Below are 133,789 nucleotides of genomic sequence, written 5' to 3' on the forward strand. Positions count from 1 at the left end.
TCTGCCGTCTGATCCGGGTGACCTTGAGGCCGACAATTACTCACAGACAGAACCCTGGTCCATCCTGCGTATTTATTGCAGATCAAAAATAAGTGGAGTGGGGGACCCATAAGGGTAGGTGAGAACATGCTATGACCCATCAGTCTCCCACTGCAGCCTGCTGTGTGCTCATCACTGTAGGGTCTCCTGAAAACAGACAGACATACGGTACAGACTCCACCTACAAGGAGTTCATCATTTGACTGGGGAGAACTAATGAGCATGAATGTCATGAAAACAATCTGGTGTGACACTGTGCTGCTGGTAATAGGTACAGGGGAGTTCAGAGGAGGGAGGGTTCTAAGTGGGTTAGGGCAGCCTGGAGGACTTCCTGGGAAGGCTGGGTCCTCCTGGACAGGCAGGGTTTTCTTGGACACAGAAGAAGGGAGTGAACATTTTCATTAAGTAAAAACCCAACAGGAGGGACGCCTGGGTGGCTCAGTTGGTTGGGCAGCTGCCTTCGGCTCAGGTCATGATCCCAGCGTCCTGGGATCGAGTCCCACATCGGGCTCCTTGCTCGGCGGGGAGCCTGCTTCTCCCTCTGCCTGCCACTCTGTCTGCTTGTGCTCACTCTCACTCCTCTCTCTCTCTCTCTCTGACAAATAAATAAATAAATAAATCTTTAAAAAAAAAAAAAAAACCCAACAGGAGTCAGATGTAAAGTCCTCCCACCGATCTATTTACCCCCAAACAACAAAGAAGGGAGGTCAGTTTAAAGTTCTTCTGCCTGAGAACCTAACATCCATCTGTCCCTGAGTTAAGAATGCAGCTCAGCCTCCTCAGACACAAGCAGGGGCTTGGGTGAGGCTCCAGAACTTAGCGAGCAGTAGAAGTTCCAGAATTACGATATACGAAGCACTGATGGGGAGAAAGAACCTGATTATAAAGGGAGGACTAGGGCACTTGTCTAGAGGCTGAATTTGCAGGTGTTCCTTTAAAATAATTATTTACTAAGCACCTACTAGGAACCTAACATTGTTCTAGGATTTGGTTGTTGCTGCTGTTGTTTTTAACTAAGGCCCTCAGAGTTTGCAGAAACAGTGCACTGTTTGACATAGACTGGGGGGGGGGGTTTCTGGGTGTTCTGAAGAACTAAAAAATATTAAGGAGCAAATTACACTTTGGTGCCACCCTGCCAGGGAAGCCGGCCTGGCTCTTGGCCGCTCAGGTCCAGCAGGGCGGGAGTCCTGTCTCTGTCCAAGGTGCTGAAATCCTTCCATGCCAGGCTCGGCAGGAAACCAGGGAGGGCAGCTCAGGTGAGCAAGAGAGAGGCCCTTCTCCCGACACGGTGAATTATACAGCAACCCCAAACCATGAAAATGCATCTGTAACTGGACAGTAGCTCCAGGAGGCAGCATATGGTGAAGGAAAATCTGGATTTGCCAATTGGTGCTATGAAGCCTCAGGTCGCACTTCCATATGCCCAAAAAGTGCTTTCCTCCTTCACCCCCACCCGAGTCATCAAGGAAAAGATATGAATCCTCCCCTGAACTTTACATTTGAAATTCCTTGGCTTTTCCTTGGGGGTTTGTGTTGCTTTAGGAAATATTAGAGCCAGAAGGGAACACTTTCATATTTTAGATGAGAAAACAGATTCGGAGCAGTGCAGATCCTTCCTCAAGTTTGTTGCCAGAGGTTGGAAACAGAGCTGCACAAGAAGCAGCTCTCCTGGTTCTTAGTTAAGTGATTTCCCACCCCACATACCAGGCCAGGTCAGGGACTGATATACCACATATAATAAGAGCTGAAAGAAATCAGGAATTAGGGGCACCTGGGTGGTTCAGTGGGTTAAGCATCTGCCTTCAGCTCAGGTCACAATCTCAGGGTCCTGGATCAAGACCCACCTCGGGCTCCCTGCTCAGAGCCTGCTTCCCCCTCTTGCTCTGCCTCTCCCCTATGCTTGTTCTCTCTCAAATAAATAAATAAAATCTTTTTAAAAAAAGAAATCAGGGGGCGCCTGGGTGGCTCAGTGGGTTAAAGCCTCTGCTTTCGGCTCAGGTCATGGTCCCAGGGTCCTGGGATCGAGCCCCGAATCAGGTTCTCTGCTCAGCCGGCAGCCCGCTTCCTCCTCTCTCTCTCTGCCTGCTTCTCTGCCTACTTGTGATCTCCCTCTGTCAGGTAAATAAATAAAATCTTTAAAAAAAAGAGAAAGAAATCAGATCTCAAGGTGTGTGTGAGAGAGATAAAGAGAAGATACAAGACCCAGAGAATTCGAGATACAGAGGTGGCTATGTCAACTCTCCAGAACTATTCTCTGTTCATTCTACTAAACTCATCAGGCAGAATTCAGAGCCTCCCCCAGCTTTGGAAGGAGGATGAGCATGGGAATGCTAATTTCACACTAGCTTCACATCCTGAAAGGTTGTTGTCCCACCCCATGAATCACCAACCAGCATGAAGGTTGGACCTGAAAAGAGAACTCAGGTCCAACAAGGCCCTCCACTTTGTCATCTTCCCAGTTTACCCACAAATTATTATCTGTCACTCTCTATGTGTCCCATGCTGTGAGAGAGCCCTGGAGAAATACAGGGCATACAATCCAGCCTCTGGACCTTGAAAAGTTTGTACTTAGTCTGGAAGAAAAAATGCTCACTTGTGAATAGATAATCTATTGCAGGGGCTAATTACAAGAGATGCCACATGGTCCTAGATCCCAAGTGGCAAGAAGTGGTGCAAACCATAAATGCTTTGACTTCAGAGTAGAAGAGACTGTTTTAAGGCTAGAAGGGGAAGGGAAAGCTTTACAGAGCGAGGTTTAGGGAAAATTTGGCTGAGTGGTCAGGACACCTCATCTCTGTCCCTCTGGATAATAGCAGTCCAGAGTGGGGCCTTCTTGTAGGAAGATAGAGCTGGTGAGGGTGTGAAGGTGATAGAGGAAGCCGATTATGCACAGGAGCCCGAATGTCCAAGAAGAGGGGTATCAATTTTTCTTCCCTAAAAAAGAAAAAGCTTGGGTGCTCCCTCTTCTGGATGCACGAGGCAGAACAGCATCTAAATCAGACTCCTCCAAGCACTGAGGTTGGCCATTTCTTACAGCAGCCCAGGCTGGAATTTAGGAAGCCAGGGAACAGAATGGGAACCCCAAGAAAGGCCCACATCATCACCAACAGCAAATATACCAGGAACATCTGGTTTTCCGGAGTCAAGGGGCTTATAATCCAATTGGGAGGGCAGAAAGACAACACAGTGGCTAAAGGTCTATCGGAGTTTGGGATCAGGGTCTCTGTATTTCACAAATCAATCTATAGGATCTGTAGGCTTCTCCTCTCACCCTGGGTTAAAGAAAGGGCCTGGTCCCTCCCCAGGGAACCTGAGAGGCAGGCAGAAGGGGTTCTGCCCAACCAGTCCTCATGATGGTTGCTATGGAATTTCCAGGCTGGGCACACTTGATGCTCAAAGTCCCAGTTCCCAAGAGACCCAGCACCACAGCAACCACACCAGGAAACTGGGACAGGCTGAAGGACTGGAGGAGAGAAGAGGGGAGGGAGGTAGGAGGGGGCAAGGGAGCAGACCTGTCAGACTGATCCCTGACTGTGGCCTCCTATGAGGAGCCCCCAGAGCCTAACTTGGGGGTCCCCATGATCATCATTTGGGAGACCTCAGCTTGACCCTAAAATCTCCCCATTTTCGCTCTGGATCCCAGGAACAAAGGGCAATTTCAAGTCCCCACGAATGTGAAAACATTCATATCCATCCTGATGTGCTTAGTCCAAATTAGTTTTGAAGGGACAGGAACCAGAAGAGGAGGCAGGTCAAGGAGGGGTACACGTACACATCCGTATTCACTCATACACGCACACATACACACATACACACATATTCTCCTACTTACAAACACACACATACACAGAGGCATGGGCACAACATCTGCTCAGGACTGTGGCTCAGCAGAAAGAGTCTAAACCTCCAGGAGAATCAAGGCCTGCAGATACCCAGGTCTCCCTCGGGAAGTCAGTGCCAACTCCCCAGGAGCCCCAAAGGCTGACAGTCCCTGGTCACTCAGGGCAAGGTCTCAGGATTCTCAGAGGTCTCTCTGCCCCTTGACTTTCCTACCAGTCTGAAAGCCAGGAGACTGCACAATACCCAGAAAAGAGTCAGTGTGCCCTCGGGAGCACACCTGTGGGACCAGGGCTGCAGGTGCAGGCTCCAGAGGGAGCCCCCTGCACTCCTTCCCACAACTCCCCAGCAGCCCCTGACGCTCCCACCTCCAGCTGCGGGGAGCAGGGCTCCCTGTGCCTTCAATTAACCCTCCCTGGTGTGGTCTGTGCAGAAGCAGGGAGCTTTCCCAAGAGAAGATACCCCTGTTCTCGGGAGTGGGCGGGTCAGAGCCATCATCAGGACCTTCAGGCTTATGCACATGAACCACTACAGGGCCCCAGGGGGTTAATGTGGACCCCCACCACCGCTGGGCCCAGAGGCAAGTGCCACTTCTGGATTGATTCTGGATATCCTCCTCTAGGGATCCCTGAGCCCCGGCCTTGGCTCCGGCCTCTTCTCTTCAGCTCTCTGCTGCCCCCATGTGGCTTCCTCAAGAAGGGTCGGGCCTGCCTGACGGCTCCCTAGTGCCAGCCCAGGAGCCCCTTTTAGACCGACAACATCTCCCACCGCCTGAGTCCTAAACACCCCAGACCCTGCCCAAAGCCTTTCCCAAAATATCCAGCTCCCACCTCGCAATCGGGAAGATGAGCAAACCTCTGTGCTTCCAACCCGTCCTCCCAGCACAGCGTGAATTACATCAGACAGAGGCTCCTAAACCAAAGGAGGGCTGCTCCCCTCCCTCTGCTGGCTTCCCCCCCTTCCCTTGCCTCCTTTCCCCTCAGCTCCCCACCCAGGCCTTGCCAGCAGGCAGGAAGGAAGCTGCTCATAGTGGGGAGGGTGGGGCACTTCCAACTCACACTGAACAACTCCGGGTTGGGCTATAAAGAGTCAGGGCCTTCCGCTCCCGTCCCCCGCCACCCTCCACAGCCCCCACAGCCCCACGCACCCCCCTTCAAGGCCAGAGCCTTCCCTCCCCCAAGGTCAGGGCATCCCATGTGAAGCACTGCCCAGGGCTCTGCTCTGGAAGGAAGACAGGAACAAGATCTGCTTCTTTCTAAAGGAGGAGACGTGGGCGTGGCTGCTTACCCACAGAAGGGTCTGTCGCCTGCACTGACCGGGGTAGATGGGGCTGGGGTCTGGAGCAGCCCTCCCCGTGGCAGAGAACACGGCCACTGCCGGAGACCCAGGGGCTGGGCTCCCAAACAGATTCACTCCAAGGACCTTCCGGCTTGAAATCCCACAGTTCAAAACTGAAATTGCTTTCCTCTCGGTGGAACTTCACGTCTGCGGGGCTTGAAAATTTTGTCTTTTCAGAAGTTACTCTTCAAAGTGCGGTGGCTAATAAGAGCCATGAGCCACTGACTGCATCAGGCTTGATGCCCCAGTAGGGATGACTGACAAACAGCAAGGTGGAGAGAGACAAGACTGGGCAGACCCCTAGGGAGGAAAGAGAAAGGCCCCATCTCCCCGCCTGGAAGATTCAGGAAGGCCAGAGTCCCTCAGTGGAAGTTAGGACACCCGGGCCAATGCTGGCCGCAGTCCCAGGAAAAGTGGAAGAAGAAAACCTTCCCAGACAAAGCCTTTCTCTGTCTCTCTTTTGACTCTTTCCCCTCTTCCTAAAATCTCTGCCCAGATCAACCCCAGTAGAACCACCAGCGCCACCGCGTTGAACTGTCCCCGATCTCCTGTGGCCAGAAAGTGTCCCATCTTGGATGTCTCATCCTTCACCAGACTGACCCTCTCCTTCCCTGCTCACCCAAACCTGTCCAGCCTCTCAGCCGACTCCTTTCTCAGGGGCCCCTCTCCGCCGCTTCCAGAACACAGCTTCCCGTCCCGAGGGGGCTGCATGTATTTGCAGCTGAACAAGTTCACGGCTCGCCTACCGGGTGCTGCGTACTCGGGCCCAGCAGGATCCCAGATGAGAAGAACCTGGTCTGGGCCTTCCAGAGCACACACACACTCATTTGGGAGATAAACCCAAGACACAGAGCAAGCTGCCCACGAGCCAGCCCCGGGAGGAACCCGAGCAGGAGATATTGCCAGGGGCCTGGTGGCCAGGAGACGGAGTAGCCTGGGGAGCGCAGAGAGGTTCTCCCCAAGGAAACTGGCTGGAGCTGTGTGTTGGTCAGGTCCTCCAGAAAGCACACCAAGAAGGAGCTAGAAGCGTAAGAGATTAACTGCGGATGGTGTCTGTGAAAGATAACGGGGACGCGGGGGAAGTGTCCAGAACAGGAGGCAGGACCGACATCTCTGGAAGGAGAAAAGAAGGAGGAAGAGGAGGCTCAGACCGCAGTGAGCGCCGAGAAGCTCTCTGCCAGTCCGCCAGGAGGACCGGCCACAGAGGAGTGCCCGCTGGGCAGAAATGGCGAGCCCACGGACCTCCCACAGCTCAGAGACTACAGCTTCCGGGGCAGCACGTGGCCTTGAACCCCGGGCACGTTCTGAAGGCAGGCGGTTCCTGTGGCGGGTTCTCTCTGGAAGGGAGACCTGGGCAGGTTGCCCATGAGGAAGAGGAAGAGAGAGTCTCTTTAGTCAGAGGGCAAAGGGCGAGGTCAAGGGACAGCACAGGCAAGGGCCTGAGAACAGTCTGGGGATCCCTGAGAAGCCCCTTTGTCCAGAAGAGAAGGTGTGAGCAGCACACTTGGGGAACCGTTGGCTGGGCCTGGGTGGTGCTGGGCCTTGGCCTGGGGTCAGCGGTTTCAGGGAGGGCTGGGGCAAGAGGGAAGCCCTGCTTTTGAGATGATTCTGATGGCAGCATGAAGCACAGACCGGAGGGGAGGCCCCAAGGTCAGGAGACCACAGGGAGTGGCTTTGGTAAAAGAGGCAGACGAGTGAGTGCTCACGAGGACCCAGCATCTGAGGCTTGTTGTCACCTGTCCCTGAGGAGCCCAGCCACCGCCCCATTTCCTGGAGTGCAGGGAAAGGAGTCCTTCCCAGTTCTGAGCATTTTAGATAGTGGCTGAATGGCAACCAGATATGGGGTCTGGTGAAAATGTTTGAGAGGTAAGAGTAAGGGGATCTACCCCTGCATTGCTGGGAAAGGGGACTGGTGAGACGGGGGCCTGAGGGGCAGGTCCAGACCAAGCACAGGCCTTGTGCTTCTGCCTCCCGCCCACCCCTTTGTGAGAGAGGGGCAGCCAATCTCTCCAGGTGTCCAGGAGCTCAGGCTTCTTCGTGTTTTCAGGGTCCCCTCGCCCTCCTCCCTCCAAACTGGCAGGCTCTGCCTTCTTGGTGTGACCCCAGAGCTCACAGCATAGCCTGTTCCTTCCGGCTGATCCGCCTGCCCGGCCCCCACCCAGGCCCACCCCAATCTTACCCTCCACTGCTCTTCAAAGGAGTCCAGCCAACACAAATCTACGTGTTTGTTTGCTTGCCTGTCTGCCTCTCCCAGTCTCTGCCTATTCCAGTCTCTCAACTTCCGTTTCTTTCCCATAGTTTCTCTTAGTCTCTTAGTCCCTGTGATCTCAAATCCACAAGGCTCAGACCGCTGCAGACCCGAATGCCCCAGCTCACGGCCTTTCTCCAGCCCCCGCCCCCCCACCGATGGCTTAGAACTACAAACCCCAGTTTGCACAACTGCTGGGAACAGCGCTGGTGGGCACCATCTACACTCTGGGAATTGTAGTTTCCCCAGCCCCGTGCTCTTGCTAGGGCTCCAAGATCTTCTCAGTGGGCAGTCTCTGCTCAGCGCTGACTGCTGGGTCTATCTGCTGACCCACCACCCCCAGGGAAGCGTGCGTCACTGGATGACAGGGTGGGGGTGGAGGCCCTAGATGGCAGCTTCCTGCTCTTTTGTGTCCCCCACTTGAGTCATGGGGGGCGGGGGTTCCAGGAAATTGGGGCTGGGAGGGGAAGGGATACCCTAATGCCAGAGTCAAGGACAAAGGGTCACTGCATCCTTGCTGAACTGTGTCCCCAAGAGCTCCATGGCACTCCAAGGTGGGGGTCCAGGAGCACTTAGATGTAGACAGGACAGGGAAGGAGAGCACCTGCAGTGACTGTAGAGGTCCCTGTGGTCACTAAGAGTCTGGGAACCATCCCCTGCCGCTGACCCGGGGCTCACCACCCCCCCGCAACCGCTGAGAGCAAGGCCAGCAAGGGCGAGGTGAAAGTCCTCCGCTCTGGCCAGACCACACATGAGGACCTCTCTGACCCTCTGATTGTCCACCCTGCTGACTCCACCCCTACCCCCTATCCTCACCCCCACCCCCTCAAATACACCCCTGCTCCTGCACTCCAGCCCCAGGGCTCCAAGAACACCTGGCTTCCCACTTATCAGTCCTAGTCCTATGAGCGGAACCCAGGCGTCCGGCCCCCCACCCTCTGGGTGGGCAGAGAGCCGAGGCTTTAGAGCCTCCCAGCCTGCCTTGTTCCTGTCCCATTGTGTGTGGGGCAGGGGCGGGGCAAGGGCCAGCACCGGAGAGCCCCCTCCCACTGCCCCCTCCCCTTCCTAAGGAAAAGGCCTGGGCTCTGCTGGGAGGGCCAGAGCTGAGGCAAGGCTGAACATGGGCAACTTGAAGAGTGTGGGCCAGGAGCCCGGGCCCCCCTGTGGCCTGGGGCTGGGCCTGGGCCTGGGGCTGTGCGGCAAGCAGGGTCCGGCCTCCCCCACCACCTCTGAGCCCAGCAGGGCACCCGCGCCCGCGCCCCCACCCGCACCAGACCGCAGGTAAGGGCCTTGGTGGCTAGAAGCAGAGGGCAGGAGGGAGGGTGTCCAGCCCGGGAGCCCTGGGCTGGGAAGGACTGGAGCCGGTAGCCCAGCCAAGAGGGCTGGGTCACCCACACAAGAGGGCTATCAGTACCAACAGAACAGGACAAGCAAGGAGGCTCAGATAAGAGACCAGGATCAGGGCCAGCAGGCAGCAGGTGAAAGCAGGAGGTAAAGGGAGTCAGTTGAACAGCTCTGAATGCCACTCTGCTGCCAAGAGCTGTTTGACTTTGAACAAGTCGCTTAACCTCTCTGAGCCTTCATGTATATACAGTAAGGACATGGCAGTGATACTCTATGGGACTGTTGCAAGCTTCTAGCTCATGGCAAGCCTTCAGCAAATACTGATGATTATTTAACAGAAGAAAAGGGGCTGGGGAGGATAGTCACAGGAGGGTGAGAAGACCCGCTCCCAGAACGGGGAGAGAGCTGACCCAGGAGACTCAGGCCCTTGGGGTGGGAGGCTAAAAAGACAAACAGGCCCCACCTCCCGGTGCCCATCAACCCCCAAACTTACCTGGCATCCTCAGCCCTCAAAAGAGAGAAAGGGCAGCTGGAAGCCAGGTGGGGTGCCCGGCCGGGCAGGGAGGCGGGGGGCTGGAGGCAGCTCTGCGGGGAAGGCTTTGCACAGGCGCACCCGAGGCCCGAGGCCCTCCCTTCCTCCCCACAGCAGGCCTCAGCCTCTGGGAGGAAGTGATAAGGCCCTGAGGCTTCCCTTCACACGACGCTTACTGTCAGGAGGGGTGTGAGTGGGGAGGGAAATCTGGGCTGAGGAATCCCTGCGGGGGCGTCCCTCAGTGCGGCCACGAGCTCCATCCCCCTCAAGGTAGGGTTCGTCACAACTCTGGGGGCTGGGACACCCCGTGTCCAGAAGAGGAGAGCTGGGCCCTGCACAGGGATGAGGACCCCGCCTTAGGTCCGGAGCTCAGGAGCTCTCCGCTGCTGCCCTGGGCAGCTCAGGCTCTGGCGACACAAGGGACAGGCAGGCCCGGGTTTTGAAGGACCAGTTCTGCCCATGGGGCCTCTGGCAAGCTTCCTAACTTTTCTGAGCCTCGGGTCCGTCATCTGTAAATGAGGGCACCAATATTGTCTACCCGCAATGTGCCGGTGAGGGTTGACAGAGGACACGTAAGGAAGCGGGAGGCAGGCGAGCAATAAATCCCTGGGGTGATTGCTGTGGCCAGAGGGGCCTCTGGGGGCACATCCAGAAGGAAATACACTCCTCTCCCGTGACCCCTCCCCTGGGTCCCAGCAGCCCCCCACTCACCCGGCCCCCGGACGGGCCCAAGTTCCCTCGAGTGAAGAACTGGGAAGTGGGGAGCATCACCTACGATACCCTGAGTGCCCAGTCACAGCAGGTAAGCCCGGGAGCCCCCCCAACCCCATATCAGGGTCGGCTAAGGCCAGTCCCCCGCCTGAACTCAAAGAGACCCTGGGAAGAGCCAGAGGAACTAAGGGACACACAGGGGACCCTGATGACTCCTAGCCTCCAGCCCTTGTCCCAAGTCCTGCCACAGCCCAGCCCTACCTCACCCCAATTTCCAGTCCTAGCCCCAGCCCCAAACCCACACCTGCCCACACCCACCTTCCCTCTGGCCTCCCACCCTGCCTCTGCACCCTGACCTGCTCCCGACCTCCCTCCGTGCTCCCTGCTCTCTCTGCCTCTGCCCTCCACCCTAACCCAGGATGGGCCCTGCACTCCCCGACGCTGCCTGGGCTCGCTGGTGTTCCCGCGGAAACTGCAGAGCCGGCCACCTCAGGACCCCCCACCCGCCGAGCAGCTGCTGAGTCAGGCCAGGGACTTCATCAACCAGTACTACAGCTCCATCAAGAGGTAAGACCACGCCTGGACGCCCTCAGAACACCCTTGTCCATTGACCTGGGGCCCTGGTCCTGCCTAGCTCTCGAGAGGGAGCTCACCTTCCCCAGGACCCGATCCCGACACCAGCACCCACCAGCTCCCCACCAGCAGCCACACAGAGCCTGGGGAAGCTCTCCCCTCCATGTGACCTTCTTCTGCTCCCCTCTTGGCCACAGGAGCGGCTCCCAGGCCCATGAGCAGAGGCTTCAGGAGGTGGAAGCCGAGGTGGCAGCCACGGGCACCTACCAGCTCCGGGAGAGTGAGCTGGTGTTCGGGGCCAAGCAGGCCTGGCGTAACGCACCCCGCTGCGTGGGCCGGATCCAGTGGGGGAAGCTGCAGGTGGGGCTGGCCAGCAAGCACCTAGGAGAGGGCCTGGGGAAGAGAAAAAAGGAAAGGAGCAGTTAGGGCAGCTCCTGAGGCTTCCCTGGGGGGTCCCAAGCCGTGGGGAGATCCACGCCCATTCTGCTAGAGATCAGTACCCCTCGGGAGCCCTCCGTCCGCTAGCTAATGCCTGGTTGTTAAGCCCCATAGCGATGCCGTGGCTGGCTACGGAGAGAAACAGCCAAACACACTGAGGCAGTGAGGACGGCTGGGCAGTAATCCGGGGGCGGGTATTGTCTGAGCAACAGAAACATTCTTCTGGAGGGGCCCCTCGCTGCTTCTTCCCTGTGGGTCTCGCTTGTCCAGCCCAGTCCTCCAGCACCTTGGCCTCCCACCCTCCTTCGCATTCCCACCACTGCACCGGCCTAAGAACCAGGAGAAGCAAGCTGACCACGGGGAACTTACTCCATGCCCTTGGCCTCCTTAGCTGTAACAGGCCATCAAAGAATTTGGAATAAAGCCACATGCTCAGGAAATCCCAAAGGAGTCTCCCATAAAAGAACGACCCTGTCTGACCCTTGCATCCCCTTGAAGTTGTTCAAAGCTCTAGCTCAAGCTTGAACCCATCAGAGCTTCCATATTGGATCCCACTCACGGCTACATCCCTCCCTTGGCGCCAAGCCAGCCACTGCCAACCCCTTGCTTCTGTCACTAACACAAGTAGGTAAGGGACCTCCCAGCTTCCTGCTGGCGGCCCCACTCAGCCAGTCAAGGGGGCTTCTCCCAACCTCAGAACATCAGGACGGGCAGACTCCCCGGACAGCCCCCTCACGCAGCCAAGCGCCCTCCCATCAGCAGCATGCTCGAGGAGAGTCTGCTGACTGGCTGGGGTCACCTGCCTCTGCTTGAGCATGTGGGCAATGGGGGACTCACCACCCACACCCCTAGGTGGCCTCCCTGTCACTTGCTGCCCTTCCCCAACCATCAGTTTGGCAGAGACCGGGTCTCTCTTCTGTATCGGGTACTGAGGCAGCTTCTGCAGGAGTGGGGAGATGTCCCAGCCAGGAGAGGAGGAGCAGACCAGGCTACATTGGGTGTGTGGGGTGCAGGGCAGGAAAGAGGGGGTCATTATGGGTGCAGATGGTCAGGGACGCTTGCCGGAGGAGAAAGAACCATGACGAGTGGCCCCGGCAGCCTTTGGAGGCTGCAGACTAGTTAGCTCCTCCCTCCTCTGCCTCCTTACCTACTCCTAGAGCTGAGACTCAAGAGCCCTGCCCTTCTCCCCTCCCCGTCTCCCCTGCCCCGGCTGGCTCAGGTGTTTGATGCCCGGGATTGCAGTTCAGCCCAGGAGATGTTCACCTACATCTGCAACCACATCAAGTACGCCACCAACCGGGGCAACCTCCGGTGAGTGTGCCCTACACTGGGCCAGATGCCACCCCTCCCACGGTGGCCGTGAAGGTGGGGCTCTGACAGCTGTCATCCCCATGTGTCAGCTCGGCCATCACAGTGTTCCCCCAGCGCGCCCCAGGCCGTGGAGACTTCCGAATCTGGAACAGCCAGCTGGTGCGCTACGCGGGCTACAGGCAGCAGGATGGCTCAGTGCGGGGGGACCCAGCCAACGTGGAGATCACTGAGGTGGGCACAGAGAGGCAGAGCAGGGGGAGGCCGGCCAATGAGGGCTCTGGCAGAGGCGTGGGGCTCCAGCCAGAGTGGCCAGTGGGGCAGGGAGGGGGGACCCAGAGATGAAGGAGGGAGATGCCAATGAAGGGGGTCCCCGAGGAGGCCAGGAGGTGGGGCCCCTCAGACCCACCTCCAGCCCTGCTCCCTGCAGCTTTGCATCCAGCATGGCTGGACCCCAGGAAACGGCCGCTTTGACGTGCTGCCACTCCTGCTCCAGGCCCCGGATGAGCCCCCAGAGCTCTTTGTTCTGCCCCCCGAGCTGGTCCTCGAGGTGCCCCTGGAGCACCCCACGTGAGCATGAGAGGGACTGGGTCAGATGGAGGACGGGCGGCCCGGGTGTGGCCAGGCTGGCCAGGCCCCGCAGGCAGCCTGATCCCCCGCCCAAACCCCCCAGGCTGGAGTGGTTTGCCGCCCTGGGCCTGCGCTGGTATGCCCTCCCGGCGGTGAGCAACATGCTGCTGGAAATTGGGGGCCTGGAGTTCCCCGCGGCCCCTTTCAGCGGCTGGTACATGAGCACTGAGATCGGCACACGGAACCTGTGCGACCCTCACCGATATAACATCCTGGAGGTGAGGACACGCGGGCGGGGAAGGGAAGGCGTCCGGCTCTGGGCTGGAGGCTTTGACTCACAGATAGGTCCCCACACTGTCAGCCACTGGGAGAACCTGAGCGAGATCCAGGCTGCCTCCCACATTAGAATTTTGGAGAGCTCCGGGACCGCAAATCGGGGGCAAAGGAGTATACATGCATTGGTACAAACACACTGTTATTTTTCTGGGATCTATAACTCTAGAGCTTTCCTCAGATTCTCAAGGCAGATCTTGCAAAACAATGTCATTTTAGCAGACGAGAAGTTAAGATCCAGGGCTGAGAAGTAACGGGCCCAGAGTCCATCTCTGCTCAGGGGTACCTTGCAGGCAAGAGCCTGAGCTGGCTCCAAACTAATCAGTCAGGCCTCTCTCGATGGCCCCCTACCCACCCGCACTCCTTCTACTCATGAGTTCCAGACACTCCGTCCACTCCCCCCAACCCTGTCCCTACCAATGCCACGCGCCCCCCCCCCTCCAGGATGTGGCGGTCTGCATGGACTTGGACACCAGGACAACCTCATCCCTGTGGAAAGACAAGGCAGCGGTGGAAATCAACTTGGCCGTGCTGCACAGTTACCAGGTATACAGGCCCAGGCTGGCCAGGAGGGGAGGGGCTGCGGCAGGGAGAGAGGGAGGCACTTAGAAACCAGGGCTGGGGGCTGGGAGGCAGGAGCTGGAGGTAGCTGGAAGGAGTACCACGGTCCAGGGGGCGCCCTGGGCCCGCGCTTCTGGGGACACGGTGCCTAGACTTCCAGGTACCAAAGTATGGGGGTAGTGTGTGCTCGGAGCCCTGTTGCGTGGGGCATGCTTGTCATGCAGGCCCCGGGGCAGGGTGGGTATTGTGAGGTGTGGGACCCCTGGATTCTGGAAACCCCAGCTGCAGGACTGAAGGCCTGTCGAGCATTGTCATTTGAGGAAACTCACGCCGGCTGAGAACCAGGCCAGAGTTTAGGATGTTCTGGTCCAGGGTCAGGACAGACGGACACGGGAGACTGGAGCAGCCACTGAGTTTTAGGCACGCCACCTGGGCTGCAGCCAGGGATGAAGGCAGGGTGGGGGGGACACAGCCTGTGTGAGGTGTGGGGGGACCCAGGGTGCCATCTAAGCCCCTGCCTCCCCAACCCCAGCTGGCCAAGGTGACCATTGTGGACCACCACGCTGCCACCGCCTCCTTCATGAAGCACCTGGAGAACGAGCAGAAGGCTAGGGGGGGCTGCCCTGCCGATTGGGCCTGGATCGTGCCCCCCATCTCTGGCAGCCTCACCCCTGTCTTCCATCAGGAGATGGTCAACTACGTCCTGTCCCCCGCCTTCCGCTATCAGGTGCCCACCCCGCTGGCTCTCGCCCGCCGTGGCCAGCTCTAACGAAGCAGCCCCCAGGGGCCTCCAAACGTTTTACTTATCTCCTCCTCCACTCCCCCCATCGCTCCCCTGCAGCCAGACCCATGGAAGGGGAGTGGATCCAAGGGTACCGGCATCACCAGGAAGAAGACCTTTAAGGAAGTGGCCAAGTAGGTGCCCTAGGAGCGCCACCCTTCCCCCACACCCAGGGGACCAGCTGTAGCAGTGGGAAGGCCCCCACCCCCAACACAGCCACTACTCAGGGCCCCAAGACCTTGCTTGGCCATGCACCTGAGGCGGCCCCAGCTCAGTGTGCCTGGGACCACCCTGACCCTGCCCTCACCCGCAGTGCGGTGAAGATCTCAGCCTCGCTCATGGGCACCGTGATGGCAAAGCGAGTGAAGGCAACCATCCTGTATGGCTCCGAGACCGGCCGGGCCCAGAGCTACGCACAGCAGCTGGGGAGACTCTTCCGGAAGGCTTTTGACCCCCGGGTAGGGCTAAGCCCAGAGGAGTGGGGATCGGGGAAGGGGGAAGGGGCCCGTCCATATCTTCAGGTGTGCCCTGGAGGACAGAAGAGGGTCACAAGTCAGAGCCCAGGAGGAAGCCCAGGATCCAGATGGATTCAGGCATTGAGTACAGGCCTGAGTCAGGGTCTGAACTGTGCCCTGCCAGGACAGCAGAGGCCAAGTCCCTGGGACATCGGTCTTCTCCTCGTCCACAGGTCCTGTGCATGGATGAGTACGATGTGGTGTCCCTTGAGCATGAGACGCTGGTGTTGGTGGTGACCAGTACATTTGGGAATGGTGACCCCCCAGAGAATGGAGAGGTGAGGCCTAGCAGGAAAGGGGCCACTGGAAATGAGGGGAGATTCAAAATGGGGTGGCTAGGCAGGACCCCCACTTCCACGATGGCGAGTGGAGATGCCTTGAGAGTCCCCCAGAGTGCCAGTATAAACATTCCACTGGGACCCGAGAGCCTGCATGAGCCCGACTCCAGCCCCACCCCCCCACACACCTGCTTCAGTGTGTCCCCGGGTCATTTCCATTATCTGTGCAAGTATTTAATATGTGGAAGGCACTTGGCTGGCCAGCGAGGTCAGACTGCTCTCAAGCACTGACGAGTTAGAAAAACAGCGATACCCCACTTACTACTCAATTTCAGCTTTCTCTTTTCTTCTTTCCTCAACAAAAGAGCAGAGCACTGCTCAGACCTCAACAGATTAGGCAACTTCACTTTCTGCACAAATCTTTAAGGAAACAAACTAGAGTGCCACCACGAACACTAGTATCAGCCATTATCTTCCCAGCTTCTCTGCCCCGGGGCCACCGCGGTGACAATCACTGCTCGTGCCCTTGGCTGTTGCAGCTTCCGGTGATAAATGTCCCCTGAGCACTAGGTACCTTCTCCAGCAGCCCAAAGCAGAGGCCTGAGGCAAGCCTCCCCCCTCCACCACCGTGCAGCCCCTTTCAGCCCTCATTCTCATCTGCCTGTAAAGAATAATAGAATCCATTACTTTGTTAGTATAAAAGTGGTATTTACACTCACGTGACCCACCACCCTAGGAAGACAGAGAACACGTCCACTACCCAGGCGTCCTTGTCAGTGCCCTTGAACGTCCCCTTGTCGGTGCCCCCAGCCAGCCCCTTCCCAGTCCATGCCTTCCGCCAGCCAGGTCAGTTTCGCCCGCTCTGGGACGTCACAGAAAGGGGAGGCCACAGAGACACTCGGGCCGCGGCTGAGGCTCATCTCACGGTGAGCAATTCGGTGCCTCACTCCTTTTTACTGCCGAGCGGCGAGCCGCGTTCACTGTGTGAACATGCCGGGTGTTTCTCCGTTCTCCTGCTGACGGACGCTTGGGCCGTTTCCAGGGTTGGGCTATTATGAATAAAGCTGTTATGAACATTCTTGGGCAAGGCTTTTGTGGGCTTATGTTTTCATTTCTCTTGAATAAATACCTAGGAGTGGAATTGCTCGGTCATCGGGTAGATATATCTTTAACTTCAAAAAAGACAAAAAACAAAAAACAAAAAACTGCCAGACAGCCACAGGGATTGAACCGCACCTCTAAGCTCTGTGCGTTTCAGTGTATGTAAATTTCACTTTTGTTTTTTTAATGGAGCCAACCTAGGAATGTGGCCCACAGAAAATGGGGTATATTCACCAAAGTCACTAACAAGAATGTTTACAGCAGCGTGGTTCATAATAGCCCCAGACTGGAAACAATTCCAATGACTGTCCATAGCAGACCTGATAAATACATTGTGGTCTATTCAAATTCTGTGCAGCAGTAAGGGTGAATGGATCACAACCACAGGACAGAGATGAACCTGAAAACATATGGTAGAGGGAAAGAAGCCAAGCACAACAGAATTGGGACTGTGGGGTTCGCTCTGTATTAAGTTCAGAAACGGGCAAAAGGAATCCATGGTGTTTTAATTGGGAGAGGGTGGTCCCCAGGGTGGGATGGGGAACTGGGAGGGGTCTGAAGCTGAATTCTAGGGTTCTAGCGACATTTCCTGAGAGGACGCTAATGACACAGGCAGGTTCCATTTGTGAAAAATCTAGAAAGCTGTGCGTTTATGATACGTGTGCTTTTCTGAACGTATTACACTTCAACAAAAGATTCAAAAAAAATAAAATTAAGAAAATTAAATTAAATTAAGGTAGTACACACTAATCACGGTGACCTTAAAGCCCCACCACCCAAATGCACCTGCAGCCATCGCTGGGGTGTGCCAGGCTTGCCCCATTTGGGGTTTTGCTGTACGAAGCTGTTCCTCGTAGCTCGTAGCTATTTTCGCGGCAGCACAGGACGTGTCTCAGCCTCCTAGAAGAGGCTGGTGCCACTGACTAGCAATGGAGGCAATGCAGGGAGACCGAGGGCTGTCTTCCACCTATCGAGCTGGTTGAAACATTAAGGCCACATCTAGTGTTGGCAGGAGGGAGCAAAGAGCACTCCTCTTGCTGTGGGCAGTCTGACCACTCGCCTCATCCTGCTTTTAAATCCTGACTCAGAAACTCCCCTTGAAGGACTACCCTCCCGAAACACGCAAGAGAGGAGGCGGGCATGTATATATACAAGGGTTTGAGCATTGATCACACACCACCCAGATACCCTGAGTCAGACGGATGCTCCCTGCAAATGTGGGGACACTAGGCAGCCATTCAAAAGGTCAGTCTTGGTGTGTTGACCTGGAAGGAGGTCCACGATTGGTTACTGAGGAAAAAGCAGGTAAGTAGGGTGTGGCCCCATTTTTACTTTTTGGGAAAACTATAAATGCAGATCGATATGGAAGTATAACCAGACATATCTGGGAGGTTAAACACCTGTCCACAGGGCACATGCCTTGGGGATGAGGACTGGAGGAGAGGTAAGAGTCGATTTTTCTCTTTTATTCCTTTATGGTGCTATCATGTTTTCAAAAAGCCAATACCGGTTTTAAAATTTTCAAAACAAAAAAAATCAGAATTTACAAGCAATAAGGATCAGCCGACTGCTGTTTTAAAGTTCTGTGTGGTTTGAAATTTAAAAAAAAAACAACGAACCGTGATACCAACACTTCCCCTCCCCAGAGTTTTGCGGCAGCCCTGATGGAGATGTCCGGCCCCTACAACAGCTCTCCTCGGCCAGAACAGCACAAGTGAGTGCAGCTGGGAGCCTGGGGGGAGGTGGGAGGGAGGGCAGTGAGGCATCTGGAGACACTGAGGAAAGGAGGGCTGAAATGTTCTCTCTCCATGCCTCCAACAAGCTGGAGGACAGATGTGAGGAGGCCGGGACCCCCGTTACACCTCAGGATGCCCTCCTTCCTTGTGACCTGGCCACTCGCAGCCCCTGGGACTCTGAGGGCTGATCAGTCCTGCAGTCCCCTTCAGAGAGGGGAAGGGAGGCACAGTGGGGCCAGAGGTCCCCGGGCGACAGAGCCAAGCCCAAGGGCAGGGTCTTTCCTATCCCAGATGTAGAGACCCCAGCGCTGTCCCCGCACTGTGTCTGGACCTGTGCCAGGCTCCCAGTTCTCTGCGACAGCCCTGTCTTTGTCTTCTCTTGCCAGGAGTTACAAAATCCGCTTCAACAGCGTCTCCTGCTCAGACCCGCTGGTGTCCTCTTGGAGGCGGAAGAGAAAGGAGTCCAGTAACACAGACAGCGCAGGGGCCCTGGGGACCCTCAGGTGTGGGAGCTGCAGTGTGGGGAGGCACGGGAAGGAAGGCAAGCTGCCTGGGCATACAGGGGGCGGGGACAGGCATGGGCTCCAGTGACGGCTCCCTGAACCCCAGGTTCTGTGTGTTCGGGCTGGGCTCCCGGGCATACCCCCACTTCTGCGCCTTTGCTCGTGCGGTGGACACACGGCTGGAGGAGCTGGGCGGGGAGCGGCTACTGCAGCTGGGCCAGGGAGACGAGCTGTGTGGCCAGGAGGAAGCCTTCCGTGGCTGGGCCCAGGCTGCCTTCCAGGTGAGCCCCTGGGCCTGTTCAAACGTGTGACCCAGGCTTCCCCTCCCACCCTGATTCTGGCTCACTCCCACCCCCAGCCCTCCCCCCGAGACATGTAATCGTGAGGCTGGAGGCCTTGCGGCTGCCCTGACTCTGTTTGGTCCTCTGCTCCCATCCTGTTCCTTCCAAAATCTGTCCTCATCTCGACCCTGTGCAGCCAGCCCTTCTGGCTCCAACCGCAGCGGGGATGACGCGGCCCTAACAACACAAGAGGCGCCTCCGGGCGGAGGAGAGCAGGCAGGGCTTCATCCAGGCACAGGCGGGGTCCCTGAGTGGGAGCCTAGGAAGACAGCATGCAGGGCATGGCAGGGTGGAGGGAGAGGGGAAGGCCCAAGAGAAGGCTGGACAGAGGTGAGGGCTGCAGCTGAGGCCAGCAGAGAACCTACAGGAAGTCAGAGGCCAGACAGGCTTGGGATGGTGCCTGGACAGTTGGTGTCCTAGCTCAGGGGAGTGCAAGGAGGGGTGGGTCCCAGAGCTGAGCTTCCCCCAGAATCGGCTCTGCCTGGTCTGGGGATTATGTCTGGAGGCGAACAGACCCCTTCTCCCTGTCCCAATGCCCCCCTCAGGGCAGTGCTGGCCCATCCAGGGTTCCCAGGCTTGAGCTGAGCGGGTCTGGCTTGATGGGGCTGAGTGGGGACATGCCAGGAGGCAGCTGGGGGTGGGGGAGGAAGCTGGAGCAGGTGGAGGGTTTGCTAGGGAGGAGAAAGTGAAGCTGAAGGAATAGATAGGCTCAGACCGGGAGAAGGAGAGTAAGAAGGAAACAAGATGAAAGGAAGCGACTGGAAACGAGGAAAGAAGAAAAAGGTGAAGTTTAGGGACACGGCTTTAGAGATGCAGAGTCAATGAGAGAAACATCCAACTAGAGGCAGGAAGACGCTGAACGAACTAGAGGGTAGGAAGGAAGGGAGGGGGCCGAGGAAGGAAGGAAGAGATATAAGACCTTACACACACAAAAGAAAGATTAGCAGGACTGGTGATCCATGTTGGGAGAAGGAGCAACCAATCACGGGTGAGCCCTGGGTTTCAAGCCCGGCCGGAGCAGCCAGCCGAGCCGTCTGCAGGACTCCCACCTGAATGGAGACGGATAGGATCTGCACCCTCCCAGGGGTCCTGCCCTGGGGTCCTCTAGCCCTAGTGAGCAAAGCAAGAAGGACAGAGCAGCCTGAGACCCCTCCCACAGCACCCAAATCTGGTGTCCCACTCCGGGGGCACCGCAGGCCTTTACATAAAGCATCTCATTTCATCCTCCCCGGGACCTAGCGAGGCAGAAAGAGGGGCCAGTGGGGCACGTGGAAGGTAAATAGAGGAGTCAGAATTTGAACACAGCTCCGAGCGCTACCGTGTGCCAAGCACTGCGCTCCCTGAGAGTAACACCAGATTAAGGAACCAGTGGGTGTGACACAAGTAAAAATGTGCAAAGGAAGAGCTAGTGCAGTGGCCAAGCCATGAAATGGGACGACAAACAGACACTGCCAGGCTCGGCCACAGGAGGGGGCCTCGGAAGGGCGCCTCCCACTCCTGGGCACCCCACACACATACTCCCACCGTCCCAGGAAGAGAAGGGGGCCACTGGGGACCCCCCAGCCCAGCTCAACCTCCTGCCTCAGCCTCCCTGAGCTCCTCACTGCTCCGGCCCTCCCTGGGGACCAGAGGCCCTCAGCCCTCACCCCCTGGCCCCTCAGGCCTCCTGTGAGACTTTCTGCGTGGGAGAGGATGCCAAGGCCGCTGCCCGGGACATATTCAGCCCCAAACGGAGCTGGAAGCGCCAGCGGTACCGGCTGAGCACCCAGGCCGAGGGCCTCCAGCTGCTGCCAGGTGAGGCTCTGGCCGGCCCCCTGACCCCTGCTGGTCCTTCTGGGCACCCAGGGTCCCAGGACCCACTGTCAGGGGCCTGGCTGGGCTCCTGGCTCAGTCCCAGTCTCCTGCCAGGCCTGATCCACGTGCACAGGAGAAAGATGTTCCAGGCTACGGTCCTCTCAGTGGAAAACCTGCAAAGCAGCAAGTCCACGTGAGGAGGACCCCTTCCCCGCCACCACCCCTGTCCTGGCCTCTCCTTCCCTCTGTCCCAGCATGCCCCCCCGGATGCCCTCCCTGCCCGCTTCTAACTGCCCCAACCCCTCACCCGCAGCCGGGCCACCATCCTGGTCCGCCTAGACACCGGAGGCCAGGAGGCCCTACAGTACCAGCCCGGGGATCACATAGGCATCTGCCCGCCCAACCGGCCGGGCCTCGTGGAGGCGCTGCTGAGCCGCGTGGAGGATCCGCCTCCACCCGGCGAGCCCGTGGCTGTGGAGCAGCTGGAGAAGGGCAGCCCGGGTAAGGCGGAGCAGCCAGGGGCACAGCCTGCTCCGTCCCCTGGCCTCAGGGTGGAGGACCCGGTAGAGGACCGCCAGCCACCTCCCCCACAGCCGTAATGCCTATGCTCAGAGCTGGCTGTGCTCCCTCCCGTGGGGCTGACCTTGTGGCTAGATGGTCCACAGAGCATGGCCCCTTTTTCAGTAGTACCTGCCCCCTTCCCCACAAAAGGCTGCTGCCTCTCTCTGGGCTCCCCCCAAGGTCTCCTCCTGACAGCCTAGCGTAGCTGGCCTCGGGTCTACCTCCTGGCACGTGGATGCCTGGGGTTAGAGTAAGAACCCAGTCAGAGGCCCCCAAACACACACACACACACACACACACACACACACAGGGGCTTCCCAGAGAGGCCCACCACCACCACCGTTCAAGGGCAAAGTCTCCGATCAAACACAAGGCGTGGTCAGTCCTGGGATACCCCCAAGCAATGACCAACTCAGACTCTGTAGTTCTGGCTGGCCCCTTCCTCAGACCTCCCCTGTACATCACACCCCCAGGTGGCCCGCCCCCCGGCTGGGTTCGGGACCCCCGGCTGCCCCCATGCACGCTGCGCCAGGCTCTCACCTTCTTCCTGGACATCACTTCCCCGCCCAGTCCTCAACTCCTTCGACTGCTCAGCACCCTGGCCGAAGAGTCCAGCGAACAGCAGGAGCTCGAGAGCCTCAGCCAGGTGCGGGCAGCCCCAGCGGGCGGCGGGGGCTCGGGAGGCTGGATGAGCCAGGTGGGGAAGGGGGTCTATCTGGCTAGCACACGCCGGGCTTTAAGGCCCAGCTCTGGGTCTCAGAATTCATCTCTGAATTCTCGGTGCTCAAGAAATGTTTGTCACCCCGAGCTGAGAAGGGAGAGACCCCAGGAGGCTTGGCTCAGGACGAATCAAGAAGGGAGGTCAGCAGGCGGGGTCGGGAGGGTCTGAGCCCCTTTCGCCCTGCTCCCGCCAGGACCCGCGGCGGTACGAGGAGTGGAAGTGGTTCCGCTGCCCCACGCTGCTGGAGGTGCTGGAGCAGTTCCCATCGGTGGCCCTGCCCGCGCCGCTGCTCCTCACCCAGCTGCCCCTGCTCCAGCCCCGGTACTACTCAGTCAGCTCGGCACCCAGCGCCCACCCAGGAGAGATCCACCTCACGGTAGCTGTGCTGGCATACAGGACGCAGGGTGAGGTGACAGAGGGCCAGGGGCCAGGGCCACACGGTGACCCCGGGACGGGCCCCTCATTGGCACCCTCTCCTCCACAACCCCCAGACGGACTGGGTCCCCTTCATTATGGAGTCTGCTCCACGTGGCTGAGCCAGCTGAAGGCCGGGGATCCTGTGCCCTGCTTCATCAGGGGGTAAGTGAGGGCTGCGGGGGATGGAGGTGGAAGGGGCATGGAGAAGAGAGCGTCTGTCCCAGCAGGGGTGGACAAAGTGCCACATGGATGGCCAGGGACAGATGGAGGAATCGGCAGGTGGCAGCACAGGGTGAGGGCAGGAGCTCTGGTGAGGGGTATGATGGGGAGAGGGGAGGACCCACCTAACACATATGAGAACGGGGAACTTCAACTAAGCTTTGGGTGTTTCGCTAATTTGGACTTAGGGCCCTGTCCCAAAGCTTCCCCTCCCAGAGACAGGGCTGGGATTCGACCTGCAGGCCCTGCTGCTTTTAGGTAAACTATGTCCCTCGCTACATCCTTCAGGTCAGTCGGATACTGGGAGGCGTGGCACTTGGGAACTGTGCCCTATTTCAAGGTCAGGTCCCCACTTAGTCCAGAAAGAACGAGTAAGGTTACCATAGCATCACTGGGGACTCAGAGTAAAAGATTGCAGGATACCCTTCCCTGGTGCTGGGTTCAGAAGCACCAGGGAGAAGCACCATGAGGTGCTGCCTCATCCAGCAGCCAGGACCCAAAGCCTCGGGGCGGGCAGGGGGGAGTGGCAGGGACTTAAAAGAATTCCCAGGACAGACACCAGTTATGTCCAGTAACTCGAACCATTCAGGAGGCTATATCCCAAACTGTACCAATCCACTGAACAAACCAAATACCAACATCAAGGCTAGGATTTAAAATAAACACTTATTGAACGCCTTATGAACCAAAAGCTGTCCTTCCCTTCCCATATGTTGTAAATCTCCTAAACTGAGATATCAGAACATTCTTCAGTTCAAATTAAATCATATTCCCTTGGACCCAACCTCCAGAAACACATGTCCATGGAGTTTCTGCCTGCAGGTAGAGTTCTTTGCATAAACACACCATGCCCACTCTGAGCTAGACTGTGTTGTGAGCATTTGACAACCATTTGCCCACGAATGTTGAGTTCTCCTCTCTCCCCGCAGTCCACGTTGGTAAGAATGTGGAAGCTGGGAAAGCACAGGGGCCTGACACAGTGTCCCTCCACTAGGGCTCCCTCCTTCCGGCTGCCGCCTGACCCCAGCTTGCCCTGCATCCTCGTGGGCCCTGGCACAGGTATTGCCCCCTTCCGGGGATTTTGGCAGGAGCGGCTGCATGACATTGACAACAAAGGTGAGACTGGGGGCTGAGGGAATGAATGGAAGGCAGGAGGGAGTCACACAATCTAGGGGGAAAGGGACAGGGACTAGATGACAGAAGCCAGGTAGGAAGGAGGGCAAGCAATGGGCCACAGAGGTGAAAAGAAGCTTATTAGACCAAGTGGAGGGCAGTGCCCTGTTGGTCTGGCTTCCTGGAGCCAGACACAAAGTAGGTGTGGGACTGGGTTAAGGACAAGGGGACGAGGGGAACTGAAAATCTGCAGAGGATGGGGCTAGGACTCAGAAGGCAGAAATGCCCAGAGTGTGCTTGGGACTGTGCCAGAGTTCAGCTAGGTGCGTCCAAGACTCACGAAGCCACAGGATGTTCAGGCTGGACACAGGGGCTTAAGGCAGCTGGTAAATCGAAAGAAAGGGGCTGTGACTGATAAGACAGATGATGTGTAAGGTGAGGACGTGGGGGAAAGGGCTAGATGGAGTCCCGGAACTTCTGTGTTAGCCGGTGCCAAGGGCTTGGAATTCCAAGTCAGAAGCCCCACGTTCTAGTGCAATGCTACCACTGGTCATTCCACCGGAAGAGCCACCACCTCCTGTGCGCTGCTTTTCTGTGAGCCTCCTCTCTGGAAATGAGCCAGACAGGGTCTCTGAGAGCATCCTGCACTCTCCTGGAGGCTAGCCGGCCATGAGTGGTAGTGGCTATTCTAAAGGCACGGGCTGCCCGCCTAGGCGAGGCCAGCCAGCGGGAGGTGTCACTAGGGCTGCGGCCCGGGGAGAGGACGCTCCCAAGCCGCAGTGCCGCTCGCAGGCCTGCAGCCCGCCCCCATGACTTTGGTGTTCGGCTGCCGATGCTCCCAGCTCGACCACCTTTACCGCGACGAGGTGCAGGATGCCCAGCAGCGCGGAGTTTTTGGGCGCGTCCTCACCGCCTTCTCCCGGGAGCCTGACAGCCCTAAGGTGCGACACCCTGAAGGAACGGGGGTAACCTGAGACTAGGCACCCCGGAAGGGCGGAGGGGCGCTCCGGGGAGGGGGGAGGGGCGTGCGCAAGGCCGGCCCCGCCCCTTCTAGGGCGCACCCTCCGCCCCGCCCCTCGGCTGCCGCCCCGCCCGCGGACTCAGGCACCCGCCCCCACACGGCCCCTCCCGCGTGCCTCTCGGGCTCCCTCACCTTCGCCGTAGCCCCGCCCCTGGCTTGGCTCCACCTCTCCAGGCCCCGCGCCCCGCACTTAGGCGCCGCCCGGCCCGCATTAAAACTGTTCGCACCCGGGCCGGACCCCCACCCCCCGAAGCCCCCCAGAGCACGCCCCTAACCCCGGCTCCCCTCAGACCTACGTGCAGGACATCCTGCGGACGGAGCTGGCTGCTGAGGTGCACCGCGTGCTGTGCCTCGAGCGGGGCCACATGTTTGTGTGCGGCGACGTCACCATGGCAACCAGCGTTCTGCAGACGGTGCAGCGCATCCTAGCGACGGAGGGCGACATGGAGCTGGACGAGGCCGGTGACGTCATCGGCGTGCTGCGGGTGCGGGGGGCGGGGCCATGCCGGGGCGGGGCCATGCCCGGGGCGGGGCCCGCGCCTACTTGGATCCCACCTCTGCTCTGGCCCTCTTCCCCCGCAGGATCAGCAACGCTATCACGAGGACATTTTCGGGCTCACACTGCGCACCCAGGAGGTGACAAGCCGCATACGCACCCAGAGCTTTTCCTTGCAGGAGCGACATCTGCGGGGCGCAGTGCCCTGGGCGTTCGACCCGCCCGGGCCAGACACCTCCAGCCCCTAAGAGCCCTCGTTTTCCATCCCAGTTCCGGGAGAGGAGCCTTCAGTCCACTCCGGCTCTGCCGCTCTCCTGGCGGCGTTACCAGACCAGCCACCTCTCCCCTCCCGAGGTGCCTTCCCATCTTTGTCCGGAGGCTGCCCTAAGTCGCTTATTCCCGGGAATGAGCGAAATGTCCCTCTCTAGGTCTGTTTACTTGCCCCGGGTCCGGAGGCCCCCTCCCAGGGCCTACTGTCACCCCTTTTGTGTTCCTTAGGTGAGTTTTAGATTCCCTTTATCTCTCTCAGGAGTACCTTATCTTGAAACCTAATCTCTAAATGATTCAAATATTTATTATTGAAGATTCACCATAAGAGACGGGACCAGATGTTATGAGAACTTCCAAGATGCCTAACCCAGCCCCGTCGATTAAAACTACAGAACGACAAGCTTTGTCTTTTAATTTGTGCAGATCGAGGTCGTGGTAATTCTTTGGAAGGCAGTCCTAGCCTACATACTCCACTCTGACCCAGCGCTCTAGAAATGTGGTTTCCAGCCAATCAGAGAGAGCACGGCGTGGCTTCCTTGCTCTTCATTGAGAAGCAGGTACAGCCCTCAGCTGCCAGGAGCGGGAATGCCAGAGACTAAGGTCACAAAGATGGGCGACACAGCCCTGAGCAACCTTTACTGCTGGTTTCAAGCAGGAAGAGGAGACACACCTACTTCCTCTGACATCACATCAGTGCTGGACTCCAAAAACATCAGCCCTCCGTACTCTTTCCACTCACAATTCCCCACAGCTCCCCTCCACAAGTCCCGAGGGACCCTGAAGGCCAGGCTGGCTTGGAGAGCACACTGCCATCAGGCCCCATCTCTCTTTGTTTCCCTTACATTTAGCTAGGCCTCTACCTTGGCCCTGTCCTCCACCCTAAGGATACCTGGTGATTGCTTCCCAGGCAGTTGGTCAAGAACAGCTAGTTGGGGTGGTGTCCCCTCAGCCCCTCCAGGTGGGGATCATCTCTGAGACTTGTTTCCAGATCTTTTAGCATCTCCCCTCCTACCCTTCCTCTGCTCTCTGGGGTGAGCTCATTACCAACCTCCCCCAACTCCTGCCCAACTAAAGCCTCCTTAGGCCTCCAGTCTGGGGCGGGGGGGTCTCTAAAGAAGGCTCGACGTCATGTCGTTCCACTCCATCTTGTCTGATCTCCTACAGCTGGATAAGCCAGGGAACCTGGGGGAGGAGAAGGCTCTTGGCAAGCATTTCAGCGGTTTAGGTTGCAAAGATGACCGTACCCATCACCCTGAATTCCCACCACTGCCCCCATCCCTCCAAGTGTGGCTCCACCCAATTTTTTGTTCATTCCCCAGCTCCCACCCACCCTACCCTCTCACTCTATTAGACAACACTGACCCCGAGGAGACCTCTCAGTCAGTGCTAGGGGCCTGACCAGGCTCCTTCTGGGTGTCCGTGGTCTCCTGAAACCTTCCAGGGAGCAGATTCTGGGTCCTCTGCGTTCTCCACTGCTGTCTGGGGCTGGAGGCAGGACTAGAGCCTGGCGAGAAAAGCCATCAGCCGGCCGGTGTGGTGATGCCCACTGTCCCCCCAGGGTCTGTCCCCTGCACACCCTGACCACCTCACCATCACTTGACCAGGATGGCTTCTCCTCGTCAGGTGAGAGTGTCTGGGAGGGACTGGACCAGGGCCTGGACAGGGAAGAGGCTGAAGCCTCACCCCACAGTTCCTGCTGCTGCTGATGATGAAGCTAAATAGAAGGAAGAGGAATGGCAGGCTCTCTCATGCCCCACAGTGGGAAACCCAACCCCTGGACTAGGGGCAGAGGCTTTTCAGATCTCTTCCAACTCCTACCAAGTATTTCCTTACACTCTACCCCACCCCACACACACCCCCATTTCCATTTCATTCAGCTGCTTTCTCCCCACATTTCTCTTTCTGGCACCCCCTCGGCTCACCTGGTGCAGGTAGATGGCATGAAGACTCATTTCAGCAGAAGCAAGTTCTGGAAGCTGGGCCAGCTTCTGGCCCCCAGTGCCGCCTGGGGACACACAGCTGGAACAGAGGACACAGTACACCAAAGACATGCCCCCTCCCCCCTGCACCCCTCAATGAGAGTCCGACTTGATCTCCCCTTCCCAGGGTCCCTGCAGACTCCTCCTGGAGGACCAGCTCCCCTCACCCCCACCCCCCGCCCCGCTGCTGCTGTGCCTCTCCCACCTCCCCGCTCTAACCTCGGGTCCTGGGCAAGGCGGGAAATGGAGGCCAAGAGGCTGGCTGTGGCTGCAGCTGGGCAGGGGGCTGTGGGGCTCAGGTCCCGTGGGGGCAGGAGGGGCTGCCCCAAGAGGTTGGCCAGGAAGGCCTCGGGCTGGGAGCAAGAGAAGAGGGCATCAGAAGAGAGGACAGAAGCGGAGGGAGGAGGCCTAGGAAAGGCCTGAGAGCAAGGAGACGAGGGAGCGTGTTAATACAGAAAGTGAGATGGACCGGAGGGCCTGGAGGTGGTCAGGACAGAAGCGCCGGCCAGGCTGCAACTCACCAGAGGTGAGGAAGAGTCGCTGAGCACCCCAGGCGTGGGGGGGCTGCGAACGGAGGTGGCGCCCCAGGCTGCGGCATCTTGTTGTACCCTGCCCCGAAGGTGCCCCAGGAACTTGGAGCTGTGCCCTGGGGGGCGCCATTGTGGGTGGGCCAGGGAGAACCGCATCAAGGAGAGCTCAGTCTTTCCATCTTCTGCACGCTGAGACAGGGAGGCCTCTGTCTGGCCAGCCGAGAGCCACTGAGAACAAAATCAGCCAGTCATTCAGATGCTATGGACACTGCTTTTATAGCTTTGGTGGAAGCCTTGTGGGGTAGGCGGGACAGGAAACACCGGCCGCTTCCCAGAGGTCAAAGACCAGAGGCTACGATGGGGACTTGCTCAAGATCACCCAAGAACACAGCAGCAAAGCAGGACCTGGGTCCAGAGCCAGCGCTAGTGGAGGGCATGGGCTTAGCGTCTTCCCAGCCTGTGCACACTGGACCCCAGGGCTGGCCTGACTGTCTTCTTCCAGCCCCACCTACGCCTAGCTCATACCTCCACCTCTCCGCAGTCTTGCCTCCCACGTACTGGAGTTACAATGTGCTGAGAGCTCTGTCAGCTTCTGTAATCCTTGCAGCCCTGTGCCTTAGCTACAGTCACTGTCCTTGTTTGACCGGTAAAGACACTCAGGTGTGAGGAAGTGACTAGCTCAAGGTCACTGGTGGCAAACGATGAGCGTGGCATGGAACCCAGCTCTGCTCTGAGGGAGGCAAGCACCGCCCTGCCCACCCACAACCCCACACAGCCAGGGATGGGCTCTAACCTGAGGGTGCCCGTGGCGCTTCACATCCATAAGGGCAAAGGAACAGATGTCCCCAACGCCAGCCACATCCACAGTGAAATGATGAAAAAAGTCAATGATCTCCAGAGAACGAGGGGAGAACCAGAAGAGCAGAAACAGCGGAGTGAGGAGAGGGGACAGGAGCTCCTCCAGGAGGGAGACCTGGGGAAGCAAGATGAGACTCAGAAGGGGTGGCCAAGGGGTCCCACGCTGGCGATCAGGACCAAGAGATCCCCGGGGCCGCCGGCCGGGGACCCGAAACCTCTAAGCCACACGCCTCCCGGCTCCCGAGGTGGCCCGGCCCACGAGCCGAGCCCGTTGGCCCCCAGCCCTCTCCGCGGCGCCCGCGGGCTGCACCGCTGTCTCCGCAGCCCCTCTTCGGGCCGGACCCTCACCGCTCGGTACTGCAACAGCCGCGCCATCTGCCGGTAAGCGCTGGCCTTGCCCGCGGGGCCGGGCTCCTCCGGGAGGTAATGCATGTGCGCCAAAGCCGCCTGCAGCAGGAACTGCGGGGAGCGACTCCGGCCCTGCTCTTCCGGGATGAAAGACCTGAAGGGCGGGGTGGGGTGGAGAAGGGGCCTGCGGTCAGGACGTACCGACCGGCGGCAGGGCTGGGCGGCGCCGCCGGCGGGAGGGGGAGGGACTCGCGGGAGAGTCGCCCCTCCAACCCCTGTCAGAGGCAGGCCCCCCTCCTCTCTGGACAAGGTCCCCAGCACCTGGCCACGGTGGCCGTGACCCCGAGCGCGGTCATGGCGGTGAGCACGTGCTCCACGGCCAGCACATCCTCGTCGTAGACGGTGAGCACGAGCAGCGCGGCGAAGAGCGCGCCGGCGAAGAAGACGAGCTGGCGGGCCAGCAGCGCCTGCAGGGGCGCGGGGGGCGCGGCGGCGCGCAGGAAGGCGGCGGCGGGCCGGTAGGCGCGGGCCAGGCGCGCACGCAGCTCGTGCGGCAGCTCGTTGAAGTGGCGCAGCTGCAGGTGGGCCAGGCGGGACCAGCGGCGCGCCCCCAGCGCCCCCGGCTCGCGCCGCAGCAGCTCGGCGTGGCTGTAGAAGGCGTGCAGCACCTGCCAGGCCAGCACCAGCGGGCTCAGCGCCAGGTTCACGGCGGCCAGCAGCAGCACCGTGCGCCGCCAGCGCGCGGCCAGGGCGCCCCGCTGCTCGCTGCGCTTGTAGGCGTCGGGCAGCTCCCAGCCCCCGCGGAAGAGCGAGAAGGGCCCGCGGAAGAGCAGCAGGTCGACGTTGAGCGCCAGGCCGCGGCTGAGGAAGGCGGCACTGCCGCCCCAGGGCAGCGCGCAGCGGGCGGGCAGCAGGCCCTTGTTGGCCAGCGCCACCTTGTAGTTGGTGTAGCGCAGGATCCGGTGGTGCACGTCGAGTTCGGTCAGCGGCCGCGGCTGCACGCACAGCCCCCCGCTCTTCTGCAGCGCCAGCAGGCGGGACTGCACCTCGGCCCAGGGCACCGAGCTGAGCTCCTCCTGGGGAGAGGGCACCGTTGAGCGCCAGGCACCTGGATTCCCCGGCACCGCGATGCCCACACTCAACCTAGACCCGAGCTACAGCCCTCATTTGCCCTCTCCCCGCCTTGCTCTGCCGGTGTCCTTCAAGGCATCAGACCTGCCACCTTTCCCTTTCTGCCCTCTCTTGCCCTCCTCTGACCTTGTCGCTAACAATCAGGACGTTTCTTACTTCCTTTCATCCTCTTCTGAACTGTGTTCCTCCTGCCCCTGCCTCTCCTGAGGCCATGAGTCAAGTGACAGACACCTCATCATTTAACTTCTTCAGGTATCTGATCTGATCTCCCGAAGAGCAGATAGTCTGGATCCTCCCCCTCTACCCGGAAGTTCTTCACCTACAGCACAGACCGGCTGCGGGGAAGGCAAACTCTCCCCGTTCCTAGGGTGCCGGCCACCACAGGACGGGAAACCTCCTTGTCTCAGCATGCTTTGAGACCCCCCTCCCCAGCCCCATACCGCTCCGCAAACAGAATAACCTGCCTAAGACACTGGCTGTGTTCGTGTCTGGTGGGATGCTGTCAGATCTCACTTGGGTCTCATCTGCAAACCTCACGTTAGCCCAGTTTCACCCAGCTGCCCCAGTCCGGCTTAGTCAAGTCCCTCCAGGCCAGCCTCTCCAGTCCATCCCAGGCTCTCCCCTTCCCCTGGAAGGAATAGGGGAGGAGGAGAAAGAAGGGAGGAGGAGGAGGGTCAGCAGCCTCCTGGAGGAGCAGTGGACGAACCCCTGCCTTCCCTGACCTGGGCTCCCCTGGCCCTCTCCATCCTTCCTGCGCTCTGCCTGGAGGGCTTTCTGAAACCCCTTCCCTTGGCTGTGCAGGAGAGCTGTGTGGAAGGTTCTGCACTTCTGAGGGGGAAAGGGAAGCTGGCTACAGAAGGTAGCCTTTGAGTTGGGTCTTTAAAAAAAAGAACTCGGGAACAGAGCAAGAAGGAGCATGGACAAGTTGGGGAGGAAAGAAAAGGCCAAGCGTGACCCGAGTCATCACAGTGGCTCACTGCAATTAGGGAGTGAGGCCAGATGGGGGCGTGCGATCTCCAGAGAGGGCCTGACACTCGGTTGCCGGCGCCGGCTCATGGGTCCATCTCACTGCTGCCCCACTTCCCGCACGGGGGCTTCGAGTGCCTTCCCATTTCCTAGCCTTCCCAGCCTCACCCAAATTCCTTCTGCCCTGTAAAGCCAGATGGCCACCCTTCCTCTAAATACCTACTGTTTTAACCACAAGCATGTGACTATAAATATCTTCTATAATCTAACTAAATCAACAAAATTCCACTGGGGTCAGGACCATGTTTTCTAAGTGGTGGTCCACCACCTCCTAACGTTACTCGGGGCCTGGGCACGTGCCTGCTTTCCACTGGGTGGAAGCACCCAGCCCCCGCTCCTCCCCTAGTCTCTGCCTAGCCCCTGCCCCCGACAGGACACCCCCCCACACACACACACACCTTGTCTGCAGCCTCGCCCACCCAGCTCACCGGGGGGATGTGCAGGGCCTCCCTGTAAAACACCTGGATGTCCCAGTAGCTGAAGAGATTGCAGACCGATCGAAGCAGCTGTAGCAGGCAGAAGGCTGCAGCCAGGATCAGCAAGAAGACCAGCAGGGGGCTGGAGCGGATCCTGTGTGGGGTGGGACAGATGGCAGTGGGAAAGTGGGGGCCCAATAGAAAGAGAGACCAGACTTGGGGAGAGATGGAAAAGTCACAGAGAGGGGGAACCTAGCTACACCAGTGGTTCTCAAAGTATACGCCCTAGGAGTCCGTGAGCCCTTACAGGTGTCTGCAAGGTCCAGACTTTTTCCAGAACACTGAGGTTTTCTGCCGTTTTCACGCTCATTCCCGCAGGAGGGTACAATGGGCCTTTCCAGAAGTTATGTGTGTGACCCCATGTCATCAGCCGATGGAATGTGTGCTTCGGCACTCTTAGATTGTAAAGTGATTCTCAGCTTTAATCTCTAATAAGGTAAATATAGATAGATACGGTTTTCATAAACAAAAGCTCTTGGGTGTTCCTGATCAAGTTCAAGTGTATTAAAGGTGTCCCAAGACCCAAAACCTGGAGAACTGCTGATTCAGACCAAAGGACAAAAGGACCGGGCGGGGCGCGGTTCTTGCCTGCTCATCTCCCCCAGCCACTCCCCCAACCAGCTGTCACTCACCGCTGGGCACACTGGGAGGAGGACAGGATGGCATCTGCCAAGGTTATTTTGTTGTGGAGCAACCCAGGTCTCGTCCGGTTGTTCGGGTGGTTGGCGAAGAGGATGTTGTAATCCACGCACCGAAGGAGGAAGGTTGTGAAGGTGACAATGAAAACGAATTGTCTGGGTGACAGGAGCGCAGTGGTCAGCCTCCAGGCCAGCCCTGGGGGGTCCTCCCCGCCCTGCGGAGCCCCCCTGGGCTGCTGGGGGTTGTGGGGAGTGGCTGTGCTGGGTGGACCAGAAGCAGGCACTACTGAGGAAGCAAGATGGCAGAGCTTAGGGGTGGGACAAGCATCTCACCCCAACTGGAAGACATCCTCCAGCAGGATACAGGCAAAACCATTCCTCTGATGATAGCTGTAGACGTGGCGGTGCGTCAAGAAATAAACCTGAGGCAAGATGGCCCTTTCCTGAGAACCCCTCCCTCACTCCCCCAAAAGAGCATGCTCAGAGCCTCCCCGCCAAGAACGGCCCCATCCCCGAGGCCCCCCACCCCCACCCCATGCCACCGCTGCCAGGCCGAGCACAAAGGATATCTTGGTGAAGAAGCTGTCCAGGTTTTGGATGTGGTGCCAGGAACCTGGGTACAGAGGAGAGACTGCTGGGACTTGGCTGTCCCCTGAGTGACCAGTTCACATCCTCAGGAGCCCCAGTCCCTCCCCAGCATTCCCCTCACGGCCCCACACCCACACTTACCTCGGAGCCCTTCGGGCACGTGGAGCAGCGGTTGCTGGTCTTCCCCGTGGACGGGTGAATCTTGGGACCCCTCAGGGTCACAGTCTTCCAGCCGTTCATAATCCTGCTCAGGGATCAGAGGGCCTATCCGCAGCCCAGGAGGGTCCTGGGGGCATCGGCGTGAGGGAGGGGGAGTCACTGAGGCCAGGGGTGGGGCGGAGTGGGAGCCCCAAGAGGGGGGAGCAGAGGTGGGGGTCATCGTGGGCTGTGCCTGCGTTGTTGGGGTGGGGAGGGCACTGTGGCGAGGCTGAGAGGCCCCTGGGGCCTGCACGGCTGGGCAGGGGGGTCCCAGGGCCAGAGGGGGAGCTGAGGAAGGAGAGCTTCTTGTGTGAGGGGCAGGGGACAGAGAGAAGATGGAAATCCTCCCTCCGCCGGGCCCCCGACATGGAGGAGGAGGAAGAGGAGGCAGCGGCATGGGGAGGAGAGGCACCGATCCAGGCCCCAGGTCTCCCCACCGCCCCAGCCGCCCTCTGCTCCCCCCCCAGCCCACTCGCCTCACCATCAGGCCACTAGCCTCTCTGGAGAGCTTGGAAGGACCGGAGCTGCTGCTGCTTCCACAGAGGTCTGGGGTGCTGAGCAGGGACTTCAACAAGGATAGTGACAACAACAGCGCAGTGACTCAGTCAGGGCAGGCCTCAGGCGTCCCAGCTCTCAGTCACCTGTCTGACCACTCACAACCCTTCCAGGGCAATCTGCGGCCAACTGGCTCAGGGCCAAGCCTCTGTGCCTGGGAGGGGTGTAAGCCGAAGAGGCAGGGGCTAAAGATACTGCAGACCAGAGAACTGTCCCCCAACTGACCACCAATTGTCCCCTCCCCAGACCTCGAGTGGGTTTAAAGGCGAGGCCAGAGAGTAGCAGCCCAAATAACACAGCAAAAAGGAACTCCTATCAAAGGATTATAAGATTATGAGGCCGAGATGTTAAATCTTTGATTCCTTAAAATCTTGTCTCCCCTCCCCCCAACGCACTCCCCAAAGATCAACAGAGAAATGCTTTAAGACCAAAAGCAAAAAGAAGAAAAAGGAAAGAGATGGTGCTCCGTTTGTCTGACGGTACGAAGGGAAGACGGGAGACTGCCCGCCTTCACAGCCAGGCTGGAGGAAACTTGAGGAGGGGAGGCAGAGGAGAACGGAGAGGCAGCTATCCTGGATATGGGAAGCAGTTTGGAGAGCTTACACTAGAAAAGTCTCCATGGGGTTCTATTTTTTTTTCTTCATCCCGTTTAACACCGAAAACCCTCAACCCCAGGCCTGATCCAGTTTTGGGGGGCCCCTGAGCAGCATCAGAGCTGAACCAGCAGAGGGCAGCTGGGGGTGGACGGGGTTTGGAAGGGTAATTTGAATACCCAGGCATGAGCTGGCTGAGTTGAGTTCCTTGTTGCCACTTCTACGAGGAGCAGGAGGAGGAGGCAGCTAGTTTGTTGGCATGTCGGACGCCATTCCTGAGGCTCTGAATCACCAGGTTTCCTACTGAACGCCATTCCTAAGGTGCTGAGTCGGCCACCCAGGTGTCAGGGCTTCCAGGGCTTAGGCCTGAGCGCTGTTGTGGGGGACAGTATCCGTGAAACAGAGAGGGAAACAAAGTGCGTCAGGAGCGTTCACTGGAGGAATGTGGTGGCAATCATGGAATTGCCCACAAAATGGGAGTCCACAGACACGCCTGTTTTTCTCCTTCTGTGCTGCCTTCCAGGGATGGGGATTGTTATAGTAGCTCAGGGCTTGCATCATTTTATCCCTGAGCCGCAGGAGGCAGAGCTATGAAAACGAGATTCCCTCCTCCTAGAGGGGGCATCCTAGTGCCCAAGATGGAATCCCACATGGCAGAGAGGCTAGGAAATTCCCATCTCTCTGAGACCGCTGCCAGGGTGAGTTTTGTAGGCTTTGCCTGATCTCTCCTCAACCTCACTCACCCCAATATTCCACCACACTCACATTAGGACCCCTCCCGTACTCCCAGCCCAACTTCAAGCTAATCTGGCATCTTCTTCTGCCCAGTTCCAGCCCAGACTCATCAATGGACAGCCTCCCTTATCACACCCCAATTCAAGGGAATTTATTATAAAAAGGGCACTTTTCAGGGCACCTGGGTGGCTCAGTCATCGAGCATCTGCCTTCCGCTCAGGTCATGATCCCAGGGTCCTGGGATCGAGTCCTGCATCGGACTCCCTGCTCTGCGGGAAGCCTGCTTCTCCCTGTCCCACTCCCCCTGCTTGTGTTCCCTCTCTCCTTGTATCTCCCTCTGTCAAATAAATAAACAAAATCTTTTTTAAAAGAGGGGGCACTTTTCTCTGCCAGGCACTTGGAGGGGAGGGGGGTATGGATAAATGAGGAGCCACTATCCAGAAAGAAATCACAGCCCGTGAGGGCTGTAGCTATGCAAAAAATCACACAGAAGAAATAAATTAATGCTCAACAGAGATACAGAACTGTGCCGTGGGAGCCTTAAGCAAGTCACCTTGACTGCGGTGAGGAAGGCATCTGGGGGGGGGGGGATCTGGGGTCGCGCCTCCATAAGCTATACAGGACTTCCACACTAGTGGTTCTCAATCATTAATTAGGGGACGTGTATCAGAATCATCAGGGTAGTTTTTTCCCAAATACACGTGGCTGCCGCCCCTGGAACTCTGACCTGCCTGGGAGAAAGGGGCGGGTGACAAGGAGCGTGCAGATATTTTGAAAAAATTCCCCAATTTTGTCCCTTCCTCCCCTAGGACCGGCACTCCACACTCCTTGGAGACCCCGGGACATCTGGAGTCCGCCAGCAGCACCCATAGAACAGCCCCGAGGTCAGCGGCTAGGGCGTTACTATGGATACCCCACGGCGGAAGGACGCACTGGTCACACATTCGTAAGGTCACCCTAGAGCTGACCCCGGCAGTGGGCGGGAGGCAATGCCCCAACCTGATCAGCCCCGCCCAGCCTGGGCGGGCAGGCAGGCGGCTGTCTCCAATCACAGTTCCGGAAGGGGGAGGACCGAAAAGGCTTCCTCCAATCACAGTCTTCGGCGGGATTGACGCGTCTTTCCGCCAGTCGTCGCCGAGGCGCGAAGGGGTTGTCGGGATGGGGGCGGAGCCAACATGGAGCCCTCAATGGGATGAGGGTGAAGCTGCCGTTGCCGGCTGCTCGTGTAGTCTCGTCCCATCATGTTGGTGCACTTATTTCGGGTCGGGATTCGGGGTGGCCCTGTCCCAGGCAGGCTGCTACCACCCCTCTGCTTCCAGACATTCTCGGCCGTCAGGTAAAAAGTGACAAAGCTCCTGGGAGCGCGGGCCGTTGACCGGCGGGCCGTCCGTGGGGCCCGCCGGGAGCTGGAGTCCCGGACTCGCGCGAGGCTTGCCGGAAGTTGTAGGCCGGCCCGGGGGTGGAATGTCACTCCCCGGGGCTTGGCCTCAATTATTTATAGCGACGACCCAGGTGCCAGCCGGAGACTCGGTGCGTCTGTATCCGTGTGTGGGCTGGACGGAGGGCACGCTCTAGGTCGGTGACCACACCAGGTCCGTACTTCCCACCAGAGGGCGCCGTGCCGCACCTGTTGAGCCTTGGGGTCGCCGCCGTTCCTGCCCTCTTCCTGTCCTGGTTCTTGGAATTCGTCTAGCAATTTGGACAAAAATTATGAGTGTCCAGAGACATTTAGTATTGGGGCTGCTCCCGAGATTCAATATGAGCTGGACATAAATGGTTCCTAAATCTGGATACGTTCAGCAGAGATAAAGTCAATCTAGAAACGCGTACATGTGTGTTCTTGTGTGTTCCCTCTACACATGCTGGTTCAAAGAGAGAGACAGACGCAGGGAGGAAACGAACGTGGACCCTGAAACTACGGCTCCAGTGTAAATGCTTTATGAGAAAGGACTGATTCCTTTCGCATCCTGGAGTGAAAAACCTGCAGGCCAGCCAGGCAGCCGACTGGCAGTGGTGGGTGGATGTGAACTTGGGGCATTTGGAAAACCTATCTGATTGAAAGAGAGCAGGAGCGGGGCCAAGCTGGAGCTAGAAGCACTGTTGCCGGGAAGTAATCCGCCAGTTCTTGGCAGTGACCAAGCCCTGCTTAGAGTCTTAGTTTGGAGAAGATGAGAGAAGCTGGAAAGTAGCCATGGTGAATTATTAAAAAGTTTGAAAACAGTCCTTAGGAAAAGAGTTAGGGGTTGATATCATTTAAACCAGAGAGAAACCCAGGGAAAGACGTCAAGTAACATCCAAGTATTTGTGTGTTCACAAGTGCAGTGTCTTTCAAATGTGCAAGTCACAACAAGAGATCATAAAACGAATTTAGTAGGTCAGGACCATTTAGAAGTGAATATAATAGGAGACACCTATAGAGCATGTGACTTTTGATCTCGGTCGTGAGTTCAAGCCCTAGGCCAGGTGTGGAGCCTACCTTTAAAAAAAAAAAAAAGTGGTGTACCTGGGTGGCTCAGTTGGTTAAGCAACTGCCTTCAGCTCAGGTCATGATCCTGGAGTCCCAGGATCAGGTTCCCTGCTCAGTGGAGAGTCTGCTTCTCCCTTTGACCCTCTCCCCTCTCATGCTCTCTCTCTCAAGCAAGTAAAGTCTTTAAAAAAAATTTTTTTTAAGTGAATATAATAGGATACATGCGCAACAAATTAGGGAAAGTATTGTTTTGTGAAACATTTCAATTTTGTCTGACATGTTTATTGTCCTGGGTGGCAGTGCACAACGTATCTCTTATTGTTGGCCTCAGTAAGTCTAAAACTTTGCAAACAGTACAGTAGCAGGTCAGGTCAAATTTTTCTCTTCTGCATTTCCAATGAGGGCGTGCACTCAACAAACAGAAGCATTTGCTGGACATCTGTTATGTGCAAGAGCTCTGCTAAGTGCTGGGAATGCAACGTGAATGGAGTAGAGGTTCTGCCTCAAGGAATGTAAAGTCTAATGGGGAAATCGGAAGCAGGGTGAGCTTCCCTGTCTAAAATTTAAGATAGACCTAAAGTACACAGTGGAAAACAAGATGTAAAAACTGGACAGCTGGAGTGGGATGGAAGGAGAATAACAAGAGGTGGTAAGAAGCCACCCAGGCCTCCCTGGAACAAGGGAAGGATGAAGGAGAGATGCAGTTAGCAGCGCCCGAAAATATGACAGACTATCAGAGTAAAGGGAAAACCTCATTCTATTCATTTTTTATTATTTTTTTAAAAGATTTTATTTATTTATTTGAGAGACAGAAATCACAAGTAGACAGAGAGGCAGGCAGAGAGTGCGGGGTGAAGCAGGCTCCCCGCTGAGCAGAGTGCCGGATCCCAGGACCCTGGGATCATGACCTGAGCCGAAGGCAGAGGCTTAACCCACTGAGCCACCCAGGCGCCCCTTTATTCATTTTTTAAAAGCCCCTCCCATCAATAAGGTCATCTGAATCTTTTTTTCCCCCAAAGGGAATGTTCTTTTTTAAGATTTATTTGAGAGAGAGAGCATGCACAAATGGGGGGGAGGGCCAGAGGGAGAAGGAGAAAGAATCTTTAAGCAGACTCCCCACCAAGCATGGAGCCCAGCGCATGGGGCGCAGCACACGGGGCTCGATCCCAGGACCTTGAGATCATAAGCTGAGCTGAAACAAGAGTCAGCCGCTTAACTAACTGTGCCACCCAGGCGCCCCAACCTTGTCTGAATCTTTGAGTGTCCCACCATATACCCTTGACCAGGTAACTTCTGCTTCTAACAAACTCCCTGTAGCCGATCCTGTCCCTCTCCAGCTTTCTCCTCTCTGCTGTGATCTTTACGATGTAAATTGGGTTATGTCATACCTCAGCCTAAATGCCCCCCACCCCACCATGGTCCCCATTGCCCTCTAAAGTCCAGGTGTTCTCAAAGGACTGGCAGGCCTGCCCCGCCTGCGCCACCGCACGCCTCCTCTCCCTTGTACCACAGGCTTCAGCTTCTCTGTTCCTGTCATTTTCCATCTTCCCTACCTGCATCTGTTCCAAACACGCTTCCTGCTGCCTAGAACTCTCCCCTACTCTCTACACACACACACACACACACACACAGCTGCACTGCCTTCACTTGGCCAGCTCCTTCCCATTCACCCTCAGCCTCCTCAGGAGGGCCTTCCTGACTCCCTCAGACAGAAGGGCGTGCTCTCTGCTCCCTGAGGGCCCTGTCGCGCCCCTTCCCACACTCAGCAAGCTTTGTCACTAGCTGCTAGTCCTCCCCACTAAAACCTAACTCGGTGAGGGTGATCACTGGGTCTGTCCCGTTTATCCCTGTTCCCAGTGCCTCGCAGCAGAGCGCTGGCATACAGTAGGCACTCAGCCCGGCATGGCCATGGATCCGTATGGAAACCATGGAACAGAGAAGGTGATTTTGGCCTGAGGTGACAAGATCTATCATTTGGATTTTTATTTGTTTTTTTTTTCCTTCAGCTGATAGGGAATGTGTCACCATTTCCCCCCCATGCGTTGTCACATAAGCCCTCAAGGCCTGAGAGGAGCCAGGGTGAGGGCTGCAGTGAGCCCCGACCTGCAGAAAACGTGGGGCGGGTCCAGGCCCTGCCACACATGGCCTTGGGCACCGCACACGTGGCGGAGTAGAACAAGCCTGGATTCTGGAATCGCACAGCAGGGGTCTCCTCTTGTCCCCGTTCTGCTGCTGGGGGACAAAGTATTCCAGCTCCCTCAGCCCCCGTGACATTTTCTTTTATCAAGTGAGGGGAAGGCAGCTCCCTCCCAGGGAATGGAGGATTAAACACAGCGGGCCGTGGACGTGGGACGGGGGACCGCTCTGCCAGCACGGCGCCAGGCACAGGGGAGACGCTCTCCCTGTCTTGCCTCTCCGAGCCGGGTTCCCCCGGGACTTCTGTGTCCCCATCTGGAAAAGGAGCGCCTGTAGACTAGCTGCATCCAACATGACGTCCTGCGATCAGAAAAAGCATGGGTCGGAGATGGTCACTGACCAGAGGGGCCCGTGGAGGCTGAGCAGGCCCCACTGTGTCACGGGGAGATGACAGGCTGCTGTCTCGGTCCCCCACTGCTTGGCCTGTGTGCGTTCCTCTGAGGGATAGTCGGGGCCTTGAGCCGTCGGTGCCGTTCTCTCCCTGCAGGTCCTCTCATGGCCGCCACAGCTCCTACCTCCTCAGGGCCGCAGCCCAGCTGAGGTCCCGGCTCTGGGTCCACCTCCTTCGAGCACCTCCAGCTCCCAGCCAAAGACCGTGCGCCTGGCGCTGGGTTGGGGGAGTCCTTCTGGGCCCCGTGGTGTTGAGTAAGTGCCCCCGCCTCGGCCTCGTGGCGCTGTGTGAGGCAGAAGAGGCCCCTCCCGCCCGCGCCAGACCTTATGCCGGGGAGGCCCGCTTTAACTGGAAGCTCTTCTGGCAGTTTCTGCGCCCCCACCTGCTGGTCCTGGGGGCGGCCATCGTGGTGAGATGCCCCTGTCCTTTCCCCCACATCTGGGACGGGGAAGGAGCCACTCAGGGCTTGGCGAGCTGTCGGGACACAGCTTGTCTGCCTCACCAAGTCTCCGACTAGACCCCCGGAAGCAGCAAGGGCTGGCCGGCCTCGGGGACTGGAAGCCGGGGGGTACCGGGAGCTCCTCTGCAGAGCAGCTGGGTGTGCAGGGTATGGGGGTCCCCAAGGGCTGGCAGCCTGGGCTCTAACTCAGCCATATCAGAAGCACAGAAGCAGCCAAAGCATGAGCAGCTGCAGGGGAGGGAGCGCCGAGGTCAGGACCAGGGATGGGGAAGAAGACAGCCCCTTCTAAAATCTCCCCCACTCCCCAAGCTGGCACTGGGTGCGGCCCTCGTGAATGTGCAGATCCCCCTGCTTCTGGGCCAACTGGTGGAGATCGTGGCCAAGTACACGCGGGACCACGTGGGGAGCTTCCTGACCGAGTCCCGGCATCTCAGCACCCACCTGCTCATCCTCTATGGCGTTCAGGTACAGCACGGGGGAGGGCCTGGGGGCACCCAGAGGAGCCACCCAGGCGTCCTGAGTGCCCCGGCCTCTCTCCCAGGGGCTGTTGACCTTCGGGTACCTGGTGCTGCTGTCGCGCATCGGCGAGCGCATGGCTGTGGACATGAGGAGGGCCCTCTTCAGCAACCTGCTCCAGTACTGCCGCCTACAGGGTGTGGGTCGGGGTGGCTGAAGGCCTGGAGGTGGGGCGGCTCAGCCTGAACTCTGTCTCTCTCTTTTTCCTGACCTCTGGCACCCTTGACCTACCATCAGACAAGACATTGCTTTCTTTGATGCTTTAAAGACTGGGCAGCTGGTGAGCCGGTTGACAACTGATGTGCAGGAGTTTAAATCATCTTTCAAACTCGTCATCTCCCAGGTCAGTCCCCCAGGCCCCCCTGTGTGTACACATGCATGCGCGCACGCACACACACACATGCACACACACACTCTTTCTAGGGCCGACACACCAGGCCAGCCGCATCCTGCCTTTCTATTGGGCCCTGAGCCTAGGCTCATACCAAGTGAGAAGCCTGCTGTCTGGTGAGGGTGTGGGTGAGGGAATGGGGAAGTTCACAGAAGGGAGGTGCTGTGGCATCGTCCAAGGTCAGGACAGGCTGTTTCTCTCCTGTTCTGAAATACTACCTCCCCGGAAAACCTTCCCAAGGACTCAGACAAGAGCTTTCCTGGACCAGCTTGCCAAGAGCAAAATCACCCTGGCCTGCCTCACTCCCAGAGTGCCTGGCGCGCTGACAAGTGTTAAGGGGAATGAGTGAAGGCTTTTTACTGTATCGCTGATGTCCTGTCCTCATCCACCCACACTGTCACTGTGCCTGCTGGGTCATGCCAGACACTGGCCCTTGGCGGTCCCGGATGACATCCCTACTCAATTCTTTCTGTTCAGTTCCTCGAGCAAAAAAGCAAAGCCAACTGGGATTTGTCTGGGGGAGGATGCTGTGGTCTGTAGACATTCTCACCTAGCCCTTTCCTGCCTGCTAGTAGGGAAAGAGTTCCATTTTATGACTGGGTAGACTGCCATTTGGCCTCCCAGGGCTCAGACCTATGGCCTTGGCCTTGTGAGGGTAATGCTATAGCCAGCAGACCCTTGTAAAGTCCCCCCGTCAAGGTGCTGTTGCCAAATGGCCTTCCCGCCTTCTTCCTCTCCCCAGGGGCTGCGAAGCTGCACTCAGGTGGCTGGCTGCCTGGTGTCCCTCTCCATGCTGTCCCCCCGCCTCACACTGCTGCTGATGGTGGCCACACCCACCCTCATGGGAGTTGGCACCCTGATGGGCTCAGCTCTCCGAAAATTGTCTCGCCAGTGTCAGGAGCAGGTACCGGCATTCCTGCCCACCCCCCTCACCTGCCCCATTTCTCTCTGCCCTGCCATCCCTCCCGGGCTCCTACCTCGCTGTCTATTTCCTGGACTCCTTGCAGGTTGCCAGGGCGACGGGCGTAGCAGATGAGGCCCTGGGCAATGTTCGGACTGTGCGGGCTTTCGCCATGGAGCACCGGGAGGAGGAGTGAGTCCCAGACCGGGAAGGTCTTAAAGCAGGGAGGACTCCCCGAATGCACCCCACCAGCCCTGCACCCCAACCTGGCTGCTTCCTGACAGCCGTGCTTGGCCTCTCTCCCCAGACGCTATGGAGCGGAGCTGGAGGAGTCCCGCTGTAAGGCAGAGGAGCTAGGCCGAGGCATTGCCTTGTTCCAGGGGCTCTCCAACATCGCCTTCAACTGTGAGTGAGCAAGTCGACCCACCCCCGACCCCAGGGTTTGGGAGCACCGAGTCATGGCTGGGGAGGAGCGTGGAGCAGCAAAGGACGGTCCCAGCAAGGCAGGCGAGGGGCAGCCCTCCATGCGCTTGGTGCCCTTCAGACGTCTGTCCGGTGCCAGCTGCCCGAGCGCCCCCCCCTACACGCACGCACTCATTTCCGCATGAAGAAACAAAGGCAAGACGCCACTGAAGTGACTCGGTGACATTTCAGTCAGTTGGAGGCACGGCAGGGACTAGACCTGGGCTCTGACACCTGGGCTGGGCTCTGTCCTCAGCTCCTCGGCACTTCCGTGCTAACCACCTGGCCCTCTCCCCGTGCAGGCATGGTCCTGGGGACCCTGTTTATCGGGGGCTCCCTCGTGGCTGGGCAGCAGCTGACAGGGGGAGACCTCATGTCCTTCCTGGTGGCCTCCCAGACAGTGCAGAGGTGAGTGTGAAGCTATTCCCCTCCTGAAGGAGCCTGCTGGGTCACGGGACGGCGGTGGCAGCCTGCTCTGGGGACTGCTGCCCGGCCCCTGGCTGCCCAGTTTCCTCAGGGGAACAGGGACTGAGAGCCCCCCAGCCCCGCCCACAGCGTCCTGCACCAGCTGTCCTTTTCGGCCACCTAAACAGCTCAGGAGTGCTCATGATAGCTTTTTTTAAAATGAGAAATTGTGGCAAAATGCACGTAACGTAAAATGTACCCTCTTGACCCGTCTTCAGCGTAGACGTAGGTGGTGTTCTGCACATGTCACACCGTCAGTCACCAGCCCTCCTTTGTCCTGCAGACCTGAAGGGCTGGGCCCGTTAACTACTAGGCCCCCCCGGCAGCCTCTGGCTCTGTGCTCTGCCCACTTTGAGTCCCTCCCACAAGTGTGACCGCACAGTGGTTATCCTGTGACGGGCCTGTTTCACTCAGCATGGTGTCTCCCCGGCACGTCCGTGGTACAGCCCACGTCGCTCTTTAAGAGTTCGCCTGCGGTTCTCTGCCTGACCTTCCCAGGGACGAGAAGCTCACCCCCTCTCCCACCCTGCCCACCCTGGACCTCGGTGTGTTCATGGCTCTGAGGTCTGCCTGCCCCGAGCTCTCGGCTCCCTTCGCACAAGACCCCCAAGGCCTCCCCTTCCCTTTCTCTTCTGAGCTAAACACGAGCGGTTCCTGCTGCTGTTTCTCATCCCTTCGTCTCCCTCACACACTGTGTATATAAAAGTACGGGAAGCACAACTAGATGTTACGATAAATAATTGAAGAGCGGATGTGCTATAATAAATCACCGAAGGGTAGAGACCGGCATTACCGTCAGCCACGGCAAGGAAATACAGTATCACCTCCGACAGCCCTCCGTGCCCATCCCCGTGGGGCGTGATGCTCATGGCACGCGTGGCCGGGCTGTGCGTCATGTCTCACCGCCCATTGCCTCCAGCATCCCTCACCGTCAGCCTCCTCACCGTCCCAGGTAGGGGGGAGCCTGTCCCAGGAGCCCCACCCTCGGCCTCACTTATGTCCGGTGCGGTGCTCCCTAACGGGGCCCCGTTCAGACTTTCTCTGAAGTTCAGATCCCAAGTGGCCTCATCCCCCTTTCAGCCTGGGGACTAAGAGGCTCCTGACTATTGTAGAGATGGGACGTGGCCCTGACCCCAGGCTGAGCCCTGGCCCCTTACTCTGGTCCCGAGGACCCCGATGAGCCCCACTGGTTCTATTCATACTGTCACCATGTGGCCCTCCACGGGCGTGGGGGTGGGGGGCCTCCCTTTCCCAAGCCTGGCCCTCCTCCTCCAGACCCGCCTTCCCCTGGGCCCCCTGTCCCCCCGTGGCCTGAGTTCAGACCTCTTCCTTCCCTCCCCACTGCGCTGCCTCGCCCGTTAGCAGGGCTTTATCACAAACAGGAAAGCCTGGGGGTCTGTCCGCACTCCCTCTCTCTCGGGCTGCTAGAGGGAGCTGCTCCCACAGCCACGGGCCTTAGGCCCATCCTTCTGGGGGCCCCGTCGCCTCCACTTTAGAGGAATTAGGTCTATTGTTATTAAGGAGGCTGGTGTATTTCCTCCTGGGGTCCAGCAGGGGCAGGGAGGGAAGAGACGCAGCCTCGACCCGGAGACCCCATTCTAGGTGTTCTTTTTGTGGCACCGGGTCTCTGGAGGAAATGGGGGACATCCAGACGGACCCCAGTCAGGGTCAGGCCGCCTGGTCTGCATCTAGGCCTGGACCCTGCTGGGAACAGGCCGCCCACCCGGCAGGCCTCTTGGGAGAGCCAGTGCCTGCCATGTGCGCCTTCTCGGAGAGCAAGGCCGTCACACGCCGAGCCGTGGGCATCTGGTTTCTGGTTGCTGCCGGGCGCCGCCGCCAGGCCCTAATGGCTTCCAGATCTCTCATGCGGTTTGTTCCCCCTTCTCATCCGCGGACAGTCACTGTCCTGGCTCTTTCCTGCCTGATGCCTCTGGGCACACGTTGGCGAATGCCGCTAGCCCTGCGGGCCTGCTGGAACCGCTTCCTTGCGGGCTCCTCCCCCTCCTCACCCCGGAGCTGGAAGAAGTGACTTTCCTCTTCACGAGAGTCGATCTTTCCTCTTGGAGAAGGACCTGCGTGCACACTCACAGGCGCGCGCACTGTCGCGGGCTGGCCGGCCCAGTCAGGGGCTGGTGACCGAGAAGCGTGAGTCACCTTCCAGTGGCCGACGGCCCCGCAGGCCAGAGGAGGCGACCTCTGTCTAGACAGACACGCTCGCGCCATGCCCCACGCAGGGCCAGCCCACACTAAGGAGTCTCTGGAATTTTGTCTTGGGGTCCCCCCAGATTTCCCCCACACCCCACCCATGGTCCAGTAGCTTTGGTTTTCTTTCTGGGAAAGGATTCCTGTTCGTTTTTCCACCTTAGTTAGCCCTTGCTCCCCTGGGAGTCCCATCGCGCTAGATCTGCCCTTGCCCCGTGGCAACGGCACCATCCCTCGTGTTCCGGGGCCGACCTTCACGCTGTAGGCGGCCTGTCCTTCGAGCCCCAGTCCTGAGGCCTCTGACAGCCGCCAGCCTCATCTGGCCGAGGAGCGAACAAGGCGATAGCATGGCTCCGAGGAGAAGCGACTTGCTGGCGAGCTGTCTAGTGTCGCTGGGTCCCGGGGCTGCCGCCATCCCGGACTGCAGGAGCATTCTCGGGGTTCGCCTTCAGGCTGCCTGTTCCCGCCTCCCCGCCAAGTGCAGCTGAGACCCATACCCTCCCCTCTGGCGCTGGTCTTCTCTCGGGCTTATGTCCCCTTTTGTCAGCCTTCCTCTCTTCCTCACAGGTCCATGGCCAACCTCTCCATCCTGTTCGGCCAGGTGAGTGGCAGTCGGGGGGTGGGCCCCCAGGTGTGGACATCAGACCTGGGCTGGAGTCACGGCAACAACGTCACCCATGTGCTCTAGAAAGGTGGTGTCAGGCGGAGGGGCCACCCCAAGCCCCTACCCAGCCTGCATGCGGGAGGCCGGGAGATGGTGCAGTGCTGCCGGCCCTTCCCTCAGACCCCAGCCCTCCCTCACCGCAGACTTTAACCCCTTCCCTAGGTGGTGCGGGGGCTCAGCGCGGGGGCCCGGGTCTTCGAATACATGACTCTGAGTCCATGCATCCCGCTGTCTGGGGGCTGCCGCGTCCCCCAAGAGCACCTGCGCGGGGCCATCGCATTCCACGATGTCTGCTTCAGGTCAGCATCGGCGGTGGGGGCGGTGGCGTTCCCCCTGGGATCGAGCCCCACCTCGAGGTCCAGTGAGACTTGAGAAAAGAAAAGGGTAGTTTGGGGCTGGGAACCCGGTCTGACTGAGGCTCTCTCTCGGCTCCAGCTATCCCTGCCGCCCCGGCTTGCAGGTGCTACAGGACTTCACGCTCACCCTGCCCCCTGGCAAGATCGTGGCGCTTGTGGGCCAGTCTGGGGGAGGTGAGACGAACCCACCACCGTCCCCCACTATGATTTGTAGGGAGGAGGAGGGGCCCCTTCACCCTCCCCAGGGGTCCCCTTTCCTGGCACAATGTCCAGGAACCATGCCACTTCTGTAACCGCACCATCTCCCCGACCCCAATTCCCCAGGAAAGACCACCGTGGCTTCCCTGCTTGAGCGCTTCTATGACCCCACGGCAGGCGTAGTGACGCTGGATGGACGGGACCTGCGTACCCTCGATCCCTCCTGGCTCCGGGGCCACGTCATTGGCTTCATCAGCCAGGTGGGGAGAGGAGAGGCTTTCCTCTGCACAGGCTCACCTAGGACATGTGTCTTTAACCTCCCAGACCCTCTCCCCTGTTCTCTTTGGCGGGGCGGGAGTGGGAGGGCTCTGGCCTTCACTGGTCCCCTAGCTGTCAGGGGATCTCAGGCTTCCCCGGGCCAGCCCCCCGCAGCCCTGCCCTCGTCCCCAGGGCAGGAACTCCCCTTCTCAACTAAACCCATCCAAGCAGGTGGGGTGGGATGCTGTTTGAGGATTCCTGGGTTCTCTGATAAACCTGTGGTGTCCAAAAGGTCGAGAGACCCCCACATCCCCAAGAGGCAAGGTCCCACGGCCCCACCTGAAGCCCTTAGCCCTACTCCTTTCCTTCTGTTTGAGGTGGTGCTACCCAGCAAGGGTCCGTCTTCTCCCTCTGAGTGGGTGCAGAAGGCACCCTTACCTCCTTCTCCTGCAAAAGAAAGCCAGAATGCAGACTCCCACCCCATCTCTCCAGAGAGGAGGGGCTTTGCTCTCCCAGCCACCTTCCCATCCCACTCCTGAGGGACCCTGTGCCCTGCGGGGAGCTCAGCCTCTTCCCACACTCATAGATTTTCTTATTTGACTTGTAACTTTGAACTCCCTCTACTCGCCCTCCAAGAGGGTAGTTCCAGTGTAGCCAAAATCGCCCTTCCCGATGCACCCCTCTGAGGTTCAGGGCAAAGTCAGAATGTCCCATGTGGATCCCCCACCCGCAGGAGCCAGTCCTGTTTGGAACAACGATCATGGAAAACATCCGCTTTGGGAAGCCGGGAGCCACGGACGAAGAGGTGTATGCAGCTGCCCGGGAGGCCAACGCCCACGAGTTCATCACCAGCTTCCCGGAGGGTTACAACACCATCGTCGGTGAGTCCCAGGGCGGTTTTCTCCTTGGGTCTGCGGGGCCCGTGGTGTGAGAATCCAGGGGCCAGGAGAGGCCTGGCATCAGGGAACACTAGACCTGTGTAGGCGGACATGGTTCTGTGGTTCAACCACACACAGGCTGCAAAGACGGGGACACCACAGGGAGTGCAGGGATGGGACCCAGCCAGGGACACAAGGGACCCGTGGCATTGGGACCCTTCAGAGCTTCCCAGGGGCCCCCACATCCTAAGACCTGACCAGAAGCACCGTGGTATTACCGCCTCGAAATTCCTTACGCTTCTGGCTCCCGTGTCATTCCTGTTCCTTTATTCCTTAATTTGAAAATGTTTCTGTCTAGTTACCCACAGGGATTGATGTGGCTGAACGGGTCTCCCTTCTGACTTAACCCAGAAACGGGTGTTGATGGTCCTGGAACATTGAGATATCCCAGCCTCACACTAGAACATTCCCCACGTGGCTCACAGCTTTGTGCGTTCATCTCAGGGGGTCTTTTTTCAACCTTTGGGGCCAGGTGTTTCATCCGGAGTCTTGGCCCTGTTGCGGAATGTTCCAGCACACGTCAAGGTGTGGCATAGCTGGGGTTTTCAGTTTTTCTTGGAACCGAGGGCTCAGTCTAGCTGAGCGTCATACCTGTGAAGTGGCACCCCCTTCGTGCCCCGTCTTTAGCCGTCGTCCATGGGCTGTGGCTGCTCCGGCCGTTTCTGCTCACTGCTCAGCTCCCACACCACCCCAAGGGGAGGAGCTGTCCCCACACCTGTTTGGAGCGGCTCCTTCCGTGTACCTCAGACCCCAGCACGCTCCCAGGCCCATCTGCGACTCCGGTCCGCCCCCACTGCTCTCGGACCGCGGTCACCGTGGTGCTCTCTCTAGCTCCGGGCAGTCACCTCTGCTGTTTCCTGTGGACATTGTAGACCCCAAGGGTGGTCTTCCCAGAATGCCCCGTGGCAAGCCGTCACCCCACTCCAGGGCCCACATCCAGGTCCTGGATGTCCGCCCAGCGGCGGAGACCCAGCAGGCCAGAATAGGGCAGGCCCAGCGCAGCTCAAAGACCCTGCGCTGGTGTGGGAGGGGCACGCGGTGACTCTGGGTGCACTGAGTCCCACGCTTGTGCAGCTCCCGCTCTCTGGTGTGAGTGCGTTCGTGCTTTTGCACAGGGTTATGGGGTCAGGATGCTGAGGCGTCAGAGGCGGGACAAGTGTGCACAGCGCCAGGGAGGGGGTTGGTGTTGGTGGGGGGCAGATGGGACATTCCAGGCGGCCCCAGTGCCCCTTTGTGAAGATCACTTCAGGCCCCCGCCTTGTCCCCTTCCCCCCAGGTGAGCGGGGCGCAACCCTGTCTGGCGGCCAGAAGCAGCGCCTGGCCATCGCCCGCGCCCTCATCAAACAGCCCTCGGTGCTGATCCTGGATGAGGCGACCAGCGCGCTGGACTCGGAGTCCGAGCAGGTGGTGCAGGAGGCCCTGGACCGCGCCAGCGCCGGCCGCACGGTGCTCGTCATTGCCCACCGGCTCAGCACCGTGCGCGGGGCCCACCACATCGTCGTCATGGCCCACGGCCGGGTCTGCGAGGTCAGCGGGGGGCCAGGCAGCGGCGCAGTGGGCTGGGACAGCATCCACCGTGGACAGAGTAGAACAAGTGGCTCAGCTGGGCCGTGGGAGGGGGTGGCCTGGCCCAGGGGCCTGGGGCCGTATTCCGGAAGCAGTACTGTGTGTGGATTCGGGAGTTCCTGCCCTGGTCTCTCAGGTCTCGCTTCCTCTGTCCCATGGGAATTGTCAAGCTACGACCTGGCTCCCGGGACCAAAGGGAAAGGACTCAGCGAAGTGTCGAGTGCTGAACAGAAAGGCCTAGGGGCTGAGGTCAGAAGAGGCAGCACCAGGGACCGTGATCGGGGCCGGCCAGGAGCAGCTCTCCAGAGCCTGGCTCTGCAGGGAGGCCGGGAGGCCACGTGGGGCCTGGTCCCTAGCACCCAGCTGCTTGTTCAAGTACAAGCTGGAGTCTCTGGGTTCTGTTAGAGAGGTAGAAGGATTCAGATGCCTTTCCAAAATCCGGCTAAATAGAGAGGAGGCGCTAACAAATACAGAATTGCCAGTGGCGATCTGTAACCAACCGTGCTTTAGGTTCAAAGTGTCCCCAGAAGGGACACTGGCTTAGGAGACAGTGAGCCCAACGGCCGATAAGAAGCCAGCCCGCCTAGGGCTCTGAGCTGGGCTGGGGTGATCACCTCCCTCTCCTTCCTCTCTCCAGGTGGGGACCCATGAAGAGCTCCTGACAAAAGGCGGGCTGTATGCCGAGCTCATCCGGAGACAGGCCCTGGATGCCCCAGCTCCTGACATGCCCAGAAGCTCCAGGAACTGCGACCCCAAGTCCTGAGGGCAGCTGTCTGAGGTCTGGTCACTGCCGAGCATTGGTGCCCAGGGCCAAGGCTTAGCTCCAGGAGCTGCCAGGGACCAAGCACCCAGGACGGCCAGTGTGCTAGGGTCCAGGCGGCTGCTCTCCCCTGCTCACGATGAGACCTGGGCCTAGCGCTGAAGTGGGGGAGGTTGGGACTGCTCCCATCCACTCCCTGCTCCTGCCGCCAGGCTGCCTCCCTCCTGTTGGAGCCATAAATCACAGAGGAGGAGGCAGAGTCCCCAGGCCCCTGCTCTGTTCCCTCCCTCTGCCCAGACCGTCCTGTCCCCTCTCAGAAAACCTGCCAAGTCTCCCCTCTACCTGATAGCCTAAAGGTGTCCGGGCCCAGCTGCAGGGAATCTTTATAAATCAGGCTCAGGGAGTGGGAATGGGAATTCACACTAGGGTGGTCCACACCCATGCCAGGACCTCACCTTCCTAGACCCCGATGCCCCACTCTCCTCTGTCCCCACTGCCTCTCTGAGCCGTGGGAGAAGGAGCCCACCCCTTGGACCAGCCCCTCAAACCCACAGTCCCCATTCTGAGAACAACTTCCCTTCCTTCCTACTCCATTAAGACGGTCCTTTTTCTAGATTTCATCCCCACCTCCCACACCCCTGTCCAACAGAACAGGTGGGTCGGGACACCGGCCCCTGGCCCTTGGGAAAGGGGTAGGAGGGCAGGGCGTGGCATGGTCTGTTCCGCAAGGAACTGGAAGGTTACAGGCTGTCTTCCCACGGCCCCGGCTCCGTGCACCTGACTCTTCGCCCATGAGATTTCGGAGAGCCCCTCTTCGTGAGGACACCCTGCTCTGAAGGACACAAAGGAGGAGCCGACATGTACCCCCAACTCCAGCCACACGGGTCATACAGTGCTAACAGTCACCAAACTGCGAGGGACGAGTTACAACTTAGCCCCCACGCCGATGAAACACAAAATCGGGTGGATTTATCCTGTGGCTATATCCAAGGACAACACCATGTTTCCGTGGTGGCCTCGATATGCAGGACAAGCAGAGTCAGCTGCGACTGGAGGCCATCGGGGAAGAATATTGGTGGCTCAGGTGTGCGGAGCTGGGGCCGAGAGTCCCTGCAGCCACTTCCGGGTGTGGTTTTGGACCAGATGCTACTCTGGGGACAAAGCACCTGAAATGTCCCAGGGCCACTGGGACACACCACTGGTGTGCTGCCCTGCTTCCTTACTGAAGAGAGGTCGCATGCCAGGGTGGCCCCAGCCCAGGGAGCGGAGCGTGGGCTCTGCGTGGCTTTGCCACCAAACACCTCCCTAGTAAGTGCAGCCCAGAGCCAGCCTCAGCCTGCACAGGCCTGCCTCACCCCTTCTTCGAGGGAGAGGCAGCAGAGGCGAGCTCCTGCTCCACCAGCTCCAGCCTCCGCCTCCCGAGAAAATTCCAGGTCTCTTCTGACCTCTTCAGAAGGCCTGTCCGAAGCCTGCACCCTCCCCCGCCCAGCTAAGGAAATAGTGCGATCCGTGGGAGCCGTGAGCTGGGAGGCCTCAGCCTTGCCCTCACCTCCTGCCACTGTCCGCCATGGGTCACATGCCTGCTGTACTTCATCCTAAGAGTTTAAGAGTCTAAATGGGGTCATCTGCGGGGCGCCCGGGGGGCGCAGTCGATTGCGTGTCTGATTCTTGGCTTCGGCTCAGGTCGTATCTCGGGGTCCTGGGATCGAGCCCCATGTTGGGCTCCACGGTCAGCGCAGGCAGCGTCTGCTTGAGATTCTCCCTCTGCCTCGGCCCCCTCCACTCATGCGTGCGTGTGTGCATGGCCTCGCTCGCTCTCTCAAATAAATCCTTTAAAAGATAAACAGGATGATCTGTGGTAGAATACTTCAGACTCACAATGCTACGGCCTCAGAAGCTGGTCACAGCCACACAGTAAACTTAGCTACTTCCTCCTTCCAAGATGACCCTGCCCCTGCGGAGCTGCGGTCTTGTCGGGAGGACACACGGGAGGACAGGTGATGGCAGCATGGTGTGGTCATGGTTAGCTGGCGAACTGTTTCTTCCCCTCCCGGCCAGGAGCCCGCCAATGTGAACCTGGCAACCTCACACATTTTGGGCCACAAGATGGAGTAGAAATAAGCTTCAATAAATAAATCATCGGAGAGAAGCCCCTGTTCTCTCGGGCCGACGATGCAGCATCTCCCCGCTCCCAGATACATGGAGGCAGGTGAGCGTTTAACCAAATGCTGGGCCGGACACTGATGATGACCAGCCCCAGCTGTGCTCTACATGGGGCGTCTGGGCTGACCCCCGTGGCCCTCAGCCCCGTGCTACAGGCCCGTCGGTCCTAACCTCGCAGATGCCCGCTCTGCTTTTCTGGATGCATCTGCTCCTGCTGCTGGGAGTCCAACCCTCACCCAGCCCATCATCCCCGCTGACCTTGTGCAGTGTCTTCAATCAGATGCCGCGCTCTGCTCTCTCAAGGCCAGCATTACCATGTCATCTAGGCCCGAGGCACCCCGGCTGAAACGGTATCTCTTCCTCTAGGAAGAGGAACCCCCCCCCCCAACCCCAGCAAGGGCACCTCACCGGCTCAGCGGGTAGAGTGTGTAACTGGGCATGGAGCCGACTTCAAAAAAAAAAAAAAGAAGAAAGGAAAGGAAAGCAAAAGAATAGCACCCCATGCAATACACTGCCTGCCCTGTTTCTGACGGGGGTGCGAAACTCCCACAGTGGGGAACCTTGTGGTATCTACCAAACTACCCATACCGCTGCCTCTTGACCTAGTGGTTCTATTTCTGGGAATTTACGTCTGTGCAATGGTATTGAGAGCACCATTGTTTGCAACGGAAGATTGGAAACCCCCCGTATTCATCATAGGGATGGGATTGGATGAACATTGGTACATCCATATAATGGAATCAAACAGCCATTTTTTTAAAAAGGGGAAGTTTTCCAGGTACTAGATATTGCATGGTATGCAGAATATGTTTTTAAGTGAAAAAAGATGTGAAATTATAGGGCACCCGTGTTCCCTGGAGGGAGGCAGGTAAGCATCCATGTTCGGCCTGGGATGGGGCAGGGGAGCCCACAGCCACGTTGACAGAGCCCAGCCTCTCAGCCAGGAGGGCCTCAGCATGGAGAGGCGGGAAGAGGGTCCCTGGAGACAGACCACCCCTGGGCATGGGATGTGCAGAGCCCTGGCCGTCCAGTGTGGCCTGCCGGGGGCTCAAAAAGAGGAGCCTGCCAACGCCAAACTTCCCACCGCTTTCCAGCTTGGTCAAGAGCCAGCTCCTCTCTCTGTAAAGGAACAGATTATCTCGAGTGAGGTTAGTGGGAAGGGAGGAGAAGCAAAAGGAAGGAGGGCCTGGGCCCAGGGTCAGCAACCGACCCTCAATCCAACCATAAGGGCTGCAGCTGGGAGTCTGAAGGGCCATTAAGGCACCCCCCCAGCCCCAACTTCTCTCCAGGATCCCTTCAAGCCTTACCCAGGATTGCTGCGGTTTTCTGCTGGCGCCTCTGGTCTCCACGGCCGCGCCCCCCCCCAACTCACCGCACTAATGGCTCAGCCTGGCCCCCCAGGGACCTTCCCTGCCCCCCAGACTGCTCCGCGGGCCCCCGGCCCCCACACTGCTGTAACCCAATCCTCTGCGGCAGCTCCGGCTCAGCAGAGCAGTCTCCAGCACAGCGGCCCCTGCTTTCCACACCAGCTGCGCCCTACCTGGTCTCTCCTGCCGAGCCCCAGGAGCCCCAGTCCAGCACTGAGCCTAGCGGAACCCCAGCCCAGCGGAACCATCGAGCCAAACCTGCTGCACCAGCGCCTCCCCACCTCCCGGTCTGGGCTCCTCTCCCCTTCCCTGTCCTCCCCTCGCCTCACCCGCAGTGACCCCCACCTGGCCACCCGAATCCTCTCAGCACCTCCTGGTCCTCAGACTGACCCTCTTTCCTCCTTCCAAGCCCCTGCAGCCTGGTCACCACTCCCCAGCCCTCTCAGTGTCCCCCGCCCCAGACCTCGGCCATGAAGACCCATCCCGGGCCAGAGGAGGCTCGGCGGCCGGCCTCGGACATCCGCGTGTTCGCCAGCAGCTGCACCCTGCACGGGCTGGGCCACATCTTTGGCCCCGGGGGCCTAACGCCTCGCCGAGGGCTGTGGGCCACCGCCGTGCTCCTGTCCCTGGCCGCCTTCCTCTACCAAGTGGCTGAGAGGGTGCGCTACTACGGGGAGTTCCACCACGAGACAGCCCTGGACGAGCGTGAAAGTCACCGGCTCACCTTCCCCGCCGTCACCCTGTGCAACATCAACCCGCTGCGCCGCTCACGCCTCACGCCCAACGACCTGCACTGGGCCGGGCCTGCACTGCTGGGCGTGGAGCCCGCTGACCATGCCGCCTTCCTGCGTGCCCTGGGCCAGCCCCCTGCACCACCCGGCTTCATGCCCAGTTCCACCTTCGACATGGCTCGACTGTACGCCAGGGCCGGGCATAGCCTGGAGGACATGCTGCTGGACTGCCGCTACCGAGGCTCGCCGTGCGGGCCTGAGAACTTCACCGTGGTGAGCTGGTCACGAGCCCGGCACTGCCAGGCACTGGCCTAGCCCCTGTCCATCCGGGACCCGGCATCCCCAGTCTTGCTAGCCCAGGCTCCTCCAAGGCCGGGGGACCTTAACACCCATGCCGGGGATCCTTCCCTTCCCAGCCAGGCCACAGCTCCCCATCCGGGCCTTTCTGTTCAGCCCAGGAGACTGTGCTCCTTGGGGTCCCCTCCCTGTCACTCAGCTGGACCGCAGTGTGCAAGGTCATGCCTCCCAGCACAGGGCACTCACCCAGGCTGGTTCCGGGCCCGAGCTCTGGTCCGAAGAGACCCTGCTCCTGGGGGTTGGGGGGGATCTAGTGGGACTGCTCTAGGGCAGAAGAGCCCTCTGTGCCGGGGAGTCAGCGTGTTTTTCCTCTACCTCTTCAACGTTCTGCTAGTTCTGGAGGAGGGCAGCCGAGACCCGCTTCCTTTCTTGCCGTTCTCCAAAGAAACACTTGTCCCATAGGCTGTGCCCTGGGCTGGGGAGTGGGAGGTCGGGGAAGGGGAGGAGGGGCTGGAGTGATGGGATCCCATGAGGGTCCCACTCTATGTGCCAGTACGAGGGACGGACTGGGGTGTTGAGATGTGGATTCAGTGGTCAAAGAGACCAAATGGAGGGCAGGGAGAGGAGAGGTCTCGTGGTTCTCATGTTTGCCTGGGGGAAAGGGCTGGCTGGGCTCCTTGTACCCTGGTGAGGTCTGTCCGGTGTCTGCTCACCCACAGATCTTCACCCGGATGGGTCAGTGCTACACCTTTAATTCCGGCGCCGACGGGGCAGAGCTTCTCACCACTCCCAAGGGCGGCATGGGCAACGGGCTGGAGGTCATGCTGGATGTGCAACAGGATGAGTATCTGCCCGTGTGGAGGGACAAGGGTATGCGGCCCATGGGTCAGGCTGGAAGGGTGGCGCGGTTGGGGTACGAAAGGCTCTGGGAGGGAGAGGAGGCACTAAGAAGGGCCCCAGAGCACATTTTTTTCGCGTGAAAAGGGGGCAGGGTTGGTGGGTCACGGTCCTGGGGAGGGAGGACTGCAGCAGGGGGTGTCCTGAGACACAGGCGTCAGGGTCCCCTTTCCCCTGCAGAGGAGACCCCGTTTGAGGTGGGGATCCGGGTGCAGATTCACAGCCAGGAGGAGCCGCCCACCATCGACCAGCTGGGTTTTGGGGCAGCCCCTGGCTACCAGACCTTTGTGTCCTGCCAGCAGCAGCAAGTATCCCTACCTCCACCCCGCCAAGGCCCCCAACCCCCTTCTCCGCCCACAGCCCCTCAGAGGGTCGGGGGGTTCCCCACCTCTCTGCACGCCAGCACGGTGACCCCTACATTGTACCTGGTGCTTCCTTAACCAACCGACTGCAGCTGAGCTTCCTGCCACCACCGTGGGGCGACTGCAGCTCCGCATCTCCGGACCCCGACTTTGAGCTGGAACCTTCGGGTCCCCTGGGTTCCCCCAGCCCCAGCCCAGGCCCCCACTCTCCCTATAGTCTAATGGGGTGTCGTCTAGCCTGTGAGACGCGCTATGTGGCTCGGAAGTGCGGCTGCCGAATGATGCATATGCCTGGTAAGGGGCCGGTGGGGGCGAAGGAGGGGGTCCGGGTCGGGTGGGGGCAAAGGGGCCTAGAGGGGGGCAGTTCCTGAAGCTGTCTCCTCCCCCACCACCCCAAGGCGGCGCGCCAGTGTGCAGCCCCCAGCAGTACAAGGACTGCGCCAACCCGGCGCTCGGTAAGGCGCGAACTGCTCCGTCAGCCCCGCCCCTGCTCCGCTCCGCCCGCGACCCGCACCCCGCCGGGCGGGTGGCCCTGACCCGGGCGACTGTGGCCCCTAGACGCCATGCTGCGGAAGGACGCGTGCACCTGCCCCAACCCGTGCGCCAGCACGCGCTACGCCAAGGAGCTCTCCATGGTGCGGATCCCGAGCCGCGCCTCCGCCCGCTTCCTGGCCCGGAAACACAACCGCAGCGAGGCCTACATCGCGTGAGCCGGGCCGGCGGGGGGGCGGGGCGGGCCCCCGCGGCGGGCGAGCCTTCGTGCGCACACCCTGGTGGCACACCAGTGTGCACGTCGCCACCGGCCTCCTGGGCCCCTGGGCCAGCTGTTTAACCTTCTGACACCGTCTCTCCTGCAAACGGGGTCCATGACGCCGGTCCCAGGGCTCTTAAAGGAGTCCCAGACGGGAAGCAGGTCGCGCACCTGTTTCCTCCCAGCAGCCGGCCCCAGCGGGTGTCCAAAGAGCTTTCCTGCCCTCTTTTCCTCCAGAGAGAACGTGCTGGTGCTGGACATCTTCTTCGAGGCCCTCAACTATGAGACAGTGGAGCAGAAGAAGGCCTACGAAGTGTCAGAACTGCTTGGTGTGTGCACGCGGGGGGGCCCACACAGGGTACCCAGGAGTCTGGGGAGGTGTGGGCAGGGCAGGTGGCGTGAGCTGATGGGTACCCTGGGCTCCACAGGTGACATTGGAGGCCAGATGGGGCTGTTCATCGGAGCCAGCCTGCTCACCATCCTCGAGATCCTGGACTACCTCTGTGAGGTGGGCCTGAGCCCCAGCTGGGGGAGGGGAAAGGAATCTGGCCACAGGACTTGGAGCAAGGTGTGCACCGGCCACTTCCCCCATTGCTTGCCCCCAGGTGTTCCGGGACAGGGTCCTGGGATACTTCTGGAACCGAAAGCACTCCCAAAGGCATTCTAGCACCAATCTGGTAACAACCCCTCCTTTGTCATCTCCAACATGGGCACTCAGCCCTTCCCCTGAAACCTAGAGCCCCATCCCCACCCAGCTGAGGAAAGAATGGTGGGGGAGGAGCGTGCAGTGACCTCGGCTGGTCCTGGGAGGGAGGACTCCCCACCTCTGACCCTTTCCCTCCTCCCACAGCTTCAGGAAGGGCTGGGCAGCCACCGAACCCAAGGTCCCCACCTCAGCCTGGGCCCCAGGTAACAAGAAATGGCCCCCTATTTCAAGGGAGGAGGGGCAGGTCCCACCTGGAGGATGCTATTCAGGTTCAGGAGGGCCAGGCAGTGAGTACAAGGCCTCCTGTCCCAGCACTGTGGTCTGGGTCCCACCAGGCCTCCCACCCCTCCCTGCGCTGTCACCAAGACTCTGTCTGCCTCCCACCGCACCTGCTACCTCGTCACACGGCTCTAGACCTGACGCCTGTGTCTTCAGGGCTGCAACCCTCACATCCAGGACGTGCCCTGCCTGCTCATGTCTCTGCCGTCTTCACCCCAAATAAAGTTCTAGTGCATCAGCCTCGGCTGGTTCTCTTACAGGCAGACTAGTCAGGCCAATGTCAGCCCTACTCAGGCCCAAGAAGACCTCTGCCAGCCAGCATCCAGTGGGCAGTGTCCGAGACGTAGGTGAATGGCAGTCCACCACCGCAAATCTCTCTGGGAGAAGAGTGGTAGGACGGCACCCATCATTTGCGGCTCCGTGTGAATGGGCTCATCAGAATGACAGCTGCGACAGTGGAGCCCAAAGCCAGGTGTCAAGGCAGAGAGGAGTCAGGGAGGGGGCATTTATGTTGGAGAACGGCGGGAAGAAGGCTCTGCCGCAGAGTCTGGTGAGAAGTAGGGGGAGCAGGCAGGGAGAGGACAGGAGGAACTACCTACTTCCAGGAACACAAGCTGCTGTCCTGCTGGGAAGATCAGGCCTCTTTTCTCATATCTGGGACCAAGGGCCAGCACACCACCCGTCTCCATGGGAACAGCTGTCCCCCCAGCTGTCCCCCCTAACCCTAACCCTCCCTTCCCTGCCGGTAAGAACGCACCTCACTACTGCCCACTGTCCCTGTTCTTTCTCTGTATCCCAAATACGGGAAACTGGGGGCTGGGGAAGGGGGGGTCCTAATCTCACCACATCTCTGGATCTCTCCTGTCCCAGTCCACAGTCCTGGGGATCGGGGGTGGGGGGCAGTGATGAAAAAGGGAGGGCTGGGGAATGTATAGGTGGGATAGGGAAAACCATGAGGAAAAGGCCCGGTCCTCTTTTGCCCATTCCGGTGGGAACCCATCCTTGCTCTGACACTGGCTGCCTACCCCCTCAGGACTAGCGCTTCTGGGCAGAGGGAGAAAGGGGTGTAGGTGTCAGCATAAGCACCAGAGCGGGGGTGCTGCTGCCCCCGAGCCCGGCCATCGCGGTGAGGGGCAGAGCCTCCAGCACCCGGTCTCAGGACACTTCGGGTAGTGGGGTTAGGACCGGACAGCGGGTCTGGGTCTGAGCTGGAAGCAGGGCTGTAGAGGGCAGGGCGCTAAGGCAGAGCAGAGACCCCGGCCCTGGCCCCGCCCCCGCCTCGGAGCCACTCTACCACCACATCAGCCAGACTGTGGGAAAGGAGCCAATTTATGAAATTAAAGTCCATGGAGGGAGTGACGAACACGGGCCAGAGCACTGCCACCCCGGCCAGGCCCAGCACAGCTGGAGCTCAGCACACCGTGCCTCCCCTGCTTTTCCTCCCCTCCCGGGAGGGGGCTGCAATTGGCCAGGCCCCAGCCTGGCCAAGGTCCTGGCACCTACGGGGGGCAGAAGTCGGAGAAGTAGGGGTGCTGCAGGGCCTCTTCTGCCGAGATGCGCTGGACGGGGTTACACTTCAGGAGGTTCTGAAGGCGCGGAAGAAAGGCGCGGCGGGTTCGGGCTGGGTTAACCGTCTGTAGCCCCCGCCCCCCCAGTCCTTCCCCCCACCCCCCGCCCACAAATGTCTGTGGACCCCACCCTCTACCCTTGCCCTCGGTCACCTGTAGCAGATCCCTCCCCGTGGCATTGAGCTTGGGCACGACATTCACCAGGGACGTTGTGGCCGGGTACATCGGGTAGGGCTGGAGGGGGGGCAGGGAGAGTCAGACCAGAAGTATGGGGGCTTGGAGCTGCTAGAGCTGTGGAGTAAAGAGGTCCCCCCACCCCCATCTCCCATCCCACCTTGTAGTCTGGCAGCTTGGTCATGGCAGGCCACTGCTCCTCGGTCGGTGTCCCCAGAAGCGTGTCCATGGGGTCAAGGGTCACTCAGGTGGAAAGGGGCAGGTGAGGGGCTCTTCCCCTCCTGGTGGGGGGGGGTCCCTCACATGCCCATCCCCAGTCCCCTCACTTTATCCCACCACTCAGGACAGAGGTGGGGCCCAGCACACTCATGGTGTTCCTGGCGTGCCAGGCACTTTTCACACGTTCATACTCTGACCTCAACCCTCATGTCTGCTCCTGATGACCCAGTCACCCCCTCCTCTGCCCACAAATAATCCTGCGGCTGCTTTGGGGTCCTTTGTCCCAAGGATTCACTTCTCAGCTGGAGGAGCATGCTCGTGGCTTCAATCAGCCCTGAGAACATCGGGGTGTCCACCGCCCTCTGCCCTCCATCCCCGCACCCAGAGCCGTGCCCTCTCCTGGCCCAGCCCATCGCCACCCTCACTCCCTGCACTCTGGAGCTCTAGGAGCTCCTGACTCCCCTTCCTTTTTTTTTTTTTTTTTTTTTCAAATAAACTCTAGGCCCAACGTGGGGCTCACACTCATGACCCCTGAGATCAAGAGTTACATCCTCTACGGATGGAGCCGGCCAGGTGCCTCCTCCCCTCACTCCCCTTCAGAGAGCTCGAGGGAAAGGGAAATGTCAAAGGATATCGGAAGATTCGCTTCAACTGGTCATCTACGTCATTGCCAGGGAAAAGCGGCCGCCCCGCATTGGCCAGCTCTGGGAGAGGAGCAGGGTGTGAGAGAAGGAGGCATGCGCAGAAGCCCTCTTTCCCACGGTGCCCTCTGTGCCTTCCAGCCCCATCCCCAAGGGCCTCACTCCCTTCCCCAGAGCAGACACTCCGGACCCCATCTGTCCACGTGACTGGGAGAGGAAGCAGCTCTGCAGACCCCCAGCGTGTCACCTGCGAAAATGCAGCCGGCTGACCACATGTCGATGGACGTGGAGTACAGCTTGGCCCCAAAGAGGACATCCGGTGGGCGGTACCACAGCGTGACCACCTGGAGAAGACCCCACCCACAGCGCCCCCCTGCTGAGAGGACTGGGGAGGCGGGGCTCATCGAGGGGCAGGGGGTGGGGCGGAATAATGTTTTGGGTCCTGGAGAAGGGGATGAAGATGCCCTGCTCCGAGGGGATCCCCTCCCCCCACCCCATATCCCACACCCTACATCCCCAGCTCACCTCGGCTGAGTAACAGCGGACAGGGATCCCGAAGGCTCGAGCCAAGCCAAAATCAGCCAATTTCAGCTCCCCATTCTGGGGGGGATGGGAAGGGACACAAGAGAGGAGTTTGCAACAGTCTCAGGGCAGGCCCCCTGCCTCCGCCTCCCAGCACGGCTCCCCTCATCACTTGTGCCGGCCTGTGACTTGAGCCTGCCCCATCTCCCACCTTCTCCCCAGGAGGTACCCTGTTTATGAGCAGGTTCTGGGGCTTCAGGTCCCTGTGCAGCACGTTGCGACTGTGACAGAATCCCAGGCCTTTCAGCAGCTGGAAGAGGAATGACTGTGCGGGGAGGGAGGAGTAGGGGAGGGCATCACACCTTCTGGATAGGAAGCTGCCCTCCCCCCTCGATGGGCCGTGCTCCCTTCCTCACCCTCTGCTTTGCCTCAAAACCCCACCCATCTTTCAGTGATGATGGAGGACCTGCTTTGGACTAGGCTAGGTATTAATAAGTGAACAGTGCACAGGGGCTCTGATCCGAATCTTTCTGGAACTTACAGCCTAGCGGGCCTTCCTGCCTTCCCGCACTGATCTCTCCCCTACATGGCCTCGGGTAAGCACACACCCCGGAGCCATCAGTGTGTATATTATGCTCTATTATTAATCAGCACTACTTCCCCTGGAACCTGGGACAAGGCACTTGGTCTTGGGCCTAGAACAGTGCCTGGCACAAAGCAAAGAATCCAATAGGTATTTGCTGAATGAATGAATGAATCTCTTCGAATCTCATCTTCTCATCTCTCAAGTGCAAATCACATCACTGATAGCAGAGTGTTACTGTCAGATCAAAGAGACCACGTGAAGATGCTTGCAAAGAGGGAGGCTCCTGGAGGACAGAAATAGGGCTTGCTTATTCCCTGACACTCCAGCCTATCCCCGCTCAGGGCCCGAACTTGGTGCTTAGAGTGTGTAGACTGAAGACAGACTCCTATCCCGCCTCCCTGAGTCTCCCAGACACCAGCCCCTCACCTTCACAATTTCAGGATCCAGGTCACCATTACAGCTGTCGAAATACTTCTTAAGGTCCTAGAAAGGGGTGGGGGTGGGGAGCGGGACAGAGTTTAACCTCAGTCTGGGCTCCTGTACCCTCCCAAGGCTACTGTCCCCCGAATCCCCCTTTCACCTGGTCACAGAACTCAAAAACCAAAGTCAGCTTCTTGTCGCTATGCAAGACGTCATGAAGCCTAGGGAGGAGGAAGGACTCAGCCAGGCAGGTCTGCAAATGTCAGCCTCAAGTCCCTATTTCAGCCCAACCCTGATCCCAGTATCGGCCCAGCCCCTCTCTGAAGCCCCCCTCCTCCAAGTGACCACACAGGCAAGGAGGACCCTGCCCAGCTACACACCTGACGATGTTCTTGTGCTTCAGCTCTTTGAGTAGGCAGATTTCCCGAAGGGCTGAACTCGGCACTCCCTACACATGGGAGGGGGCCGGGCGGGCAACGGTCACATCCCACCCAGCCTGGCCCTCAACCCCCTCCCTGGCCCTGAGGTTCCAGTCCTACCTCATCATCGTCGTCCAGCCTCACCCGCTTCAGAGCCACGATCTCATGGGTCTCCCTGTTTTTGGCCTTGAATACTGTTCCGTAGGTCCCTAAGGGAAGAAGGTCAGGGGTGAGGATGAAGATGGGACAAGGGTCCCAGAAGTCCCTGTCGGGGGAACAGGCAGCGTGGGAGTGTGTTATTTGTGAAGCCTGGAGGACTAGAGAGACTCAGCGTGAAGGCTCGGCATGGAGGAGCTCTGCGAGGGAGGGTGGGGGCAGAGAAGGTGCCTGCAGACGGCTCAAGGGTGTCTGGAGCAGGGAGAGGCTGCAGCTGCCGGGGTAGGGAGGTCTGTAATAAGGGCGCTGCTTCCGGGGGTTCTGGAAATAGCGAGCAGGCCTGGGAGAAAAGTGAGGGCCGGCAGAAATGAGGTCGGAGGTCTGCATGGACCACCGAGGCTGGGGGGGGGCGGCGGGGGGGGGCGGTGGTGGTGGATGAAAGCTCTGCCAGCGGTGCTGAGGCTCGGGGCAGGAGATGCGGGAAGTGCTAAGGTCGGCAGGTAGGTCTCAGGAAGTGCTAAGGTTGGGAAGGGGCGTCTGCGGGAAATGCTAACGGGAAGGAGAGGTGTCTGCAAGGAGTGTTGAGCTCGGGGCCAAGGCTGCAGCCAGGGCTGAGGTCGGAGCCTATGGGTATTGCTGACGGTAGAGGAGCCGGCGCTGCAAGGAACGCCGAAGGGTCTGCAGAGGAAGATCTGGCAGGAACATCTCGTAGTCCCATTACCTTCCCCAATCTTCTCGAGTTTCTCGTATTTCTGCATCGCGGCAGCCGCGGGGACCCCTACGGGCCCTGGGTTCTAAGACTCCGGCCCCGGCGTTGCAGAGGAGGCGGCACCCCAGCCTCCGGCCCTGCCCCGCCCTCCTGACTGCGCATGAGCTTCTGGGGCATGTAGTACCAAGGAGAGCCAGGTTTCCCAGCAATATGAGGGGCCTTAGGCACAGGAAGACTACAACTCCCAGCAGGCTGCGCGGAGGTTTTTCTGCAGCACTCGCCTCCCAGGACTCCGGTTCGACCGCGGAGGAAAACCTTGGACTTCAAGTCCCAGAAAGCATCGCGTGTCCGCTTTCCGGGCCTCACCGCGGTAATGCCGCGGCTCCCAGTGTGCTCTGCTCTTGTTATTCCTTTCTGTGATCACAACTTTCTTTTGCAAAGGGCCTCTCTGGGTCTACACATTCCAGAACGCAGTAGGGTGGGGGTGGGGCGCCGTCTGGGGTTTGGGGTTTGGCAGTCTGCATCCCCGGCCCGGATGGGTGCTCTCCGACCCGGCTGGTGGCCTTGGGGTTCCAACGACCTCTTGACAACAGCAGTACGGATTCCCACCTCTCCTCAGGCCATCTGGAGACCTCAGCGTTGATTGGGGAATGGCTCCGAGCCATGCCTTGATAACGACTTCGCAGGGACCAGCTGAACCACAGAGCTGGGAAGAGAGGCAGGTGTGCCCCTGGATTTAACGTACACCAGAGACCCCTGTCTGCCCTTTGGGCCCCGTTTGTCGTCCCGGAGCCCACCCGACTGCTGCTGCTCGCAACACTGTGACGTCCCGAGGCAAGCTGGCTGGAACGCTGGGCGTCCCTCCATACCAGCCTGGAGAACGCGGGCCCACCGGAGTCAGCCAGGGTGTGGCCGAGGGCTGGCAGGTTGACTACCGCCCTCAACACACAGAAGTACAGACAGATGCTACACTCGGAGCAGCCTTGACCTCATCCCTTAAGGAGTTGATTATAGATTTTCTTGCGCTCCTCTCTAATTGTCTCATGATTGCATTCTTGAGGGTTGTGAACTGGACAAAAACAGCCCCAAACAGCACTCCTCAGCACCAGAACCATGGTTGGTGATAAACATTTGTCAATTAACTTGTTTATATCAGAACGTTCTCTGCATACACAATGCTGTGCTTCACCTAGTGGCATATTAAAAAAGAAAAAAAAGTATACTCTTTATCTAGAAGAATTTGTAATTTAGTTGAGAAAAGCAGAAGTACAGAAATCTTTAGCGGCAGGTGATGATTATAATAGGGTTCGAGGAGGGAGGTTGCCGCAGGGAATCACTGAGGCAGAAGTTCCCGGGTTTGGAAAGTCTAGGTCAGCTCAGGGTAATGGGAATCCAACCTCCAGGAGCCATCACCCCTATCGCCACCGCCCTCCCAACCCCCAAGCAAAGACAGGGCCTATCCTGGAGGCACTGGGGATTACTGGGGAGTTGGGGGGGGTAGGGGGAGAATCTTGACCCCGATGCATCCGTATTTCAAGTTCCTCCGCCCGGAATTTCCCGATCATCCTCGTGTCTCCGTTTTCCTGTTTGGGATACCCAGCGTGAGGCGGGCTCCTTTCCTCCCAGAAGTGCTTAATGCGGCCAAGAGACGGCGTCCCCGGGGTGCCCGAGTCCCATGCGGGGAAGCCCGGGCGTCTGCCTCACGGGACCGAGCCGGACCTCCCGGTGCCGGGCGGTGCCTGGAAGCGCGCCTCCGTCCACGGGTCTCAGCCCCCACTCCCCGCCTCCCCACCCGCTGCGGCGGGGCCGCGCACGGTGCGCCGGGGGGCGCGCACGCAGGGGGCTGGCCTGCCCGCGGCGCGGGGGAAAGTTGAGTTGGGAGAAGTTGGGAGCGGCGGGGGTGCGCCCCGAGGTGGGCACTAGGGAGTCGTCGGGAGCGCGCGAGGGCGCCGAACAAGGGGGAGAGACCCCGAGACCTCCGGGGCACGAAGTCCAGAGCAAGCGGGTAAGCCGAGAGGTGGCAGCGGAGGAGGGCCAGGGCCGCGGAGGGAGGAAGGGAGGGGGAAGGAAAGGGGGGAACTCGGGACTCGGAGCAGGGAGGGAGTGGAAGTGGAGGAAGGGGCGGAGACTGGGGCGCGGGGAAGCGAGGTCTCGGGGAGAAGGATGCGGAGGCGCGCGGACTGCTGGTTCGGAGCGGGATCCGGGGTCCGCTTTTTAGAGTTACCTAAAGTGAGGGTGCCGCGCCCCCTGCCACCAGGAGGGGGTAGTCTCGGAGGCGCCGCCGGCCTTCCCAATTCCTGGGCGGGCTCCAGACGACACCCCTCCCCTACGACCCTCTATTCTATTCTTAAGGCCCGTCCAGGGTGCCTAGGCTGGGGGTGCCCCCGGGCCGCTGCCTCGGACCTCCGGTTTGAGAGGTGGAGCAGGGAAGGGAGGGGGTGGCGGGTCAGGTCAGGACAAGGGGTCAGGCAGAAGAGGGAGCGACTGGGTGGGGATGGGAAAGACGAGTCGGGAGAGTTGGGCCTGACTGGGGTTCGGGGGGTGGGCCTGACTTGTCTAGGTGGGAAGCCCCGTGCTTGGTGTTGGGGGCGGCGCTGCCTGAAATCCACTTTATCCTCCTCCCTCCGCCCCCCACGCCACCCTCACCAGCCCCACATCGAAGAGCTGTGGAATGTACGAGTTTACTTGGGGGGTGGTTAATGCCCAAGTGGGGGTCCGGGGTGCTAATCCCTTGGGCGGGAGTGGGGGAGATGCTAATCCTCTGGGCCGGTCGGGGCTGGTCCCCGGAATGTGCCCCCACCCCGGATTATCGGCACCGATGCTCTGGACAGAAGCTGCTTTGTGTTCTGGGACGGCGGGGCGGGGGTGGGGGGGTGGGGAGGTGGGGGAGTACACGGAGGGCACAGCCTGGAAGTAGGAGTGGGGCACCTACAGGTGCTCCAGACACCAGGCACCCTTCTCAGACCGGGGTCCCTCCCCCCAGCACCCCTCTCCCCCACACCAAACGTGACCTGGCTGAAGGCCTGCTAGGGGGAGGTGAAGAGAGCGTCAGCTGAGTCGGGAGTGCTTGCCAGGAATGTGTTGCTCCAGGCTCCCCTCGCTGGACTGACCCCCCAGACCTGTGTTGTCTGACCCTACACTGACCTGTCTTTTCCGGGAGTGAGCCCTAAGTCGATCAACCCTGATCCCCTCCCCCCAACAACATACTGGGGAGCTTCAGTACTCCTGAGAACCTGGAGTGCCCCCCCATCTGCTTCCCCCACTAGGAATGAGTACCCCGATTTGCCCTGGGCAAGTTCCTTAAGCACAGCTGTTCTGCTTCCCCACCCCACACAGTGCCCTCCGGAGACTCCCCGACAGTCACAGTCAGGAGGCCAGCGGCCCCGCCACTCAGATTTTCCTGGCCTCAGGCTAGGGGAGGGGAGAGATCAGCACTGCCCCTTAGGGCTGAACCTCAGGGTTTCGGTGCCCACCCTCCCAGTTCGTCACGTGCCCCTCCCCCATTATAAAGGCCTGTCCTGCCTGTGCCCGCTCTCTCCCTCCCTCCCACTGAGTGAGTGGAGTTGGGCTCCTGCCCCTCCCCCAGGGAGCCTCCTTCATCAGGGGAGGGGGCACAGTCCTGTGTCTCCTCCCAGCCCTGGGTCTGGTGTCTCTGCCACCCCCGTGCTGGCTGTTTGGGGCTCTCTCCAGTCTCTCCCTTCCTTCCTTCCCACTCTGCTCCATGGGGTGTCTCCCTTTCCCCAGGATACCCCTCTCCCTCCCGTTCGGCCCATCTCGGTTGCCACAATTCGGTCACTGCTCCCGTTTCTGGCTCAGCCTGTCCTTTCCTTCCCTCCTCCTGCATTCCCCACCCTGATTTCTGCTGCTTTCTCTGTAGGTCTGGGCCTTGACTCCTGTCCCCCCTTTCTGCAGTCTCTTCCACCTTCTGTCACCTCACTTGGCCTTCTGTGGCCTCCTCTGCGGCCCCCCCCATCATCTCCTCTCTCTTTTTTTCTTTTCTTCCTATAAATAACTCTTTTCTTTGCTCTCTGGGCTCTATGGGGCATCCTAAAGCCCTTCACAGTCCAGAGGTTCCTGAGCAGCAGGGAGACCCCTCGGTGCCCGCTGGCGGGAAGTTCCCAAGACCTGACCTTCCCCGGGCTGGGCGGGGGTGGGGTGGGGGGGGAGGTGGGCGCTGAGCAAGGCTGGGGCACTTGTGTGCCCGGCGGCCTGCTCTCATGTGATCCGTCCCCCCCAGGTTATGCCGTCGCCTTGTTGCCCTGAAAGCCGCCGTGACAGTGAAAAGGGCTAAGATTTGGCCATGAGCAGCGCCCCCCGGCGCCCCGCCTCGGGCGCAGATCCTTTCTGTACTGTGAGTATTGCCGGCTTGGCTGGCCGCCCCACCACGCCTCCCCCACCACAGGTGCTCTTGGGGAGGGTCCACTGGCAGACTGGAGAGTGTGTGTGTGTGTGTGTGTGTGTGTGTCTGTGAGAGAGAGAGAGAGAGAGAGCGAGCAAGCGAGCTCAGGAGCATCAGGGAGCCTCTGATGGATTGGGGAGGGGTGCTGCCATCCCTCCTCTCGCCCCATCTGGGTCTCACGGGTCTGGGATGGGTATTGGTGGGGCGGTCCTGCAACTTCCAGGAGGGAACCTAGGCTGTTTCCTGAAGATCCGGGTGGTTCTCTAGCCTCAGAGAGAAAGGAACTTTGGGGACCTGGGTCTCTAACCTGGCGACCCCCTTCTGACCCAGCCTTAGAGGCGGCAGCGTCCTCACACAGCGGTTCTGGGCAGAGTTTGCTTGCACTGACGCCCGCCCCTGGCCCCACGTGCCGCCCGGCCCGCCCTGCGCGGCCCCACGTGGCCACTGCCCCACGTGGCCCCCTCCTGATTTTCCTGGGGAGTGTAATGATTAACCCCAAGTGCCATAATCAGCCCCTTATTGGCCATCTGGCCCAGCAGGGCACGTGACTGGGAAAGGGGCACGGGCTGGTCCCCTCCCCCTCCTTCCCGAGTTCACCCCCGCCGGCCATGGACTTCCTCCTGCGGCCTCAGGTGCGAGGGGCTCTCAACCCCCCTGCCCCCACCCTGGCTAGCTCCCCGCGCTCACTCGCTTCAGCCGCCTCTCGCCGCCTTCCTCCCGCTGCTAATTCTGGTGAGAGTGGAGCGGGAGCTTGGGGAAGAGGGCTAGAGCTGCTGGGATGCGGGGGGTGGGAAGCAAGGAGGGGGGTTGGGAAGCGAGCCCCTGACTCCTGTATCTTGTGTCCAGTATCCCTGCCACTCCCTGCCGCTCCTGTCCCCAGCTCCTGTCCCCACCTCAGTGTCTCCCAGGGACCCGCCTTCCTCTTAGCCCTCCTCCCCTTGGCTCTTCCTTGCTCTGGCCACTGGCACCGCCACGGAGGGGGGCTCCATACCCCGCCCTTGGAGATCCTGATGCCCTTGAGGTCCAGAAGCTCTTGAGCAAATATTTGGCGGTGGCGGGAGCTGAGACCTGAGACCGGCAGGGTGGGGTTCGGAGGGGGGGGTGTGCTGGACAGAGACTGTGGCCAGGCAGCAGGCTGCTTAGCTAGGCTGAGCTCTCCAAAGCCCCGCCGCCAGCCGCCACCACTGCCCGCAGTCCGCCGCTCTTCTCCTGCAGTATGACTCAGGTGGGGGGGGGTGAGGGGCGGGGCTGGCGAGCCGAGGGGCCCCAGGCCTGGTGGGGTGCAGCCGTGGGGGGGGGCATTCCTGACAAGGGGAAGTGCTGCATTCCTGATTCCTGGCCGGGGGCTAGGTTTCAGTTTGACTCTGGAGAGTTCAGGTGAGTAGGCTTGGGTACCTCCGGAAGTTACTTTTCAGGCCGGTAGTTGTGCTCCAGGCAGAGGGAATTGGTGCACCGTCAGCCATGTGAACTGGCCAGTTCCCACGCCTTACCTCGGGGCTGGAGACGCAGGATTCCTCCTGAGACTTTCCTCCTGCCCTAGAACAGGGTTCAGATGTCTTGGAACCTAGAGGAAGGCTGCTTGGGGAGTGAAGCCAGTAGGGGTGGGGCTCTGGGTCCCTGGCATTTGGGGGGAAGGCTGCTGGGGGGGTCCTGGAGCGCCAGCACTGCACAGGGTGGGGTTTCGGGGTACAACTCTTGGTGAGCCCCTGTGTGTCTCCCCCCCCCCCCCGCCCCTTGCATCCTCACAGCCGGAGCCGGAGAGCTTGGGCTCTGGAGCGCCTGGGTTCCCTGAGCAGGAGGAAGATGAACTTCACCGCACTCTGGGCGTGGAGAGGTTCGAGGAGATCCTGCAGGAGGCTGGGTCCCGAGGAGGAGAGGAGCCAGGCCGCAGCTATGGAGAGGAAGACTTTGAATGTGAGGGGGCGATGGGGAGGGGGAGGCAAGGGCACTTAGGGTCGCCTGTCCAGCAGGGAAGGGGCCCAGGGTTTGGTGGGAAGGGCTCAGGACCACGATGGCAGGGAAGGAAGCTGTGCCCGCCTCCAGCCAGGTCCCTCCTCCCCGCAGACCACCGCCAGTCCTCCCACCACATCCATCACCCACTGTCCACCCACCTGCCTCCGGACACCCGCCGCCGCAAGACACCCCAGGGCCCGGGACGGAAGCCTCGCAGGCGCCCTGGAGCCTCCCCGACTGGGGAGACCCCCACCATTGAGGAGGGGGAGGAAGATGAAGATGAGGCCAGTGAGGCCGAGGGGTCCCGGGCACTCACCCAGCCATCACCTGCCTCCACACCCTCTTCTGTGCAAGTGAGTTGGGGCAGGGCTCATGGAGGGGGGTGGGTCTCTTCGGGGTCCCTGGTCTGGCCTCACTTGCCCCTGTGGGTTCCTGTTCCAGTTCTTTCTCCAGGAGGACGAAGGTGCTGACCGAAAGGCAGAAAGGACCAGTCCATCTCCTCCCCCACCAGTGCCCCACCAGGAGGCGGCTCCCCGGGCCAGCAGAGGGGCCCAGACTGGGTAGGTGTCCCCAGATAGAGACCTCCCCTACTGGTGTCAGTGATGTGATGTGGGGGAAAAAGCATGAGCCTCGGGAGCCTCAGGTCAGGGTTCAAATCTGAGCCCTGCCCCTTTGGGCAAGTATAACCTCTCTGAGCCTTCTCCTGTGTAAACCAAGAATAATAGAACTTTCTTACAAGGTGGTTGCAGGGATTAGAGGGTGGTGTGAACTAAGGTTTCAGCATGGGTTACTCCAGCACGGGACAGGTGTGCAGTCGAAGCCCCTGCACTTCCTCCCCCACCTATGACGTCAGGTAGGGCTGCATCGAGCGCCAGATCGGGGATTGGATAACATCCGATCGGTAACATGGGGCCCCAAAGATGTGAGAAGACTGGGAGACCCCCCTTTCACTCCTGGGGAGCTGCCAGTCCACCATGGTAAATGGTATCACAAAAGTCACTGGTGAAGGGCAGATTTGGTCCCTATCAGTGGGGGACTGGAGTTTGGGGGTGCTAGCCAGAGAAGGCTTCTTGGAGGAAATCACTTTGAACTGGGTCTCAAGGTCACCATTATGTGGACCTGCTGTCTTCTGGGTGCCAGGCAGCGTGAAGGGCTGCAGGGAAGGGGGTGGGGCATGGGCTGCCTGACTCGCTGGGGAGACACGAAGGGGCTCGAGGAGGGAGCTCTTGCTGGCGGGCAGCCCAGGGGCCGGGGGCAGGCGGTGGAGCCTCAGGGAGCGCATTGGCATTGGAAAAGTGGGTTGGATCTGTGGGCAGGGGTGCCAGCAGGACCGAGAGCACTGGGGGTGGGTGTAGGGGAAGAAAGCCTGACGGGGGCTCTTCTCGTTGTGAATGGGGGACACAGGCTTGGAGCTGTGGGAGAGCAGTTTAGAATGGTGTGGCTGGGCGCAGTGACCGAGAGGAAGGAGACATCCCAGTTTGGGGCCGGGAGCAAAAGTAGGCACCTGTAAGGACGAGCTCACGGGAGCCGTCTGCACTTTCAAAGTTTCTTCCATTTGGTTAGAAACTTGGGAACCGTGACCCTCTTGAGCCCATGGGGAGGGGTGTGCGCCAGAAGGGAAGGAGGGCCTGCGCTGGCGGCTCTTGCCGTCCTCGCCCCCCAGCCCCCGGGGGCTGGCCTCTGCTCTGCTTTGCTGCTGAGGGGCTGGTGGTCTGAGGCAGCCCGTGTGAAGAGCCCAGTCTCAGGGCTGCCCCTGCCTACGGGGGGCTCACTGGTCCCCGGGCGCGCCCACCGCGAGTGGGGGAGTGAGGACGGTGGGGTCCAGGTGGGGTCCCCTCCCCAGGTTCCTCCAGCATCCCCCTGGCCTGACTCTGGCTCACAGGCGGCTCTGTCTGTCCAGAGTCCCAGTGGAGGAGGCGGCGACGGCTATGGCCAGCGGCACTGCAGGAGGTGACGACGGGGGAGCGTCTGCGCGTCCCCTGACCAAAGCACAGCCTGGGCACCGAAGCTATAACCTGCAGGAGAGGAGACGCATTGGGAGCATGACTGGGGCCGAGCAGGCACTGCTGCCCCGAGTCCCCACAGACGAGAGTGAGGCCCAGACGCTGGCCACCGCTGACCTAGACCTCATGAAGAGTGAGTGCTGGCCGGGCCAAGCCCAGGGCTGGTGGGAGCAGGAGTGAGAGAAAGCGGGAGCCTCACCCTGGCCCCCGCTTCCCGTAGGTCACCGTTTTGAGGACGTTCCCGGAGTGCGGCGGCACTTAGTGCGGAAGAATGCCAAGGCGTCTGGGCAGGGCGGCCGGGAAGGGCGAGAGCCCGGCCCCACGCCTCGGTCCCGGCCCCGGGCCCCCCACAAGCCCCATGAGGTACTGTTCTCTACTTCTTGCCCTTCTGTTATCTCCCTGTCCATTTCCAACCCACAGGCTCCCTGTCCCCCACCCACAGCAATAATCTCTAATACCAGGGCTGCTATCTGCAGTTGTGAAGGTTGTACACTGCACAAGAGTCCTTGACATGGTTGATTCGGGTGTTAGGATTCTGATTCACATCTCAGACACTGTTGATTTCTATATTCTGGCCGTTTTCTGGCAGCTGGCCGTGAGGAGCATGAGGACCCTTTGGGCTAGAGGTGGCTCTGTAGAGGAGCTCAAAGCCCAGGGGACGTCAGCCATACATCAGGGGCAGTGATTGACCAAGGTCATGCAGTTCCTTAGGGACACTGCCCATCGTAGGCTCCAGCGATCTGGTCCTCAAACCCACCCCTTCCAGTGGATTTTTTTAACCTTTTTTATCAAGGTCTGTCAGCATCCAGTGAAATGCACTGGGGCTAAGTGTGCGGCTCAGGTGACTTTTTGCACGTGTACACAGCCGGCTAACTTTGCCCACACACAGAACGTTTTCCACGCTCTCTCCCTTCACGCCTCTGCTCAGTGCCATCCGCTGTGACTGCTCTGGTGTCCTGCTCAGTACGACGTGTACCAAGTGCATGTACGCGGGAGCATACAGCATTCCCGTGTGTGTGCGCGCGTGTGCGGTGATCCTTCATCAAGCACGTGCTACGTCATGTACGGAGCTGAGTGTTTTGTATGCTTTCTTTTGAGTCCCCATAAAAGGCCTTTGAGGTGGTTAGTAGTATTCCTGTTTTACAGATGAGGCCAGGAGAGAATCAGATTGGCTGGGATCTGGCGAGGCCGGTGCCCTGTGTGGTGCCTGGGGCTGTGGCAGCTCACAGGCCCACCCCGACGCTGGCTGTCTTGGAGAGCAGTCCGGGGGCCCCTTGGCTCTGACCTTGCTGTCCCCTCTGATCTTCTATCCCAAGGTGTTTGTGGAGCTGAATGAGTTGCTGCTGGACAAAAACCAGGAGCCTCAGTGGCGGGAAACAGCACGCTGGATCAAATTTGAGGAGGATGTGGAGGAGGAGACGGAGCGCTGGGGGAAGCCCCATGTGGCCTCCCTCTCCTTCCGCAGCCTCCTGGAGCTCCGCCGGACCCTGGCCCACGGTAACCTGCCCTGCCCGCCCCCCACCCCGCCCCAGGTAAATCTCATGGACTGAGCCTGTTCTCAGAGGACCGGAGCCCCCCAGTGTGTAATGCTACCCTAGCCCGGGAAGGCGCCTCCTCGTCTCCTGACGTCACATAGCCTGTCATTGGCTGGGCTCTGTCATTGGTGACTGCAGGGCAGGGTTGACACCGCTCTCTTATCTGGCATTTTTAGCAAATGGCTCCTTAAAGTGATGTTTTCAGATAACCCAAGCTGGTATGTTCGGGATGGTGACATGTTTTTGAAGAATGTCGATGGAAATTTTTCTGAAATGATCTAATCTATAGGGCTATGTAAAGTGCGGTTTTTTGGTTTCTGGTCTTTTTCTTTTTAGCATTTTATTTTTAAGTCGTCTGTACAGCCATCATGGGGCTCGAACTCACAACCCCGAGGTCAGGAGTTGCATGCTTTCGCGACTGAGCTGGCCCGGTGCCCCCAGGGCTATGACCAAGATACCAGACTCTTGAGGTCTCTGATGTTTCTGCTCTGTGTCTGTGTCTGTTACCTCCTTCCCTTTGGAGAAGTCACTCCCAGTTGCTGTGAGAAGGCAGCTGAGGACTCAGAAACCTGCTGTCAGAACTGCTTCGGAACCAGGAATAAACGGGCTCTGAGGGAAGCTGTCAGGCTTTGTGTGAGATGCCAACATGCACATGCCTTGTCGCTGGGCTTTGTGACCTCTGTTTCGGCTGCTCAGGGCCCTTTGGTTCTGTTAGTTGTTACACCCTTTTTTTTTTTTTTTTTTTTTTTAAGATTTTATTTATTTGAGAGAGACCACGGGGTGGGGCGCAGAGAACCAGCAAGGGGGAGGGGCAGAGACAGAGGGAGAAGCAGGCCCCCAGCTGAGGGGCTCGATCCCAGGACTCTGAGATCAGGACCTGAGCTGAAGGCAGACACTTAACTGATGGAGCCCCCCAGGTGCCCCCCGTTTTTGTATAAATGGTTCTGTTTGTTGTCTAGTTCTGCGTTCCTACAAGTTGACCTCGACAGAAAGATGATCTGCTCACTTTTGAAAGGATTTCCATTTCCATATAAAATAGTAATTCAGAGCAGTGACCAGTGGAAAGATCTGGAAACTGTCCCATGAGCAGCTGTTGGACTTGGGGGAAGTCGAGGAGGCCAGGCTAGAGGCTGACATCTTCAGATGGCTCAAGGCCACAGATGGGCCGTGTCATGTTTGGAAGGCAGAACTAGGACCCTAGAGTGGACATTAGAGGAGGTAGCATGTGGCTCACCGAGTGAGCCCTGAGTGGACAGCCTGGCGCGCCCCAGCGGAGCGCTGCGTGCTCCTTGGAAGGGACCTCTGGGAGGGCCCTGCCTCGGTGGCCTCTGCTGAGCCCCACCACATCCCTGTGGGAGAGAGGGTCAGAAGGAACGGACAGGATGGGTCAGAGACGTGATGGGGCTCGGGTCTTGAGTCCCGCTCACAGTGCTCTGTTCCTGGACTGTGCTTACCTGGGCACCCCCTCATCCCTGGTTCTCCCTCCCTTCCACCCCCTGCCCTCGCTTTGTGCCTGGGGAGGAGGGCCCGTCCATGCCATCCTTCTTCCAGGGGCCGTGCTTTTGGACCTGGACCAGCAGACCCTGCCCGGGGTGGCCCACCAGGTGGTGGAGCAAATGGTCATCTCCGACCAGATCAAGGCTGAGGACAGAGCCAACGTGCTGCGGGCCCTGCTCCTGAAACACAGGTGAGGCCGCACCTGCTGCCCCTGCCCACCCGCCCCACGCCATGACCACTGCCCTCCTTCCCTCACCGCCCTCTGCTCTTCCAGCCACCCAAGTGACGAGAAGGACTTCTCCTTCCCTCGAAACATCTCAGCTGGCTCCCTCGGCTCCCTGCTGGGGCATCACCACGGCCAGGGGGCCGAGAGTGATCCCCATGTCACCGAGCCTCTCATTGGTGGTGTCCCCGAGACTCGGCTAGAGGTGGAACGAGAGGTGAGGGTTAGCGCTGGCTGGTTCAGGTCTTGGCCGCTAGCAGGGGCGGCCAGGTAGCGTGTGTGATCCCGGCGTGACTATGTGGTGGGGGGACTGTGCCGGGGGGGTGGGGGGACTGTGGGGTGGGGGGTAGTATACGGTAGGGGGCCGGGCTGGGCTGAGCTCTGTTCTTTGGCATCCCCAGCGGGAGCTGCCACCCTCAGCCCCACCGGCGGGCATCACGCGCTCCAAGTCCAAGCACGAACTGAAGCTCCTGGAGAAGATCCCCGAGAACGCTGAGGCCACGGTGGTCCTTGTGGGTACGTGGGCAGGTCTTGTGGGTGGGGGGTGTCGACAGCCAGGCCTGCCTTGGTGCCACCTTGGGGCTGGCAGCTGGGGGCCTGGGGGGGCTGGTCTGTGCCCTCCCTTAGCCCGTGACGGCACCCCTGCCCCTAGGCTGCGTAGAGTTCCTGTCCCGCCCCACCATGGCCTTCGTGCGGCTGCGGGAGGCCGTGGAGCTGGACGCGGTGCTGGAGGTACCCGTGCCCGTGCGCTTCCTCTTCCTGCTTCTGGGCCCGAGCAGCGCCAACATGGACTACCACGAGATCGGCCGCTCCATCTCCACACTCATGTCCGACAAGGTCAGGCCCTGCCCGGCGCCCGTGGGGACACGCCTTGGCCCCGCTCCGGGACCCCCGGCCCTCGCCCCGCACCCTCACCGGCCCCGGGCCTGCTTTGGCAGCAATTCCACGAGGCAGCCTACCTGGCCGACGAGCGGGAGGACCTGCTGACCGCCATCAACGCCTTCCTGGACTGCAGCGTGGTGCTGCCGCCCTCGGAAGTGCAGGGCGAGGAGCTGCTGCGCTCCGTCGCCCACTTCCAACGCCAGATGCTCAAGAAGCGGGAGGAGCAGGGCCGGCTGTTGCCTCCCGGGGCTGGACTGGAGCCCAAGTCAGCGCAGGAGAAGGGTACGGGCCTGGGGGCCGGGAGCCACTGCCCGCGGGCGCTCGGGGCTGGGTGGTCTGGATGAACCCGGAGGAGGGGCCGAGCACGGAGGGCCCGCGGCGGGCGCCCTGACGGAGGCCTGGGTTGCAGCGCTCCTGCAGATGGTAGAGGTGGCAGATGCAGTGGAAGACGATCCCCTCCGGCGGACGGGCCGGCCCTTCGGGGGCCTGATCCGAGATGTGCGGCGCCGCTATCCCCACTACCTGAGCGACTTCCGGGACGCGCTCGACCCCCAGTGCCTGGCTGCTGTCATCTTCATCTACTTCGCGGCCCTGTCTCCTGCCATCACCTTCGGGGGGCTGCTGGGTAAGGCAAGGCTTTGGGATCCGGCCACGCGGGCAGGGCACGCCCCGGCCCCGGCTGCCCACACCTTAGCCGCATCCTGCCACCCCAGGAGAGAAGACTCAGGACCTGATTGGGGTGTCGGAGCTGATCATGTCCACGGCGCTCCAGGGCGTGGTCTTCTGCCTGCTGGGGGCGCAGCCGCTGCTGGTGATCGGCTTCTCGGGGCCCTTGCTGGTCTTCGAGGAAGCCTTCTTCTCGGTAAGGGCCCACAGGGTGTGGGGGGCTGGCTCTTCCTGCCCCATTCCCCAGAAGGGCCCGCTTTGCTAGGCCCCGGGCTCTGGGCCCTGACTGGATGGCGCCCGCCCGCCCCCAGTTCTGCAGCAGCAACAACCTAGAGTACCTGGTGGGCCGCGTGTGGATCGGCTTCTGGCTGGTGCTCCTGGCCCTGCTCATGGTGGCCCTGGAGGGGAGCTTCCTGGTGCGCTTCGTGTCCCGTTTCACCCAGGAGATCTTTGCTTTCCTCATCTCCCTCATCTTCATCTATGAGACATTCTACAAGCTGGTTAAGGTGAGCAGGCCCTGCGAGGAGAGCTGGGTCAGGCGCGGTGAGACCTCGAGACTGGCGGGGCGCCTTCTGCCTCACTCTCACTCTCGCTTTGGGGTGGGAAGTCCCAGGCTTGCCCGGAGCTCCCCTGGGCTGCGGGCCAAGGAGCCCACGGAGCACGGGCTGGTTCTTCCTTCTGGCCCCTCTCCGCCCTCTCTGGCACCAACATGCATCCTGGGACTTCAGGTCGATCTTAAAAACTCACATATTTAATAACAAAGGTAACACGTTCTTTTGTTAAAGTGGCGGACGGTCCAAAAGTGTCAAAGAGGAAGGCCCCTTGAGGCCAGGCCCGCCATCTCCTACCCTCCTAGCCCACTCAGCGTACGTCCGCGCCCGGAAATCTCTCCGCTTGGGCTGACGGAGCCCTCTGTCCTCTCCTTAGATCTTCCAGGAGCACCCCCTCCACGGCTGTTTGGTCGCCAACAGCTCTGAGGCGGACAGCGGCGAGAACAGCACGTGGCGTGCGACAGGAGCTGCGCTGGGACCGGGGAACGGGAGCTCTGCGGGAGCAGCTGGGCGGGGGAGGCCCCGGGGCCAGCCCAACACCGCCCTGCTGTCACTGGTGCTCATGGCCGGCACCTTCTTTATCGCTTTTTTCCTGCGCAAATTCAAGAACAGCCGGTTCTTCCCTGGCCGGGTGTGTGGGCTGAAATGCCGGAGGGAGCAAGGTGGGGGGAGTGGGGGGCCGGAAGGGGTGACCGAATCAGGGCTGGAGCGGGGCAGGGGGCCTCTGAGCACGCTGCTTGCCCACAGGTGCGGCGGGTGATTGGGGACTTTGGGGTGCCCATCGCGATCCTCATCATGGTGCTGGTGGATTACAGCATTGAGGACACCTATACCCAGGTGAGCCTGAGCACAGGGAGTGGCGAGGAGATGCCGCCTGGCGTCGGGCTTTAGATCTTCCCTTCCGGCCCAACCCCAGAGCTGCCTCTTACCCGTCCGGACCCCAGGCCTCTTCTGCAGCACGCCCTCGGCATTCGCCCTGCCCTGTGCCCCTCGGGGCTCCCCCTCCACAGTTCACCAGCCCTCAGCCCCACTCTCTGCCCTCCAGAAGCTGAGCGTGCCCAGTGGAGTCTCCGTGACAGCCCCAGAGAAGCGGGGCTGGGTCATCAACCCTCTAGGGGAGAACAGCTCCTTCCCCGTGTGGATGATGGTTGCCAGCTTGCTGCCGGCCATCCTGGTTTTCATCCTGATCTTCATGGAAACACAGATCACCACGTGAGTGGTCCTGGCCCGGGGGGGTGGGGGGGGTGGGGGGGGTGCTCCGCAGGCAGAACAGCTCCGTTTGTGGAAGGGCTGGAACCCCAGCGAGGCCAGCCACTGCGGGGAACTGAGTGAGGGAAGCCCAGGGTGCCAAGCTGGCCCCTAGAATTTATTGACTTTTTTACAGATTTATTTGAGAGCGAGCACGAGGGGGGGAGGGGCAGGGGACGAGGGAAAGCAGCTCAGACAGACTCCGTGCTGAGCTCGATCTCACAACCCTGGCATCACGACCTGAGCTGAAACCAGGAGTCGGACATTTAAGCAGCAGCGCCCCCCAGGCGCCCCTAGAATTTATCCTGTGCCCCCAGGACGTTCCACTGATGTTTGCTGGAATGGGCACAGTGGAGGCTGAAGCGGTCCTGAACCGCAGGGAGGGTGGCACAGGGTGGGCCCTGCCCCACGACAGAACTCTTTTCCTGACGGAATGGGCAGGCACCGCCGGGTTCCAGAAGCAGACAGAGGTTCCTGGCTGGGTGCTCTGGGAAGACTGGGTGGTCAGCCGGGCTGGGCATCAGGGCGCGCCTGTCCCCACCACCAGGCTGATCATCTCCAAGAAGGAGCGGATGCTGCAGAAGGGCTCCGGCTTCCACCTGGACCTGCTGCTCATCGTGGCCATGGGCGGCATCTGTGCCCTCTTTGGCCTGCCCTGGCTGGCTGCTGCCACCGTGCGCTCCGTCACTCACGCCAATGCGCTCACCGTCATGAGCAAGGCTGTGGCGCCTGGGGACAAGCCCAAGATCCAGGAGGTCAAGGAGCAGCGGGTAACTGGGCTGCTGGTTGCCCTGCTTGTAGGTGAGTTCAACTCTCGCTCCACCCTTCCCCGGAGCGGTCTGCGGGGGTGGGGAGCACTGGGGCCAGCTGCCGCTCCCTTTCCTCCCCCAGGTCTCTCCTTGGTTATCGGGGATCTGCTCCGGCAGATCCCCCTGGCCGTGCTCTTTGGAATTTTTCTGTACATGGGAGTCACCTCCCTTAATGGGATCCAGTTCTACGAGCGGCTCCACCTGCTGCTTATGCCCCCCAAACACCACCCAGATGTGACCTACGTCAAGAAGGTAAGGCCCCACTTGGAAGAGCCCCACGCCTCCGCCCCCGCCTGGCCTGCGGGGGTCCCTCTCCAGCCCCCGTTTGGTCTGTGGGGACCTGGCTTTGGTAAGCACCCAAAAAGGCACTTCCACCCCCATCCCCACGGAGGGAGAAAGGGTCACCCGTCTTCTGGAGGTGGCAGACCATATGGCCCTCCGGGGACCAGGGCCCTCCAGCGCTGGAGAGAAGCCTGGGCTCACCTGTCACATCGCACCCACCCCCAGGTTCGGACCCTCCGCATGCACCTGTTCACAGCCCTGCAGCTGCTGTGCTTGGCCCTGCTCTGGGCGGTCATGTCCACAGCCGCCTCCCTGGCCTTCCCCTTCATCCTCATCCTCACGGTGCCCCTTCGCATGGTGGTGCTCACGCGCATCTTCACAGAGCGAGAGATGAAATGCGTAAGGCCTCCTGCCCCTCCCCTGGCCCCCCGTCCGCCCCTGGGGTCCCTGCCCAGGCTGAAGTCAGGATCAGCCTCCTTGTTCTCCGCCCCCCCCACAGCTGGATGCTAATGAGGCGGAGCCAGTGTTCGATGAGCGGGAGGGTGTGGACGAGTACAACGAGATGCCCATGCCTGTGTAGCTGCCGCCCGGACCAACAGCCAAGGGACGGATGGACAGAGGGAGCAGGGGCTGGGGGGGGCTCTCTCCAGCCCCTCCCTCGTTTTTATTTAAGTGAATAATTTAAAGTCCCCATACCACCCCCACAGTAAAGCGCTTCGGCCCCCACCTACCCCTGGCCTTCTGTCTCTGTGTGGGGAGGAAGCAGAGAAGCATGAAAGAGGGCACGAAAAAGGGGGGCCCAGCCCACCCCCCCCGTCCCAGAAACGAGATGCGCGATGGGGAAGGAAAGGGACTTTAATGACAAACCAAAATATAGAGAGCCAAAGTGCAAATTGTCCGCCCCCCTATCGGGAGGGTCATCCTGAGCCCCATGTGCACGCCCCTCACCCCCCTTCAGGCCCCCAGCGGAGGCCCAAGGCCTGGAGCTTCTGCCTCAGGTAGCTCTTGAGCTGGGGCAGGCCTCTCTGTGACTCCAGTTCCTCGAAGGGTAGCTGCAGGGGAGGGGAGCAGCGGGTTACCCACGTGGTCTGTGGGCTGGGCAGAGGGGCGGCAGGATGGTGGGGAGTCTCTCACCGGCAGGAGCTGGTAGCCCAGCAGGCCCAGGTGCCGCTCCCGTAGGGCCCGGGAGCCCAGCAGCACTCGGCCATCGCGGCAGAAATGCCAACGTTCCCGCAGCATGAGCACCACCCTGGAGGGGGTGGACGGAGGCTCAGGGGGGTGTCCACAGAGGCAGGGAGGCTCCCCCGCCCTCTTCCCTTACCTCTGGGCAGGGTCGTGAGTCGTGGACTGGGAGGCAGCCTGGCCCTGGGCACAGGACCTGGGAGGGTAGGGTAGGAAGGGGTCCTGGGTCCTCACGGGAAGCACAGCACCAGAGCTGCTGACACACAGCAGGAAGTCTGGAGGGGGGAGAGAAAGGGCCACTGGCTTCCAGCCAAGGCTCTGTATCCCCGCCAGCCACCTGCCCGCGGGAATTCACCTGTGCAGTAGCCTGGAGGCACGGTCAGGTCCTGTCGGTACTTCTCTTCCCCTAGCAGCTGGCGCAGCCCCTCTGCCACTATATCCTTGTGACTGAGTCGGGTCAGGGAGCGAATACCAATAGGGAAAAGCTCAGGAGGCTGGACCCTGGGCAAATGCTTTTGATGTCCCAAGCCACCCCGCGCCCTTTTTTCTTCCTGAGTGTCAGCGCGGGACAGTTCAGCGTCCCCCTGGCTCTTCTACTCTGTGCTTCCTACAGGCTGCTCCCCTCCCCTCCCCCCTGCTGCCCCATCCACCTGTACTTGCAGCGGGCACGGTCAGTGATGAGTGGCTGGGGGAAGATGGGCACTTGCTGCCTTCGGGGAAGGCGGGGACCCCGGTATCCCGGAAGCTCCAGCTCCACGGCCGTGTCTAGCAGGGAGAGGTAGCGCCGCACAATCAGGGCGTGAGGGGTGCCTGTGGGAAAGCAGGACTGAGGCTCGCGGGGTGGCAGACTCCCACCCCCAGTTACCCCTGCCCACTGGCCGCCAGGGACCCAGCCAGCCCTCCCGTCTGCGCACCGCTGACGTGGTTGATGAAACTTGGGGAAAAGACAAAGTGCAGGGCCCTGAGGGGCAGGCACCGCAGCTGGCACAGTGACATCAAGATGTTGACAGTAGCCAGGGGAGCGACCCCTGCTTCCCGAGCCAGGATCCTCTCAAGGCAGGGCATAAACTGCTGTTCCAGGGGCAAGTAATTCAGCCGCCCAAAGGGCAGGACCAACTTCTGCACCACCTGCGCAGGAAGGAGGAAGGAGGAAGAGCAGCCCTTCACCCAGCACGAAACAGTTCTCCAAGATCCTTCACTAGCTGAACCTCAGGGAGGCTTGGCCTGCGAGCTCCTAACGCCTGTGTAAAGGCAGAACAATCCCTCTACCCCGACGTACACACCAGAAGTTCGACAGCATAACCAGTGTCTTGAGCCCCATGGGATTAATCAAACCAATGGAGACATCGCTGTGGGGTCTGGCCCCGAAGGCTTAGAGGAGTGGGCTCGACGAAGCTAAGACAGTGCCGAGTGCGGAGAACTGCAGAGAACCAGGCATACACGCTGGGTGGGTGGACAAGCCAGGTGGGGGTGACCGAAGATGAAACCCCGGGGTGGAGGGAGGGAACAGAGCGGAGAGCCTGGCTGGTTGTCCACTGCAGGAGGCAGCCAGTCACGCTGAACAGGGGGCCGGGCCCGACACTGAGGAGGGCTGGGAGAGGAGCATGGCAGGGTGGGAGGTAATCCCACCTTGCTGCTGAGCTGGGCTTCCTGGACCACCAGGAAGTGGGCAATGGCTTCCAGAAGCTGGGGCTCCCGCAACCGGTGCCGGGCCAGGTGCTGGGCCAGGAGCACCATCACGTTGGGAGTCAGTTCCTCTGGCCTGGCCTCTGTGAAGAACAGCCCGTCATGCTGGACCCACAGGCCAGTGCTCGACTACATCCACTCAGCCCAGACACCACCACCTACCGCCTCCTGTCTTCAGCCCCTCCCGCCACCTGCCCTCAGTCCCCTCCAGCACCTGCCAGGCTGCGGATGAGATGCTGCCGGGGACGCCTCAGGAGACGAGGGCAGCTCAGAGCAGCTTCCAATCTTTGCCCGCCGCACAGGTCGGGTTGCAGAGTGGGAGGTGGCTTCGGAGGGAGGCGGAACCTTCTCTCCTGCTCCAGGGCACACATCAGGGGCCCATCTGACGGGAAGCCTGAGAGGGAGAGGGTCAGAGGAGGCAGCCCTGGTAACGGGGTGCTGCTCTGTTCCAGTCATGGGGTTCAGTTGCTGGATTCCCAACCTTTCGGGTCTCCGTGTTCTGGATGGAAGGGTTGCTACAGTGTGAGCAGAAGCACTGGAGAAACGTGAAATAGCACGTGACTGTGAAGTCTCACAACAGTTTGTGGGGAAAGACCTTACACCAACACGGCAGTAAGCTCTCATCGCACGCCAACGGTGACAAACAGTGGTGGCTTTCTAGAGCACTGCGTTGGAAGGAATCAGGGCTGGCACCCCTAGCTAAGCTGGAACGAATGCTGCTGGACTCCTGCTGTCTGCTGTGGATACGGGGGAGCAGCACCGAGCCTGCCCGGCCATGCGCCATTCCTGGCAAAGCCCAAGAGGTGAATGCTGTCAGTGATCTTGGGTCTTCTATGGTCTTTCTCTATTCTTCCGTTAACACCCACCCCCCAGACGCCCTCCTCACCAAGTAAGACTGCAAGGTGCAGACACACGTGGACGGTGTGAGGATCAAAGGAGGGGCAGTTTCGGATGATGAGTTGACTCAAGTCCTGCAGTGTGGCCTGCTCCACGGGAGGGGGCCGTGGCTGGGACCCCAAGAGCTGACCCAGACGACGAAGTGCCACAGGGTAGTGATGGGCGCGCACCTTGGTGGGGTTCTGGCCCAGCCAACGCAGCAGCTCCCCAGGGCTCCTCGCCTGTTCCAGAAGCCGCTGTAGCCCCTGCACAGGGCCTGCATGGAGGCCTCCTCCAGGAGGCCGGTCCCCCCACTTGCTGGGCCCCAGACAGCAGGGCTGTACTGGCGGGAGCAGCAGCAGGCCAGACAGCCGAGCAGCAGAGGCCTGGGCAGAGAGCAGGACTCGAAGCATGGAGTTGGGTGGAGACCCTGAGGGGCAGCCCAGAAAAGGGGGTGAGGTTTTCTCCAAAGAGGAGAAAAACCGGCTATCTACTGACCTCACTGCCCATTCAGGGGGCCCTGGGGTCAGAGCAACCCACTCATGTTCACCCTTCCATGTGGCTGCTCTCGTCTTCTTCCCCACCCCGCCCCTCTCTGCCTCCTTCCATCCTTTGAAACAGCACCTTCGGTGTACTCAGCACAGGGATATTTACAAAGCAAGTCCACATGCACTACGTATCTCCTCTGATGCTCTCCATACACGCCTCCGAGGTGGCAGGCAGGGCTGGCACTACCTCGATTTCACAGGTGGAGAAACCAAGGCCCAGAGAGGAAAAGGGGTTAAGCCCGAGGTCACGGATCGGGTTAGTGGTCGTGCCCAGCCTGGAGCCCAGCTTGCCCCGTCGATACGCCCTCCCGACCACCTCCCCCTCCCGCAGGAGGCGGCAGCGGCAAGGAGGGTGGAACGCGGGCTCGGCAGCCGGGCGGTCCTGGGTTCCATGCTGGGCGCTCCCACTTACCAGCTGCATGACCTTGGACAAGTGGCTTCGTCTCTCTGCCCAAGCCTCCTCGCCCGTGAAACGAGAACGCAGCGCCCACCTCGCAGGGCGCCCGTGGAGCCCGAGCGCGCAGCTTTGCAATGGCGCGGAGTCGGTGGTGTCAGGGGCCCCCACACCCACCCCGGCCCGGCAACGCCAGGAGACCGCGGTCACGGTCGCCAACACCAACTCCCGCGGCCCTCCCGCAGCCCGCCCCGTAGGCGCCACCCCTACATGGCTCCCCAGGCCCCGCGCAGGTCGCTCCCTCAGTCGGTCTCGGGGCCCGGGAGCCGGGCTCCCCCCGCGGCCTCCTCATCGGCAGGCCACCGAGTCCGCCATCTTCCCAGCAACCCCCGGACCGCGGTCCGGACGCCAATCGCGGCTCAGCCCCCGACCAGCACAGACGTGGCTCCCGTCAGGCCCCGCGCGCCCCTGCGTCGCACGCTCCGCCCCCCACTTCCGGGAAGCTGCGCGCGCCGAGCCGGGGCGGGGCGGGGCGGGGCGGTGCCGGAGGCGGAGGGCGGAGCCAAAGGGCCAGGTCGCTGAGGCAGGAGCGAAGGGAGAGCGGAAGCCGGCGGCGGGTGGTGTGATGTTGGGATCCCCGGGGAGGGCCCAGTCTGCGTCCTTCACGCCTTTCCTCCCAGAGGGCAAGGGGTCCCTGTTCAACACCCCCCACGGGGCCACACACCCGGACACACACCACGAGTGAAAACTTCACAGTCATTTAATCTGCACATGTTCCACACAATCCCTCTGCCCCTCCCAGCTCCCCTTCCCCAGCGCCCCGCAGTCCTTAGGTCCTCAAATCAGCCCAAGGAGCTATTAGGGACTAGAGGTGGCTGGGTCCTCGGGCAGAATTCTAAGAAGGACCCAGGGGTGTAGCCCGGCTCTGCCCGGGGCCAAGGCAGTGACAGCAGCTGCCTGACCCAGAGGAGCTGACTGTCAGCGGGGGCCGAGGGCCAGCAGCCCCAGCAGGTGGCCCAGAGGCATGGAGGTCACAAGGGGGGACGTCAACCGACCCCCGGAGCGCTCTGCTGCGCAGGGCTGGGCTCCAGGGTAGCGGGAAGAGGCAGGCCGGAGAGGTGGGCCTGGGTAGACAACAGCGCCCACTGTGTCGTGGGGAGCAAGGTCCAGAGGGGCCAGCAATGCTTCCGAGAGCCCGTGGAGGCACTACGGGCGGTACATGGCAAAGGCCAGGAGACTGAGGAGCAGGGTGAAGCCCGCCAGACCCAGAGTGGCGGTCAGGGGGAAGAAGGGCCGGTACTGGATCTGGCAGTACCAGAGGAGCAACAGAAGCAGCAGCAGCAGGGGCAGCAGCAGGCTGCCGATTTCCAGCCCGGAGGGGCCTGGCTCTGACCCCGGTGGGCAAGGGGGGTGTGGGGGACCGACGCGTGTGGACACGTGGCAGTGGAGAACGCAGTTGGGCGGGAGGTGAAGGCTGCCCAGGGTCTGGGTGTCGTCTCCTAGCAGCTGCCCTTGGTAGATGAGTCGCACCTGCTGTTCCCGGCCGGGAAACTGGGTCCTGAGGAGAGAGGGACCTGGGTAAGAGAGCAGGCCTCAGGCAGTCCTGGTCCCTTGCCCAGACCAACACTCCCACCCCTCACCTTTGCCTCCACCCAGCACTCAGGTGGTGGCCTCTAAGGGGGTCCCCTCCTGTTATAAGGGGAATGATAGTGTGTGACGTGGGGACCTCAGTTCCTTCGTCTGCAGAAGGAGGGGGAAGTCTCAGATCTCTCTGATGGCCCTTCTGGGTCTGTAATGACTCCCACCCCAATGTTTAGAATTTCTTTCCTGTCCTCATCCCAGCTTACCTTTTCAGGGAGCCAATGGTATCGTGGGGCCAGGCCCTGGCCACCTGCTCTGAATCGTTGAGGAATTTCAGCCGCAGCACTAGGGGCTCCTGAGGGGAGTCCGGCGATGGCGACGTCGCTGAGAGCCCAACGCCAGGCTCTGGCTGTGCAGCCTGACCTCTGTGTCTCAGGCTGGGGGTCTCGGCTCCTGGGGCCTCCCCTCTGATGCTGCCGGTGACCGCCATGGCTTCACTGGGCTGTGCTGCTGCTGGAGTCCCTGACGGCTGGGGCAGTGGGTCGGTACCCTCCGCGGTGTGTGTTGAGACCCAGGCGAGAGCCAGCACCAGAAGGCAGGCAAGCACCGCGAAAAGGACGGTCACCTCATCACCCACCCCTTCAATCAAGGCCATGGCACCTGCCTTGCCTGCCACCTTACTGAGCTGGAGAGGTACAAAGAACCCATGAGGGGCTGGCTCGCTGGCCAGCTTAACTCCAACAGGCTCCTGCCCCCACCCCACCAAACTCTCCCAGTCCTTATTGCTCTGCCCCATTACCCACACTCCACCCTAGGGCACATACCGTTCTGAAACCCGGTTGTCCCAAAGTTCCCTCCAGTGCCCCCTCCCATAACCAGATCCCAAGTCCTACCTTTTTGTAACCCGAGTTCTAGGTCCTAACCATCTCCCCCATTCATTCAAACCCTAACCCGAAGTAAGGGCCATGATCTTCTAAGCAACTTCTCCCCTAAATTCAACTCTCAGTAAACTTCACCCCAAAGCTTACCTAATGTTCCATCTACTATCCCAAAGTTCACCTTCTCCTTCGTCTATTTCACCCCAAAGCTTATCTACTCCTCCATCATTAAAGTTTCTGCAAGGGGGAAGAAAATGGGGTTCTATGTCCCCCACCCCCACCCCCGTTACCATTTAACCAAACCGCACCCGCGGCAGGGGACTGCTTCCCAAGGCTTCCCCACACCATACGTCAATCTCCGCCCTTCGGCAATTCGGAGCGTCCGAGAGCTGCCATCCCCCCACCGGACTTGGCCCCTCGGGTCTACTCAAGTCCCACCCCGCGGCGGCCAGACTCGGCGCCTCCTCTGGAAGCCTCTCCAAACCCAGTCCGCAAGCGGACCCGAGATCCCGCCCGGGAATCCGAGACTTGGCCCTCCCCACCCCCAACTCTTCCATCACCCCTCCCATCTTCCCGCCCCCCGGAGCCACGGGAGGGCATCGGCAAACCCCGGGCGGGGCGAGCGAGCCAGCTGGGGCCCGGGGCGGTGGGGTGGGCGCGGTCACCGCGCGGGGACTCACCGCCCGGCTCCGCCAGCTCCATAGCGGACCCTCGGGCACTTCCGGGCGGGAGGCGCCGAGGTCGCGGACACCTGAAGGCACCCCCTTCTTCCCTGCCGCCGCCTCCCGGAGCATTGTGGGACTTGTAGTCCTGCGCGGTGCGCATTTCCCGCCCTCCGCCTTGCTGACCCACGTGCCGGGATCCGCAGACTAGTCCTGGTGACCGCAAGTCGTTGAGGGGCCGCGGGGGCGGGCTTAAGGGTTGTGCCATTCTCCTGAGGTCCAGGCAACAGCAAGACCCGCTACCTCCCCCGCTGGCATCCAGGGCATCTGTCACTCTAAAAACCGACGTCAGCGAGAACACGTCAGAGCACCCGTGTTTCCAGATGCAGGCTCTGGGGCGCTCAGGTGACCCCTACCGTGGTCTGTTCTTATGTCAGAGTGGACGCCAAAAGGCACTGTGGGCCCCTTAAATTGACTCTTTGGCTCAGAGCCCGGTACCCATGAGCTGTCCCATCAGGTTGGCTGAGGACATTCATCGCAGGGGCTGGCCACAGTAGCTTGGGCTGCCCTGTCTCCTTGGTCCCTTCCACCACACCGCCCCTGTAAGACTATGCGAGAAGCACAGACCTTGGAACCTGGCACAAATGCTGATCTCTTATCCCATGTTTATTAACTGTGTAACCTTGGGGGCACATGAAATCTCTTTGAATCGTAATTGCTTTGTTCCTAAAACATAGTTCATAAGGAAATTGTAAGGAAGAAATTAAGCGTTTTATTAAACAAGTATGAAAACTGTGTAAGGGAGCCATTACACACTAGGTATTTGTTTGCCTAGTATTACACGAGTACTTAGTTACCTAGTCTTACACCAATACTCTGGGCTTGGAAACTATATTCTTAGTGTGTTTCTGTGTAGAGGACTTGGATCCGCAGCCTGGCTTGGGCCAGCTAATTTCTATGGCTTTTTCCCTCCTTCCTCTGGGCCACAGAGATCTCATGTGCTGGGTTTTATAGGCCAGTCCTGGGGAAAAGCCATGTACCCTAGTGTTTCCACAGTTCATGCTTACTCGTCCGAGCAGGTACCCCAAGTGGGAACAGGTACTGCCTTGGGAGAGTCCGTTTAGATGTATAACATGCAGATCTAACTTCTCTCTAGTTCTTTCCCTCCTATTCATTCGTTTATTCTAGAAACATTTATTAAATCTATACTATATGTCAGGCACTGTGCAAGATGCTGGGAATACGATGGTGAATCACACAGGTGAACTTGTCCCTGCCCTCACATGGCTCATGATGATAGGGGAGAGACACGTAGACAAGCCCACCGGGCCTAACACAGACCTGTGCTGGCTGTTGACACAACACATAGGAGAAGCTCTTTACCCTCAGCATTTCTCCTGGGAGCTACCTGGTGCAAATTCTTGCTGTCGATTCTAGTTAAGCATCTAAAAGAGATGTGTGCTGTGGCTTTCAGAATTAAACAGCGTCAGAGCTAGGTGTTCTGCTCAATCACTGTATTTTGCAGATGAAGCACAGAGAAGGTACAAGACATCAGTAAGGTCCAACACGTAGATACAGCCTGAATCTCTTAGGAGCTAGGGAGGCCCCAGGTGTTGAATAGCTCACACCTGTTTCTTTGTCTTTTTTTTTTTTTTTAATAAGATTCCACCCATTTATTTGACAGAAAGTGACACTGTGAGAGAGGGAACGCAAGCAGGGGGAGTGGGAGAGAGAGAAGCAGACTTCCCGCTGAGCAGGGAGCCTGATGCGGGGCTCTATCCCAGGACCCCAGGATCATGACCTGAGCCAAAGGCAGATTCCCAACGACTGAGCCACCCAGGTGCCCCTGGCTCTTTGGACGGTACAAGGCACTTGGGTGACCTCATTGGTGCTGGGGCAGAGTTGTGTGAGTAGCCAGATGGGGGCAACTCTTTGCTGGGAAAAGATTCAGCTTGGCTTGGGAAATGAAAGTGTGTGTAAAAAGCCTGACATATGTCAATTGTGTCAGAGGACATCTGGGCACAGCCCTGGGAGGCTGACTGGCTGGGGCCAGGGCCCTGCACACACCCTTAGAGGCATTTTTGCAAAGGTTGAGGATGACCACTGACTAGCAGGACTGCAGACAGCTTTGGCAATTGCGATGAAGAGAAACCGAAACATGGAAGGGAGCTCCCTGGCCCCTCCCGGAGTGAACAAAAACACAAGATGGTCAAGGGGTTGAGGACAAGTAAGAGAGCCATGCAGGCTCTGGTGAATCTTTTGAATGGGGCAAGTGGGGGAAGAAGGTATCCTTTTAGATTCCTCTCTCTTCTCTGCCCATGTACCAGCTGGTCCAGGGCGCGGCAGACAGTAAACCATCCAAGTCCCAGAGGGGAATCTTTTAGGAGAAGCCTGAAGATGAGCGAGGGGCTGTTGTTTACAGCGCCATTTCCAAGGGCCCTGCTGATGAAGCCCTCAAGGAGAAGTGGAAATAGAAGCTGGGGACCCAGATTTCCAGGCTCTGTGCCGCAGCCCGCAGTGGAGAACCCCGGGGACAAGGTGGTCTCCAGGAATGATCTCGGGCGGGAACAGGGGAGCCTGTGCAGTCCTAAAGGCAGGACCCCGTAAGTGAGGCGCAGCTGTGCCTGGGCTGGCGGCCCTTCTCTGCCCGTCCGCCGCGTTCATCAGCACCCTCAGGCGCAGGGCACTGCTCGGGCACTGCCCAAAGATCGGACACCCCACCCAGACCAGAGCAGGGAGGCGAAAGAGACAGCCGGGGCCGCGAGGAGGCCAGAGCAGCTGTCCACTTGGAGCCGGTGGCCCTCAAGACGGGTGTGGGTGGGGGCTGGAGAGCAGGCGGAAGGGCCAAGGCTGGGTGGGAGGGGCTCGGGCGCCGGGGCTGGAGCGCGCGGCTTGGGGGGTGGAGGCTGCAGAGCCAGCGAGCGAGCGAGGGGCGGGGGCGCTGGGGCCGGCGCGCAGGAGGGGCGGGGGCGGCGGGGAGGGGGGCTCGGGCTGCGTGTGCCGGAGCTGGCGGGGGCGGCGGTGCGTGCGCATGACGCGGGGGGAGGGCCCGGGCCGCGCGCTCCCGGTCCCGTTGTTGTTGCCGCTGGAGGCTTCACCGAGGCAGCGGGATCGCGGCGCCGAGAAGCGCCCTGCAGCGGCGGCCACAGCGTGCGCGGCGGCGCCTCCCGGCCTCGGCCCCCGGCCTCCAGCCTCATGCGCTAGCCCCGCGCCGCCGGCTCCGTAGTCCCGGCCCCGCCAGCCCCGCGCGCCCGCCCGCCACCGCCGCCGCCGCAGCGCCGCCCCGGGCCCCGGCTGGGCCCGTCTCGGGCCCCGCGGCTCCAGAGCCATGAACTTCCAGGCGGGCGGGGGGCAGAGCCCGCAGCAGCAGCCGAGCCTGGCGGCGCCGGGGGGCGGCGGCGGCGGCGGCGGCGGCGCGGGGGGCGGCGGGCAGTTCGGCGGCGCGGGGCCGGGGGCCGGGGGCGGAGGCGGCCCCTCGCAGCAGCTGGCCGGCGGGCCCCCCCAGCAGTTCGCGCTCTCCAACTCGGCAGCCATCCGGGCCGAGATCCAACGCTTCGAATCCGTGCATCCCAATATCTACGCCATCTACGACCTGATCGAGCGCATCGAGGACTTGGCGCTGCAGAACCAGATCCGGGAGCACGTCATCTCCATCGAGGGTGAGCGGAGCCGGGGTCTGCGGGAGATGGGGCGCGGTGGCCCGGCTCGGCCACGCTCTCCCTGTCTGGGGTCCTCGCGCCTGAGATCCCGGCCACGCGGTGTGCTGATAGCCGGCTCTGCAAAGCGGTCGTCCAGGCTTCGCTGTATCTCGTCCGGGGACACCGGGGCTCGGGGCCGGTCCCGTGCCAGGCGACACGTTTTCTGCTCTTAGTGCTCTAGGGCGCGAGGGTGGTGTCGCTCCCGGGACAGGTGCGCTCAGAGCCGCAGAGGTCCGGGGGCCTGGGGCCAGAGCTGGCCAGGCCTGGCGAGGGAAGGTGGGCGCAGCGGAGGGCCTCGGCGGGCGGGGAGGTGGGGCCGCTGTCCCGGCCCTGCCCCGCGGCGGGGCGGGGGATCGAGCCTCCCGTTAGTGGATGGCAGCCTTCCCGGGCCCAGCGCCTGCGGGCCCCGGAGGGTGGCGCTCGCCGCGGCGCTCTTTCCCGAAGCACACCCCCTACGCTGCCGCTGCCAGGCGGGCGCGGGCCGGGCCTGGCGTGGGGCTCCGGCGGCGCGACCGCGTGGGAGGCGCCGGCCGGTACATCCGCGCCTTCGCCGGGTCCCACGCGCACCCGGGAACCGCTCGGGAGGCGGGCGCGGGGCTGCGGGGAGCTGACCGACCTCCATGGACACGGTTCGGGCGTCAAATGTCTGAACCCCGGCCCACTGCCCTGCCCAGCGCTCCTTTCTCTAGGCTCTTGGGCCCAGGACTTTGGCTGCCAAGGGGGGCAGAGAAGTGGGTGCACGCTGCCGGCACATATCCCGCACCCCTGATGTGGTGGGGACCCGCAGCACCCACGGACAGCCTGGTGGCACCATGACCTTTGAGAGCCCAAGGGGCAGACGGGCCTCACCCTGGGTCACCTGCTTCCTGTCTGGCTCCATTTGGAGGAGAACGCCCACCGGCAGGTGGTGGGTTCCGTTATAGTGGAAATGCAGGGGAAACTGCAGGGGTTTTTGGGTGACGACATGGAGTTGTGGGCAGGGGCCTGTCCACTTTTTGGGCCTCACAGTTAGGGCCACGTTTTCATCATCTTCTGTGAGGCTCTGGGGGCTCCCTCACCTGAAAACTCCCGTCCCGCTAGCCGGGGAAGGAGCATTCAGTGTTTTGGGATTAGAGGACCCGTTTAGAGCTCTCGGAATGTTCCAGTCTGACTTCCTCTGTCCTTTCCCCAGTCCTCTCTTACCTCTTTCCTCTCAAGGCTGAGTTCACTGTGAACTAATTAGGCGACAGGAAAAACTCATTAACATGGATCTGAGTAAATGGCCTGAATCACCGTTGCAGCTGGGGACCAGGAGATGGCATTGTGCGAGCCCAGGGCCCCAAAGAGAGGAGACCGGATTTTTCTCCTAGATCTGAAGCGGGTGGGGCAGGGAGAGTGGCCATTCCTTGTGGCTTCACTGCCCTTCCAAGGAAGCAAAAGTTCCCCATCGGCTCTAGATACCCCCCGCTCCTTTTGGTGAAGAGAGTTCGTGGGATAGTCACAGAAGGGACGGAGGGAAGAAAGACATCTGCTGCAGAGCACACCCCCCACCCCCAGCAGGGAGGGGCAGGAATCAGCTGGATTCCCGTCTAGCTTCAACTTCCTTAACACTGACCTGTGACCGCCTCGCGCACCCCCCCCCCCACCGCCCCACAACACACCCCAGCTCAGGGGGCCTCTGGCTGTGCATCTTCTGTGACATGAAGGCCACGGTTCCCGGGATGCACTGAGTTTTCATCCCAGTCTTGAATTCAACATGACAGGCAGAATTTCCCCTCTTAGAGCCCTCCCCCGTGACCAACTTCCCCATTGCGGTTTGGAAGTACCTCATGTTCCGTCTGCTTAGCCTGGAAGCTTGGTATCACCATCGTGAATCCTGGGACCCGATGTCTCATTGTCACCAGGCCCAGCTGCTCCTCACACATCCGTTCTCAGCTCTCCTGATCCCTGCTTCCCTGCTCTTTCTTGGCAGGGCCTCCCACCTCTTTCTTCCTGCTTCTCCCTCTTCTCCCAGCCTCTCTCCTAGAACTTTAGTGCCCACCTAACCCCTGCTTCCCTACTTTTGTCACCCAGCTCTAGGCAGGCAGCAAAAAACCCAAAAAAACCAACCCAGAAAACTCCTTCTCCAATTTCTCCCTATACCCTTCCTGTAGCAGAGCACCTTCTTGGGGGAGGGAGGGGAACAGCTTCTTGGATGCGTTTCCCTCCTCCCCGTGAACCTGACTGAGCCCCCCTGCCAGGGCCCAGCGGACCTGGGTCCGCGTGTTATATAACACATCTGTAGCTAGGGGAGGCCCGTCTGTGTTTACGAGGGCCGAGCCTCTTAGCGGGAAGGGATGACATTTTCCTAGTGTATAATAAGCTTCCGCCTCACTCCGGTAATACTTAGGTGAAGGATTTATTTGTCCCAGCTCTGAAGGTGACCTAGGAGACGCCGTCAGAATCCATTTGGGACCGAGGGAACGTGATGACACCATGCTCTCCTGTCTTCTCCCTGCTTCCTTCAGTCACCTCTAACCCTGTGACCAGGGTGGGAGGAAGCAGAGGAACATTCAGCTGTCCTGTTTCAGGACAGGGTTTGAGGCGGGACAAGACTGTTTCTGAAATGTTCCTTTTCCACCAAAGGCCAAGGAAGGAGAAAAGGTGTTCATCCTGTAGTTCTATGGAATAAAAGAAGTGTAACTAGGAGGTGGGGTAGAGGGATAGAAGACTGAACCGCGGGCAGAGCCTCCAAGCCAGTCTCACCTCCCTGGGTGGGGAAACGGAGGCTCGGAGAAAGGAAGGATCGTGCCGGGCCTCAGGCAGCAGTCCGCGGGGAAGGGAGCGCATCACACTTGCTTGGGTCTCTCGGCTATGTCCTAGAAAGAGGGCTGCAGAGGAACTGGGCCTCGGGCCAGCTGGGGGACAGCCTGGGCACGTGGGGCCTGCAGACACCCGGGCCAAGTGAGCCAGGAGCCAGGATGAGTTGTTGGGAGGAGCAACCTCGGGGTCCCAGAGTTCGAGCAGGGGTGGGCCCTGCAGGCCCACGGGCAGGCCCGGGAAGTGCACTGTGGCCTCCGGTGCCGTGTGGCCGCTCCTTGGGCAGGAACTGGGCTTGGTCAGCTGGTGACTTGTTGCTGTCCCCTTTGTTTTCCTCTCAAGATTTTTTTTCTAAACAATGGAGTGCCTCTGAGCGTTCCAACAGCACGTCACTCTTCGAAGGCTTCCTTAGGCTCTGCTGGCCGGCCGCCAGGGCGCGGGGCTCTGGTACTCCCTGGGACCGAGGGAGGTCAGCAGGTGCAGGTTTTCCTGGTGGGTTCAAGCCAAGGCTAGAGAGGGATCGTGCCCCTGAGCTGTGGGCAGGGCATGCTGGGTAGGGCTTGGAGGGAGCGGGCAGGGGGTGCCCGCCTCAGCAGCGAGTCTCCCTCGCAGGCCTGCCTGGGGCTCGAGTTCGTCCCGCTTCCTCTGTGTCCAGTGACACGGCCCCGGCAGCGCCCTTTGAATGCTGTGACACAGGTGGAGAGCAATTGCAGCCGTTTCGGAGACAGGGAAGCTCTGTTCTGGGCTCCGTTGGCCTCTGCCTCTTCCTCGGGGTAGCGGGTCCCCAGCCCGGTGGTAACACCCACCTGGGGGACTTGCCGAAGTACACGTTTCGGGTGCTGCCCGCAAGCGATCTGATTCAGTAGGTTTGAGATGGGGGCCCAGGGATCTGGGTTTGTCACTTACCCGGGCGTGCGGGTGATTAGTTAGCTGCGGGAATGAGTGTCTGGTGGGGGCCCGGAGGCTTAAGTAGGACTTGGCACGGAAGCGCTCTAGGAATTTTGAAAAGGAGGGTATCTGTGTGGGTGCTAGTGGCCGGGGAAAGCCACATTTGTTCCAGATACATTTATTTAGCTCCTACTGTGTGGCCCAGTTGCATGGAGCACAGTGGAAGGCCGGGAGGAGGCAGAGGAGGGGGCCACACGGGCGCTCTGGACCGCAGGCTGAACGGAGCAGCCCGGAGAAGGTGCTGGAGTGGGGACTGTAAGTGGTGGGAATAAAGCCCAGATTTTAAGAAACCCAGGGGCCTCCAGACCCCTTTCTTCAGGGTTGCAGGAGAGGAATGGAAAGACCACCTCCCCGGGCTGTAGAACTTCCGGAGGCAGAGAGGTGGCTCATTCTGCCCTCTTCCAAGCTGTCCTCTGTCACTGAGCTGCTGCTCTCTGCCTGGAGGAAGACCCCCTACAAAGAAGACAGTCGTTGCTCCTAAGCATCCTGTAGCTCGGCTCACTGACTTTCCTCTACCTTTTCTTTCTCAGTTGAATGTGTGCGCCAGGCATGGGGCTCCCAGGGCAGAGCAGCCTTGCAGGGGCAGCAGGGGAGGGAGAGCGTACGGTGGCGTGTTCGAGGAACAGCAGGCTGGTCTGCACGCCTGGGGCACAGAGTCCGGGGGGACAGGCCAGAGGACCCTGGCTGGGGAGTTTTTCATGCTTTGTCCTGTGTTGATTTATTTACACCCCACCGTGCTCCAGGAGAGCACTTACGGCAGTGCAGAATCCTGCAGGAGCTGGGCAGGCGTGTGAGGGTTGAGGTAGGAGCATTAGGGCAGGTGCGGTGGAGAGCAGGCTCTTGAGGCTTCGGGGTGTGGGGGTTGAGCGGCAGAGGGAGCAGTGGCCGCGGGGGGAGCAGGTGGGAGGGGAAGCCGATGCGCAAGTCCGTAGTGTCCACACCGCCTTTGCATGTGAGCCTACCCTACGGGCTGGCAGGGAGTCCGTGACCTCGGAACCTCAGGAGTGGAGGGAACAAAGATACCCTTCTGGAAAAGCAGGCTTAGAGGAGAGGGGCAGATGTGGGGCCCTGAGAACTCCCGTGTCCTTATTCGGCATCACTGGAACCCCCAGCCAGGGACCTTAGGCTCACCTTCTCTTTTTAATATGCAGGTAACTTGAAATTGGTTTAACCGGAATTGCTTGCCTTCTGACCCTTTGCTGACTTGCAGGCCGAGGGGTAAAGGGAAGGTGATTTTGGGATATGGGGCTGAGCCCTAGGGTGATGGAAGTAGGAGAGGGTGGCGGGCTGGAGCACCTGATCAAGGATGTACACATTGGCTGGTACCGTGTCCCATGGCTTAGCGTTGTCCAGCCTGCCTGCTGGATGTTGTCATAAGGCCTTTGCAACATGTGGCGGGTCTCTTTCTAGGTATGCGGGTCTCTTCCCTATTTTGCAAAGCCTGGGCCTTAGATTGAGTAGCTCGGAGCAGCGGGAGCTGGTTTTCCAGCTGCACAGCCGGTGCCTCCCCTGTGGACTTGGACGGACAGATGGGTGGACACACGGATGGATGAGCTTTGCTGGGTCAGACCGGATGCCCATCAGCCCCCCTAAGGTGCCTCTCAGGGAAGCTTTTGGACCTTCAGTTCAACCTGTGGACGCTTAGAATACAACTTAAAGAGAACTTAGGGTGACTAAGTTTTTTTCTGCTGTAATCTTCTGATGTCTTGAGTCCCCCGTCAGATGGTGGCTCAGGGACGGGTCTCTCCCCTCCCTGAGCAGCACAGAATATACTTAAAACATTTAAATAGATGTGGAAATGGCAAAAGTAATGCATGCTTATGATAGCAAATTCAGATGGAGAAGGAAGTAGAAGGAATGTGCCCAGAGGTACGTGCTGCCGGCTGCCCAGTCCGGGTCCGCGGGTCTGTGTTCTGCTGTCGCTTATCTGCTGCCAGTGACTCTGTGATTGATTTGCTGTCATTGGCATTTCCCGGCAAAGGGGGGATTTTGGAGGAAAACACCCCGCAGGGAGAACGGGAGGCTCTGCGTCCATCTCGTCTGGTAGCACCCTGTGGGGGAACTAGGAGACCGGGGTTCTTGTTCCTGCCAGGCTGCGACTGGCAGGTCACCGGGTGCTTGACCTGTCTTCTTTTTACTATTATTTTTTAAAATATATTTTATTTATTTATTTGATAGAGGTCACAAGTAGGCAGAGAGGCAGGCAGAGAGAGAGGGGGAAGCAGGCTCCCCGCCGAGCAGAGAGCCCGATGCGGGACTCGATCCTAGGACCCTGAGATCATGACCTGAGCCGAAGGCAGAGGCTTAACCCACTGAGCCACCCAGGCTCCCTGACCTGTCTTCTTTCGAGACTTGCATTCTCTTGTATCTGTGCAGCTTGCCGTGACTCCACACACGGGCCTTGGACCACCTCAGTCTTGGTTCTCTGGCGTCGGGGGCAGCCTGTCTGCCATGCAGGCTCCCAGCAGAGCATGCCGAGCCTGACTTCCTGCACGCTGCTCTTGACCGGTGCTGCCCGGCTCCCCTCAGGGAGCTGGTGACCGCAGAGCTCCTCTGGGTGAGATCTGGGCGTTTGGGAGACACAGGGGTAAATAACGGAACCTCCCCGCAGGGTGGTGCCCCATAAGGCTTGCCGAGGGTGTGCCTGGAGGGGCTCACGGCGGGACCTGGCATGGAACAAGCACACAGGAGCGCCTGCCGCTGTTTTAAAAGGCTGCAGGGGTGCCTGGGTGGCTCAGTGGGTTAAGCGTCTGCCTTCAGCTCAGGTCATGATCTTAGGGTCCTGGGATTGAGCCCCGTGTCAGACTCCCTACTCGGTGGGGCAGGGAGTCTGCTTCTCCCTCTGCTGCATGCACTCTCTCTGTCTCTGTCAAATAAAGACATAAAATCTTTAAAAAAAAATGCACAAGAAAATGAAAGGCTGCAGGGTGCCTTTTAAAGATACTTTTTTTTGTTTTTTTAAATTTTTTTTTTAAGATTTTATTATTTATTTGACACAGAGAGAGAAAGAGATCACAAGTAGGCAGAGAGGCAGGCAGAGAGAGAGAGACGGGGAAGCGCAGAGAGCCTGACTCGGGGCTCGATCCAAGGACCCTGAGATCATGACCGGAGCCCAAGGCAGAGGCTTTACCCACTGAGCCACCCAGGCGCCCCTTTTTCCTTGTTGTTTTATTTTGTTTTGGTTTGGTGACTAGTGATAGTCAACATTAAAATGATTTTGGTCATTTGCATTTTTAAAAAATCCTGTTCATGTCTTTTATTCATTTTCCTTTTGGTTTGTTATTCTTTTCCCGTGGCATGTAAGATAGTTTTAATCTCTTAATGTGAATTTTTCCCATCTGTTGGCGGGAAGCCATGGCCTGGGGACCCTCAGGCAGTGCTGGGGGGGGGCAGACCCCCAGCGGAGCTGACCAGGCACATCTGGGCACCGAGAAGAGCGACCCCGTGACACGCGGTTTCGGAGGGATATGTCTGTGCTGTTTTCTGTGCTTGTTTACGGTGGGTGTTTTTCTTTCTCTTTCTTGTCTGTCGGCACCCCTCCTTGCCACCGTTGGTGTGCCCACCTACGCCACTTTCTCTTTTGCCTTTTAATTTGATGTTTTGATGGCTTGCAAACCCAGAGCCCCAGCCTGGAGAGTGGGATTCGGGCCGGTCCCGGCCCCTTGGAGTGTGTTTGTCTGTGTGCACCGTGGGGCAGGCGAGGCTGGGAGATCGAGGACCCCACTCGGGGCTCCCCCCACTCCCTCTGCTGCCTCCCAGCGAGGGGCTGGTGGCCTTCTGTGCCCTGAGGATTTTTGGTGAATCAGGCCCTGTGTGAAGGCTCTGGAGCTTTTGATGTGAACAGTTGTGAAGCTTTGGTGCCTTTTAGTTGTTCCCAAGCACTCCTCTGCTTGCTGATGGCTTCTAGACTATTCTAGATTGCTTTACATCGGGTGATGTGGTGGAGCGAATGCTGGGCATCCTTCCTCGTCTGTCAGGGTGATGGTTACGGAACCTGGTTCTGGGATCGCGCTGCCTAGATTCGAATTCCGACTTACCAGTTGGTGGCTGTGTGACCTGCGGCGAGTCCCTGAATCGCCCTGTGTCTTGGCTTCTTTGTTGCCAAAATGAGGTGAGCAAGCGCCCATTCCCTTATGCAGGTGTGAGAATGAAGCCGGCGGGCGCACCTGGAGCTTTTAGGTGGTTGTCATTCCCTCGGAAGTGCCTGTCCTGTGCTGGGTCCTGGCCCGTCCCTCATATGCCAGGTGCTGGTCGCTGACTTCGCAGGGTGGGCGTGGGGACTGAGGGCAGGAGAGTGTGTGTACCTTGCACAGTCCCTGTGGCCTGTGGCCCCTCCAGTGGCACTTAGAATCCGCGCTGGCAGAGTTTGGTTAAGTTGGTACAGCCTGGCGGGGCGAGGAGCCACCTCAGGATTTGTCTTAGGTTCCGGCGGATGGGCCCAGACTCCGGACCACAGCTTGTCCCAAGGAGTGTCCCATGGGCCAACCAGCATTGCCTTTACTTGATGGTTTGCCTGCTGACTCAGTCCCGCACTGTCCGGTTTCGGAGGCGTCCCTTAAATTTTCAAGTAGCAGTATTAAGAAAGGTTAAAAAAAAAAAAAAAAAGGAAATGAAGTGAGTTTTAATACTGTATTTTCTTTAAGCCAGTGTACCTGAAATGTCATCATTTCCACGTGCAATCAATATGGGAAGTTATTAATGGGTTTTTAACACTCTCTTCTCACTCTGCCTTCGAGCTCCGCCCGCAGCACCGCTGCGAGGGTTGGGCTGAGCCTCCAGCGCCCAGTAGCTGTGGGGCCCTCGTATGCCGCGGAGAACAGCTCTAATTTTAGCCCGTGATAGACCAAAGAATACCTGTTTGTCGTAACAAGTGAATACAAAAGTGCATCCTTTTTGACTTCGCTTTCTCAAGTATTGATTAATAATAACGTGCCTTGGGGCACCTGGGTGGCTCAGTCGGTGAAGCGTCTGCCTTTGGCTCAGCTCCTGACCCCGGGGTCCTGGGATGGAGTCCCGCATCGGGCTCCCTCCTCGGCGGGGAGCCTGCTTCTCCTTCTGCCCGTGTGCTCTCTTGATCTCTTTCAAGTAAATAAATAAAATTTTTAAAAAGTAATCCTTGTAACGGGCCTTTCCTGCAGGCCCGGCTGTTCTCCATGAGCCGGGCTACAGGCGTGCGCCAGCCGCGCACCCGCTCGGCCGCCGTGATTGATTGCAGACGGATGGTGGAGAAGGGACTGATTCTGCAGTAGCTTTCCGTGGCGGTGTGTTTTCTGAAAACCCGAAGACCACTGACGTGAAGAGGGCGCCCCCGCAAAACCTGCTTCAGCCACGGGGTTCTCACGCTCCACACTTGGGAGCCGCATTCATGCGGTTCTGCCCCAGGATGGAAGGTGGGGTGTGAGCCCAGGCCCCCTTCTTGCAAGATGAACGCGTGTGTCATGGCCCCTCGCAGGCGGGGGCCTTGTCTGTGTGGCTTGCTTCGGTGCAGGCCCAGGCCTCCCTGTTGCCAGCCAGAGGGTGATCCTGAATTCCGGGTAAGGGAAGAAAGGCGGGCAGGGAAAGGCATGGCCGGCTCCTTCCCTCTGCTGCGGGATGGGTGGGATGGGCCCGCGCGCTCTGGGCTGGTGGCCCTGCCCAGGAGTGGACGTGCAGGCGGGTGAGCTGTCGGTGGTCAGGACTCGTGTGAACAGCATGGTCTGGGGGCTGGCTGGCCGTCTGTGTCTCAGCCTGCCACGAGGTCGCCCGGACTGCTGGCTTGGGGGGTGCACACAGTCCGGGGACAGGGTGCTGACCGCGTGGCTCAGACCACAGTGCACAGTGGGGAGAACAGTGTGCCCAGTCCTCGAGCTGTGCAGGACGGGAGGGTTCAAGGTCACTGGGTAGGCTTTTTTTTTTTTTTTTTTGCATCGTGGTGACCTCCTTCCAGCGCACCAGGGGCGGTGGGCTGCGTGATCGATCCCCTTCAACCGTGACCCATGGCAGTGGTGCTGAGATGCGTGTAACCAGCAAATGTCACAACAGTCTTTTCACCGCGTCCTGGCATTTGAGGCAGGGGCTGTTTTGTAGGGATTTTTGGTTTATGTTTTGCCCTTGATTTCTGCTGAGTTGTATGTATATATAATAGCGGGATCCATATTTGTATCGTAGCAGAGAGGTTGTAAATGTGTGCATACTGTGGGAGACAGGCGGCAGAGAATAAAGCCCCCCTTCAGCCAGCAGCTCTGGGCTGGCTTCTTGCTGTGTCTCAGCCCACGTCCCTACTGCGCAGTAAGGCGGCTTTTCTCGCCTTGTCTGCTCAGAGGTGAGGCTGGGCAGTCCCTCGTGATGTCTTCGATGGGACATCTTCAAGTCCCCTCAGCCAACCTGAGAAGACAGAAACCATCATCTTGTAGATCTCTCGTTCTCCCCCACCCTTGGCACCTTTGGGATAGAGACCCTGTCCCGAACCCGTGTCGAAATGCTCTCTTGTCATTTCCTGGCTCCCGAGTGGCACAGGGGTCCCTCCAGGGGTTTGTTACTGTCCTAGAGAAGACAGCCTGACAGAGGCTGGTCCGTCCAGCTCCGAGGCCCCCTTTTCCAGTTTCGTCCATCACGGGGCCTGGAGCATTCAGTGTTCTCACCCCAGCTGCTATCTTCTTCACTCGCCGCGTCCCCTGTGGACACGGAACCCTGAGCCCGTCTTGCGCAGGCCCCCCGGCCTCAGAGAATGCTTGACCAACAACCAGGAGGCCTTCCTGCTCGGTACCCAGCCCACGTGCCCTGTTGGGCACAGGAGGTCCTTCTGGCACCCTTCTGCCTGTATGACCGTGCACTGTCCTGCTCCGGGGTCCCAGCCTGGTGGGCCACTCGCCGGTCTGAGGAGCAGGGGGCAGGTAGAGCTGTGGGCCATCAGCCCTCTGACAGCAGCCCCGCTCCCCGGGAGCAGGGCTGGAAGTCGGGAGGCCATTTAGGGTGGGGGCCAGCTGTTGTCACGAGGCCTTGTGTCTTCTCACTGGCAGGAGAGTAGGGCAGGGCCTCCCACTTGAGTCTTTGCAAGGCGGACTTTCAGCCGCCTTGCTCCTGGGCTGCAGACTTGCGTGGAGGGATGGCAGGAGGTTGGAGGGGTGCCTGGTTCTCTGTCCTCCCTCTTGGAGTTCACATTCCTCCCCAGGGGGTCAGAGGTGGGAAATCATTGAAAACACGGGTGTCCTGCTTCTTGGTGTGTGCTGCTGACGGGTCAGCTGGCTCAGGTCGGAAGAGGGACCCTGTGCTCTGAGGAAACCTCCCTGGGAAGCATGGAAGTGGCCCTCCGTCCATCGGGCCCCCGGGAGGGCAGGGGAGGTGGCCGAGGAGCCAGTGACTGGTTGAGATGTAGCCAGGGACTGGCCCACCCCGGGTAACCCTTGCTGCGGGTGGCTGGACAGGGGACCGTGGCTCAGGCCTTGAGGGCGAGGCCTTCCCTCATCTCGGGAGCCTCAGATGTTCATGCATCCTGCACCAGAGAAAACTCAGCATCGCGTCTAAGATAGGCGGCATCCTCGGTGGTAAGCGGCTTCTGCACCGCGAGCTGGTGGCGCCGGACGGCGAGCCCGGTGACCCGGCAGCCCTGCGGCTTTGATCGGCAGTGCGAGACTCTGTTTTACTGGAATAGTGATTTTATTATGAAAATTGCTGGCGTAGCGTGTTTTTAAACCACTCACATGTGCCACCCCACTCGGCAGTACTTGGTGTTTGTGCTGCAAATGTGGCAAGATTGACAGCTCTTGCAGCGGGTGCGGGTTGGGGGGGTGGCGGGGTTCTCAGTGAAGGGTGGCGGGATCGGATCTGGGATCTCGCAAAGAGCGCGACTAACCAGATTCACTTCCTGCGGGAGCTCCTTACGTGCGGCCACTACCCTGCGTGCCTCTTCGTCCGGCAGATGGGGAACAGAGATGCAAAGGGATGTGCTCAGGGCTGCATGCTTTTAGGGGCGGAGGCAGGACAGGATCCAGAAAGTTTGGTCTCAGCCCGCAGATGCTGCTGCGCCGTGAAACAGCTTTCAGGGGTGCCTGGGTGGCTCAGTCGGTGAAGCGTCTGCCTTCCGTTCAGGTCATGATCTTAGGGTCCTGGGATCGAGCCCTGTGTGCTCGTAGTTGGGCTCCCTGCTCAGCGGGGAGCCTGCGTCTCCCTCCCCCTGTGCTCCTCCCTCCCTTCGTGCTCTCTCTCTCTCTTGCTCACTCTCTCAAATAAGTAAATGCAAATCTTAAAAAAAAAAAAAAAATCAAATACAGGAGAAGATTCAAAGAATATTGTCTCAAGAGATTCTGGGGCTATGAAGGGTTCCCTTAAGCCAGATAGGAAACCCAGAATTTATAGAGGAGAAGACGTGACGGATTTTCTCCCCAGCTTTTTATTTTGGAAGAAACCACCAGCTCGGAAGGCGTTTGCTCCTTCCTCTCCCATTCCTTCTGGTGGTGGGCGCGGTCGGCAGCTGCACGCAGCGTGGCCCTTCTGCCGAGGCTTGAGCTGCCTTCTCCCGGCGCAGGCACGTTCTGGCAGGAAACAGAACACCACTGTCACACCCGAGAGGCTTGACAGGAACCCTCTGACGCCATTTCAGAGCTCACCCATAAGCACATTTCCTTGGTTTTTCCCCCAAATACCTTATATGCCCTTTTGGTCTTTCCAAATCAGGATGGGATGAGGCTAGGCCAGATTTCTTGGAGAAGGTCCGTGCCCCGCGTTCGGATGCTCTTGCTGCCTGGCCGTCTTGAAGTTCTCCCTCTGCTCCCGGAGCTGCCCGGGACCTGGAGTGAGGGCGAGGCGTGGATGAGATCCAGGTTAAACCCTTTTGACAGGATTACCCCCCGTCGTGTCACATCTGGCCCTGCCGCTTGTGCTGTTCAGGAGCTGACGTCTGGAAGGTCCATTTCCTCCCACTTGGTGGTTGCTAAGTGATCTGTGGGCTGTTGCTTGGGCACCAGGGAAGTCAGCTGCTGCCAGGGACCCTCCCCTTGCTGGGGGGCGGGGGTCTGCATGCATCAGCCGGCCGTGCCTGGGGTGGCCACGTGCTGATTTTCTCAGGTGCGTGTTCCCTCTGTGAGTCCCAGCTGGTGTCCTTCCTGGGCGTTAGCTTCACCCCAGCCCACCCTTGGTCTGGTCTCACGGATTTTTGTTGTTGTTGCTCAGATGCTCTAATATAATCAATTACAATATTAACAGATTTAATTACATTTCTGTGGAATAGAGTAGGAGAATTTGCTTGCCATGTACATATGCTAGTGAAATGCTTAAGATGCCTGTGATCGAGTTCCTGCAAACTGGGAAGAGGAAGATGTTTTCTTTTTTTTTTTTTTTTTTTTTTTTTTTTTTTAAATTTTTTTAATTTATTTATTTGTTAGAGAGAGAGAGAGAGCGAGCACAGGCAGACAGAGTGGTAGGCAGAGGCAGAGGGAGAAGCAGGCTCCCTGCCGAGCAAGGAGCCCGATGTGGGACTCGATCCCAGGACGCTGGGATCATGACCTGAGCCGAAGGCAGCCGCTTAACCAACTGAGCCACCCAGGCGTCCCAGGAAGATGTTTTCAATTCCAGAGGGAAACGGGCAGAGCAGAGGACCAGAAAGATAGTTCAGAGAAGGGGAAGTGCATGTTGGTGGTGGTCATGAAAAGATGCTTAAAATTAACCTCAGGAGTAATCAGGGACTCCCATCAGAAGAACAGGTCCTGGGCTCCCCTGTCCCGTGGCAGGAGGCAAACACACAACTCTCAATGCTGGTGTGAGGGCCGGTGTTGGCCTGCCCCCCTGGGCTGCTGTGACTTGGGGCCCACGAAGGAGAAGCCCTTGGACGCTATCTATTAACACACAAAATTTGTCTGTCTCTGAACCCAGCTGTTCTACTTTTTCCCCTTACAAAGAAGCCGCTAATGGTGGTTTAAAAAAAAAAAAAAAAAGCCACCAGAATGCCCTGGAGTCGGGGAATGGTGGGATGAGGTTGGAATGTATGCACTGTGGAACATTCTGGAGATGGCCAGTCAGGGTGAATGAGAACGTTGCCGGGACAGGGGCACAGAGGTGAACGTGTGGGGAGCGGCTGGTGCATTTTGGTGCAGTGCTGGAGGTTGAGTTCTGTTTCGGGTTGGGGGAGACTGGACACTCATTCTGGAAACTTCCACCCATGGGGAAGTGCCAGGGGGCCAAAAGCAGTTCCCTAGGTGTGTTGTGAAAGTGGTTTTATACTCCAAAACAACATTTTAAAAAGACGGAACGTGTACGTTTATTACATGTACTAGTTCTACCCACTTTCCTATCTTGTGTCTCACCCAGAGTCGGAAGGCTCTCGCAAGTCCTTGTTAGAGCGCGGGGACCCCAGAGCAGCTGCAGATGTTGGGGGCTGGGCGCTGGGCAGAGCGGGGCTTTGGGGGCTGAGCCGCACGTGTCCTTTCTGCGGGCGGCCCTCACCCCCAGGTGGGACAGCGCTCTGCTGCTGCCATTTCACTTTCTTTTTACAGAAATCGTGTGCTCCCTGTACACGTCGTAGACAACACAGTAAATACAAGAGACGATTTGCAGAAAAACAGAAGTAGAAAAAAAAATCACTGTTGTTCCTAACCACCCCAAGTCAGCCATTGTCCTCCTTTGGATGTGTTCCTTGCACATGGGCCCGTGGTCCATACAGTCTTGCTTCTTAAAAAAAAAAAAAAGACCGGAAGTGCCGCCGCCGCCTGTGTGAGGTAGAAAAGGCTTTGCGGACGTTGTGTTAAGTGGCCGTGGGACGGTCGTTGCAGTCCTGGTTTCCTTGTTGCCTGGCATTTTGTGTTGCTGTCACTTGTTTGGAAGCGTTGGACGTCTTTAGGCCTCTGTCCTTCCCTCTGTGTCCAGTGGTCCCCGCGGCGGCACAGATTCTGGCTGTCAAGCGTCTCTTCCCCATCATGCCCCCCACCCCGGCCCCACCGCCCTCCCACCCCTGTTGAGCCGCTGGTGGAGCCCCGGCCTCATGTGCTCGCACCAGGACCGCCATGCACCCCAGCCCACTGGCAGGGCTTTGGAAAGTGAGCAGCAGAATTCACATTCTCAATTTCTATTTACTCGAGTATGGAATGAAAATGAGCGGTTTCCCCTAGTATTGGCCATTTGTACGTTCTTTACTGACATGGATGTTTTATGTTTGTTTGTTTTTAAAGATTTAATTTATTTATTTGATAGATCATAAGTAGGCAGCGGCAGGCAGAGAGAGAAGGGTGGGGGGAGCAGGCTCCCCGCTGAGCAGAGAGCCCGTGGGCCTGGATCCCAGGACCCTGGGATCAGGACCTGAGCCAAAGGCAGAGGCTCAACCCACTGAGCCACTCAGGCGCCCCTGTTTGTTTGTTTTTTAAGCAACATTTGTGATTCTAATCCACTGACCTAGCTGCCTTTTCCCGCCCTCCCTACAGGCGTCAGTTTCCTTTTTTTTTTTTTTTAAGGATTTTATTTATTTGAGGGAGAGAGAGATCACAAGCAGGGGGCGTGGCCGGGGAAAGGGAGAAGCAGGCTCCTGGCTGGGCAGGGAGCCCAAGGTGGGGCTCAGTCTCAGGACTACGAGATCATGACCCCAGCAGAAGGCAGACACTCAGCCGACTGAGCCACCCAGGCGCCTCTCGATTTCCCTTTAATTCTATTTTTCTTAGGGTTCTTGTCATTTTTAATTGTTCTGGATTTTTTTTTTTTATGTTTATGTAGTTGAACTTTCTGATCTTCTTTCTCCTGTGCCTTATTTTTTTTTTTTTAAGATTTTACTTATTTATTTATTAGAGACAGAGAGAAAGAGAGTGAATGCACAGAGGGAGAAGGACAAGTAGACTTCTGGCTGAGCAGGGAACCCGATGCGGGGCTCGATCCCAGGACCCTGAGATCATGACTGAAGCCCCAGGCAGCCCCTTCACTGACTGAGCCACCCAGGCGCCCCTCTTCTGTCCTTTAAATCCGACAGGCCTCGAACCGCCTCCTGGTTCATCCCCTGCCCCACACAGACTCCACAGCTGATGGGCTTCCCCAGGGGCCCAGACCTGCATTGTGCAGGCTCAGCATGGCCATGAGGGTGGGGGGCTTGGAGAGCTGAGGTCTCAGGCTCCAGAGGGAACAGGGGGTGTGGGTAAGCAGAGCCTTTGGGCACCGAGGGGTGTAAGGAGGGTGCACAGAGGGGCCCCATGTCCCTTCTGCGTGTGGCCTGGCTTAGCGCTCAGACCCCACCACCGGGTGTGGGTGGACTCTGGGCAGTGGAGACCCTGCAGGGCAGGTGGGGAGGACAACATTCGTTTGGCTCAGAAAGCTTGTGGTCCCCCAGGGAAGGGAAGCATCTTCCACTCAGGAGGGAGGTTCTCACTGACTCCCCTCCCCCCGACTTGCTGGCCCGGCCTCTTTGTGGCTCTGTCTACGCAGCATGAAAGTGAGGCGTGCCAAGGGAGCATCAACCCCAGATAGCCCCCTTTTGTCCTTCAGAAGTAACATCTGAGCTGGTTTTCTCCTTCCTAAGTGTCTTGTGTTCGTAGGCACCCTGGGGTGGGCGGCTGCAGATCCTGCATCAGCTTCTCTTACTCGGGGCAGGACAGGGCCAGGAGTTTGTTAGGAAGGTGGGGAAGGAGGAAGCTGGGGGGGGGGGGGTGTCTTTTTGGAAGGAGGGCCCTTGCTAGGAAGGGCAAGGCTGGTCTTTGCCAGCGCGCGTACCCAGAAAGGAAGACGGGTCGGGGCTCCATGCAGGACAAGCTCTGGGCCCAGGTTGAGCCTGTGTCCTCGGGGCAGCCAGACAGCTTGGGTTCGAAAGCCATCTGCAGCCACTTACTGGCTGGTGACCTTAGGCTGTTTGGCCTCCATGCCTCAGTTTTCACGTCTGTATCTAGGGGGAAGTTACCTAACTTTCTCGGAGCGTTATTGTCAAAAGTCAGTGGGTCACAGTGTATCAGTTGCTGAGTGTGGCTGATTGTGCCAGTGAGTGGCTCTCACCCCGAGGGGATAGGCGGTTTCCTGTGTGCTGCTGCCTTGCTTGTACAGGGCACCAGAGGTGGCTGTGCTGTCCTCAGGGATGGCCAGTGTGTGCCCCGGAGCCCAGGCCCCAGAGGAGCGAGAGCAGATCAGACATCAGCTTCTGCAGCAGAGACAAGATGAACTGGGGATCCTGGGGGGGCTGCAGGGCGTGGGAGCCCCCCAGGGCTTCGTGATGGCAGCGGGCACGGGCCGAGTGTCGGGGCCAGAGCCGCTGAGCTGGCAGAGGTAGAGGGAGGTGGCCTCTGTGTCCAGGCCCTGCCGGAGAGGCCTTCGGCTTCCTTCGACGCGGAGCCCTTGCGGGACCCCCTGCCCCCAGCTCCCTGGACCCCCAGCCCCAGGAAGTGGCAGGTATGGCCTTGGCAATGGCACAGAGCCTGAGGAAGTAGTTACCCGCTGTGCTTTGAAAGTCTGTAAGGACTTAAGACACTCTCGGGTCTGTTCTGTTCACTGGACTCTCAAATTACCCAAGTCTTTTTTATTTCCCTCCGCTGTAGCACATACTGGCCCTCATCCCCCTTTCCTGGGGCTCTGCGCTTGCCCCCCGCGTCCCCGGCTCTCAGCCACTGGGCACCACTTCTCTCGCTTTCCAGAGCTCCTCTGTCGCGGAGCAGAATTAGAGCGATTATTATACTTTATGGAATCTTTCTTTTTATTTATTTATTTTTTTAAGAATTTATTTATGGGGACACTTGGATGGCTCAGTCCATTAAGCCTCTGCCTTTGGCTCAGGTCATGATCCCAGGGTCCTGGGATTGAGCCCCGCGCCTGGCTCCCTGCTCAGTGGGAAGCCTGCTTCTCCCTCTCCCACTCCCCCTGCTTGTGTTCCCTCTCTCGCTGTCTCTCTCTCTGTCAAATAAATAAATAAAATCCTTAAAAAAAAAAAGGATTTATTTATGGAGAGATTGTGGGAGTGGGGGGCGGGCAGAGGGAAAGAGTCTTTAGGCAGACTCCTGGCCGTGCACGGGGCCCCACACGGGGCTCATTGGGGGCTTGATTCCACAACCCCAAGACCTGAGCTGAAACTGAGAGTTGGTGAATAGCGCCATCCTGGTGCCCCTTTCCTTTATTAAGATGTCTTACTTTTGGAAAAATAAGGTGAAAGCAGACAAGCGATCATACTGCCTTTGGGAGCCGTGGGACTGGAAGAAGCAGATTTTTAGCTCATGGGACTTACCCTGGACCTTGGTTCAGTTGTTTTTTTTTTTTTTTTTTTTAAAGGATTTAATTTATTTATCTGACAGAGACACAGCGAGGAAGGGAACACACACAGAGGGAGTGGGAGAGGGAGAAGCAGGCTCCCTGCTGAGCAGGGAGCTCAATGCGGGCTCAATCCCAGAACCCTGGGATCATGACCTGAGCAGAAGGCAGACGCTTAACGACTGAGCCACCCAGGCACCATCCCCTCTCCTTGGCTCAGTTTCGAAGGAAGAGAACAATGTTTTTTAAAATTTAAAAAAAAAATTTTTTTTAAGAGAACACTTACTTTTTTTTTTTTAAAGATTTTTATTTATTTATTTGACAGGCAGAGATCACAAGTAGGCAGAGGGGCAGGCAGAGAGAGAGAGGGGGTTGGTGGGGAAGCAGGCTCCCTGCCGAGCAGAGAGCCTGATGTGGGGCTGGATCCTAGGACCCTGGGATCACGACCTGAGCCGAAGGCAGAGGCTTTAACCCACTGAGCCACCCAGGCGCCCCTAAGAGAACACTTTTAAAGACATATGAAATGTAGGATATATGTCAGAATTGGGATGGAAAGGCAGGTAGCCTTTAGGGAGCATGCACAGTGTGGCACATTCGGAGTCTGGAATCCTGTCCCGAGAGAGGCAGCGTGGTAAGTGCCCACCCAGGCCCTGCAGGTCAGAGGAGTGTGGACGCTGGTGACAAGCCGACTCTCCTTGGCGGAGCACAGCGTGCACAGGGCCCGTGCTCCTGGTCTTCGGTCTGAGCAGGGAGCGGTGTCTATCCGGGTCCCTCTTCGGGGTTTAGGATGTGCCGAGGGAGAACGAGGTCAGGAGGCCGTTCAGAAGTCCCGAGCCTCGCACAGAGCTTGTGGACAGAAAGAAAAACGAGGAGACTAGTGTGGAGTAGCGAGGTTGCTAGAAGGCTGTTTCCAGGTTGGGAGACTGCCCAGAAGCGGGTGCTCTTGGTTTCCTCCCTTTGTCCCCCACCCCCACTTGCCCCTTTGGTCCTCTCAGCTTCTCTACCGGGAGGGCGGGATGCAGCCACAGGAGAGCTCTCTGGTGCCCCGACCTTGGGAGATGGGGGTGGAATTCCCAGGTCCCCTGAGCAGCCCTGGAAGGGCCTGGGGACCAGGCCGCTTCTGTGCGGTCACACCTGCCTGGCCCCCTGGAGCCCACCCCCTTGCGCCTACTGCTCCCGGGCAGTGCTCATTCTCTCCAGGTCTGGAGGCCACAAGTCGGGTAGTAGTGGGCAGGCCGGGCCGTGCTTCCTGCGAAGGCCTCTCTCCTTGGCTTGTGGACCACCGTCTTCGTCCGTAGCGTTCTCCAATCACTGTCTCTCTGTCCAGATTGCCCTTTTCTATAAGGACAGCAGTCATAGGGACACCTGGGTGGCTTAGTCATGAAGCGTCTGCCTTCAGCTCAGGTCATGATGCCAGGGTCCTGGGATGGAGCCCCACATTGGGGCTCCGTGCTGTGCGTGCTTTTTTCTCTCTCTGTCAAATAAATAAATAAAATCTTTTAAAAGGGGGGACAGCAGTCATAGGGGAATAGGGACCCACCAGACTCTGACGTGACCTCATCTCTGCAAACGCCCTATTTCCAAATAAGGTCACCTTCTAAAGGACTGGGGGGTTAAGACTTCAAAATACGAATGGTTGGGGGGGGGCGCACAACTGTGTCTGGAACAGCTTTCAGCACATTTTCAGAGAAAGATGTGATCCAAGGGGTCCCAGGGGTGTCCGAGTTCTGCCAGCACGGTCTTGGGGAGGAGAGACACGGACCGGCAGTGGCCAGGCCCGGGCTGCTGTGTGATGGCTGGCACGTCCCGCCAGGCTTCTGACTTGAAGAAAGCTGGTTTCATTTGTTCCTGCGTCTCACAGAAGTCACTGCTCCCTCTCTCCCCCGGTAACGGCTCCTTTTCCTGCTCCCCTGCTTTGTGCCAGGCTCAGTGTTAGACCCTCCACAGTCACGGCGCTGGTTTTCGTAGCAACTTCGGGGGCAAGGTGAGATGATTTCTGGTTTGCAGGCTAAACCCCGAGACCCAGTGAGGTTAAAGTGGCTGTAGATGGACACACAGATAGCAGGTGCGAGAGGCTGACTTTGAACCCGGTTCTCTCCACTCCAGAGCACCCCCCGCCTCTCGACTGGGGGTCCTTGCAAGACGATTGTGCCTGTGATTTATCTCCTTAGCTGACTGTCCCAGCCAGGGACCATCTCTTAGCAGTGGGCCTCCCTCCACAGAGGGAGAACTGCTGCTGTGGTCTCGAGGACAATGTGGTCTCAGGCCCCCGTTACAGTGGGAGGGGCCGAGCGGGGGAGGGGGCTGCAGCCTAGAGTTCCCCCCCCCCACCTCCTCGGACTCCCCAGTCCCCCACCCCGAGGCCAGTACAGAGCCCACGCACGGAGCTTGCTGGAGGCCACCCCGCCTCTGGCAGCCCTGGGTGTGGCCCTGGCCACCTGCCCGGGCTTCGGCTCTGGGTCCCGCCCCCCTTCCCACCACCTTGCTCCCGCCTTGCTCCCCGCCTCCCGCCCCTCCTCGGCTGCAGGAAGATGCTTTGCTGCCACCTTGTGGGCATGGAGAGCCCAGCGGCCTTTGCAGGGCCAGTGTGGCTCTGGGACCCCTGGGGGCGGTGGGAAGGAGCCCAGGTCTCTCCCTCCATACCACCACGTGCGCCCTCGGGCCTCCCTCCCTGCTGCGGGGAAGGATGTGCACGGGCTTTGGGCGGTGCATGTGGCCTCAGCCAGGCATGCCTCAGCACTTATCAGCGGGTCACTCCCGGCAAATATTTGAGCGGAGACTAGGTCCCAGGTCGTGTGGGGTGCGGGGGCTGGGGGCCACCCTTCGCTCACAAACGGTGCTTGGTTTCCGTGCCCCCCACGCCACACCTTCACAGACGTCTTTCCCTTCCCGCCTCCCTGGTAGTCGGGGTCAGTCGTGTCCCCCTGCTGCCCCCAGGCAGCCCGCCCCCGCGGTGGGTCCAATCCCCCCGGCCCTGGACACCTCCAGAGTCGGCTCTTGCTCTTTGTGATTTCCCAGCTCCCTTTCTGGGCTCTCTGCTCCCAGGGGAGTCCGTCCCCGTCCTCCCGCAGAGAGCACACTGTGGGGCATCACGGGACACGGTATCCTTAATTCCCCCCCCAGATGGCCGTGGAGCCTCTCGGCCCTCCCCAGCAGAGCTGGCCTGGTGTGTCTGAGGACCTTAGCAGGCCGAGCACTCCCGCAAGGGTTAGCCTCGTGGAACTTCTGTACTGTTTACAGCATCCCAGTTTGAAGCTTTTTAGGATGGCCCTAACTTTTTTCGGGCCCTGTTGAGTGGAGCTCTCTGGAGCAGAATCTTGTCAGGCAGAACACAAGAGACTTCGTGCAGAGAGGCCAACAAGGGAGAGAGATTTGTGCCTGCGCTGTTCTCCCTAAGGTCCTCCACTGGCCCCATGCCCCGGGGATATTTGTGTCAGCAGGTGTCCTTCTCTGGCTAGCTTCTGTGGGTCAGGAAAGGCTTCTGGGAAGGAGAGAGGCAGCCAGGGGAGGAAGCGGAAGCTGTTGCCGGTTTGGGGACTGACCCAGACTGAGCACTTGGCCTGGACCAGATTCCGCAGGTGCCGTGGGAGCCACGGGGAAATGGTGTGGCCTCGGAGAATGTAAAATGTTCTTCTGTCTCGGGGACGAGGCACCGGCGCCTGCCTTCCCACAGTAGATACGAGTGTATCTGGGGGCCTCTGCCCCTTGTAGGCCATCGGGGTCTTCTCCTGCTGAGACAGCCAGCGGAGCGCTGAAGCAGCCCGTCCCCAGCTGGGCACCTTGTCCCTGTCCCTCCTCAGTCCCCGGACGGAGCTGCTGTCCTGTGCTTGCCGTTTCGTTGGTTTGGGGGTGGGGAGGGTTCGTAATGAGCAGCCCTGTTCTTCTGGGGGGGGGGGTAATTCCCTGTGTGTCTGCGAGAGAGAGTGCAGACAGACAGATAGGCAGATAGGGAAATGGAGTGTGGGAGACTTAGACGTGAGGAACTGAGCCAGGACTCCAGGGCTGTGTTCTTGTCCCCACCCCTGAAGGATCCTGGGAAAGGCTCGTCCATGGAACCGTCTATTAGGTGGGGGATACGCATCCTGGGGAGGGAGAAGCCATCCTCATCACTGTTAATAAGTAGTCCCAGGAAAATACGAAACCACCCCCAGGGGCTCTCCAGGCCTGGGAGATCCAGCCCGGGACTTGAAAGTTTCCAGCTCTGGGCTCTTCGTAGCACCGAGGATGGAGAGGCCCTGCCTTCCTCAGGCATTCCCCCACCCCAGCCCCCTCAGGAATGTGCCACTTCTATCTTGTAGTTTGCTTCTACCCAGAAGGGTGGAATTCTGAGGCAGAGATGGACACTGGGAATTGGGCTGGCGGGGGCGGGGTGGGGGGGGTGGAGGAAGTTGGTGAGTAGTGTTTCTTTAAAGCCCACGTAGGCCCTCCCATCCTTGCCACGACCTGAACTGGTTTCTCAATCCGTCTCTCAGTGTGCCCGTGGTCTTCCGGATCATGGTAGACTAGCTCATCTGCAGGGCCTCGGAGAGGACTGATGTTTAAAATGCAGTGGAAAGCACAGCGGGGCAGCTCCCAGCTTCTTGCCCCCTGCCTGGGGTGAGCCCTGCACCTCATGAGCCTCTGGTGCAGCCCACACTCGGTGAAGAGGCATCTGTGCTCGGAGAGGGTGACCGGGCTCCGGCCAGCACGGAGGGCAAGCACTTCACCTTGGCCAGCCGACCTCTGGACGGCCTCTGAACAGGAGGGGAGACCCAGGGAGCAGGGGACTGGAGACTCCGGGACACAAAAGTGAGTCACTCGTCCAGAACTGTGTGGTCCAGCACTGAAGGTTACCTTTTGACTTTCCACTGCCCTTAGGCAGGACACTTCACTGAATCCAGATAATTTTATCATCTCCGGGGGAGAAGATGGCCTCGGCCGTTAGCAGAAGAGCTGCCTGCAGCGTCCCGCAACTCTCTTCTGGAGCTTCCGAATCTCAGAGCGTCTCAGCCAGAAACTAAGGCCTCCCATTTTACAGACAAGGAGACTGAGGGTCAGAGAGGGCATATGACTTGCTCCCTGACTCCTAACTTAAGTTTACCATAATGCCGGCCCTGGGGTGTTAACACCTGTTTGGTCCTTTAGAGCAAGAGCAAGTGGCCCACTTCTCTCCAAAACAGGGCCCGGTGTGTGGTGTTCAGGACTGTTATTTATTTGGTCGGCGGCTAATGACAGCTCCTCACCTACTTGCCCCAATCCGAGGAGGAGCCCTGGGCTGGAATTTCCTGTTTTCTGAGGGCTCCGGGGGCTGCCCCAGCAGGCTGACTCCCCTGCCGCCCGCTGCCGTTCCGGGGTGTTCCAGGCCAGGCTTGCCGCCTCTCCTTGCTGGGCCGCTCCCGGCCTCTCCAGGTCTGGGCTTGCCGGCTGCGAGGTAGCGTTGAGGGACTCCGTGGGCCCGACACCAGGTGCCCAGAGGCCGGAGGTCCGTGCGCGCCGGCCGCGGCCCCGGCCCGGGCCCCGCCCCGCGCCCCTCGCCATGGGCCTGGCCCTCGCCCCCGGGCCCTGAGCATGGAGCGGGGCTGGCCGCCGGGGGACAGCTGCAGCCGGGAGCGGCCCGCCGTCTGCCGCCGCGCCCTCAGCGTCTGCGACTCGCTGGACCTGCACGGCGCCCCGGCCGGCCGCGCCGCCGCCGCCCTGCAGGCCGCCCTGAGCGCCGCGCGAGAACAGCCGGCGCGGCCGCGGAGCGTCTGCTCGGGTGGCCCGGGGCCCCCGCCCTCCGGCGCCCGCAGCCTGCTGCTCGGCCTCCTGCGCCCGCGTCTGGGCCGCCGCGGCGCCGCCGACGGCCCCCCGCCGGCTCCCGGGCCCGCGCCCTCGGGGCTCCCCGGCTCGGCCGCGCCCAGCCCTGCGCCCAGCCCCGCGCCGGCCCGGCGCAGTCGCTCGCGGGGGGCCCAGGCGCCGCGGCCCAGGCCCACCAGCATGACGTTCCTGGAGGTGAACCGCCTGGAGCTGGCGGCGGCCGAGGGCGCGGGCGCGGGGCTGGGCCGCGCGGGGAGCGCGGGCTTCTTGCGGGGCGCCTCGCTGTGGAGCAGCCAGCGCTGGCAGGTGCTGCGCGGCGGCGGCGGCGGGGGCACCGCGGGTCCCCGGCGCGGCCTCTCCGCGCTGAGGAAGAGCTTCAGCTTCCGTCTGCGCCGCGGCCAGGAGATCCGGCGCGCAGAGTCCGGGCTCCTGCCCCGGGCGCGCACCCGCAGCGACGGCGACGCCGGCTCCCTGGGCGCCTTCCCCAGCCGCCGCGACCTGCTGCTGGGCGCCGAGGCCCCGCGCGCCGCCGCGCCCGAGCCCGGCCGGCCTCGCACCGCCGCGGGCCTCTGGAGACTCCTCACCAGCCGCTTCCGCCGGAGGGAGCCCGCGCCCGCCGAGCCGCTGTGGAGCCGCCGAGCGGCCCCGGCCCCCGGGCTCCTGGGCGCGCAGAGCGGTAAGGCGCGGAGCCGGGCCGGGGAGTCCTCTCTGTTGGACGCCCTTGTTGAGCACGGGTGTGAGAACGTAGCGAGCCCGCCTGGGAGAGGTGGGTGTGCCGTCTGGGCGCGGACCAAGGGACACCGGCAACCCCGCGCGCTCTGGGTGGCTCATGGGTCCCAGAAGGTGGCTGTGGCCGGGGAGGACTTGCAGGTGCGTCCAGTCTGGGTCCCCTGCCACCGGGTGCTACCGCTGGCCCTTGGCATGGTGGGAACGTGAGACCAGCACGGAAGGGCCCCTTTCTCCCTGCTGGCACGTGTGGCAGCGAGGCTGGGGAGGGGCGGAGAGCGCCCGTGTTTCTGGCTTCCAGGTGGGCTTGAGTCCTCACCTCTAGCTGCCTCTGCCCGAAAACAGAGGGACTGCCTGTGGACCCGATCGATGGCGGTGGCTACTCTTTGAGACAGCCTGGGGAGGGGAAGCAGGCAGAGAGGCTGGCCCGGTCAGGGCCTCCTGGAGCTGGCTGGTGGATGTCCATTACAATGCAAAGAGGAAAGAGAAGGGGTCTGGCCGCGGGGCTGCAGGGAGCTCTGGGGAGCTGGAGGCTTCCCTTCCCTGGGACACTGCCAGAGGCAGGGTAGAGAAGAGAAGGGCCTGGACCTGAGTGCGGGCAAGCCCAGGAGGCGGCTCTCTGGGAAAGAAAGAGTGGTGGCCTCCCACCAAGGAGGAGCCTGGGGAGGAGGGCCAGTCTGGGGAGGCTAGATAGCTCCCCGTTCAACCTGCCCCTCACAGAACAAGGCCAGGTGAGGGCTCCTCCCTCTTCACCCCGCCTAGGAATGTGGTGGGTGGCCCCACCCTGTGAGGGTGAGCTGTTCCTACTCGCTGCTGCTGCTGCTGCTGTGGGAGGCTGGCCCCCCTGCCCAGCTGCCAGGTGCCCAGCCCAGCTTGGGTCTGAGCTGAGATCTACTGGCCAGGCCTCTTGCCTGGGCCTGGGGTCTGGGGCTCTGGTTGGGCCAGGCCCAGGTGTGGCTCAGACACCAGGTGGCTCAGCTCACCTTGCTGGAACAGAAGGGAGAGGAGAGACACAGGTCCCGGCTGGGAGAGCTGGGCCCACGCCTCTCAGAGGCCTCTCCCTGGGGAGCATCATTGCTCCCATCGTCTCTGGAAGGATTTTCCCACTGCTCTTTAGAGAACCGGGTGAAGGCTGGGGTCCCATTGGGACCGTGCTGTTTTCTGGCCTTGGCCCAGGGAGGGGCAGTGTAGGAGACAGCTGGCGGTGGGTGGCCCAGGTGTGCGTGCCTCCCCAGTCCTGATGGGTGGCCTTCTCTCCCGCAGACTCCTTTGTGAACAGCCAGGAGTGGACCCTGAGCCGCTCGGTTCCGGAGCTTAAAGTGGTGAGTGAGATCTGGGGGAGCCCCAGGCCGCCCTGGGGCTGGGTGGGCACAGGTCAGTTCGATGGGCCCGGGCATTGCTTCCCCTGCTTCCAGGCCCCTCCTTCTCTGGTCTTGGCCTTTCTCTGTGGCCTCTCACTTCTGTTCAGCTTTCTCTTCCGGTCCTTCCTTCCGGCCCCTCTTCCTAGGGACATCCGTCCGTCTTTCCTGCCCCGTCTCTTCTCTCTTGCCCCTGACCACTGCTCTCACCCCTTCCTCTCCCACAGGGCATTGTGGGGAACCTGTCTAGCGGGAAGTCGGCCCTGGTGCACCGCTATCTGACAGGCACCTATGTCCAGGAGGAGTCCCCGGAAGGTGAGCGTCACAGGCTTGCCTGGGCTCTGAGGCTGGCCGCTCTGCCCCCTCTGGCTCCTGGCTGTTGTCTGTGCCCGGGGACTGGAGCCCCTCAGCCGTCCGGGCCCTCCTGTCTCCTCTGTTGGTAGCTGTGGGCTCCCCCGGCTTGGGGCCTGATCATGCACTCTGTCCTAGGGGGTCGGTTTAAGAAGGAGATTGTGGTGGATGGCCAGAGTTACCTGCTGCTGATCCGAGATGAAGGAGGCCCCCCTGAGCTCCAGGTGATGCTCCTGCCCTGGCCCTGGGCCACTGGTTGGGCCTGGGCAAAGCTGTGTGTGTGCAGAAGGGCGCAGCGCCTGCCTGAGAAGGGTTGTGGGTAGTAATTCTGCTCGGTCCCCCTAGTTTGCTGCCTGGGTGGACGCGGTGGTGTTCGTGTTCAGCCTGGAGGATGAAATCAGCTTCCAGACGGTGTACAACTACTTCCTGCGGCTCTGCAGCTTCCGTAACGCCAGCGAGGTGCCCATGGTGTTGGTGGGCACGCAGGGTGAGCAGGCCCGCTGGGCCGTTCCGGCGGGGGGTGGGGGGACGGAGGTGCGTGGGGCCGCGGGGCCAGGGGACAAAGCCCCCTGGTATTATCTCTTGGTTTTGAGCCCCTCCTGTGTTGCCCCAGAGTGGGCACCACCTCCTTGCTCCCTGTGTGCTGGATCGTTCCCAGCCGGGGCCTCCCACCTGTGTGACGATCACGTCCCCGTCTTGGGGGATGCGTAAACAGAGCAGCTAGCTCGTTTCCACTCCAAGTCGGTGGCCGAGCTGGAACGAGGCCTGGACGCCCGATGCTCGCGCTCTGCGTGGTCCGCTGGCACCCTCGGAGCCCACGCTGCCCACCTGTCCCCGTCCGTGGCACCGCTTCTCAGCAGGCTGAGTAAAGTCCCCCCTCCCGCCTCCCGCAGACGCCATCAGTGCCGCAAACCCGCGGGTCATCGACGACAGCAGGGCCCGCAAGCTCTCCACGGACTTGAAGCGCTGCACCTACTATGAGACGTGCGCGACCTATGGGCTCAACGTGGAGCGTGTCTTCCAGGATGGTAACGCGGGCGAGGGGCGGGAGGCGCCCCCCCTTCCAGGATGGTAACACGGGCGCGGGGCGGGGGGGGCGCCCCCAGAGCCCAGAGCAGGGGCCCAGGAGGCTCTGTGGCCGGTGGGGCTGTGCGCCCTGGGGGGCAGCTCTAAGCTGGGCTTCTCCCTTTTCCCCAGAGGGGTAACTGACTCTGCTGTCCCCTGCAGTGGCCCAGAAGGTAGTGGCCTTGCGGAAGAAGCAGCAGCTGGCCATCGGGCCCTGCAAGTCACTGCCCAACTCCCCCAGCCACTCGGCAGTGTCCGCCGCCTCCATCCCGGCTGTGCACATCAACCAGGTGCGGCCAGCCTCCCAGCCTCCCTGCCTCCAGCCGCGCGTCCTCCTTCCGCCCTCGTCATCCTGTCTGTCTGCCTGCGTGTCCCACACCCCCCCCCGCCCCGCCCCTTGTCCCCTGTGTGGTCTCCCACCTTGTGATTAGCGTGAAAGCACTGGCTTGAGCTCCCCGTTGCCTGCACGACTGGCCTGGCCTCCCCTGTGCCCCAGAGTGATGGCCTTCCCGCTCGTCCCCGTCCCTGCTGCCGCCCGTCTGGCCCCGCAGGCTGGCTCGGGAGCCGCTCCCCGTGGAACCATACTTGGGGGGCACTGAGGGGCTCTCCCAGGCCTGCTCCCTCCTCACCAGTGGGCTCTGCAGTTACAAGGGCAGCACGGGCCCCCCTAGGGGCCAGCGGCCTTTGTGCCGTGTGGGGTGTTAGCCGTGTTTTGAGCCACGTCCCGCTGGCGTTCCTCCTGGGTCACCGCGGGGGATGCCGGCCCCCTTCCTGCTTGGTTAATTTTGGGCCCTCGGCATTTGGGCCAGTGCTTCCTTCTGGGACTTCTGCAGTCCGTCCCCTGCTCCGCAGAAGGCCCCCCCCGCGTGGGCACAGGTGCGCTGGCTTGAGCGGTCCAGCCGACCGTCTCCGCGCTCTTTCTGTCGAGAGCTGGAGTCTCGAGGGCCCTCGGCCCCCCGGCTTTCTGGTGGCTGCTGGTTGCCTTTCCAGAGGCCTTTCCTTCGTGCTTCGGGAGACGGCAGGGGTTTCCCTGGGAGTCGCCCCCACCTCCAGGGAAGGGGGAGCGCCGGGTGTTTCTGCGCTTCAGCCTGCAGAGGTCGGGTGTGATGGCCTGCGGGCCCTGCCGGGTGGCTCTGAGGCCAAGGGGCAGCCGTTGGGGGCATTTTGTACGTTTTGTGTAGAGGAGGACTCAAGGAGGCTGTCAGGGTGGGACGCGTTCTCTGCTTAGTGAACCTCTTGGGGGCAGTGAGGGAGCAGGCCTCGCCGGCCGGCATGTTTCCTGGCTCCCGGGGAGCGGCCGCGGCGGTGCCCTTTCTGTCCCCATCCTGTGCTCCCTTCTGTCTCTCTTGCGTTGCCCGCTCTGTCCCGTATCTGCTGCTTCCTCTGCGAGCAGTCTTGGCTCCTGGCCACACTCGGCCTCGGCCTCGGCTCTCACGTAACCCTGCCCCCGGCGCGCACGCTGTCCGGGAGGGGACCTCGGCCTCCCCGGACACCCTGCGCCCAACCCTGGCCTCCCACATCTTCACCACGTGTCACAGACTTGGGGGCTCATCCAAGGGGACCTGCTCCCTCATGCCCGACCACCCCCCGCCCCAACCATGAGGCGGGGCTCCTCTGCCCCTGGCACTTACTTACCCTGACCTGATTCGGCTCACGGGCAGGCACGGAAGCACGCCTGCGGGGACCCTAGCCAGGCAGCCCCGGACAGTGGGGGCTGGCTCGTGCCCGCCCCGGGGCCACGCCGCCTTCCTCCTCTCCTGCCCCGCGAGCCCCAGGCCAGGCCCCCACACCACAGGGGCCCCCGGCTCCCGCCTGCCGCCCGCCCCCGCGCCCGCTCCCCGGCAGCCCTCAGCAGCCCTCTCTGTCCTTAGGCCACGAATGGCGGCAGCAGCGCCTTCAGCGACTACTCCTCCTCAGTCCCTTCCACCCCCAGCGTCAGCCAGCGGGAGCTGCGCATCGAGACCGTGGCGGCCTCCTCCACCCCCACACCCGTCCGCAAGCAGTCCAAGCGGCGCTCCAACATCTTCACGGTATGTGCCCTGCGCGCCGCCCTCCCACCGGCCCGGCCGCCGGCACTGGCGAGGCAGGGCCCGGCCCCCAGCCCCCCCCCCCCCCCACCGGGAGGGCGCAGGCCAGAGCCACGGATGCAGGGCCACGGCAGCCCGAGTCAGCAAGACGCCATCCACACAGACACACGCCGCTTCTCTAGGCTCCTTCCCCATGCCCTACTGCACATCCAGACTCTTCTAGACGGTTCCTCTGAGCCTTCGGGGGGCCGCCCGCGGCCAACACACGCAGGCCCTCCTGTCTCTGCCGCACACTCGCCCCCCCCAACCCCCCGCCCTCCGCTCTCTCCAGCCCGGAGGGCTTGTTGGCCCCAGCTGGAGGCATCTTCGGACACGTCTGCTCAAATGCCCTCGGCACCCTCGATTCCTCAGTTGGGGATCAGGCCCCCACGGCTCTTTGCCCGAGGCTACACGGAGGGTTAGCTGGCAGAGCTAGAACCGGGGCTTAGACCTCCTTGTCCTCATCCCGCTCGTTCTCCCTGACCTTAGCTTCCCGCCTGCTGTTACAGCGGCTCCGCTGAGGGCCTAGATGTCTTCCCCGGGGTCTTGGCTCCTGCGGCCTAGCCCGCACCCCACTGCCCGGCCTCGGGCCCGCGTACGGGCTCGTCCTCTCCCCTCTTAGACCTCCCACGGGGGACCCACATCCCTCGCGCAGCTAGGGGCCCAGCCCCTCGGCCCCTGGGCGCCCCCAGTCTGCTGGCTGTCCAGGCCCGGCATCTGAGACCCAGTGCCTGCCCCACACTCTCAGCTTCCAGCTGGGACTTGGCCGGGCCCTTCTGGGAGTCCTGGGTCAGGCGCAGGCGGGGCAGCTGCCCGGGCGGCTTCGCAGGAGATCCCTCGGTGCTTCCGCGTCAGTCCGCGCGCCTCTTTCCGAGCAGCAGGGCTTGGCTCTCAGCCTGGTCCTGGGTCCGGCTGGCCGGGCAGGCCCTGCCAGGCGCTGAGGAGCCCCGCCCAGACAGAGCCAGTGCCCCCAGGCCTCGTCCATTCATTCTCGCCTCCGCCTGCCCAGCACACCGCTGCCCGGTCTGCCCACCCCTGTCCCTGCTGTGCCTGCCTCGTGCCCCCTCCTCCTCGTCCCTGCCGACCACCCCTTTCTGCTGACAGCCGCTGCCGCGCATTGCACTTTCCCGGCCCCAGCCTGCCTCGACTCGAAGCATCTCGTTTCTGTTCATGCCCATTGAGCCACGCACCGCCCTGGGCTGCCTGCTTGTGCCCGCCGTCGCAGAGCCCGCCCCCCAGGTGCCTGTGTTTGCAGTGACCACTGTCTGCGCCCCTGCTCCCTGTACCCCATCCAGAACCTCCCAATTCCTCTGCTGCCAGGCCTGCTGTCCTCCCTGCCACCCTCTGTCCGGCGTCCATGCCTGGCTCACAGCCTCCTCGCTGCGGCCCTCCGTGCTCCCCGCCCCGCGCTCCCCGCTGCCTGCTCGGCTGCCTCCGCCTGCCGTCCAGCCTCCCCCGGGCCCTTTCCCTCTCTCCATCCTCACTGTGGCGACCTTATTTTTTCCTTTTCATTGTTTCCATGGTGACCTCCCTTGCGCCATTGTCCACGAGGAGGCCTCAAGACCCGTCCGTCTCTAGGAGTGCGTCTCAGGACCTCCCCCTCATCGTCGCTGTCAGGGTCACCTCCTTGCCCTTGTCATTGTCCCCAGCAGAGCCACGCCTGCTCCGTGGCCGGTGTCCCTGTGACCCACCCCCTGGATGTGGCCATCGATGTCCCCAGTCTCCCCCATGACCTCATGTACTCATTTTGTTGCCACTCTTGCCCTGCTTCCCATCCCGGGGGGCTGCCCCTCTGGGCTCCCAGGGAACCCTCTGGTGGTTGGTTGGGGGCCTCTTGGCTCACCAGCCTGGCCGTGGCAGGCTGCACCCTACTCCCCCCACCCAGCTCTTTGGTCCGGGGACCTGGTGGCAGCGGTCCCATCCACCTTCCTCCTCCCTGGCCCGAAGGGGCAGAGGCTGTGGCGTCCAGGAGAAGCCTGGGGCAGGTGCCGATGGTGGGGCTGTGGGCAGAGGCCTCTGGCCCGGTTCTTCCTGTTCCCGTGGTTGTGCGTCCCCCACCTGCAGGGGGCAGTCCTGTGCCCCCAGCCGGTGCCCTGGGCTCCTGGTGGCCTGGGAGAACAGGAAGGGACGGGGCCCCAGCCGCCCAGTGGCGAACGTTCCCCGATGAGCCGGACTGCCCAGCGGCCCCTGCCGCCACCGCCTCCTCCTCGTCCTCCTCCTCCTCCTCCTCCTCTTCATCCCGCTGCCGCCTCTCCCCAGGCACCTGGGTCTCTGCCCTCACCAGTGCTGACCGACTCGTGCGGGGCTTGAGTATAACTTGCCAAAATCTTTATTCTTTCGATATTTGCAGATATGTGCCACTGTTTCCAACTTTTCATCAACAAAAAGGCCTTTCCAACTCCTTCCAAATTAGAAGACCAGGTGGTGACACACAGCACCTCTGGACATTCTCCCCTGTGCGGGGCCGGAGGCGGGCCGGGCCCTGGGACTGCTCTCAGATGAGAAGCGGCCGCCGTGCTCCCCACTCCAGAGACCCACAGGAACCTTTGTAACTAACCCCCACCCCCAGGGAAGGCTAGGAACGCTGGAGCCCGCGGCTGGGGGCTGCCGGGGGACCAGGCCCAGCTGGACGCGCTGCGCCAGGCTCGCTGCATGGAGAAGAAGGGAGCTCGGCCCCACGCCCGGCGCCAGGCCAGCGCAACAAGGCCCAGAGGGGCGGGGGCGTCCAAGCGCCCGGCCCGGCCCAGCCGCTCCTGGGGGGAGCTTTCCTGCCCCTCCCCCCTCTGCTCCTTCCTGCATGGACTTCTGCGTTCCTGCTCCGCTCCTCCGGACGCCACAGCCACCGCCGCGCGCTTGCCTTTCCCCCTCTTGGCCTCCCCGTTTCCTAGGATCCGCGTTGGGGCGGGCTCTGCCCCAGGAGCCTGGCAGGGGCTCAGGGCCTCTTCTGGCCTCTCTCCTCTCTCTCTCCATCCACTGTGCCCCTCGGGCCTCGCCGACCGCGCTCGGTGCAACGTGCCGTGTGGTGTCTGTGCCGCAGACGGGCCACCGCCCGCTCACTTCTGGACTTTGCTCTCCCTGGTTATCGTGCCCCATGCTCCCTGCCATCCCTCAGCCCCACCGTCCACCTCTCCTCGCCCCCTCCCTTCTCTTAAGCCCCAGCCCCCTGGGCTGCGTGCGGGCTCCTCGCGCCCTCGGTATTCCGTGTCCTTGCTCTCCTGTAAGGGGCGGGCCTGGCTCAGTGACCTGTGCTGCTCTGTATGGTGCCGTGTGTAAGAATAAACCCATTGGACTACTCGTGGTCTCCGTTCCTTCCCGGTCCCGCCGCCCTGGCCCTGCCCCTGCTAGGGCCTGCCCAGGAGGAGGGAGGCGGGGAGGGCAGGGGAGTCCAGGCGGGCTGCTGTCCCCCGTGGACCCTGGGCCCTCGTAACACGCCTCTTCTTTTCTCTTGCAGTCTCGGAAGGGGGCCGACCTGGACCGGGAGAAGAAGGCCGCCGACTGCAAGGTGGACAGCATCGGGAGCGGCCGGGCCATCCCCATCAAACAGGTCGGCATTCCTTTCCCTGGTGGCCAGGGAGTGGTGGACATGAGGGACGAGGCTCAGGGAACATGGGACGATGGTCCTTTCCTTCTGGGGCCCCTGGGGCGTGTGGCCTGAGTGTGTGGGAGGAGCTGCCGCCTGGGCTGGAGCCCTCCCTTGGCGGCTCTGGCGGCTGTGGCAGCTCCTCCGCACGGCCACACGGGGGCAGCAGAGAGCCGCCTGCCGTCCTCCTTGGCTCTCCCGCCTGGGCGTTAGGGGTTGGGTGGCCCCGCGGACCTGTCCCACCCCGCGCACTCCGAGGAAAAGGAACTTGAGAGCACCCTGAGGGGCAAGCACTGAGGGGCACGCCCACGGCTGCTCCCCACCCGGGGCTCATCGGTGCCGTTTTCTCCGTGGGAGCCTCTGTTCCCCGGGAAAGCTGAGGTGCGCCGCCCCCTCCCGGGTGCCTCGTTTCCGAGTCTCTGCCTGGCAGGGCTGGGTCTCCGGGAGCTTGGAGCTTCCCAGACCCCCTGAGTGGGTCCGGGGGCTGGAAAAAGACCTTGACCACAGCAGGGCGTCCTGGTGCGGCGATGGTGGTGTGTGGGGCAGGGCTGTGGGGCTGCTGAGCGGACGGTCAAGGTTTGGCCCTCCAGCCCCGGCCTTCTGGGGGCCGTGGGCCATCTGACGGAATTCCTCCGTTCAGGTGGGGTTCTGACCCCGTGGTGAAGGTCCGTTCAGAACGGAGAACCCGGAGAGGGTGTCCAGTCCCCGAGGGCGGGTGGGGAACTACCTGTTGCTCCAGACCTGTGTCCCTGCTTCCGTCCTCCCCTGGGACGTCCTCATACAGGGCCCGGCAGGCGCAGCTCTGGCAGGATCACCTCCGGGGACGCCAGGCAGCGCCCAGCCTCCTTGCCGGTCTCTGTGTGTCTGGGTGCAGAATCGGACCCCACAGACCCGGGGATGGTGTGACTGCCTGTCTCGGGGGCGGGGCAGACCCAGCGCCTCACGCAGGCCCGACACTCTCTGCTTTGGGCGCGGGTGCTCTCCGAACCCGATGTACGCGGGAGCGTGTAATGCATAAACTAACGCTTTCTCCAGGGTGCTTAGTCTGAGATAAGGGTAGTCTCGGATGTCCCCTTCCTGTTTGGGGTACAGGCTAATTTGTCGGTTCCCTGAGTCCCCCACATGGAGGGCAGGGAGAGCTGTGGGATGGGGTGGAGCCCTGTGAACTTGCACCTGGGCTCTGGTTCCCCCACCCTGGCCGGCTGGGTTACCTGGCTGGTTCAGGCCACTAAAGGTCAGGGACCCCCCAGTAGGGGCGGACCCTGCCGCGGAAGGAACCTGAGGTGCTCCCGAGCCACAGCGGGGGTCCCGGCGTGGGGGTGGGGACCGTCCACGCTCTGATTTTCGCAGCCCCTTGGCCCTTCCTGGTGCTTCCCCCAACCTCCAGCTGCCCAGGGCCCGCGTGGCCCCCTTCCCGCCCTCGCGTCCCGGTCTCCCCATCCCGTTCCTTCCCCTCCCCCCCCCACTCCTGCTGGGAGTGGAGATTGCATTTCAGTTGCCATTTGCATTCCCAATCAATCCGGACTCCGCAATTAAGCCGGCTGGCGGAGCTGGGAGGGAGGCGGCGGCGGAACGGGTCCTCTGGGGCTGTCGCCTCCGCGCCGCTCCCATTCTGCCCCAGATTGCTTCCCGCTCCGCCTTGCGCAGCCGGCCGGCCGGGGAGGGGAGCGGGAACCCCCGTAGCTCGTTTCCCTCCTTGCAAGGCCGGGTGTGCGGGAACGGGAAGCAGGCCTCTGGCAGCCTGGCCTTTTCTGCTTGTTCCACGTCCCGGTGCGGGTGGGCAGGTGCGCGGGCGGGCAGGTGCGAGGCAGGTGAGAGGCGGGCCGGGGAGGGGGGCCCGCAAGTGGGAGGCAGGTCCAGTCCCTGGCCAGCTGCGTTCACTTTCCTCCTTCCAGTCCTCCCACACCCCTGCCGACAGCGCGCTCGAAAGCGCGCTCGAAGAGCTCATTAGCGCCCGGCCCTGGCAAAGGAGGGGCCGGAGTGCTGGAGTGCTGGGTAGGAGAGGGTTCCCTCCCAGCAAGAACCCCCGCACCCCCCCCACCCCCCCACCCCGCCCCGGCATCCTGATCCCGATTCTGTGTGTGAAAGGGTGAGGAAGCCTTGCACGCGAGTCCGTTCTCCCTACCCGCCGGGGACATTGAGGCCGAGGCGGTTAACGTGACTTGTCTGGTGTTGAGGGCTGGGTGGGGGCAGACTCGGGAGCGGAGCCTGGCTTCCCTCTCCCATGACCCGGAGCTGGGATCGGACCCAGGAGGGAAGGGCTTCAACATGAGGCAGAGGAAGGGTCTAGCGAGGGAGGGCAGGGCTCCAGTGGGAAGGATTTGGGAACAGAGGCTCGAGCAGAATCCCCCGCTGAAGGCCGGGGGGTGTGGAAGGGACGGAGAAGACGAGCAGGTGAGCCGGCTGTGGGGGAGGCCCCAGGCCGAGGCTGGGGGCTGCCTTCTCCAGAATGTGGCCATCGGTCCCGAGGGGTGTGGTCTGCAGTCGGGGCAGAAGGAGCAGCTGTACTCGTGTCTCATTTCTGGCCGGGGAGGGGGTGGCTGCCATGCCCAGAAGCAGGTCACTGAGGTTCCTTTGCAGACCACAGGGCAGGGGTCCGACTGCTTTCAGGAATGTTCTACCCATCCGGGTCTAGTGAAGGTCCCATCGATACCACTTGTGTTCAGTTGCTCCGTTTGAGGACGGGGCCTCTCACGCCGAGGGGGACCAAGATGGAGAGTGTGTCCTCAAGTGACCCAGAACTCCCAACTCGATATCCTGTGGCCGCACCTCCCACGACGGCATCTGTCTTTTGAGGGTGGCGGGAAGAGGGAGATGGGGAAAGGAAGGAGCGGTAGCGAGGCTCTGAAACATCGGCTGAGGCGGGAGACTCTCGGCCCCGTCTTGGTTCCCACGGGGCAGATCGGGCAGGAGGGCCCGGTGGCCCCTTGGCGCACCTGCTGCGTTCAGGAGTGAGCCTTCTCTTCGGAAGTGTGAGAGATTTGGGGTTTATCCCGCACCCTGGGGCCCAGGACCCTAGCTGATGCTGTTTCCTCACGCTCGAGTCCCTTGATCTGTTTTCTTCCTCGTCTTAGAGCAGGGCTTCCATCTCTCAAGGAGGAGCTGGTACAAAGCCTTCGAGCTCCCCCTTTTTGGTGCCCACTGGGGTGGACCCCGGGTGCCTAGCCTCTGCTGGCCCTGATGCCTCCCCGCTTGAGCCCCTCCTGTGGGGCTCCCCCCTCGGGGGCGTTTTGTCTGGCCGCTGCCCGCCGGCTCCCCCAGCGCACCTCCAGAGATGTTTCTCGGGCGTCTGCTGTGTCCGGGGCCTGGTCACGGTGCTGGGGGTGTGTCTGTGAACAGGACACACAGACAGCCTCGCTCCCATGGAGCCCATGTTCGTCCCATCGCTCCTGTCCCCGCAACACTGAGTCTCATGGGCTCGCCCAGAGAATCCGGTTCCTGGGCTCAGTGGCTGGGGCTCACACTGCAGAGTCTGGGGCATTCTAGGGATTTCTGCCCTGTTCACCCATCCCTGGAGACATACGGCAGGAGTGGCACTGCCCTCTGACACCCTGTCTCCTGGTGCTGGCCTGGCCCCAGGACTCCGGGGGGATGGGGTCGGTGGGGGGAGGTCCACGGGCCGGGGAGGGCTCCCCCCACCCCCGGCTGCTTCCTGGAGGATGGTCGGGGATAGCCACCAGCTCCCATCCTCATAGTCTCTCCCCTCTGACGAGGACAGGAGGTGGAGGATGGTGTTACCTTGTGTCACTGTGCACTTCCTGGGGCATGTCGCATGTGGGGCTGGCACCGTCCCTGACCCAGCCTCTGTCCTCAGGGCGTGCTCCTGAAGCGGAGCGGCAAATCCCTGAACAAGGAGTGGAAGAAGAAGTACGTGACGCTCTGCGACAACGGGCTGCTCACCTACCACCCCAGCCTGCACGTGAGTCTGCGGGGGGGGGCCCCTGCGGGGAGCTGGGCGGCCCAGGGGAGGGGGTGGAGTCTAGGACTGAAGCGGGAAGCAGGCCTCAGTGAGTCCGGGGGACTTGCCCTTCAGAAGGGACTGCACCGGGGTGGTTCGGGGGCCGCACAGACCCCGAGACGCCGGCCTGGGCTGAGCACTGAGCCGCGAAGCCGGCGTGGTGGCGGCGCCCTTTGGAGAGAGCGCAGCCCTCAGGGACGGCCGCCTCGGCCTGGCCGCTCTGTGCGGCCCACGTGCTCCTTGTTCAGAGAGCTGGGCTGGGCCCGTTTCCATGGAATGGCTGAAGTTGGGGTGCCGGTGGTTGTCAGCCAGTTGTCTTAGGGGAGCCACATCAGTGGGGGGGATCCCTGGGTTCCTGGGCCCCGGGGTGACCGTTAAGCCGGGACTGCCGGGAAGGGCACGGGTCGTCTGGGGAAGGGGAGCCCCGGACTGGTGGTGGCGGTGGGTGGAGGGGTCTGGAGGGTGTCGGCCTCTGTCCTGGCAGGGCGGCGGGGCGTGGCGATGGCAGAGTGGCCCCATGGAGGCTCCCCTACCCTTCCCGCCCCCCCCTCCCCTCACTGCGTGGCTCCCGCACACAGCTGTCACCGGAATCCATCTCTGTCACCGCCCCACTGTGGGGCTAATGAGTTCTCCTCCGAAGCCCCTCCGGCACAGCACGTGGGCTGGCCCCACCCCCGGCCCGGAAGCCCAGGGCCTGCCTCCGAGGGCCCCTGGCCCGCCTCTGAATCTGCGCGAGGTGTCAGGCCCGACCCAGGGGGCGCTGGGGTCCCTGGTGCCAGCCCTAACCGGGGCCGAGAAGATGCGCTGCGGCCTGGCCCGGGGGGAGCTGGCGCGCAGTCTGCTTCCGGTCAGGACGGAGCCCAGCCTTGCCCTCCTGGGCTTCTCCCTGTCTGACTCCTTGAGCACTGGCCCTTCCCCCCCCTTAACTCAGGGGCCGAAGGCTCCTGGCCCCGCTCCCCCGGCGGCCGCCTTGTGCACAGACCTGGTCCTATGGCTGAGTCCGTGAGAGGCAGCGAGGCACAGGTGTCTTAGGAAGTCCCAGGGCCTCCAGCAGGCTCGGGCTTCTGTACCGGAGTGATGGCAGGGCCACCGCGCCCCAGCCAAGAGCGGCCACTGTGCCCATTTGTAGGCCAGTCTCGTGCCTCCTAACTCCTAGCGGGTCGTCCTTGTCCGTCCCCCGTGTCCCCAGGCAAGATGCATTCGTTCTCCTCAGGCAGTGTCTAGCCAGCAGAGCTGCGAGCGAGCCTATTGGAAGCAGTGCAGCTTGCCCCCACCATGCTGGGCTGGCCTCGGCTCTCCCCCTTTGCTGCCTCCGTCCCCGTTCTTTCTGCTCTGTGCTGCTCGAGTTGTGCCATGTCCCTTCTGCTTGTCCCCATGTCTCAGGTAATGGAGGAAGCCCAGCGTGGAGCAGAGGGACAGGAAGGAGGTCTTGGGACGTGGAGGAAAGCGTCGGGTGCTTGTGTTTGGCTTGGGTTTGGGAAGGGAAGGGAACGCTTTTACGCCCAGCATTCGAGAGAGCAGAATCGCAGTGAGGCCGTCTGGATCACCCTGCCTGTGGCTGAGCTGGTACCTGGGCCCGTGACTTTGACTCGAAGCGTGATGCAGGTTTTTCTGCGCTGCGCCCAGAGCACCTCTCTTCGGGGCTAGCTGAGAAGGTGACTGGAGGGTTCACATCCAGGCAACTGTTGCCTGGACTGTTGGCGAGGAGGACGGAGGGAACTGACGGGCCCTGCCTGGGCCGCTCGGAGGAGCTCGGATGCCCTTCGGGCGTGTTGGACTGGGTGCAGCTGGGTGTGTTCAGGGGCCCGGCCCAGAACCCAGGTGCCATGGGCTTCCAGGCCTGTCCTTGCTTTCCTGCAGGGTGAGTCTTAAGAGGCAGGTGGCTCTGCTGCCCACCCCCTGACCCAGCTGGGCCCCCTCTTGTTGTCTGGGCCACAGGGCCTCAGAAAGAGGTTGAGGGAAAGGCTGGTCTGTGGGCACAGGCGCTCGGTCCACTCTTCACTGGCTGCCCACCGGCTCTGGGGTCAAAATGTAGGTCCTCCTGCACACGGGAGGCCAGGAGGCGCTGGCTCACGCGGAGAGCGGCAGCCCTGCCCCGTGGATGCTTCTCTTCCCGTCCAAAAGACACAGGTCGGGTGGGAAAGGTGTGGGGACGGCGAAAGTAGGAGCGAACGCCACACGGGGGTTGTCCCGTGCCGCTGCGTGAACAGGGTTGAGTCCGTGCTAGTGAAGCCTCCCGCGCCGTCTGCCCCTCTCGCTTCCTGACCTCCTCCCTTGGCGGTTGCCCTTCCCCAAACGGTGCGGGCTTCTTGGTCCATGGCTGCCAGCGGGCACCCCCCGGCCGGCTTCCGGGGAGGTTCCCTCCACGGGGGAGCTGTGCAGAGGAGGGGCCGTGTGGGCCCCCCAGAGGCGCACACGCCCCTCGCGGCCTTGTCTGCTGCCATCATGGCCCGGGGGTGACTCACCTGCTGCCGGAGGAAGGGCTGCCAGGCCGGCCTCGAGCCTCACGCCCCAGCCTCGCCTGGCCCAAGAGAGCCCGCCACAGCCTCCCCCATTTGCAGCCCGCGGAGCCATTCACACAATCACCTTCTGTTAATTCTATCTGCAACATCAATTAAATTGTTTGTAGAAACTAATTGAATGTGGCTTAATCACACATCTTAATAGCTTTCCACGCTCTGAACTCGTTGTTAATTCCAGTAATAAAACGAGATGAGAACGCTGGCTGGGTAATTAGCGAGGAGGCTGGGGAAGAAATTGCTGTTTGATGGTGGGTAATAAAGGCAGCCGTGGTGACCGCTCTCCTGAGCCGCCGCCGCCGCCGCCGCCGCCGCGCTCCCTGTTCTGCTGACGGAGGGAAACGCTGTCACGCTGCCCCTGCCGTCCCCGTCCCTGCTCCTGCTCCGCGCGCTCCTCGCCACGCTGTCCTCGGGTCGGGTGCTGGCTCCCAGCCTGGTGCTGGAGCCGGGCATGGGGCCCAGGGGCCACAGCCTGCAGCACGAGTGCCGTCTGTCCGGTCCCTCGCGGCGGCAGCTGACTGATGTTCGTGGTGCGGGGTCGGTGTCTGCTGTGTCCCGGCGCAGGCATCCCTAGGCCGTCATGGGGCCTGGAAACTGTTGCCGCGGCCGTGACCTCCTTGTGAACTGGAGCGGCCCGAGCCCCTCCCCCAGGAGAGGGACTGCAGCTGTGCCTTCGGCCTAGCCAGCTGTTGACAGTTGTCTGGAACAGCCGATCCAAGATGTGACCGTGTGCAGGGACCCGGGACGGCTGCGTGCCAAAGCCGGGTCAGTGGGACGTGGGGCCTGAGACTGCGAGGCGGCCCCATGCTGGACGCCAGGCCGAGAGCGGGACCACAGGGGGCCTGCGGTGACTGGGTGTAGAGGGGACACGGGGCGGGGGCAGGAAAGGACCTCCGGGGTTTCTTTCCTTCCCAGGCACCAGGGTGCAGAGGCTTCGCACTGGGGCCAGAACCCTGACAGCAGGGAACAGAGTCTGGGGGGAGCTCATCACGGGGGTCCGTCCACGGGTGGAGGCTGCTCCCCCCGACTTCTTGGCTGTCGTTCTGTGTTTCCGAGACAGGAAGCCCACTGGGCCCAAGGCTGGGCCTGGCACCTTTCGTGCACAGACGCAGCCCAGAGCTGCGTGGAAGGGAGCTCCTCCGGGCGCAGGCCGCTGGGGGCCGCTCTCCTCTGGGCCCGACTAGGCCCCTCCGTCCTGAAGGACATCTCCAGGCCTGGCCAGTCCTCGCTGCAGCTGGATGGGGCCCAAGAGACCACTGCACTCACGTCCCCACGGCCCTCCCACGGGTCCCCTCCCCCAAGGACCCGCCTCGGAAGTGAGCCTGGCACGGGGTGCTGCTTCCTCGTTCTTGCTTTTCTTCCTGACCGGACACTTGCACCTTCTCATGGCTCCTTGGGGCCAGGTGACCCCTTTCTACTTGATGTTCTCTTGGTCAGTGCCAGAGCGAGGGTCGGCCGTAAGCCCCGGTCGGCCCCGCCCTTGCCTTGCTTCCCAAATGGCAGCGCTCCCCGCCCGCGCTTTCAAGTCGAGGACGCGGTCCCTTTCCCTGAAGCCGAAGGGCGAGAAGGTGGGAGAGCTGCTGGGTGACAGGAAGTCTGACGTGTGCGCTGGACGGACACCAGGACCGTGTCTGCGGGGAGCTTTCGGGGGGCGGGTCCTGAGGGGGGAGAGCAGATCGGAGTCTGAACCAGGGAACTCCAGAGATCAGTGGACGCCTCCCACCCAGATTCTGCTCTCCAGAAGGGATTTTGGCCACATTTGACCAGGGACGTGAGCTGGGAAGGTACTAGAAAGTACTAGAAGGTACTAGAGGGTCTCGCAGGTACTAGAAGCAGGGAAATGGGAGTCCACCGTTGGGCAAGGAGACCGCAGAAGCAGTGGGGAGAGCTCGGGCCTTGGTCAGGCTCGGGGTTAAAGCAGGAAGCTGACGGGCCGGGCTCTGCTCGGTGGCCCCCACATGGCCTCTCCCCCATGGGCCTCCCAGGCCAGTATCCAGATGGCGGGAATGGTGGGGGGCCCAAGGCACCAAGTGGCTCCCACTCTCTGGGGCCCTCCGGGGGCTGACTTGAAGTCAGGCTGAGTGCCTGGGCCCAGGACATCTGCCTTCAGTGCACAGCCCTGGGAATCTACAGAGCCTGGGCTCGAGTCTGCTTCTACCACCTTCTGATGGTGTCACCTTGGGCAGGTTAGCCTTTACCAGCCTCGGTTCCTTCAACTATAAAGTGGCCCTGGTCACCTCTGCCGGGAGGGTCACGTGAGTGGCGGCCTGCCCCCGTGGGCATGAATGCCCGGCCCCGTGAATGGGCAGGGGCTGGGGAGGGGCACGATGATACCGGCTGCCGTTACTGTGCTCATCAGGTGCCCACTGGTGTTTGTGGAACCGGGGACCTGTCTCTGTGCTCCGAAGGCTTCTTTTTAATTGTTCAAGAGATGCTTATTGTCAGGAGTGAGGGCTCTTCTAGGCTTTGCGGGTGCCCTGCGCCCCAGTGGTGGTGAGAGCTTCTGAAACCAGGGCTGAGGTACCCGGTGACGAGCCACCTGCAACCTGGGGCCGCCCGGCCGTTTGTTCGGGCACTGCTGTTCCTGAACCCACCTTGTGGTCCTGTACTTGGCTTCGTTCGTGTTGCCCCCTGAGCTGCCTTTCCTAAAGGAGCCCTGCCCTCAGCTCTGGGGTCCAGGCCCTTCTCTCTGCCCTGCTCCTGCCCCCTGCTGCCTGCGTCCCCCCAGAGCTGCCCTGGGTCCCCAGTACACTGGGTGTCACCCGGACCTGGACATACTCCGTGGGCTTCACCGTCCTGCTTTCTAAACCTCGGGCCTACCCTCCCCTTCCCTTCCCTGCAGCACCGGGGAACGGGGGGGATGTGCGAGCTGGCGGGTGAGCGCCGGAGACGAGGAGCGGCCCTAACGCGTGTTCATCTATCTGCGTGGCCCTTAGGATTACATGCAGAACATCCACGGCAAGGAGATCGACCTGCTGCGGACCACAGTGAAAGTGCCAGGAAAGCGCCTGCCCCGCGCCACCCCTGCCACGGCCCCAGGCACCAGCCCGCGGGCCAACGGCCTGGCCTCGGAGCGCAGCACCTCACAGCTGGGCGGGGGCACAGGTGAGGGGCTGCTGCGGGCAGGGGTGGGGGGCCGGGAGAGCGCGGCCGCTTTGCTCTGCGAGATCGGAGGGGGCGGCTCTGGAGGCCCAAGGAGGTGGGCACTTGGGGCTCCCCTGTGTCCCAGCCTGGGTGCTCGGGGCTCCCAGCATGCTTGTCCCCCGGAGTCCTGCTCAGCCAAATGCGTTTGCCTGGGCACTGGCCTCTTGGGAGCAGGTCAAGGGAGCGGCCGGCACGGGGCCCGGCAGGCGGTGTGGAGATCGGGATGGGGCCAGACAGCCTTGTGCTGCCAGGGGTCCCTGTCTGCGGCCCCGGCACCGTTTCTC

At 60.6% G+C, this 133,789-nt stretch overlaps 9 protein-coding genes across 29 annotated transcripts in view; 5 read left to right on the forward strand and 4 right to left on the reverse strand.

Annotated features, from left to right (window-relative positions):
- Positions 1-8,582: 8,582 nt before the first annotated feature.
- Positions 8,583-26,111, forward strand: NOS3 (nitric oxide synthase 3; the record flags this gene model as incomplete). Its single annotated transcript, XM_080818845.1, has 26 exons — positions 8,583-8,743; positions 10,017-10,140; positions 10,468-10,616; positions 10,820-10,982; positions 12,280-12,371; positions 12,461-12,602; positions 12,799-12,938; positions 13,042-13,216; positions 13,716-13,817; positions 14,365-14,559; positions 14,674-14,747; positions 14,927-15,071; positions 15,302-15,406; positions 18,154-18,221; positions 18,630-18,746; positions 18,853-19,027; positions 20,749-20,881; positions 20,996-21,074; positions 21,195-21,382; positions 21,916-22,088; positions 22,357-22,567; positions 22,655-22,742; positions 23,794-23,915; positions 24,705-24,853; positions 25,224-25,418; positions 25,516-26,111. 26 exons carry the CDS (start codon positions 8,583-8,585, stop codon positions 25,675-25,677), a joined length of 3,627 nt encoding a protein of 1,208 aa, XP_080674971.1. The 3' UTR covers positions 25,678-26,111.
- On the reverse strand, positions 25,983-33,955 carry ATG9B (autophagy related 9B; the record flags this gene model as incomplete). The annotated part of the gene is made up of 14 exons (XM_080818844.1): positions 25,983-26,881; positions 27,062-27,203; positions 27,290-27,413; positions 27,622-27,718; positions 27,898-28,031; positions 28,200-28,436; positions 29,002-29,181; positions 29,415-29,568; positions 29,736-30,490; positions 32,000-32,141; positions 32,680-32,841; positions 33,019-33,080; positions 33,252-33,298; positions 33,415-33,955. 13 exons carry the CDS (start codon positions 33,953-33,955, stop codon positions 27,076-27,078), a joined length of 2,763 nt encoding a protein of 920 aa, XP_080674970.1. The 3' UTR covers positions 25,983-26,881; positions 27,062-27,075.
- A 2,535-nt stretch (positions 33,956-36,490) lies between these two features.
- Positions 36,491-52,379, forward strand: ABCB8 (ATP binding cassette subfamily B member 8). Of its 2 annotated transcripts, XM_080818868.1 has the most exons (16): positions 36,491-36,690; positions 40,505-40,817; positions 41,178-41,333; positions 41,410-41,504; positions 41,622-41,727; positions 42,518-42,679; positions 42,783-42,868; positions 42,984-43,081; positions 43,441-43,546; positions 46,373-46,406; positions 46,632-46,768; positions 46,905-46,999; positions 47,150-47,283; positions 48,015-48,162; positions 49,496-49,746; positions 50,423-52,379. In XM_080818868.1, exons 1-16 carry the CDS (start codon positions 36,596-36,598, stop codon positions 50,546-50,548), a joined length of 2,142 nt encoding a protein of 713 aa, XP_080674994.1. In that variant the 5' UTR covers positions 36,491-36,595; the 3' UTR covers positions 50,549-52,379. The 2 variants fall into 2 exon arrangements, with proteins under 2 accessions (XP_080674994.1, XP_080674995.1); XM_080818869.1 differs by lacking the exon at positions 40,505-40,817 and having other exon boundaries at positions 36,543-36,690.
- Positions 52,380-54,545: 2,166 nt separating this feature from the next.
- ASIC3 (acid sensing ion channel subunit 3) lies at positions 54,546-58,335 on the forward strand (the record flags this gene model as incomplete). The annotated part of the gene is made up of 11 exons (XM_080818968.1): positions 54,546-55,079; positions 55,823-55,973; positions 56,181-56,308; positions 56,455-56,656; positions 56,761-56,817; positions 56,921-57,068; positions 57,351-57,442; positions 57,542-57,621; positions 57,719-57,790; positions 57,964-58,022; positions 58,155-58,335. The coding sequence occupies 11 exons, from the start codon at positions 54,546-54,548 to the stop codon at positions 58,231-58,233; spliced, it is 1,602 nt and encodes a 533-aa protein (XP_080675094.1). The 3' UTR covers positions 58,234-58,335.
- A 1,074-nt stretch (positions 58,336-59,409) lies between these two features.
- On the reverse strand, positions 59,410-63,664 carry CDK5 (cyclin dependent kinase 5). The gene is made up of 12 exons (XM_080818985.1): positions 63,525-63,664; positions 62,768-62,856; positions 62,609-62,676; positions 62,389-62,449; positions 62,235-62,291; positions 61,452-61,547; positions 61,226-61,300; positions 60,948-61,044; positions 60,694-60,763; positions 60,001-60,061; positions 59,820-59,900; positions 59,410-59,684 (listed from the first exon to the last, which is right to left on the reverse strand). The coding sequence occupies exons 1-12, from the start codon at positions 63,559-63,561 to the stop codon at positions 59,598-59,600; spliced, it is 879 nt and encodes a 292-aa protein (XP_080675111.1). The 5' UTR covers positions 63,562-63,664; the 3' UTR covers positions 59,410-59,597.
- A 1,698-nt stretch (positions 63,665-65,362) lies between these two features.
- On the forward strand, positions 65,363-80,289 carry SLC4A2 (solute carrier family 4 member 2). 8 transcript variants are annotated; one of them, XM_080818468.1, is made up of 23 exons: positions 65,363-65,517; positions 67,750-67,863; positions 69,660-69,825; positions 69,976-70,217; positions 70,306-70,424; positions 71,765-72,000; positions 72,088-72,230; positions 73,184-73,364; positions 74,954-75,089; positions 75,174-75,339; positions 75,524-75,638; positions 75,775-75,959; positions 76,061-76,286; positions 76,414-76,629; positions 76,718-76,866; positions 76,982-77,176; positions 77,598-77,852; positions 77,969-78,058; positions 78,267-78,433; positions 79,017-79,270; positions 79,361-79,530; positions 79,786-79,959; positions 80,060-80,289. In XM_080818468.1, the coding sequence occupies exons 2-23, from the start codon at positions 67,813-67,815 to the stop codon at positions 80,138-80,140; spliced, it is 3,717 nt and encodes a 1,238-aa protein (XP_080674594.1). In that variant the 5' UTR covers positions 65,363-65,517; positions 67,750-67,812; the 3' UTR covers positions 80,141-80,289. The 8 variants fall into 8 exon arrangements, with proteins under 8 accessions (XP_080674594.1, XP_080674593.1, XP_080674592.1 ...); XM_080818467.1 differs by having other exon boundaries at positions 65,377-65,517; positions 71,747-72,000; XM_080818469.1 differs by lacking the exon at positions 65,363-65,517 and adding an exon at positions 68,451-68,543 and having other exon boundaries at positions 67,771-67,863.
- A 108-nt stretch (positions 80,290-80,397) lies between these two features.
- FASTK (Fas activated serine/threonine kinase) lies at positions 80,398-84,737 on the reverse strand. Of its 7 annotated transcripts, none has more exons than XM_080818476.1 (10): positions 84,517-84,737; positions 83,496-83,734; positions 82,643-82,822; positions 82,372-82,511; positions 81,657-81,870; positions 81,393-81,552; positions 81,098-81,189; positions 80,882-81,017; positions 80,695-80,809; positions 80,398-80,612 (listed from the first exon to the last, which is right to left on the reverse strand). In XM_080818476.1, coding segments are annotated over exons 1-10 (1,386 nt in total). In that variant the 5' UTR covers positions 84,519-84,737; the 3' UTR covers positions 80,398-80,504. The 7 variants fall into 7 exon arrangements, with proteins under 7 accessions (XP_080674602.1, XP_080674598.1, XP_080674600.1 ...); XM_080818472.1 differs by having other exon boundaries at positions 83,315-83,734; positions 84,517-84,721; XM_080818474.1 differs by having other exon boundaries at positions 80,882-80,938; positions 83,315-83,734; positions 84,517-84,690.
- Positions 84,738-84,988: 251 nt separating this feature from the next.
- On the reverse strand, positions 84,989-87,499 carry TMUB1 (transmembrane and ubiquitin like domain containing 1; the record flags this gene model as incomplete). Of its 3 annotated transcripts, none has more annotated exons than XM_080819119.1 (4): positions 84,989-85,804; positions 86,094-86,512; positions 86,856-86,967; positions 87,386-87,482. In XM_080819119.1, the coding sequence occupies 2 exons, from the start codon at positions 86,480-86,482 to the stop codon at positions 85,453-85,455; spliced, it is 741 nt and encodes a 246-aa protein (XP_080675245.1). In that variant the 3' UTR covers positions 84,989-85,452. The 3 variants fall into 3 exon arrangements, with proteins under 3 accessions (XP_080675245.1, XP_080675244.1, XP_080675243.1); XM_080819118.1 differs by having other exon boundaries at positions 86,856-86,942; positions 87,386-87,479; XM_080819117.1 differs by lacking the exon at positions 86,856-86,967 and having other exon boundaries at positions 87,386-87,499.
- A 3,196-nt stretch (positions 87,500-90,695) lies between these two features.
- AGAP3 (ArfGAP with GTPase domain, ankyrin repeat and PH domain 3) overlaps positions 90,696-133,789 on the forward strand; it is a gene marked incomplete at its 5' end in the record, with an annotated part of 52,565 nt that continues 9,471 nt past the window's right edge. For 2 of the 5 annotated variants that reach the window (XM_080818922.1, XM_080818923.1), the window contains 11 exons: positions 90,696-91,026; positions 116,728-116,786; positions 117,050-117,137; positions 117,312-117,397; positions 117,519-117,660; positions 118,067-118,201; positions 118,401-118,528; positions 120,110-120,268; positions 123,756-123,848; positions 127,699-127,803; positions 133,298-133,466. In XM_080818922.1, the coding sequence (XP_080675048.1) occupies positions 90,696-91,026; positions 116,728-116,786; positions 117,050-117,137; positions 117,312-117,397; positions 117,519-117,660; positions 118,067-118,201; positions 118,401-118,528; positions 120,110-120,268; positions 123,756-123,848; positions 127,699-127,803; positions 133,298-133,466 (1,495 nt within the window). Of the gene's footprint in view, positions 91,027-114,510; positions 115,415-116,727; positions 116,787-117,049; positions 117,138-117,311; positions 117,398-117,518; positions 117,661-118,066; positions 118,202-118,400; positions 118,529-120,109; positions 120,269-122,654; positions 123,599-123,755; positions 123,849-127,698; positions 127,804-133,297; positions 133,467-133,789 lie in introns of those variants that run through there. The other 3 variants (XM_080818926.1, XM_080818925.1, XM_080818924.1) reach the window with 3 other exon arrangements.

The sequence above is a fragment of the Martes martes genome (assembly GCF_963455335.1).
Source record: "Martes martes genome assembly, chromosome: 11".
Taxonomy (NCBI): Eukaryota; Metazoa; Chordata; class Mammalia; order Carnivora; family Mustelidae; genus Martes; species Martes martes.

Coding starts and splice junctions, on each gene's coding strand:
- ABCB8 (XM_080818868.1), top strand. CDS start 36,596: ATGTTGGTGCACTTATTTCGGGTCGGGATTCGGGGTGGCCCTGTCCCA. Junction 36,691..40,504: donor CAGACATTCTCGGCCGTCAG/GTAAAAAGTGAC, acceptor CTCTCCCTGCAG/GTCCTCTCATGGCCGCCACA. Junction 41,505..41,621: donor CTCTTCAGCAACCTGCTCCA/GTACTGCCGCCT, acceptor ACCTACCATCAG/ACAAGACATTGCTTTCTTTG.
- SLC4A2 (XM_080818463.1), top strand. CDS start 67,813: ATGAGCAGCGCCCCCCGGCGCCCCGCCTCGGGCGCAGATCCTTTCTGT. Junction 76,287..76,413: donor CAAGTCAGCGCAGGAGAAGG/GTACGGGCCTGG, acceptor CCTGGGTTGCAG/CGCTCCTGCAGATGGTAGAG. Junction 78,059..78,266: donor TTGAGGACACCTATACCCAG/GTGAGCCTGAGC, acceptor TCTGCCCTCCAG/AAGCTGAGCGTGCCCAGTGG.
- FASTK (XM_080818472.1), bottom strand. CDS start 84,598: ATGAGGAGGCCGCGGGGGGAGCCCGGCTCCCGGGCCCCGAGACCGACT. Junction 83,735..84,516: donor CGCGGGGCCTGGGGAGCCAT/GTAGGGGTGGCG, acceptor GCTGCCCCTCAG/GGTCTCCACCCAACTCCATG. Junction 80,613..80,694: donor TGGGCTACCAGCTCCTGCCG/GTGAGAGACTCC, acceptor CCTCCCCTGCAG/CTACCCTTCGAGGAACTGGA.
- CDK5 (XM_080818985.1), bottom strand. CDS start 63,561: ATGCAGAAATACGAGAAACTCGAGAAGATTGGGGAAG. Junction 61,301..61,451: donor AGAACCTGCTCATAAACAGG/GTACCTCCTGGG, acceptor CATCCCCCCCAG/AATGGGGAGCTGAAATTGGC. Junction 59,901..60,000: donor CCAAGCTGCCAGACTACAAG/GTGGGATGGGAG, acceptor CCCCCCCTCCAG/CCCTACCCGATGTACCCGGC.